This window comes from Neolamprologus multifasciatus, chromosome 14 (assembly GCF_963576455.1).
Source record: "Neolamprologus multifasciatus chromosome 14, fNeoMul1.2, whole genome shotgun sequence".
NCBI lineage: Eukaryota > Metazoa > Chordata > Actinopteri > Cichliformes > Cichlidae > Neolamprologus > Neolamprologus multifasciatus.
The window spans coordinates 23,869,628-24,013,806 of NC_140452.1; the positions used below are offsets into that span (position 1 = coordinate 23,869,628).

The window sequence follows — 144,179 nt, forward strand, 5'->3', positions numbered from 1 at the left end:
ATGAAAAACTGGTGTGCAAGTTGAAAAAGTTGCTATATGGGCTAAAACAATCAGGCCGAAATTGGAACAAGTTGTTGCATGAATATCTGAGCGAGAACAACTTTGTGCAAAACCCCGCTGACCATTGTGTTTACACAAAAATGACAGAAAATAAGAAGGTGATTCTGACAATATGGGTAGATGACCGGATCATTGCTGCTAGTGATGAAAGTGAACTAACTGTTGTGAAGAAAATGCTTGCAGCAAAATTCAAAAGGAAGGATTTGGGTAAACTGAGACATTTCATTGGTATAGATTTTGACCAGAGTGATAACTGTGTAAAAATGTCACAAAAACAATATGTGGAAAAAATACTTGAAAGATTCAACATGCAGGATTGTAAAGGAAGACAGACACCTTGTGAGCAAAAACTGAACTATGCTGATGATGCAGAAAGGATGAGTGATGTCAAAAGGTACAGAGAAGCAGTTGGTAGTCTGATCTATTTGGCTACATGCACAACACCAGACTTGAGTTTTATAGTCAGTAAACTTTTCACAGTACTTTACTGAGCCAACTGAAGACCAATGGACTACAGTAAAACATGTACTGAGATATCTGAAAGGGACAACTGAGAAAGAACTGTGTTACAGGAAATGTGACAACAAAGAACTGGGGTTGTGGGCATATAGCGATGCTGATTGGGCAGCTGATGTAACAGACAGACGGAGTACAACTGGTTATTGCATAAGCTTGTCTGTAGATGGTCCTTTAATTTCATGGAAAACCAAAAGGCAACCTACTGTTGAATTATCTACCTGTGAAGCTGAGTACATGGCTTTAGCTGCAACCCTACAAGAAGTTTTGTACCTAATGCGACTGTTACAAGGTATCGATGGACAAAAATATGCACCGCCGAAAGTTTATGAAGATAATCAGGGTGCAATTGCGTTGGCGAAGAATCCTGTGACGAGACAGAGATGTAAACATGTTGACATAAAGTACCACTTTGTGAGGTCAACTGTGAGTGCAGGAAAAATAACTCTTGATTATTGTTCAACAGAAGAGATGGTAGCAGATGTAATGACAAAACCTGCAACAAAAGCTAAGTTGTTCAAGTTTGAGAAGTTTATGTTTGGACATTAACATGGTATATGGACAGGTATACAGTACTGAGGAAGAAACACTGTGTTTGTTTGTTTTGTTACTTAAGAGCATCATAATATGAGAGCAAGTGGGGGTGTTAAGGAGAGAAAATGCTCTCAATTATGGAGACAGTCAAATGGTTCATCTATGTTTGATGTGTGCTTTACATGTGTGTGGATGTTAATAAAGTTGGCGCGCTCTAGGGGGCGTATGCGTTCATCAAAATGGCCGAAGCCTGATGTGTGTTTATTCCTCCCTAAGTATCATCGGTGAAGTTTGCCATGCACGTCAGATTTTCCTGTGCATTTTCATACCTCTGCCAACAGCATAAAACCCTGTTTACTCTTTCATTCCCAGGTTTCTAGACTTCTGATTGGCCAACATTTCTACAAGGTTAGGAATTGGGATTTTCTTGACAGCTTTAGGGTGTTAGGGGTTTTATTTTACTTCGTTTTTTGCATTTACATTTGAACTGAGATAAACTTTTAAAACTGCACATGTGGACGGGATTTTTCTTTTAAACAAAATCAGAAAATCTCAATTTTCAAAAATACCCGTGTAGTGTGGAAGAGATAACCTCACCTAACGTGGCTCCAGCCCTGCCGGTCCTCAGGTGTTGTCCCATCTCTAACAAGAGTTCAAACTGTCCCACTGACATCCTGAGTACCTCCTCGATCAAACCATAATAGTTTTGTTATCGTTTATTGTTTATTTATTTATACTGCACATTTGATTACAACAACAATGTTGACCAAAGTGCTGTACAAAAACACAAAATAACTAATACCAAATAACTTATAATATTAGTACCAAACAACAAATAAATACCAAATAACTCTCATACTGTATTAAAAGCCAATGAATACAAATGTGTTTTAAGATGAGATTTAAAAAGTTTCACAGTAGGAGCCTGTCTGATATGTAGGGTTTTGTTCCACAGTTAAGGCGCTATGACCCCAAACGCTTGATTGTCTCTGTGAACCAGCCTCGACCTTGGTATCCATAAAAGCAGAAGATCATTTGATCTAATGGATCTAGAGGGCGCATAAGGCTGCAAGAGGTCAGACAAATACCCAGGAGCCTTTCCATTCAGGGCTTTATAAGTCAACATTTTAAAAACAACTCCAAAGTAAACAGGGAGCCAGTGAAGATTGGAAAGCACCAGGGAAATATGTTTGCGTCTGTAAACATACACGGCAGACCCAGTGGCATTTCGACACTTTGACTCACACGGTTGCTGTCCACAATACTCACAGAGCTGCAGCTCTCCCGCTGCCCGCTCAACATTATTACAACAACAACCACCACCACAGGACCCAGTACAATATTTAAGTCGGCGGGGCGTGATTGCGGATGCCGTACAGGTGCACCCGCTTCCTCTGCACGGCACCGCAGGCCACGCCCCGCCACACACCCCCATCGCCCGACTGAGGCCGGGGAACCATCCGGCCGAACCTACTCCCCCCACCGCGAGCGGGAGAGGGGATCAGCCCGGACCGTCGGCGCCCCCGGTTGTGAGCTCAGGTGGCCGCCCGCGAACCCAGCAGCGTCGGCGAAGCTGGTCCGGAGGTCGGCCGCGTGGCAGGTGGACGCAGCGCGGTCGGCACGGACGTGCGCCCCGGCTCGCAGGCGGCTGGGCAGTTGTCCGGCAGGCACCGGCCTCTGGTGGAGGTGAGGCCGCTCTGCTCACCCCGCCGACCTCGGGCTTTGGTGGCGCGGACTCCCCTAGCACAGGCCCCTCCGACTTATCCCGCGGCTTCTCCGCCCCGCCCGGTGGGAGCGGCTCCTCGGGCGCCGCCTCCGGTGCCGTCTCTCCCGGCTGGAGCGGCTCCTCGGGCGCCGCCTCCGGTGCCGTCTCTCCCGGCTGGAGCGGCTCCTCGGGCGCCGCCTCCGGTGCCGTCTCTCCCGGCTGGAGCGGCTCCTCGGGCGCCGCCTCCACCGCTGCCGGCTCCTCGCGCGCTCTCCCCGCGCTGACCTCCGGCTCGCGCGCTCTCCCCGCGCTGACCTCCGGCTCGGGCTGGGCAGGTGGGTGAGCTGGTGGTGGGCCCAGCTGTTGCTCCACGTCCCTCCTACGGGGAGCAGGAATGGGCGCAGGCCCCTGCTGGGCACAAGCCACTCCCACCCGCGGAGTGGGGATGGGTGCAGCGGCAGGCTGGTCCCTGGCTGGTCGCAACCTGGGGGCCGGCACGGGCGCCTGCACAGCCCGGATCTCCTCCACCCCATCGCAGTTGGATAGCGCCCCTGGGGGTGGCGGCGGTGTCGGGCAGGACCGGATCAGCGCCGCCAGGTACTCCATCCTCTGCAGGTGACGCTCAGTCTGGTCCTGCAGCTCTTCCCGCTGGCGGCGCCACACCGCCGCCTGCTCCTGCTGCGTGGCCGCCAGCTCGGCCACCATTTGCACCAGCTCCTCCCTCTGCTGGCCCAGTCCTGGATCCGCCGTGCCTCCCGTCCTGGGTTTCGGCACCACTGTAAACATACACGGCAGACCCAGTGGCATTTCGACACTTTATTGACTCACACGGTTGCTGTCCACAATACTCACAGAGCTGCAGCTCTCCCGCTGCCCGCTCAACATTATCACAACAACAACCACCACCACAGGACCCAGTACAATATTTAAGTCGGCGGGCGTGATTGCGGATGCCGTACAGGTGCACCCGCCTCCTCTGCACGGCACCGCAGGCCACGCCCCGCCACAGCGTCTTTTGGTTTGTGTCAGAAGACGAGCTGCGGCATTTTGGACCAACTGCAGTCTTACAAGGCAGATCTGGATAACTCCAACATATAAGGAGTAACAGTAGTCCAGCTGGGATGTAATAAAAGCATGGCTCGCCCGATCAAAGGTTTTAAAAAATAAAAATCATTTTACCTTAGATAAAAGCCTCAGTTTGAAAATAGACCGCTGTGCAAACTGAGCTAATCTGTTTTTCAAAGGTAAAATTCCTGTCAAATATAACCCCCAAATAATTAACGTAATAAAAGGCTCAATACTGTGCAGGTTAAAATTAGAGATGGCACGATACCACTTTTTTATGTCCGATACCGATACCGATATCATAAATTTGGATATCTGCCGATACCGATATGAATCCGATATAGTGTGTTTTTTAATCAATAAAACGTTTTTTTTAATATCTTGCTGCATTTTGTATAAGTTTATACTCAAGTTTAAATAAATAACAACACTAAAGCTATTCTGTTATACCTGTATGTAAAAAATACACTGCACCCAAAATATTTCATAGATCAGCAACACTGATCAATCTAATAAAGTTAAACCTACTCCATCCTCCCTATTCTGGTATTTTAAAGAGCACTTAGCAGAAATATTGAGCAACCTAACTAATAGGGTTGCAAACTCCCAGCAAAAGAAAATAGGGAACCACCCTCTTCCTCATGATGCTTAATCAATGTAATCAACTTTAATTTGATGCAGGGTGAATAAAATTCACAGAAATAAATTATTTTTCAGGAATAATTAAATAGATTCAACATCTTTCTTCAACAGAACTGCAGACTGCACAGATGGTTCCCAAGGGAAAAAGTACTACAGCTTACTAGGGTATATTAGACTTACAGTTACTATATACAGTAATGGACTTCTATACATTTTACATCAGATTAAAACTTTGGGTGTAAGATTCAGATAATTATCAAATAATTAAAAGCTAGATATTTTAAATGAGAATAAGAAAGAAAAGTATGTCTTTGTGCCCCCTTTTCCCTGTTCATGCCCTATCGGCCCCCCTGGCTAAACTTTGCTAGATCCGCCCCTGCACAGTTACCAGTCGTCACCTACTTAGAAAAAGATCCTGGTGTAGAAAGTAATATTAAATAAATTCTAACAACAGCTTATCAAGCTTAATAGTGCTGCTGTTGTTCAGCCGCTGGTTTCCTCTTTCTGGTGAGAAGTGGGCCAAAAACTAAGACGAGAGACGGACTCGCAACGGAAAAGCCGATCAGCTGATCATTGATCAGTTTCACGATTGAAGTAGCAGCAGGAGAAAGAGAGAGAAGAGGCAGTCGCTCCATATATCGGTTGTTAAGCTTAACGTGGGAATGCTTTACAAACATTCAGAGATGAACTTACACACTTGCTTTACTTCTCTCTGAGATAACTTCCTCGGAGATGAAATGTTTGCTAGCAGGCTACAAATACACACAGCCACTCTATCACGTGACCACACTGCTCCGCTGTGCTACGGTTATGAGCCGAGTTACGCAGTGTCGCAAGTTTTGTGAGGTGCTTTTTTGATATTTAATGGATCGGATTACATTTTTTATTTCTCTCCGATATCCGATCCAGTAATTTGGGTCAGTATCGGACCGATACCGATACGTAATATCGGATCGGTCCATCTCTAGTTAAAATCAGAGGTGCTGGGATTGCCACTTGGTCGAAAACTTATCACTTTGGTTTTGTTCTCATTAAAGGGAAGATATATATGAGATCAGAACGATGCCACCTTGAAATGAAATCGGAAAAAAATATTGAAACCGAAAAAAAATATTGTAATTGAAATAAATGTACTGAAAATTCTTGTATTGAAACTGAAAAAAAAATTGATAGTGAAAAACAATTAATTGAAACTGTAATTTTTTTGTTTTTGTTTTTGCTTTCATTTTTTTTTCAGTTTCAATCCATTTTTCGTTTCAAACCATTTTTCGGTTTCACTCTGCTGGCACTGTTTTGGCGTCCGGGGGCGCTCTGGAGGGGGCGGGGATTCCGACCCGCATGTATTTGCATACATTATAGAGGCCACTTGTGCTGACCAAGCTGCCATCTTTCTCTCTTCCCGTCTTTCAATGGCTGCTTCAATTTTAGCTTGACCCTCTAAACCACAGGTAAGTAATCATTTTTTGTCATCTTTCTTTGCTGTCCCACTGGACTGGACATTAGTTTAGTTTTTTTAGCTACATCTGGTGAAGTTGTGGTAAAATGCTGGTATTAGCCTATTAGTCGTAGCAAGCTAGTCTGAAGCTAATATTTGCTCAACACTGCGCCTAGCATCCTGGAGCACTTCTGTTGTGTTTTGTACGTGTTTTGAATTTTTATGTGCTTCTGAGTTTGTACGTGCTTTGGAGTTTTTACATGTTTTAGAGTTTGTATGTGCTTTGTCTCTAGGGGCCACCGTAAATCTACTTTTATTTATTTACACCACATAAAATATAATAAATAAATCATATAATACAAAAACCAACTATTCACATTTCAACTTTTAACTATTTAAATTTTCAGCTTTTTCCTTTTACAAATTAAAAATGAAACAACACAAAACACTGCAAACCACAACACAATTAAATATAAACTAAAATATGAAAACAAAAAGAACATGCATATTCTCTGTCATATGGACCTGCATGAATAAACTTTCTGAATCCTTTATCATCTGCAACTGAAAATAGTTGTGGATGATTACTATACCTTTCTAATGTGACGTTGTTGTCCCCTGTTGTCCCTCTTTCTCTCTCTCTCCCTCCTGCTCTGTTCCTGTGCTACTGAGTGTAACTACCGCCCCTCTCCCCTCATCCCAGCATAAAGCACAAGGCTCGCATGCGGAGTGAAGCGGAAAAAAAGTGCGAGAGAGAGGGTTAGAGAAAGAAGAAAAAAAACAACCCACGGCTCGCGATAAGGAGTCGGCTTGCGTCGTTCACGTCAAAGATCCGGCTCTAAGAGCCATTTCGTTTGCGACCGACACATCACTAATACGAAATTGCTGCAAAAAGTGCAGCCTTACCTAATGTCCACCCTACTGTTACTCATTTTATATTCAGATTTAAACATCTAGTTTGTGTTGGTATGGCGAGTAACCTTCAGTAATAGTAATAAGAGGTGGGTCGAGTATCCAAAAATTGTACTCAAGTAAGAGTAGCATTACTTTAAAATATTATTACTCAAGTAAAAGTGAAAAGTAGTCGTCAAAAAAGTTAAAGTAAGAGTAAAAAAGTACTTGGCAAAAAGACTACTCAAGTAGCGAGTAACTGTTTGAAATGTCCGATTTATTTTTTAAATAAATGTTATCAGACAAACAAAAATAAATAAATACACAAATTTTACCATTTTCAAAAGGAATATATGTAAAAACATCAACAAAATAAGGCACAACAATTCTAATTTCCAGATTTCAGTTTTTCACAACATAAAGCTTTTTTCACCAATACCTACAGTAAATAATATAAATATATAAACAGTGCAAACAATTTCCAGTGACAAGATATGCTGTAAACTTTATATTCATTTTTGCTCCAAATGGCACAGCAGCGTCAGAGAAAACATTAGAACGAGGCATCTTCAACATATGTTCATACAAGGCATCTCAGTTTACCATAAATTGTATGGGTGTGCATCTATTTCTGCATATTTAGCAAAATTGTACCATTTCTTCACTCAGTGAAGTGATAGTTAAGCTTCTGCAGCAGTTTGCTCTCAAGGTTCTTTCTGTGAAGCTCTAACTGTTTAACAGTGAACAGGAGTCCTGCATGACTGAGAAGTCCTTCACAAGCTACAGATGCAGGAAGAGCTGTATCTATTTTGATCAACAGCTTCTTGATGTGAGGAAAGCCATGCAATAGATCCACACCTCCAGTGAATGGGCATGAAAGTTACCTCTCCAGCTCCACTGCTTCTGGCTTTCCTGACCCCATGGATCCATCATCTTTGTCGAACAGGCCGCTGTTTGAGCTGGCCTCATCCAGCTCTGTGTCTAGGTGATGTCTGATGAAGTGGAGACCTGTGGAAAGATGTAAGGTTTTCAAAAGAATTAGGTCTGGTCATTATAGTGCTGTATACACTGCCAAGCTGCAGATGTTTCTTTGGAGCTAGCCTCCAAAAGCTGGCCATACACTGTGTGATTTTTGGCCCGTTGTGAGCCGATTTTTCAGTCCGTTTTGGGGATCAGTCTGTGTTTTGCCTTAATTGTGTGTGCATCATGTAGTATACATGGGGTAACGAAAAACAGTTAACACCTCACGACCAGCTCCCAACCATCAATCGTATGGTCGCATGATAATCAAACCTGTTTGAAATCCTGTCGCCCCTCAACGCAGCCTCTCACACTGCGCACGCACAAACACAGAAATGAAAGAGAAAAGGTGGAGCAGCACGGCAGTGCAGCGTGTGATCTGGACACAAGAGATGGAGGCACAACTTGTAGGATGAGGCAAGCTCATCCGAGTACATAAGCGTAGAGATGCTACCTAGGCAAAAGAAAAATAGAGCTATATCATGTTATAACGTGAAAAGTTTATTGTTCTAGCAATATACTTTCCACGTTTGTGCAATATATCATTCACGTTTGAACTATAATATCACGTTCGTACAATATAATATTTATATTGCACGAACGTGATAATTATGTATATTATAATAACATGATATTATATTGTTCAAATGTGAAAAGTATATTGTTAGAAAAATGTGCCACATCTCGCAGTTGCTCATCGGAGCAGCACCGCCGCTGCCACTGGACCCAGGGCAAGCCGCCGGAGCAGCAGCGCCGCCGCCACTGACTCAGTGGCAGGTCGCCAGAACCGTTTCGCCGCTGCTATCGGACCCGTGGCCGCCCGCCAGAGCTGCAGCGCTTCCACCAAGGGGTTAGAGGTAGGCCACCTGAACTGTTTTGCTGCCACTGCCTAACCCACAGCAGGTCCCGCTTGTTTTGCCGTCCTCCGGGTCGCCGCCCGACCTGTGTTTGCTGCCACCGGACCGGGGGTTGGACTATTGAACTGGGTTTTTTCTTTTGTTGTTTTGTGGTGTTTGTTTAGCGGAGAGGTTTCTCAAAGCACTTCATTATAACAGGTGTTAGAGCAACTGGTCGGTAGTCGTTGAGGCTGCTAATGTTAGTACGCTTTGGCAGTGGGACAATTGTGGCTGACTTTAGGCACGGTGGGATGCAGGACTGGGACAGTGAAGTGTTGAAGATCTTAGTGAAGACCCCAGCCAGCTGGTCTGCACACTCTTTTAGGACCCTTGCGATTACCCCATCTGGTCTGGTGGCCTTTCTGGGCTTCACTGGCCACAGTGTGCGCCTCACCTCATATTCCTGCACCATGAGGGTTGGGCTGCTGCTGCTGTCCGATATTTTTGCTGCTGCTGCCTCTGGTCCCTTCACCTCAAAGCGTGCGAAGAGGTGGTTCAGCTCCTCCGCAAGCACCGCGTTACCTTCAGTCAACGTGGTATTTCAAGGTTTGTAGTTGGTTAAGTGCTAAACCCCCTGCCATACCTGTCGTGAGTTGTTGTTGCTGAAGTGGTCTTTGATCCTTCTCTTGTAATGTAAACAGAACTGGTCCTTGTACTGAACCCTGTGGAACTCCAATATTAAACTTTTTCTGTGAAGAAGACTCTTCAGTTGCATGAATTATAAAAAAATAATAAGACACAAACTGTACTGTTCAGTACAGAAAAAAGCTTTTGTAACAATTACTTGTGTCACGGTCCTGGGTCGGTATTTCTAGATTCCTAGTTTTGGTAGTACTTTGAGTTCTTGTTTTTAGGTTTTGTTATTTGGTTTCCCAGTGTTAATTCTGTGCTCCCACTTCTCTGTGTTCCCTCTGTCTGTCCATGGTGTCACACTGTTTGCTCGTGAATCCATCTGTTAAGTTCTGTGTTTTGTCTGGTTCTCTGTATCTGTGAGTTTCCTGTTTTATTCTGAAGGTCTCTGTCTCATGTGAGTGTGTTCAATTTATGTTTCCCCTTTCTCATCAGCTCTGATTTCTCCCAGGTGTATTCCTCACCTATCTCCCATCTCTTGATTACTGCTGTGTGTATTTAAGCTCTGTATGTTCTCCTGCCTGTTGCCAGTTCATCTGTGTTCTTTCTCTGCGTTTTCCTGCATCTCCGTTTCAAGGTTTGTTTTTGCTTAGTTTTCCCGGTTTAGGTTTTCTCTGTTCTGTTTTTCCCCACTGTTGGGTCTAAACTTAGACCCCGCTGACTCCGGGACTTATTCCCGTGGAAAACAAAAAAAGCAAGGCAACAGCGGTCGATCGATTTACTTGTAAGGGAGGCCTTGTTGGTATCTCAGGAACGCACTTCAAATCCCATCACGAATGACCCAGAGTCAGGCCTCCGCTCGCTGCCTTTTATTTAAAAAAACTGTCACAATAGGCAATAGTTTACACAAGTACCTCCCCTCGTAAACCCCCCTTGGTTACAAAGACAAGGCACTGTATGTGTGTGTGTGTGTGTGTGTGTGTGTCTTCCTGATTACAACTGTTTCTAACAACATCCTGGTCATAAAGAGGGTAATCTCCCCCACACCCAATGTATGGTTCAATTCCTGTATTGGTTCACCATACACAACACAGTGAAGCCATAAAAAGGGCAGGAAGCTTACCAAACATCAAACAAACCTTCACAAGGATGTGCTTGTGATAAAACACTACAGTCCCCCCAGAACCTCGAGAGGCTGGGGAGGGGGACAAAGGAATTCCCTTCATCACAGAGTTGAAACAATGTAGAAATGGTAAGCATAAAAATGACAACATTTAACGATTCACTTTAACAGCCACCCTCGCCTTTGTTGTATGTTCTCTCCATTAATAAAGCTCCTTCACATCGGTAACGCCTGCATCTTGGATCCTTTAATAATTTCACACGGCTTGCCCCCCGAGCCTTGACAACTTGGTTTAGGTTACAGAAAGAAATCTCAATGTGGTGAACTAGATTACGTTACTGCAGGTGAACAGGAAACCATAACTCCCTCAAAAACCTCAGCAGTCTTCTGGTAAATTGCAAAAGTTAGTTGAATTGTTTAGCCTCTTTCTTGCTATGAGTGCCTGCATGGAACCATGTACAATGCACCTGTCCGTCATTACAACTGCAGCTCCTTAGCAAAGGCTCCCACTGGGTTCTATATCCCTAAGAGACAAGAGCTCAAGGATGCACAAATGTGAAGACTTTGTTATTTAGTTTCAAAGACGGAAATGTTGTGATTTGCTTCACCACTGACAAGCCAGTGTTGTGGCGTTTCTCTGTACTCTTGATGCTGTGCTGCGTGATCAAACAGATCTACAGAGCTAGGCATACAGGATGAACTGAGGGTGAGACTCGTAAAGCACTCCCCATCTTTATTAATTAACTTGACCAGCCAAACTAATGTTTAACATTGTTTCAAATGTGGCTTTAAATGGTTCACTGGAAATCAGCTATCATTTCTACTGGTCATGCATTTAACACAGGCTCCCAATATTTTTGTAAACCTGGCTGTCCAGATGTCAATCTAATATATTCATTATTACATTACAAAAAAGTTTAAATGTAAAAACTAAAGCCTTCGTCATTTCTGCTTTCAAAAGACACACGTACCTGTTTGGAGTGCTTCAGTACCACCTGTCAAAATAAACTTCTACCAAGACTGAAAACCACACAGGAAAACTGTCAAGTGCTAACCCACTGGATATTTCAGCACTTTTCCTCCAAAACCTAATGGGTATGTCAGGAAAACTTCGGCCACCTGCAGGCAAAGTATTACTAAAACAAAACTTATGCTTTTTGGTTTACTGTGTGTATGATGATTTTCTCTTGCCTACAGGATTCAGACACGTCCCCATCATCCTGCTCTGCAGCACGAGTCCAATCTAACTGTTCTGCAATTTGCAACGTGACTGGCTGGAGTGTGTCTCTGTCTATATCAGATATCGGACACTCTGGCCTTGATGCTCTGCAGCTACAGGGAGGTGACTTTGTGTCTGTTGCAGCTCAAGGCCAGGCTCTCCAAGGCTGTCCTCTGAGGTTGGTGTGTCTGTGAAACAGAGGGATAAATCAACAAATGGAGACTACCACCACCAAGAGCAACACAGCCACAAGGCCAGATTAGAGACAGGAGGCCCCCCTTTGAATATTTCAGAATGGTCGCTGGATGTGTCTCAGCCACTGTGAGCTATATGGTGGCCCCTAGAGACAAAGCACGTGCAAACTCCAAAACACGTGCAAACTCCAAAACGCGTGCAAACTCCAAAACACGGAAGTGCTCCAGGACACTAGGGGCAGTGTTGAGCTTTTGTTACCTAGTAACTACACAAGCCAGGACGTACCAATGACCGGATTTGGGCTGTATCCCAATTCAGGGTCTGCAGCCTTAAAAGCCGCATTTTAAGGCCGATTACATCACAGTGACGCGATGAAGGCTGTCCCAATTCAAAGGCTGCTTGAAATGCGGCCCTCAAATACGTCCTTCATTTTCTTGAATTTTAAGGATGGGTCAGTGTAGCCTTCATGGCCCAACATATCCCACACTTCATAGCGCGGCGGTGGCGTGGATAATTTTGCCGAAAAAAAAATGGCGGAAGTGGGCCGGCCGAAGAGTAAACTTTCAAAAGTAAGTACTGAATATTATGTCACTTATTTATGCGCAAATGTTTAATAATGAAGAACATTAAAACATTACTGTTGGCCACATGTCGGGAAAGTACGGAGCCCCGCAAGGGACATGGGAGAGAAAAAAAAAAAAGACTACGATGAACTTTTGCGAGATCTCGCAAAACTAACTCGGGATCTCGCAAAAGTTGAATTCCAACAATGGCGGCAGCTACTTAGTTGTAATATTACTCTTTCTGGGTCACAAAATAAACTTTTAAGATATTTTGAGGCGTGAATGTAGCTGTGTAAACGTCAAATATTTGCTCGGTTTACAAGACATCACATGTTTGCAAAAGTGCTCCAACGTTTTCGGAGATGTCTGATTCCCACCATCTCGAAGCTAACGGGAGGTCAAGACCTACTACAGCCGGCGGGAACACCGCTCTCCCGGCACATCGTGCCTCGACCTCCCGGTCGACTTCGAGCTGGCAGCCTCCGAAGAATGCGGCTAAAACTTTTGTGAGATCCCGAGTTAGTTTTGCGAGATCTCGCAAAAGTTCATCGTAATTTTTTTTTCTCCCATGTCCCTTGCAGGGCTCTGTAGGAAAGTTATGTTCCATTAACGATGTTTGTACTAACTTGGTTTTAAAGTCTTTACTTCAAAATATACGCCGTTCAATAGTCGGCCTTAATATTACAGAGAATGTGATGATTTTATGGATAATTAAAGTCAGTCATATATCCACAAACACAAGCTGAAAGTCAGTGAATGCTGCTCGGTTTGCAGTCCTGAATATCACGGCACAAGCAGGATTCACTGCACTGTTGATGTTAGCTATGTTATATTGCTGCCTCTGTTCGGTGGTGTCGAGCCAAACGGACTTTAACGTTTGTTTGAACGAGCTCACGGTTCACTCGTTAAGCTGAAAGAAAGATGCTTTAATCACAGGAGTCACACATGTGTCCATTGTACCATCTGGGAACTCTTCTTGTTTATGTAGCGAGTAAAAGCCACCGAGTAACCGCTAAGGGCCTCTATACTACTTGTGCAAACTTTCAGGCCCAAAGCTCTCACAGGAACGAGCCCAGAATAAACGGGACAAGAGGGTCAATATCAGTCAGATATGTTAAAATTTATTATTTTAAAAGAACACAAAGGGTTTGCAAAAAAAAAGCCTAAAACATCAAAATGGAAAAGGTCACTAACGACCACAAGATAGTGTTATTGGTGCAACCTGCCAGCAATGCAACTATCACCTGAGGGCTTGCTCTACCCCGGTGGTCCCAGATGCTCGTTGCTTTAAAAGAAACAAATCCACCCCAAATAAATACGAGCCCAACAGAACACTTATCGCATGCACTAAGTGTTTTAGTTCAGGCAATAATCGGTGGCACTAAAATCCCTCTTAATAAAACTTATTCACTACAAATCCACACAGAGCACCTCTAAAAGACCTGCGTCCCCTAAGGTAAGAGCCCAGCTCAGGGATTGCACATTGCCCGACTAATAAAACAGTTTTAAAAGGTGACCCTACTAAAACCAAAAACGCAACAAAAAAGGAGAAGGAGGAAAAAACAGTGACAAATTCACATGTGCAGCCTGCCCTGCAGGAGGCAATACAATATAAATTAGATTATAGTGCATAAATATACTTTTTTTAATGTCAAATATATTAAGTTACCATACCTCCAGCAGACAACTGTGTTTGCTGCACACCTGGCTTATCTTGGCTTATCATCTAAAATCACTACTAAAAACATAAAATACAATAAACATCAAATACATTTCAACAAATTTTTAAAAAGCACTAAAAGAAAAACAGCCTGTACCTCGAACCTCTGCTGTAGAGGTTTAAAACAACCGTTTGTGTAGCAGACAATAAAAACCCTCCATTGTGTCCCCTGGGTCCTAAAGCCTTCCCCATTACATTTAGCACTCGTAATAACACAAACACTAAATCCTCGTTCTGAGACGGTCACCTGTTTGTCTGTCCTGCACTCTTTCTCTTTTTCTTTCTCTCTGATTGTGTAATAAAAGTATGAACATGTATTTATAAGTTACACTTGTGTTTGAATCCTGCAGCTTATCACACATTTGATTTCCATGTGTGACAACTGCAAGTGTCCAGAGTGAGGACAGACTGAGGGACCCACTGCTGCACATCATCTGTGAGACTTTGCACCCCTGATGATCCACTAGGACAAACTCAGCAGTGTGTGAGGAAGAGGAGGAGGAAGAGCCAGCAGTAGCTGACAGATGGAGAGAATAGACAGACTGTTCCCTGTTTGTGAAGGACTGCTAGAAAAGTTTAAAATAACTAATTGTCTGTCCTGAATCAGTCTTATTAGGTAATGTTCAAATAATTTTATCATTCCAGTGTTTTCAGTGTGGGAGAAAGTACTCAGGGCCTTCAAGTTACACACTATGAAAGGCAGAAACAAGTTTAATGTTCAGAAACCTAAAGTATGTATCAGCAGCAGAATGGACCTAAAAATAAATGTTTGTTTCAGTTCTATGAAGCTTGAGTATTTTGAATTAGTAGCACTGCTGTGTGTGTTGCATCATATTGCTGTAATTGTTTATATGTTTTATATATTTTGAGGTAAGTTGATCTATAGTGTTACATCATATTCCATAAGGATGTTACAGTGGGGCAAAAAAGTATTTAGTCAGCCACCGATTGTGCAAGTTCCCCCACTTAAAATGATGACAGAGGTCAGTAATTTGCACCAGAGGTACACTTCAACTGTGAGAGACAGAATGTGAAAAAAAAATCCATGAATTCACATGGTAGGATTTGTAAAGAATTTATTCGTAAATCAGGGTGGAAAATAAGTATTTGGTCAATAACAAAAATACAACTCAATACTTTGTAACATAACCTTTGTTGGCAATAACAGAGGTCAAACGTTTACTATAGGTCTTTACCAGGTTTGCACACACAGTAGCTGGTATTTTGGCCCATTCCTCCATGCAGATCTTCTCAAGAGCAGTGATGTTTTGGGGCTGTCGCCGAGCAACACGGACTTTCAACTCCCGCCACAGATTTTCTATGGGGTTGAGGTCTGGAGACTGGCTAGGCCACTCCAGGACTTTCAAATGCTTCTTACGGAGCCACTCCTTTGTTGCCCGGGCGGTGTGTTTTGGATCATTGTCATGTTGGAAGACCCAGCCTCGTTTCATCTTCAAAGTTCTCACTGATGGAAGGAGGTTTTGGCTCAAAATCTCACGATACTTGGCCCCATTCATTCTGTCCTTAACACGGATCAGTCGTCCTGTCCCCTTGGCAGAAAAACAGCCCCATAGCATGATGTTTCCACCCCCATGCTTCACAGTAGGTATGGTGTTCTTGGGATGCAACTCAGTATTCTTCTTCCTCCAAACACGACGAGTTGAGTTTATACCAAAAAGTTCTACTTTGGTTTCATCTGACCACATGACATTCTCCCAATCCTCTGCTGTATCATCCATGTGCTCTCTGGCAAACTTCAGACGGGCCTGGACATGCACTGGCTTCAGCAGCGGAACACGTCTGGCACTGCGGGATTTGATTCCCTGCCGTTGTAGTGTGTTACTGATGGTGACCTTTGTTACTTTGGTCCCAGCTCTCTGCAGGTCATTCACCAGGTCCCCCCGTGTGGTTCTGGGATCTTTGCTCACCGTTCTCATGATCATTTTGACCCCACGGGATGAGATCTTGCGTGGAGCCCCAGATCAAGGGAGATTATCAGTGGTCTTGTATGTCTTCCATTTTCTGATGATTGCTCCCACCGTTGATTTTTTCACACCAAGCTGCTTGCCTATTGTAGATTCACTCTTCCCAGTCTGGTGCAGGTCTACAATTCTTTTCCTGGTGTCCTTCGAAAGCTCTTTGGTCTTGGCCATGGCGGAGTTTGGAGTCTGACTGGTTGAGGCTGTGGACAGGTGTCTTTTATACAGATGATGAGGTCAAACAGGTGCCATTCATACAGGTAACGAGTGGGGGACAGAAAAGCTTCTTACAGAAGACGTTACAGGTCTGTGAGAGCCAGGGATTTTCCTTGTTTGAGGTGACCAAATACTTATTTTCCACCCTGATTTACGAATAAATTCTTTACAAATCCTACCATGTGAATTCATGGATTTTTTTTTCACATTCTGTCTCTCACAGTTGAAGTGTACCTCTGGTGCAAATTACTGACCTCTGTCATCATTTTAAGTGGGGGAACTTGCACAATCGGTGGCTGACTAAATACTTTTTTGCCCCACTGTATGTGTTTGTATACTTTCTGCCCAGTTTGACCCATTTAGCAGAAGTCAGCCTGTTTAAGGCTCTGATATCTATTCTCTATGACTTAAAGCAGTTATGACATGGTCTGATTTTCTCACCCAATAAAGGAATATTCAATATATCAGTCTACTCTTCATTCTATCAGAAACAGTTATCACAGCTTGTACATTTTCTTTTTATAAATATATGTAAGCAATGAGCCAAATTTAGTAATGCCAACATACTGAAGGAACAACATTTCTCTTATATATGATACACCTATATATGCACTGTTAAAGATACTTGTCTTTGAGTGAAGATTTAAGGTGATAAGACATAAATAACTGCAACTTGAATCTGTACTGAAGCTCAGTATTTGACACAGAATTCATGTTCACTGCTGTAATAGCTAATAATGATTAATATAATAACTATAATATTGGCCATATTATATTCACATTACCAAAGTGAGATGACTTTAGTCTCATGAACAACATTAGCTAATTGTTATTTACTAGCTAATCTTAAAATGACCATCCAGTACAGAAATGAAGCCCAAAAATCATGTTTTACAGTCCTGTGGTCTCAGCCTCAGATACTTATCAAATCACACAAAGCTCATGTAGAAACAAACAAACAAATGAACAAAATATGTTCTTCATTTCTGTCAAACAAAGTTGTATGACACGTTTCCAGCGGTTAGTATCATGGTTGCTAGGCAACCTGGGCAGCGCAACGGAGATTAGACCGTCCCATAGAGCCCATGTGTTTGCAACAAACCGTTTATTTTGCAAATCGAGCTCAACACTGCCCCTAGCGTCCTGGAGCACTTCCATTTTGTTTTGGATTTCGTAAGTGTTTTGTATTTTGTAAGTCTTTTGGAGTTTGCATGTGTTTTGGATTTTGTACGTGTTTTGTATGGGCAGAAATCTGTGCTGAATTTGAATAAGTTAAATTCGAATTTGAAATGCTCGGATTGAATCTGAATTGTAACTTGAATAAATGCTTTTAAAAATTGAATATGAATTAGCCTAATTTAAAATTCAATCTATTGGTTTGAAAATGATCATCACTAAACTGAAATTGAATTTTATATTTTGAAAATTAATTCATTTGCTTTGAAACTGTATTTTATCCTTCAAAAATTTAGCTCTCGAATAATTTCAGATTCACTTCTCACCATTCAGTTTCAGTTCTACAATTCAATTTCAGTTCCAAAATTCAGTTTTTTGGAACTTACATCCGGTTCCGGTTCAAGAGTAATCAAGCGCAGATTAATAGAACTACGTTTTACCAGCGGACCGAAAGTGTTACTGACGGGAATCTACAGCGTCTTGAGCTGAATTACGACTTCAGAAGTCATTCGTCATGTCGAATGACCAGCGGATAAACTCTCAGGTTGGTAATAAATGTATTACATGTATAAGAACAAGCGTCATGTTAACAAATGATAGCCGTACAGTAACTTTTATGCTTCTTGTAGCTGTTAGCTAAAAACGCTAATTTAGCGTAGTTTGCCCTGAATTCAGCTTTGACAAACAAATATGATCGACTGTTTCTAGTAGAATTCCAAAGTTGTCATCTTGTACCCGCTCAGAGGCCTGTATGCTTGCAGAGACCCCTACAGTAGGGAAACATGCAAAACGGTGTCCAAACCTTTGTATTTTAGCTTTATTTATGTCTTACACAGCATCCCAACTCTTTAGCTAACTTAATAACTTTAGCTAAAGTGAATAGTTGGTCTAATTCATTAGTGCAGCATTACTGGATCACATCTGTTTGAAGTGATATAATATGATATACAACTATCACTGAAACAGCAAACTTTGTAAATAAACAAACAACACTTCTCATTCTCTAAACATTTGGCCACAGCTGTAGATTACACTATCAGTGCTTGTTCACCATACATAGGTCATGTATGGTGAACCATGGTGTATGGTCACTCCTGCTGGATAAAATGAAAATTACCACTTGTGCAAATGACATTCTACCTGCTGGGCTGTTTAAAAATGCTCTCTCTGTCATTGGCCCCTCTATTGTAGAGATATGCAATGCCTCTCTTTTAACAGGTGTGGTCCCTACATTCTGTAAACATGCTGTTGTTGAGCCGATATTAAAAAAGAGCAGTTTGGATCCAACTCAGCTTAAGAATTATAGGCCTATCTCTAAGCTTCCATTATTATCGAAAATTCTGGAAAAAGTAGTTGCAGATCAACTTACCACTTTTTTAGAAAAACATGAAATTTATGACAAATTTCAGTCAGGTTTCCGTAAAAGTCACTCAACAGAAACCGCATTACTTAAAGTCTCTAGTGACATTATGATGTCAGCTGACTCCGGAGCATCCTCAGTCATGGTTTTGTTGGACTTGACATCTGCCTTTGACACCATTGACCACACCATCCTGATTAACAGGCTCCGGGACGTAGTTGGTGTGTCTGGTCTGGCTTTGAAGTGGTTTCAGTCATATCTCTCTAACAGATCTTTTAGTGTTTTTGCAAATCGGTTTATGTCACATTCTAAAGATCTGAGATGTGGGGTACCGCAGGGTTCAGTTCTGGGTCCTATTCTTTTTCTTTTGTACATGTTACCTCTAGGACTTATAATTAGGCAGTTCCCTGAGGTGTCTTATCACTTCTATGCTGATGATATTCAGCTCTATTGTTCTTTTAAGCCGATGGAAGTCCATAAACTGTCCTCTTTAATTAAATGTTTAGCTTCCATTGAACAGTGGCTTGGTGACAACTACTTACAGTTGAACTCTGAGAAGTCAGAAACATTAATTATTGCCCCTGACAACCAGATATCTCTAATCAAACAGCATCTTGGTTCTCTTGGCTCATCTGTTCACCTGAGCCTCAGGTACCTTGGTGTGATCTTTGATTCTGCCATGTCCCTAGAACAACACTCTCGCCAGTTAATTAGGAACTGCCTTTTTCAGCTAAGAAACATCTCCAAACTGCGAACTTTGCTGTCTAAGTCTGAGTTAGAAATGGTTATTCATGCTTTTATCTCTTCTTGCTTAGATTATTGTAACAGCCTTTTTCTTTGTTTGAGCAAAAGGAATCTTGACCGTCTCCAGTTAGTCCAGAATGCTGCTGCAAGGCTTTTAACTAAGACACGGAAAAGAGAGCACATTACACCAGTGTTACGTTCATTACACTGGCTTCCAGTACATTTTAGAATTCATTTTAAAATCTTGGTACTGACTTTTAAAGCTTTGAATTGTGATGCCCCTGCTTACATTTCTGATCTTTTAGAACCCCACGCTCCCTCTCGCAGCCTGAGATCTTCTAATCAAAGGCTGTTGGTAGTCCCATGAACTCGTTTTAAGACCAGAGGAGATAGATCTTTTAGAGCGGTGGCCCCCAGGTTGTGGAATGCTCTCCCTACATCATTACGTTGCCTTGATTGTATTTATTCTTTTAAAAAGCAGCTTAAGACTCATTTATTTAGATTGGCTTTTAATTAGATTTGTGCTGTGTTTTATTATTAATGTATTTTATGTATTTCTGTTTTATATTACTGTGAAGCACTTTGTGGTTTTTATCCTGTGAAAAGTGCTATATAAATAAATTGATTTGATTTGATTTGATTTTACTCTTGACAAGAATTACATTTCTAAATTTACTTTGTGCATTTACAGGTAAACAATATCTAAATCTAAATGACTGCTTTGTCTTTGAAAAGGTGAAGAGCCTGAGGCCGGTGACAGTCCAGTTCTACTCCAAGTACACCCTTACGGTGGCTCACAGGACAAGGCTACATTCCTGTCCTGCCAGAAGAGAAGAGAAACTTCAGAGTCTTCATGCAGTTCAACCACACCTGTCATATTCCATATGACAGGGGTCTCAAACTCCAGTCCTCAAGGGCCGGTGTCATGCGACTTTTCCATGTGTCCCTGGTGCAACACACCTGAATACAATTAGGTCATTAGCAAGAGTATAGAACTTGACTGCATGCTGAGGTGGCAACCCCTAACCCTACTCAAGTAAATTTAAGTAAATGTATGTATTTGGAAACATATACTTCTAAAAATACTTTTATTGTTCATTCACTCATGAGCTGCTGTAACATGAATCAAATGGCTGAATTGCCAACTCAGCATGCAGTCAAGTTCTATAGTCTTCCTAATGACCTACTAGGTGTGTTGCAACAGGGACACGTGGAAAAGTTGCAGGACAGTGGCCCTCGAGGACTGGAGTTTGAGACCCCTGCCATATGGTGTTCATGCAGTTTTCTACCCCACAGTTACAGCATGTCTGACTGCCTGTTCAGCATATGCAAAAATATATGATGAGTTTAAGCATGTGATGACCAAGGTCTTCCATTATGGTGTTTGTCATCACATGTCACAGACATCTGGATGATCATTTGGAATAAACAAAAAACTAAAAACTTGTTACTTCATCTTTTATCTTTATTATTATTATTGTTCTTATTTTACATTTTTCATTGTTAGGCATTAGGTTTATTTGTAGTAGTCCTTTCCAACTTTTTTCCCTCTTCCATGTTACTGTGTCAGCTTGTCAGCATCTATTTGGGGTTGGGAGTGGAACAGAAAGTAAGGAAATCCAAAGTGCCATTAAAACCACGAGAGGTTCTTATATTTCAGAAGAAGGGATTAATTCAAAAGAAATGACCTCAATGCCATATTTTATTTAGGAACCCTAGAGAGCACTTTGCAAAATAACACATTCTTATAATTTCACCCTCAGATGAGCCAAGCTACGACTGTCAGGGAAGGTGATGTAGGTACAGAACATGTGAGAGTGGTTAAGTTAATGTCTCTTGTCTAGATGAAGGCACAAGAGGGATCAATGGCAAGGCGTAGAGATTCAGTATCTTCAGTCTTCAGTGGACACTCCATTTCTGGTACAAAACACCTGTAAAAGATGGTTGATTTAGGAGGCGACCCGACAACTTCAGCCTGTCAAACATAGCAATGGAGCAGTATGTTTAAAAAAACAAACAAACAAACAAATTAAGCATGCACTCAGTACCCTAAGAATTATTATGGTAGTTAAACACAGTGACAGTCACATATCATATCACTTCAAACAGAGGTGATCCAGTAATGCTGCACTAATGAATTAGACCAACTATTCACTTTAGCTAAAGTTATTAAGTTAGCTAAAGAGTTGGGATGCTGTGTAAGACATAAATAAAGCTAAAATACAAAGGTTTGGACACCGTTTTGCATGTTTCCCTACTGTAGGGGTCTCTGCAAGCATACAGGGCTCTGAGCGGGTACAAGATGACAACTTTGGAATTCTACTAGAAACAGTCGATCATATTTGTTTGTCAAAGCTGAATTCACACTGGTGATGGCAAATTAGTATTTTTAGCTAACAGCTAGAATAAGCATAAAAGTTACTGTACGGCTATCATTTGTTAACATGACGCTTGTTCTTATACATGTAATACATTTATTACCAACCTGAGAGTTTATCCGCTGGTCATTCGGTCATTCAATCCGAGCAATTCAAATTCAAATTTAACTTATTCAAATTCAGTTTCTGATGGCACAGATTTCTGCCCATAGTTTTGGAGTTTGCATGTGCTTTGTATTTTGTAAGTGTTTTGGAGTTTGCATGTCTTTTGGATTTTGTACGTGTTTTGGAGTTTGTAAGTGCTTTGTCTCTAGGGGCCACCGTGGAGCTACACATCCAGCTGCTGCTCTACTCAGGCAGAGATGCTGGTTTGGGACAAAGCTGGAAACATGAAACGCTGTCATCTAACACTTGGTCAGAAGAAGCAGCTACAAAACAAGAGTACAGAAACCAGTGGGACTGGACAGAAAATGCCCACAGGCTCCTTTTTCTTGCTGTTAGGCCAGCTGTGCTTTTCTCTTCTTTAGCCCCGTGTAATTACAAATGTTTTGCTGGTCAAAATGATCTGTCGATCACTTAGTACAAAGCTTGTTCTACTGTATTTTCAAGGGCAAAATATGAAAAACATATATGTTTTTTCATATTGATATAAAATGCAAATTTGCAAAGAATAATTTTTTTTTTTTTATTGCACTTCCTTTTATTTTTGCTACAACTAGATTTGTATGCCTGTCATGTTTAAGGCTGTGTGAGAGGTCGATTCATTTGTAGTTGGGGAGCAGCACCAATAACACCAAGGCGAGCTTTAATGCTGAGAGATCAAGACATAAACAAAGTCCAAAATCTAAGGCACAAATTACAAACCATAATCAACCAAAACCAAGCATCACACCAACCATCACCTCTATGCATTTTATTATTAGTTATTACTAATCTCTGGTTCTCTTCCACAGCATGTCTTTGTCCTGTCCTTGCTTATAGGGGGTCATATGATTGTTTGGGGTTTTCTCTGTTTTATTTTATTATTGTAGTGTATTTACCTTGCATTATACATTACCTTGAGGCAGCTGTTGTTGTGAATTGCCCGTTAAATAAGTAAATTTAAAATTTTTACAACAAAACTAAGAACTAGGAATTGTAAAATAACACTACAATAGAAAACCATGAAATGATACAAAACAAAAACATAAATCACTTCTAAAAACCCAGAAGAACTAATAACTCACAGAAAAACTCAAAATCCTAGAACTTGGATCCAGGATTTTTCCAATGTGGAATAAAAAAGTAGAAATCAAATAAAGCAGTGGGTAAATAACTCTGGATTGTTTTCACAGACCATCATCACTTAATGGCCAAGATGAAATAATGCATTTCTTAACATATTAAAAAAAAAGTTGTTTTAAGATGATATCATGCAGACATCTGACATATTTACAAAGCAGTGTCTGTAAACCACTATTCAGGGTAATATTAAAGAGTGGCCCATGATAAGAATTGACTGATGGGTCTTCACTTTTCTTCTGTGACGTCAATATATCTAGAAAAACAAAGTATTGAAAACTCTTAGTGTCTTTAGACCTTAAATACAATCTGGCAAAGGTAAGAAAGTTGGAAACAAAGAATTTTGCAGAGTCATGCACCTTGTTTATATTTAACTGAAAAATCCCACATCCCACACAAATGTACTGAGAAACCTTTCTTTGTGCTTCAGCTATAGGACTTTAACTTAAATATTTAAACGAAAATTAAATATTTAACTACTTTCCTACGACCCTTGCTAAAACCTGTTACTCAGTTATTCATTTGAAATTCGGCTCTCCCCACCTTCTGGGCCAGCCTTAGAGAACCAACAGAAGCTACTGCAACCACAAACACAAACTCACAGTTAAATTAGAGACAGGAGACCCCCCTTTTAAGTGCACCTCCTCTTCCTCTCCAATCTTTTTACTCGCAATCTTCTCATGGCCTTAAATGTTTCCTTTAAACTTTTACTTTGACCAACACAAAAGGCTGGCAAGTATAGCTTAACAATCGGTAGTTGTGACATAGTGATGCAGCACAACTAAATTTTAACCCCTCCTATATCTGAGATGCATCTTGAAAAACATAGACCCCAACAAGTTAAAAGTGAAACCTTTGAAACCTTTTTTGTTCATCCAGTTACTCTCCTGGAGTTAATTATTTTTTCTACTGAAAACTTATTAACTCATTCTTCAACACAGAATTGGCAGAGAATATAAAGGCAGTGACGATTAGAGCACCAAGCACAGTGCCATCATTGTCCGCACCCTGAATCTTTGGAAATGATGAAAATAAAATCTATGCAGACAGACACACAGCCAGAGGTGGAGGAGCGAGGACACTGGGGAAATAAGGTGGAATTTCTCCTTGCTGTGGCAGGAAATGTTGTCGGCCTGGGGAACGTGTGGAGGTTTCCCTACCTCTGTTACAAAAATGGAGGGGGTAAGCAAATGAGGAACTGCGTTCCTAACACTTATGTTTAATTAATTTAATATATTAATTTTACATTAACTAACCAAAAGGTGTATTAATCTTGTAGGATTATATTGATTGTGCAAAGCATGAGCAAAATAAATTACAAAACAGTACTAGTTCAAGGTCTATCATTACTAGTTCACAGTCACTGAAATGAGACTGAAAGTGTGACTTCAAACTCCATTGGTACTCTAGGACATGTTAATTTTATCACTTGAGGTAGCTCACATGACAACTGTAGGTGAAGTCAAGAAGGGCCCTCCATCTGTTTGAAGCATTTTGGATTTGTCAGCAGGTTGATTCCATCAAATCTGATGCCAGCATCCAAAGTGGAGACTCTGCTCCATTGAATTCAATGGCATCCAGTCCTCAGGCAGCTTGATTGTTTGCAATAGAATCATTATAATTAAAAAAGAAGAAAACAATATTATTAGTTTATAAAAATCTGCCTTGTAGTTTTTTTGTGAATTCAACTTTCACAAACAAAGTTCTAGTAAAAAGTAGTTGTAGCAGCAGTAGTAGTAAAAGTACTAGTCAAACAATTCATTAGTAAAAATTTCCTTTAATAACTTCCCAATATGTCGTCTTAATTTTGGTAGTATGTTTAAACAACTGATATATGTTTTGTTTTTAAAAGCATATACCAGGTCCTTATTTAATTGAGTAAGATTGTTACTCAGAAGCTGCACAACAGGTATGTTTACTGTGTATGTTTTTAATTCAGGTGCATTCCTGGTGCCATATCTGGTATTTGTGGTAACCTGTGGTGTACCCGTGTTCCTGCTGGAGACAACTATAGGGCAATTCACCCAGGAGGGTGGCATTACCTGCTGGAGGAAGCTGTGCCCACTAGCAGAAGGTAAGCTGTTCAGGGATTGTTAATAACAAGAAAACATCATGTTATCCTTCTCTTCAATGGCCATTTATTCACAGTCTTGCACAACTGTGTCTCAAAATGTAGTGAACAAGTTAATAAATATTTAAAGTTAAGCCAATTCTGTACTTATCACAATCTTCAATTAAGAGTTCAAGCCTAAACTGAGAACTGGTAACATTGTGTTTTGCAAGTAATTCTCAATGATTTGCTACTAGGCAGTTCTAAAGGAACAAGATGTAATTTCTATGCATTTAAATTTAATATGTTAAGACTAATATTATGTGTGTGGTTCACTTTTCTGCATTATCTCAAATATTTCCCATGGTGTTCAAATTAGAAATACTAAATTTTATTAAATATTGGAATGTATTTGTCCCCTTTACTGCAGACTGCTACCAAGCTAATGTATAAAACAGTGTTTGTGGCACTCTTTATTTATTTATATTTTTAAAGGAATCTTCTGACCATGAATAATAGGCACTGGACTATCCCACAACTGAATTCTACACATAAAAGCTAATGTAGCTGCACGTTATTGGACCCATTTCATTTTAAGTTAGCAAATAGCAACATAATGCAAGCAGCCTGAAATAAAAGTGGACTTTAAAGTTTCATATGGTTACGATGTATTATCATTATTAGGATTTTGGCCTGAAAAGTCTTAACATTTTGCTGAAAGCATTTAAAATACAGGCAAGTAACAATTACAGCTCACCCAACTTTTCACTAGGCTTCCTTTTCACATGTAACCTGCTACAGTATCTTGACATATTATTGTAGCAAAAATCTGAATACGCACACATGGATTTCAAGTACCCACACACAAATCAAATATGCACATGCAAAATGAAACACACACACACACACACACATACAGACATCCAATATATCCTGGGAAAAATAGGATCTCTCAATGCACAACAACCTTGAAGCAGATGGGCTTCAGCTGTAATCACACCAAGTGCCACTCACACAGTGTTGGGAAGGTTACTTTTAAAATGTATTCCATTACAGAATACAGAATACATGCCCCAAAATGTATTCTGTAACGTATTCTGTTACGTTACTCAATGAGAGTAACGTATTCTGAATACTTTGGATTACTTAATATATTATCATGCTGTTTACAACTACGTGAATGTACTATTGCTGTGATTTATTACTGTTACTGAAGGTCCACGGCTCCGAACCATAGTAAAGGGACCTCTGGCTAATACGGTGGGTTCTGTGTCGGGCTCGTAGCCGAAAAATAGCTTTACTTTGTTGTCTGGGTCAACTTTGCTTGCGAGAGACAGAGAGGCGTTGAACGGCTGCTCCAAAGGAACTTATTGTTTTTGGAGGAAAACACGAACACAGTGTACAGCCAAGTCTTAATAGCTTACTTACAACTGGGCTCGTGGCACTCTTCTTGGCTGCAGTGGTTATTATTATATTTACATGCTTCCAGCTCCCGTTTTTGCTCGATGACAGCTCGTACTTTTCCTTTTTTTCCCTCCCTCGCTCACAGACACATAACGTGTATGGCAGTCCATTCTTCCTGCAGCACGGACTACACTGCCTATGATGCTACATTCTTTAGAGCTATACCTGTAGTATTCTGCCTATTAGCTTGGCACAACAACAACAAAAAGGCGCTCTCTCACCCAGGAAACACGCAGAGAGAGAGCGTCACCCTGTAACCATGGCAACCGTAACGCTGCCGCCTGGAACAACAGAACGTAGCTGCCAAACAAAACCCAAACAGTCCTGACCCGCGACAATATGAAACAGGAAAGTACCGCCGTGTAATCGATTTATTTCAACAAAGTAACTGTATTCTAAATACCACCTTTTTAAACTGTAACTGTAACGGAATACAGTTACTCATATTTTGTACTTGAAATACGTAACGGCGGTATTCCGTTACTCCCCAACACTGCACTCAGATAAGAAACAGTAAACTGAGACTGTGATTCACAGAAGCTCACCAAAACTGGAGAAGAGAGCAAACTTTTTTTCTGATGGTAGGTTTGGCATAGAAGCATGAGTCCACACTGCCTTGGATCAGTGGTTCAGGCTGGTGGTGGTGCTAATGTAATAATGTGGTGGATATTTTCTTGGTACACCGTGTGCCCTTTAGTACCAGCTGCACATCGTTTAAATGCCAGAGCCTACTTAAGTATTGCTTCTGACCTTGTCCATCACTTTATGACCAGAGTGTAGCCATCTTCTGATGGCTACTTTGAGCAGGATAATGTCATATTATCCTGTTATATCACAAAATCATCTTAAACTGGTTTCTTGAATATGACAATGAGTTCATTCAAATGGACCACCACAGTCACAGACCTCAAGCCAAAACTGCTGAGTAACCCCAAAACAACGAGTAATTGATAAATGGAGATTTTTGTAATTATTATCTGTAAATGCCTTTCAGGGATTGGATTTGGTGGACAACTAATCCTCTTCTATAGCTGTATGACCTACATCATTATTCTGTCCTGGGCTTTGTTCTACCTCGTGTTCTCCTTCAGCTCTCAGCTCCCCTGGGCCTCCTGCAACAACGACTGGAACACAGGTAAAATGCAAAGATTATTTCCAATTTCCAATAAAAAATTGTCAAAGTATGTTTAGGTATTTAAACTTTTGTTCTGACACTTTTCACACTCTCCTCTCAGAGGGCTGTGTAGACTTTTCAACAAAAAATAACACCGTCCACTGGACCAACCAGACAAACTCGACCTCTGCAGCCACCGAATTTTGGGAGTATGTCTATGTAGATGGACTGAAAAAGCCTACATACCAAGTTATTTAAAGCCCAATAAAACATTTTGTACCTTTTCCAGTTATATATATCTATATCCTTCTACCTATCGATCTGTCTGTCTATCAATCTATATATTGTTTTTTTTTACATTCTGCATTTAATTGACTTGATGATGATTATGTTAGTTTAAATGAATCAACACCCCCGAGTCATTCTAACTACCAGAAATCTCGAAGCACAGGTCGAGGGGGCGGTGTGGCAGCAATTTTTCACACCAGTCTATTAATTAATGAAAGACCAAGACAGACTTTTAATTCATTTGAAAGCCTGATGCTTAACATTGTCCACCCCAGCTGTGAAACTCAGAAACCAGTCTTACTTGTTATCATCTATCGTCCACCTGGGCCTTACACAGAGTTTCTGTCTGATTTCTCAGACTTTTTATCTGATTTACTTCTGAGCTCAGATAAAATAATTATTGTGGGTGATTTTAACATCCATGTTGATGCTAAAAATGACAGCCTCAACATGGCATTTAATCTGTTGTTAGACTCAATTGGTTTCTCTCAAAATGTAAAAGAACCCACCCACCACTTTAATCACACTCTAGATCTTGTTTTAACATATGGCATAGAAACTGAACATTTAACAGTGTTTCCTGAAAACCCTCTCCTGTCTGATCATTTCCTGATAACATTTACATTTACAATAATTGATTACGCAGCAGTGGAGAGTGGACTTTATCAAAGTAGATGTCTTTCTGAAAGCGCTATAACTAAGTTTAAGAATATAATCCAGCCACTGTTATCATCGTCAATGCCCTGTACCAACACAGAGCAGAGCAGCTATCTGAACGCTACCCCAACAGAGGTCGATTATCTTGTTAATAATTTCACCTCCTCACTACGTACGACTCTGGATACTGTAGCTCCAGTGAAAACTAAGGTCTCTAATCAGAAGTACCTGACCCCGTGGTATAATTCTCAAACACGTACCCTAAAGCAGATGACTCGTAATCTGGAGAGGAAATGGCGTGTCACAAATTTAGAGGATCATCATTTAGCCTGGAGAAATAGTTTGTTGCTTTATAAGAAAGCCCTCCGCAAAGCCAGAACAGCTTACTACTCATCACTGATTGAAGAAAATAAGAACAACCCCAGGTTTCTCTTCAGCACTGTAGCCAGGCTGACAAAAAGTCAGAGCTCTTTTGAGCCAACCATCCCTTTAACGTTAACTAGTGATGACTTCATGAACTTCTTCACAAATAAAATTTTTATCATTAGAGAAAAAATTACCAATAATCATCCCACAGATGTAATATTATCTACAGCTACTCTTAGTACGATTGAAGTTAGACTCTTTTTCTCCAATCGATCTTTCTGAGTTAACTTCAATAATTACTTCCTCCAAACCATCAACGTGTCTTTTAGACCCCATTCCTACAAAACTGCTCAAAGAAGTCCTGCCATTGATTAATTCTTCGATCTTATATATGATCAACCTATCTCTAATAATCGGCTATGTACCACAGGCCTTCAAGGTGGCTGCAGTTAAACCTTTACTCAAAAAGCCATCTCTAGACCCAGCAGTCTTAGCTAATTATAGGCCAATCTCCAACCTTCCTTTCATATCAAAAATCCTTGAAAGAGTAGTTGTCAAACAGCTAACAGATCATCTGCAGAGGAATGGTTTATTTGAAGAGTTTCAGTCAGGTTTCAGAGTTCATCACAGCACAGAAACAGCTTTATTGAAGGTTACAAATGATCTTCTTATGGCCTCTGACAGTGGACTCATCTCTGTGCTTGTCCTTCTTGACCTTAGTGCAGCATTCGATACTGTTGACCATAATATCCTATTAGAGCGATTAGAACATGCTGTAGGTATTACAAGTATTGCACTGCAGTGGTTTGTATCATATCTATCTAATAGACTCCAATTTGTGCATGTAAATGGAGAGTCCTCTTCACACACTGAGGTTAATTATGGAGTTCCACAGGGTTCAGTGCTAGGACCAATTCTGTTTACATTATACATGCTTCCCCTAGGCAGCATCATTAGAAGACATAGCATACATTTTCACTGCTATGCAGATGACACCCAGCTCTATCTGTCCATGAAGCCAGATAACACACACCAATTAGTTAAACTGCAGGAATGTCTTAAAGACATAAAGACTTGGATGGCCACTAACTTTCTGCTTCTTAACTCAGATAAAACTGAGGTCATTGTACTCGGCGCTGAAAAGCTTAGAAATATGGTATCTAACCAGATTCTTACTCTGGATGGCATTACCTTGGCCTCCAGTAACACTGTGAGGAACCTTGGAGTCATTTTTGACCAGGATATGTCCTTCAACGCACATATTAAACAAATATGTAAGACTGCGTTCTTCCATTTGCGCAACATCTCTAAAATTAGAAATATCCTGTCTCAGAGTGACGCTGAAAAACTAGTTCATGCATTTATTACTTCCAGGCTGGACTACTGCAATTCATTATTATCAGGATGTCCAAAAAACTCACTGAAAAGCCTTCAGTTAATCCAAAATGCTGCAGCAAGAGTACTGACAGGGACTAGAAAGAGAGAGCATATTTCTCCTGTTCTGGCTTCCCTTCATTGGCTTCCTGTTAAATCCAGAATTGAATTCAAAATCCTGCTCCTCACATACAAGGTCTTAAATAATCAGGCCCCATCTTATCTTAATGACCTTGTAGTACCATATTACCCTATTAGAGCACTTCGCTCCCGCTCTGCAGGCCTGCTTGTTGTTCCTAGAGTATTTAAAAGTAGAATGGGAGGGAGAGCCTTCAGTTTTCAGGCCCCTCTTCTGTGGAACCAGCTTCCAGTTTGGATTCGGGAGACAGACACTATCTCTACTTTTAAGATTAGGCTTAAAACTTTCCTTTTTGCTAAAGCATATAGTTAGGGCTGGACCAGGTGACCCTGAATCCTCCCTTAGTTATGCTGCAATAGATGTAGGCTGCCGGGGGATTCCCATGATGCATTGAGTTTTTCCTTTCCAGTCACCTTTCTCACTCACTATGTGTTAATAGACCTCTCTGTATTGAATCATACATGTTATTAATCTCTGTCTCTCTTCCACAGCATGTCTTTTATCCTGTCTTCCTTCTCTCACCCCAACCGGTCGCAGCAGATGGCCGCCCTCCCTGAGCCTGGTTCTGCCGGAGGTTTCTTCCTGTTAAAAGGGAGTTTTTCCTTCCCACTGTCGCCAAAGTGCTTGCTCATAGGGGGTCATATGATTGTTGGGCTTTTCTCTGTATCTATGAAGCGCCTTGAGGCGACTTTTGTTGTGATTTGGCGCTATATAAATAAAATTGAATTGAATTGAATTGAATTGAACTTCTAGACGACGAGTGCTGATGATCTCAGGGGGCATTGAGGAAATAGGCAGCATCCAGTGGGAGGTGCTGTTGTGCCTCATTGCTATGTGGATCGTCTGCTACTTTTGCATCTGGACAGGAGTCAGATCTACAGGAAAGGTAGTTTTGCTGGTAAATGCAGTGGGGGAATAGTTATTTGATCCCCTGCAGAAGTTGTACGTTTGCCCACTTACATGACTCTCTAATGACTCTCTAATTTAAATGGTAGATTAATTTCAATGGAGTGAGGCAGAATGTGACATAAAAGTTATATAATGAATTGATTTGTATGTCATTGAATGAAATAAGTATTTAACTTGAGGTGTTAGCTACCTCCACAGATTTCCCATATTTTGTGGACAAAATATAGAAAACTGTTGTAAACGATCTGTGGATGCAGATTGTGTGTGGCAATGGGAGGACCCCTGTGAAGATGGCAGTGGGAAAAAGGAACTTAATAACAAAAGGCTAGCATTTTATTTAGGCAAAAAACACAAAGGTACAAAAATAAGAAAAACCAAAAGCCAATAACTAATCTAAAATGTGAGAAAATAAACGCAGGGCAACACACATAACAAATAGACATAACGACACAGGGGTAACTGTGTTGCTATGTTTTTATTTGTTTGTTTTCGTTTTTGTTGAAACAAGAGGCAAAATGGGCTGTGGAGAACAGACATGAATGCACACGAGAGACAGGAGGAATTTGGAATGAAAAACAAGGAGGGGAACATGTAAAAACAAAAGTGAAACAAGACGCAGAGACGCACACACACCAACATGCACCTAGGGAGCGAGGGACACACGACAAAGGGAGGAACAAAGGGACTTAATAAACAAGGAATTAAACTGAGATCACAAGAAAACTCTGAAGCAATAATAAGAATAAATTGAGGACAGCCTGTTGAAACTTAAGTCATAATGATAACACAAAACACTCAACCCCCCCCCCCCCCCCCCCCCCCACAATAGACTCAAAAGCTGGATCTAAGATCCAGAACTGTGACAGGAGCGTCTGTAACCAGAGTTCTGGCATGTCATTGAACTTATTTTGTTCAATGACATGGAAATCAATTTATAACTTTTATTTAATGTGTTCTCCATTAAAATTAAATTACCACAAACATTAGAGACTGTTCACTTCTTTATAAGCAATCAAACTTACAAAATCAGCTGGAGATCAAATAATTATTTTTCCTCACTGTAGCTCTATATACAGTATGTATACATAGTACATATTGAGTAAACACTTAATTGCTGTGAAGTGTTGTTTTTTCCCCACAGGTGGTATATGTCACAGCTACCTTTCCCTATGTGATGTTGTTAATACTTTTGATTCGTGGCCTCTCTCTTCCTGGAGCATTCGAAGGAATCATGTTTTATCTTCTGCCTGAACCCTCACGACTGATAGACCCTCAGGTAAGAGCTCAAATCTCTAACAGTGTCTGACACAGGTGGACAAGTGTAATACTGTTGCTTTTTTGGAACAGGTGTGGATGGAGGCTGCGAGTCAGATCTTCTTCTCCTACAGTATCGGTGTGGGTACCCTAACTGTGCTGGGAAGCTACAACAAATATAACAACAACTGCTATAGGTACATGATGATTAGTAGTTATTTACCTTAATTTTAAATAGATATTTAAATATTAACAACCTCATATTTTGTCACATGCAGTAACTGCACTTTGCACTTTGTTTTTGTCATTTGCAGAGACTCTCTGATGCTGTGTTTGCTGAACAGTGGTACCAGTGTTGTAGCTGGTTTTGCTGTGTTCTCAGTGCTGGGATTCATGGCTCATGAGCAAGGTGTTCCCATTGCAGAAGTGGCCGAGTCAGGTATATATCACAAACATGCGACCATATTCTCCTGGACCCATAAATATGACATAACAATGATCCATAAATGGACTCAGTCTTACATAACAATATTATGGGAGCATGTCTCAACTGGTCACAGACTTGGTAACAGAACGAGAAAGATTTTAAAATTTTCAGGGCTCTGTTTTAATTGTTAAGCTTGATTTTGGGGAACAGTATTTTTTGAATGATTTCAACATTTTTTGTTTACAAAAGCTTAATTTCTCAGTAGTGAGTTTATACCTAATCTATGGGAACTTGTTTCCAGCACTGGAAGAAAAACAACAAAGTACTTTTGCCACTGAAAATTCAAAATGTACGATATCTCAATAAGAAAATTGGCATCCAAACATTGTGTGAAAGTTTCCTTGTTATCTTGATTATAGGAAGAGGAGGAATGTGGAACAGAAGGATTGGTTTTTCTGTGGTATTCACATTTCTATAGGAAAACAAAATGCTTTGCTAAATGTTTGTGTCAGGAAGTTGACATTTTGTGATGCTTAACATGAAATTAAGACTTAGGTCTCATTGGCAAAAAATTATTTTTACAGCTATGGAAACTAACTACCATACTAATCAGGTCTCAGCATCCTTTGAGTTCCAATAGTCAGACTATATTATGTGGGCTAAATCAGTCAGTGCCATTGTGCCATCACAGTCAAACACGTGAGTAATGGTGAAAACCTGATGTCATTTGATTTTTCCCTCTTAATATGAACAGGCACAGGTGATTGTTCAATTTTCTGCATTTCTGCTGTCATATTTATGCCATTACACACCACAAACTGTACAAACTAAAACACAAACATTTACCACTGGCTGGCATGTTTGATATGTTCTGGCATCATGCTGTTGTGTTTCAGGTCCAGGCCTGGCGTTCATTGCATACCCTCAGGCTGTAGCCATGATGCCCCTGCCTCAACTGTGGTCCATCTGTTTCTTTGTTATGCTCATTCTCTTGGGCCTGGATACACAAGTAAGACACACAACTTTGGAACATTGCATTTATGCTTTGAAATTTACTCAGTGTGTTTTGTCCATTTTCTGCACAGTTTGTTGCCATGGAAGTAGTGATGACGTCCTTCATCGATATGTTTCCCAAAGTTTTGCGCAGAGCCGGCCGAAGGGAGATTTTTCTCCTTCTCTTCTGCTTAATATGCTTCTTCTCTCAGCTTGTCATGGTTACTGAGGTCTGTATGTAATGTATCACTGCCAGAAAATGTTTTGGAAATGTGTGTGGGGGTCTAAAAGAAAATATTAAACATTACATATCCTAATTTTCAGATTTTAGTAACAAAACTAAATGCATGCAAAATAAATATCTGTGTCATTGTCTCTAGGGAGGGATGTTTGTGTTCCAGTTGTTGGACTACTATGCTTGTAATGGAGCCTGCATCCTCTTTCTATGTGTGTTTGAAACTCTGGCACTGGGTTGGATATTTGGTAGGTGTGCTCTTCTTTTATATCTCACACTAATGATGTCGTAATGATGACATGATCAGGGAAATGTTCTCATATATAGAAGCAAATCTTGCAGACACTTGTGAGGACATTATAATGGAGTCTTTACATGACTAATTATGACTCCTTTGGCTGTCATTTGACCTTTATGTGAAAAAAATACATCCACAGCGTTCCATTGACACCAAGTGTGATCTTTATACGTTGTTTATCTTGTTTCTTCTCCTATTAAGGGGTAGATAAGTTATATGACATAATAAAGGACATGACAGGAACACGAGCCAACTACTTCTTTAAACTCTGCTGGCTCTACCTCACACCACTGGTCTCACTGGTGAGTGTGGCTTTAAGTATTAGCATACCAACACTCAATTCTCCACCAACTAAACCATCTCCTTTTGATTTCTCAGGGCTCTTTTATATGTTCTTTAATTGAGTACCAGCCTCTGACCTTTAATCGGTGGTACATCTACCCATCCTGGGCATATGTGCTGGGGTGGATACTGGCCCTCTCCTCCATCCTGCTTGTTCCAGGATGGGCCCTGTATAAGCTGGGCACTGAGACTGGGACTCTAAGTCAGGTGGGATGACTGTGTTATTATATTAAATATATAGTTAAACAAAAATGTAAGACTTTCATGTTTACTGGGTGATTTTTATCATAATAGAAATCATGGTAATAATAGCCTTTTTAGAATTATTTTAAAACTTTTAAATTAAGTTTTTCTCCATTTTTTCCATTTTGTAGCGTTTCCATCATCTGTGCCAGCCTAATCTTGAAAATTTAGAGAACCAAAAGAGGGAACCTGAGCTAGAGACCATCAGAGAACTTTTGCAGTAGTTCACACTCAACTGATACGAAAGGTCATCTGATCCCTTTGTAACACCTACGATTTGGAGTTGAATGTGATGTCACTTTCTCTGTTTTCCACTTAAAAAAAATTCTCTTTTTTTCCACTTCTGTGCCCATTTGAGCTGCATCATAGTGATTCATTGTCTTCTTTTTCTTTCCTTTTTTTTGGTCTTTTTGTTTATACAATATATCAATGTATCTAAATCCACACACATTTCCTTTAATGGAAAGATGTTTGCTGTGTTTGTGCAGTGCACTCCCAAAAATGATGTTTTACACCACATGTTACAAAAAGAAAAAATGCTTTTGTGTTGATATGACTGACCTCAAAAAAAAGTCCTTAAACGTTAAAGGCAGGGGCGATTCTAGGATCAGAGCTTTGGGGGTGCTGAGTACTGTTACGGATTCAAATATTGGGGATGGATACAAGAGGAAAACCCAAAATAACAACACTGGTCCGGCCGGGTCAAGTCAAACGATGATTTAATGAACACACGCGTGGGAGATGGACACCATACAGCAGACAGCATCAGATCTCAAAATGGTGGAGCCTTGATCAAACTCTTATAGCCTCTAGTGGCCCCCACCTAATCATAAAAGCCTAAACATTCACATTCTTTCTCACACACAGCGCCTAAGCTACGACCATGGCTCCCTGTTTATCTGCTCCTGGTGAGATGGGGCAGTATGCTCTGTTCTCTTCTAACCAGACAAATAAGGCGATGACTTTCTGTGAACAGTATTTCTTATAACTCAGCAGTATAATGCATCATAAAACAATATCATTCATTCACAATAAATCAACAGTCTCATGTAATGCAGATCAGTTTACCAAATGTAATAGTTATCACCTTCTTCTAATTCAGGAGAATAATGCAAACTAAAACTACATAATAATTCACAATCTTTAATTAGGGGTCTAACATGGCATAAAATAATATTATAATCCGACAATTCCCCCTGATGAGCTCTTTAGACTTAAAGAGCTCACTTACACCCTGCAATCCAGTATTGCCGGGTTCATTTCTCCTTACTCCTGAGGCTCTTTGTCCCCCTGTTGGGTGAAGCATATGTGAGATGACCTCTGTGTTTGCGCAGTTCAGATGCAAGAAAAACTTTTATTACAACAACAATAGTAGGTACAGGTGATACTCCCATCACTCCCCAGTTCTCCCACAGCTTTATTTTGGTGCTACCTTATACCCTTCAAACGTACTCAGACTAGAACCTCTGTCCGAGGAGCTTTTAGCCTTTATTTTATTGCTGTAGGCACCAGTGTCTTCCAGTCGGGTGATCCTCTGCTCATCTTTCTTCAACGTCAGGGGTTAGACAACCCTTCAGTCGTTGCACAGATCAGGGGATTATTCTGCCCCGATTTCAAACAATGATCTGTGTATTCTGGGGTCACAGCTGTGTTCCCCAGAAAAAGGAACAGGAACGTGTCCCCCTTTCGCCCAAGAGCCTCTCGAACGTCGTTGGTCTGGTGTTCCTGGATTTCCGCCAACCCCTTCATGGTTATTGCTGTGTTTATGGGATCCATCCTTTTGAGGTGACTAACTGGAGCCCAAAATGCCATGACACTTGAACCCAGTTGGTGTTTCAGCAGTCACCGTGTCTGTCTCTGCTTCAAAGGATCCTCGTATATCCAGTGTTGGGGAGTAACGGAATACATGTACCGCCGTTACGTATTTAAAATACAAAATATGAGTAACTGTATTCCGTTACAGTTACAGTTTAAAAAGGTGGTATTTAGAATACAGTTACTTTGTTGAAATAAATGGATTACACGGCGGTACTTCCCTGTTTCATATTGTCGCGGGTCAGGACTGTTTGGGTTTTGTTTGTCAGCTACATTCTGTTGTTCCAGGCGGCAGCGTTAGGTTGCCATGGTTACAGGGTGACGCTCTCTCTCTCTGTGTTTCCTGGGTGAGAGAGCGCCTGTTGTTGTTGTTGTGCTAAGCTAATAGGCAGAATGCTACAGGTATAGCTCTAAAGAATGTAGCATCATAGGCAGTGTAGTCCGTGCTGCAGGGAGAATGGACTGCCATACCCGTTATGTGTCTGTGAGCGAGGGAGAAAAAGGAAAAGTACGAGCTGTCATCGAGCAAAAACGGGAGCTGGAAGCATGTAAATATAATAATAACCACTGCAGCCAAGAAGAGTGCCTGACGAGCCCAGTTGTAAGTAAGCTATTAAGACTTGACTGTACACCGTGTTCGTGTTTTCCTCCAAAAACAATAAGTTCCGTTGGAGCAGCCTTTCAACGCCTCTCTCTGTCTCTGGTTAGCAAACTTGACCCAGACAACAAAGTAAAGCTAGTTTTCGGCTACGAGCCTGACACAGAACCCACCGTATTAGTCAGAGGTCCCTTTACTACCTTCAGTAATAAGGTAGTAACAGTAATAAACAGTAATAAATCACAGCAATAGTACATTCATGTAGTTGTAAACAGCATGATAATATATGAAGTAATCCAAAGTATTCAGAATACGTTACTCTCATTGAGTAACGTAACGGAATACGTTACAGAATACATTTTGGGGCATGTATTCTGTATTCTGTAATGAAGTACATTTTAAAAGTAACCTTCCCAACACTGCGTATATCTGTGACCTCGTCTGGTGTCTGTTCCTTTCTCTGTAAGAGACAGAAAACCAAAACACCTCTCTTCCCAGTTCTAACAATCTAATGTTGTTGTCTACTGATCTTTTGGTGGTTCAGAATTGGTTTAGAACATTCAGAATGTCCCAAGGACTTAACCTAATTTAATGTATGTGTGTGTAAGCGTGTTTGCGTTTAGCCTGCTGCACTGGCATTTCCTACACTTTATCAGTCCGGACTATCGCCGAACGAAGCTTATTACCTTCAAAAGACCGAGTGCCAACTCATTATAAGCACATTTGCAAGGTATGTATGAAAATGATTAAAACCACTCATTCTAATAAAAGACATCAAAAACAAATCAGCCATTTCTAATTCTAACATGTGTCAATTCAACGGAGCTAGAAAATTAAAAGAAAAGGTTAGTGACCTCATATCTTAGAAAGTATCAGACTTTCTCCTATCCAGTGTCGTTGGTCCAGTCTTGTTATCCTGTGTTAGGGAATGAAATCAATTTAATTGTCATGTTAGATCTGTTCAACTCTTGGCCCCGCCCAGAGCCTGCGTCTTCCCAATTGTCTACAAACAAAACCTGTATTAATATGAACTTCACTTCAACATAAACTTGTTGACTACTTTTGACACCTGTAACTAGAAGATTAACATGAGGTTATAACAATCACTGTAATACAAATGTTAATGTAATGTCAATAGCTTCAATAAATGTTCAATGCAATGCTTGTTATATAATTCTGGTGTAACAATAATGCTGATGCTACAATAACAGTAAAACACACCCTTTTTATCCCTTACTGACCACAGCAGGGGCATCTTTGTTTTGATTCAGCCATGAATCCAGCTCACCTGATTCATCACTGAGCCCCACCGGCACTGGCATCTGACAGGGTGGTGCTGCATATTCTTCCTTTAATGTCACTATTTTCAATCTGCTAATTAGAGTGCTTAAACATGAAGTAGACTACGTCCACAACAAGTCAATGCAGCTGTAAATATGGCCAATTATCAATCTATTACCAATCAATAACAAACAACAGCTTTTATTTTATGCATGCTTTTAGTCAACCACTCACCCAGAGGATCTTCAACCCCAGAAAATTCCTTCTCCTCATTTAATGAGTCTGTCCTCCTTCCATGCCCTGGTAACTGGTCCATCCAGAGCCATATCATCTTGGAATATACATACAACAAGCCAAACCACACCTTGGTCACACCAACCCTTTTCCGCCCTGAAGATGTCCAACGCCATCTTAGTCTGGACTGTCAAAGGTGACTTTAACGCTGACTGTTCCGACAATCCATTTATAACATTTCCTGGTCAGATTAGCCAATCTCTGCACATTTTCCCACTTCTGATGATATTCCTCCCTATTCTTTGCAAGTACCCCCTTTTGGTGGCGAGAAACTGTTGGTGTGGTCAAGTGGGTGCTGTAAAAACAAAAGCTCAGGACAGAACAGCTATCAGTCACGTACTTCATACAAAATTAGCATATATTGAATTTCATATTGATCCTCTGAGTGTAATGGTACATTTTAATTTTAATTTATCAAAACTAAACATAATAATTTTTCTTTATTTTGCTCTTGTTCTTGTGCAGCACCGCATCTCAGCACATGCCCCTGTCGGTTCTCTCCTACTTTTCTAAATTATTGACTATTTCAATGGAGAACCTAAATGACGTGGACCAATGTTTGTCATTACATATCTCTATTTTGAATGTGACAAGTCTATCATTCCCCTGTAGACTTTTTTTTTTTTTTGACTTTTTCTATCAAAATTAATTGGATTTTTACAGTGGCCTGCTATGGTTAATAATAACATGTTCAGTCAGGAGTGAAATCAAAGCTTCTCTCCACTTTAGCATTTAACATTCCCAACAATATAATGTGATACATTAATCGAAACACAGCTAATAAAACACAATTTTCTTGATGCAAACATCAGTAACTCAAAATTAGCAACCAAAGGGTTAAGTCTGCAGTTCACACTCATGTGAAGCTACAGCCTCCCCCTTTAGTCTCTGTCATCCTTCTGTTCCTGCAAAAACAAAACAAAGCAATACAAAACATCCACCCTTCTTTTACAGGCTGGGTGAATTGTTTGTGGACATTTACTAATCCTAAAGTCGGTATCGTTTTTGTCTCACTATCAAGTCAGTTTAAACTTTTAGTCGTCAGTCCATCACAGTCCAGTCACATGCATACCTTCACACACATTCATACCAGATATTGCTGATAATGGAGTCTCTCACGCAACCTATTCGAGCCTCCATCACCAGCAAGATGACGTCATCATTTTAAAGGAAAACAGTTCCTTGTTTTTTGGACTGGATTGACTCGCTGCAATCCTTTTAGCCTCAGGACTTCTAATGTGATCAATGTCCCATATAAGTGAATTTCTCCCAAGCCCATTATAATCATGGAGAAAAATACTTTGCAACTGTTTTCAGTAAGAATGTTTTATAGCGCTTTAAAGTTCAATCTCTCAGGCCTGGATTAAAGAGCTGATTTATTAAATCAGGAACTCACAAAATACAAAAATATCACCACCAGTGGATCACTCCTCTCAGATGTTCTTATTTCAGTGCACTGTAACAAAAGCAAAAACAAACGTAACCAATAAAATACTCATATAATAACAAATACTGGGGCCCGTTGCAAACATGTCCAAGCATAAAACCATCTTTCTCTCTCTTAGAGAAAGAAAACAATCCAAACCTCACTGATAAAATCAACCTAGTGTTAAGCAAAACCCAAAATCAACCAAAACTTCACCAGAAATTTTTTCTCTGTCCCAGGACAATATTGTGTAGGCATACTGGTACCGTAACTCCTTTTTGCACTGACAAAAACGTGTTGGACTTATTTGATTCAATAGTGGACACTAGTTGCACACAAATGTTTTGCTTTGATAGAAACTTAAACAACTGAGTTAAATCAACACAACCTTTTCATTTTCAGTTAACCTGTGCATTTTGTGTTCATATTACACGATTAAAACATGTTCAGATTGGAGTAAGTTGAGCTCCTGGAATATTTTAATCCTTCACAATTCTGTCATTTTATTTCAACACTATTCAATAACTTTCATCCAAATTCTACTTGGTCCCTTAAATACTACATGTTGTCTTCATATTGCATACGGTTCAACAAAGTCTAAATTCTGGTTACCATAAAAATTGAATGGGTCTACAACAACTACCATCCTCCTATCTTTATCCTGATTGCAGGAGGGCTGGGAAATAACCCTAAAGTGATAGGTTACGAGGCAGGGTGCACCCTGAACAGGTCACCAGTCTATCACATAGAAACAAACAACCATTTACACTTACATTCACGGATAATTTAGAATCATCAATTAACCTAGCTCTAACAGCTGCATGACTTTTCACTGTGGCAGGAAACCAGAATACCCAGAGAGAAACCACTGCAAACTAGCCAGACTGTGGACTTGCACCCAGGACCTTCTTACTGTGGAGCAACAGCACTCACCAGCATGCCAACAATGTAGGAAATACAGGGAAGCTATGATTTCCTGTTGAATTTTGTACAGATCTTTAAAGCCTGAGGCAATTGTGTTAAATACACGTGGGATGCTTACGTAAATCCAAGGGCTGGCCCCCTTTTCTTTTTTTTCCTTTTATTTATTTGTTTATTTTTCAGTGTGTTCCTCCTTCAATTAAATCTCAATCATAAAAATGTGGTGCTCTGAAATAAGGCTCACACCGTTAATTCATCATTTTCACTCTATACCACTGCTCCTTATCAGGCTGTGCGAAGCACAGTAAACAATTCAGTCGAGGCCTTGAGCCATAAACAGACATCACTCACAGACCTTGTTTTCATAACCAAACTGCTCTAGACCCTGTCCCCTAAATCTACACAACTGCCCTCTGGGTGACATGAAATGCATTTAACCAATTAACAATCAATGGCTTCTTGTTGTTGTAACAGATTCTGTATTTGGACGTTTGTGTGCAGCATTTTGCGTATCAGCATAGCATTTGTTAGTAAAGCATTCTTCATTGCATCAGCGTGTGTGTGTATCACTCTTCATTGCACAAACATGTGTATGTGTGTGTGTGGATCACTTCTCAGTGAATTGAATCAGCATTTCGATTTGTGTGCGTGTGTGTGTGTCATTTCTCAGTCAATCAACGAGTGCATATGTGTTCGTATGTGTGTTTCTCTTAATTCTGAGTCAGTGTATGTAGATGTGTGTGTTTTTGTGTGTTTGTGTGTGTGTTTATGTTCATCACTTTCCTGCTCTGGTGTTCTGGGTAAACCACGGCCTGAAGCGCGTGCCCTGGGGTCCTGCCCTCCCCCTTTTCAGTCCGTTTGGGTCCATTGGTGCTGCTGCCCAAAGTTCTCTCCATACTGGTTCTGGCCCCAATTGAGGCAGTCCTTTTCTCCAGTTTCCTGCATCTTCTCCTTGTCCAGCTCCTCCTTAACTTGACCCTTTTTGCTTCTGTAGCTCCTTCAGGGTTTGCTCCTGCTGTTGGAGCTTCTCGTCAGGTTTGGCAACCTCCTGCTCCAGCAAGCTCCGGCCTGATTTCAAGTCCTGTATCTGGGACTCTAAGCCTGACTGATGGGTTCGATTAGCAGCCAGCTCCTCCTGAGGCATGCTCAGTTTCTGCTCTGATGTCTTGAGCTCTCACTGAGGGCAGAAACCTCAGAGTCTTTTCCGTACACGTCAGATTGAAGTTTATTGATGTTTTCCTTGCTTTGCTCCACGGCCTTCTGCAGCTCTGCTGTTCGGCTCTTCTCAGAGGTCAGCTCCTGACCGAGCCCCGACACCTGTGCCTTCAGCTTATGTTCTTCTGCTGCTTTTGTCCAATCTGAGGTGCCTCCTGACCTCAGTCACTCCTCGTGTCTCTGGCACGCCCTTTTTGCTGCCCGATCATCCGTGTTGGTCCGTCACTTTCCTGCACAGTTTTGATGCAGAGTTGTTAAGGTCAGCATTCTTTTGCTTGGCCTCACTTTTCATCCGGGCTTAGTAGGCATCTCGTCACAGCTCTGTCAGCTGAAGCTGTCTGGAAATCTCCCCCGTGTAGTGAAACGGGCCTTGGATTTAACGCTCTCCGTCTCCGCTGCATGAGATCGCTTTCCTGCAGCGCTGTTGACATTCTCAGGCTGTTGTTGTGGGTCCAGCTGCTGTAGCATTTGGTCAGGGTCACATCAAAGATGGTAGAGGGGAGAGCAAAGATGGTAGAGGGGAGAGCAGGAGTCCAGGTCAGCCTCGGCTTTCCGGGCCGACAAAGCAGCCTGTAATTAAGCATAAAGAGAAAAAACAAAAAACAGACGAACAGGAAAATGATGTTGTTTTGGCTGTGTTATTCAGAGAGGGGCCAGGCCTTGTGTCAGCATTCTCCCCCCGTTTTTTTTGTTTTTTTCTCACTATATAATCAAGTCATAACCCACCAGGTTGACAGGACAACACAGGTACATTATCATTACTTCAGCTTCAATTCTCATGAGATTTTTTCATCAAAATCAAAACAGACACTCACCGGCAACTTTTACTGAATAGACATTTAATTTTATTGTCCAATTCAGCACACTTCGGATAAAATCAACAGGCCTGTGCCTACCTCTTTTATAAAGGCGCCTGTCCACTCAGTTCGATTGCCGGATAATGTCTGCCCGTCTGACCACCTCAGACCGTCCAAGCCTCCAAAACTTCCATCCCAATACCACAGGACGAGCCCCCAAAACTGTTACAGATTCAAATATTGGGGATGGATACAAGAGGAAAACCCAAAATAACAACACTGGTCCGGCCGGGTCAAGTCAAACGATGATTTAATGAACACACGCGTGGGAGATGGACACCATACAGCAGACAGCATCAGATCTCAAAATGGTGGAGCCTTGATCAAACTCTTATAGCCTCTAGTGGCCCCCACCTAATCATAAAAGCCTAAACATTCACATTCTTTCTCACACACAGCGCCTAAGCTACGACCTTGGCTGCCTGTTTATCTGCTCCTGGTGAGATGGGGCAGTATGCTCTGTTCTCTTCTAACCAGACAAATAAGGCGATGACTTTCTGTGAACAGTATTTCTTATAACTCAGCAGTATAATGCATCATAAAACAATATCATTCATTCACAATAAATCAGCAGTCTAATGTAATGCAAATCAGTTTACCAAATGTAATAGTTATCACCTTCTTCTAATTCAGGAGAATAATGCAAACTAAAACTACATAATAATTCACAATCTTTAATTAGGGGTCTAACATGGCATAAAATAATACTATAATCCGACAGCACCCAGAGAGCTGCCCATCCAGGCAAGGTAAACTTTACTCGTCATAATGAGACGTCTTCCCTGTCTCTGTCAGTCCCTGCATCCTTAAATGTCTCCAGTTGTCACGAGTTCTCTCTGACTGTCTCCTTGGTGCATTTAAACCCCTGTTCCTCCCTGTCCTCATCGTCTGTTGTCTTCATCTCCGTTATCACTCATCATAATCTTACCATCTCTGTGCAAGTCTGCAAGTTTCATTATTAAATCATAAGATTCTTAAATTCATCAAGTCTCTCTGTGCCTGGGTCCTCGTCACAAAACATGACATCATTGTTTTGTACATTTTAACACAATTTAATCCCCACATTTGTGAAAGAAAAGCAAAACACTTTTTTGAAAAGTCTGTAACAAAACCATCAAATCTGATAAAGGTTATTTAAATGCTGCTAAAGAAGAATGGATTGGAATTTTTAAAAAAACAAAAAACAAAACTTATCCCAACCTTAATTACTGTGCTAAAAGTGAATGATGCTCACAGTGAGTAAGAAGTAAACTGAGTGCATATTTTGGACAGAGATTCACTTTTCACATTTCAAGAGTCCTTGAAATGTACAAAATATTATTAAAAAATTAGAAAATGGAGACACCTTGGCCTATGGTACAATGTATACAATGTATGAAAAGATCTTTACTGCAGATACTAATATAGCTCTGCAGATTTTTTCTTTTCTTTTAACCTATGTCGCCTCACCTTGAGGTTGGCAAATCTTTCTATCACATTTTGGTGGTCAAGTCTCTGAAGCATCTCTTTCTCAACTGACATCACAGCCAGGTGCTGGAGTCTGCTTTGACCCATGGTCCTTCTCAGCCAGGTATGGAGCTGACTCAAGACACTAAAAGACCTTTCACAGCTACAGCTGCTAACTGGGTTTGTTAGGGCAACCCGAATAACAGTTTTCAGTGTGGGGAACATCTGATTATCCAGAAGATTGTACAATGTTAACATATCTGTGATGGCACCAGCCTCACTCTTGAGCTTCAAAACGTTTTTGGCAACCGTGACTTCCTCTGACTGAAGTTCAATATGGTAATGCAGTGCCAGGGCTGACAACCCAGTTGGTTTTGCAGATTCTGTATAGCAGCTTTAATATAGGGAGGACACAACTTCCAGATTGTATGAGTAAAATTAGTTGTTGTTTTTTCTTTGCCAGTTTCTGTTTTGCCTGTTAGTATTCCCTGTCTCTTTCCTCTCTCCATCTTTGGACTGACAATCATACACAAATAGATTGTATTCAATTAGATTAAAAAAATACTATTAAGAACACTAATAAAAAAGTCCTCTCTCACTGTACTTTCAACCAAAAGGCAAATAACCAAACCACATGTACATCTAATAAAAGATATAAATATTGAAACATTGATCCAACATTATTCTTTATTGACGGATCATTTGATTTTACACTTTTACCTGAATGTGGCTCCTTTTTTTGAAAAAACTTCCTTATATCCATTATGAACCTGGCTGTCTCTCTGTACACAAACACACACACACACACAACAGGAGTTATAAGGTTAATGGGCATCCAGTCAGTTAGCAGGTTAGTACCTTGGGTTCAATATCGGCACATGCACATATAACAAAATAACCAATTTCTCTCATTACATTTCAAACAGGACAGTGGTAACAACAGTAGGCTATGGACAATGTTAAGTTTTAGATTTTAAATAGGCTGTATACATTTCAATGGGAGCAACAGGACAGTCAAATATCGCTGATTTTACTACAGAGCAGGACGGATTGTAGGGTAGCAAACATAGTCGAGAAACACGTTTTCAACACAGCAGGTTACCTGGGTGTAATGTTTTTCAGTTAAAAAGAAACATGGTCTGACTCTTATCTAACTATATAAAGAGTAACTGAAGGTTAAATGCAGCTAATATGTCCTGTTTTGAGGGCTTTGATGTCCTTAGTCACCCACGGCTTGTTATTTGGGTAACAATGAACAGTCTGAGCTGGAACAATGGAGTCGGTGCAGACAATTATGTAGTCTGTGATATACTCAGTAAGCCCATTGATGTCCTCGGCGTGAGTCTCACAGACTGTTTCCCAGTTGGTCACCTCGAAACAGCCCTGTAGTTCCGCTAAGGCCTCCTCTGACCACCTCCTAACACTCCTCGTGGTCACAGGTTCCCTCCTCACAACTGGCACATAGTGGGGGGTGAGGTGAATCAGGTTATGATCTGACCTACCAAGTGGGGGGAGGGAGGAGGAGCTGTATGCATCCTTGACATTAGCATACAGTAGGTCTAGAATTTTTTCTCCCCTGGTCGGACAGTCCACATATTGTCTGAATGTTGGTAGTGTATTGTCCAGTGATACATGGTTGAAGTCACCCGAGATCACAATAAAGGCACTCGGGTGCTGAGTCTGTAACCGGGCTATGGCAGAGTGGATAGTGTCACATGCAGCTGTGGGGTTAGCAGAGGGAGGAACATAAACAGCCACCAAGATGACGTGAGAGAATTCCCTGGGTAAATAATACGGCCTGAGTCCAACAGCACACAGTTCAATGCCGGGCAACAAATCCTTTCTTTGATTGTTATGTTGGCAGGGTTACACCACCAGTTGTTAACTAAAACAGCAAGCCCACCTCCTTTCCGCTTACCGCTAGCGATGCTGTCCCTGTCCGCCCGAACAGTTAAAGGTGAAACAAAGTTGTACAAGAAACCATTGTTTGTTCGTTTTTTATTGTTATTCTTTTGAAATTCAGTTTCCGTCTGGAGTTTGTTAATATTTTCACTGAAAATGTATTAACTGATCAATAAAAGATTTGTTAATGCTTGTATATTTCATGCACATGAAAGTGCTAAGCAATTATACACTGCCACATAAAAGTAAAAATATTTGATAAGCTTTTTACTTAACACTAAGGTCTAACCTTTTCACACAGGATCTGAATTGTTTAGATGGTAAGGATTCAAAGAAGATGAAGTTAACAAGATCTGTTACATTTATTGAAGTGTTCTGAATTTATCTATCAAAGATGGACTCAATGGTGCTCAGTTAAAAAAAAAAGTAAATTAATTTCAGCCAGTACCCACATTGAAAATAAAATTCACAATCTTTTTTTTTTTAAACATTATGTTTATTGAATTTTATATTACAGAACAAGCAAAGAATAATAGTACAATTAACATGAGATTTATATTAAAGAACATAGTCCCCAAAATAAACAAATATAAATTAAAAGAAACAACAACAATAATAATAAAAATAAATAAATAATAAAGTAAAACAAAACCGATGCACAGCATGGGTAAAACAAACAAAGCAAGATGCGAACGAAAAATAAAACAAAAACAAAAAAAAAACAAAAAAACAAAAAACACACACACACAAAGAAACCCAAAACTCAGCACCAAGTATCACTTTCTAAATTAATTCCCTTCATAATGTCTCAGAAACTCAGTTAAAGGTAACCATATTTCTTCAAAATCTACTCCCTTTCCTCTGACAATATAAGTAAGTCGTTCCAATACAATACATGATGCCATCTCCTTCACCCACATATGATTTGAGGGTACATCCACTTTCTTCCAATACAAAGATATTAAGCGCCTAGCTTGCAGGAGGCCAAAGTCAATTAATTTTAGCTGTCTGGTGCTAAAGTCACAGTTCTTTGGATATATACCCAACACACACATTTTTGCTTCAACAGGTATATTTACTCCAACAATCTTAGATAAAGTTTGCGTGATTAATTTCCAGTACCGCTGTAATTTTGGACAGCTCCATACACAGTGGAGCAGAGTGCCCTTCTCGTCTAAACATTTACTGCAGCTATCTGGGATGACAGGCGACCAGCGATTCAATTTGACTGGGGTTATGTAAGTTCTCATCAACCACTTATATTGGAGGAGTTTCATCCTTGTATTAATTGATTGTCTTTGGGCTTTTAAACATGCAGTTTCCCAGTCCACCTCTTGTATCTCCTCTTGGATGTCAGCCCTCCATGCGTCCAACTTGTCAGTGGCAGATTCCCTATCATGCGTTAACAGAGCTGTATAAACTGAAGAGATATGACCTCTGCCCACTGGCTTTTGAAGTATGACATTCTCCAAGTGTGATAATGGTGGCTCAGATACGATCTGTTTATATTTTCACATAATGAAATGTTTAACTTGTAGATATTTAAAAAAATGTTTTTTGGAGATGCTGTATATTTGGCATAGCTGATCAAATGTAAGAAGGTTGCCATCCTTATAAAGATCTGCCACCTTCTGTACACCTTTATCTGCCCAGATTTTGAAACCCCCATCAGCTCTTCCTGCTTTAAAACATGTGTTGCCCCAAATAGGTGAAAAATGAGAGATAGAAGACTTATCACCCATATACTGATGGGCCCTATACCAAACATCTATTGTGTTTTTTAAAAAAGGGTTATTTGTCATTTTTTTTAAATTGCTCAGGCTTGCAGAATATAAATACAGATTTAACTGAAGATTTGTTACTGATGTTTGTTCAATTTGTAACCAGGCCGGGGGTGTCTCAGTGGAAAAGTAGAACATGGCTGAGCGCAGTTGTGCAGACCAGTAATACAGTCTAAGATTAGGGAGTTGTAACCCCCCTCTTTCATATGGTAGGTACAACAAGCGAAGTCTTAGTCTAGGTTTTTTATTATTCCAAATAAATCTATTAAAGATACCATTTAGTTTATCAAAGAATTCTTTTGGAAGAGGCAGAGGAAGTGACTGGAAGAGATATAAAACTTTGGGCAATATATTCATTTTAATCATGTTTATACGGCCAATTACTGATATGGGCATTGTCATCCATTTATTTAGAGATTCCTCCACTTCACTAATCAGAGGATCATAATTTGTTGCTACAATGGTATCAATGTCTGGGGTGATTTTAACTCCAAGATACACAAATCCTTCTTTTGCATTAATAAACGGGGTTTGTATAATAGGATTTAGCCTTTCATCCTTGTTCAGAAATAGGATTGAGGATTTTGAATCATTTATATTATAGCCAGAGAATTGTCCGAATAACTCCATTTGTTGCATTAATTTTGGTATACTAATGGACAGCCTAGTCAGAAACACTAAAAAAATTCACAATCTTTAACATTTTAGGTTAAGAGATGACTTCAGACTTGGTGTAGTTATTCTCTCCTCCATTTCTTCTCCAATATTTGATCTTGCAGCAGCTTGATTATCTCAAATCTGTCAGAATCAGATTTAGGGGAAAGAAAGGAAGATGTATGACCTCTGCTCCATTGAGTTCCTGGGAAGCTTGTTTGCTTGCACAAGGATCATTTTGTGATTCACATTGAGAAAACAATGTTCTTAACGTTGGTTACGTGACTGAATAATGACAATAAAGAATTTTTGTATCATTGGCTAACTTGTGCTAAAACCATATATCAGGTCCATGTTTATTGTTTTAGATCATCGCTGTTACCTAGAAACTGGACAGAAGAAGTGTTTTTTCTGTATTGTGTTATAAATTCAGGTGCATTCCTGGTGCAATATCTGGTATTTGTGGTAACCTGTGGTGTACCGATGTTCCTGCTGGAGACAACTTTAGGGCAGTTCACCCAGGAGGGTGGCATTACATGCTGGAGGAAGTTGTGCCCACTAGCAGAAGGTAAGCTGTTCAGGTCTTTATTATAACAAGTAAACAGCATGTCCCGGTCCCCCCCCCCTCCCCCCCTTTTTTTTTTTTTTACAAATGGCCAGTTTGAGTCACAGAGTTGCACAAGAGCATTAGTTAGTTCTGTCAAGGTGAACCAGCAGACTGAAGAGCAGGAGTCTGAGATGTCTGAGTTTATTTACACAAACACTAAGTGATATATAAAATGCGCAGGGAGAAGGGGCTACAGCAATGGTAGGCAACTCCAGGTCTCAAGGGCCAGTGTCCGGCAGGTTTTAGATGTGTCCTTGATCCAACACAACTGATTTAAACGGCTAAATGACCTACTCAGCATGTCTTGAAATTCTCCAGAGGCCTGGTAATGAACTAATCATTTGATTCAGGTGTGTTGACACATTTGTATTAATATTTCGTTAATACAAATATTCAATATTGATATTTAATGCTCGTTAATACAATTATTTAATCAGAGCATTATGGTAGCAGCTCACTGCATTTACACATTTAGTCATGGTCAAAAGGAACTGGTGAAAGTGAAAATCAGAAAGAAAGGAAACAACAAACAGTCTGAGTCATACGTAAATTGCCTATAAATGTGGCCTTTCAGGCATTGGCTATGGTGGACAACTAATCCTCTTCTACACCTGTATGACCTACATCATTATTCTGTCCTGGGCTTTGCTCTACCTCGTGTTCTCCTTCAGCTCTCAGCTCCCCTGGGCCTCTTGCAACAACTACTGGAACACAGGTAAAATGCAAAGATTGTATAGCATGCTAATATTTCTTTGGTTTATGGTACTTATATAGGTTTTCCATCTTTGTCTCAGAGTCATAACTTTTGGGTAGTTTAAACTATTGTCTGGCCACTTTTCCCACCATCCTTTCAGATGACTGTGTAGACTTTTCAACAAAAAATGAAACTCCTCACTGGACCAACCAGACTAACTGGACTTCAGCAGCCACTGAATTTTGGGAGTATGTCTATGTAGATTAACTGAACATACCAAGTTTTACATATATATATATATATATATATATGTATATATATATATATATATATATATATATATATATATATATATATATATATATATATATATATATATATATATATTCTCACTCCGGAGACGTAGCATGGCGACGTTTTGTCACGTCCCGCGGCGTTCCTGATGAACGCAAAAGGAGACCTTCGGCGTTCTTATGGTACGCGGCGGGTTATGGCTGAAATCCAGTGCAATGACGCTCCCGCGGTAATAGACGTTCCAGCCCTGCATTGCAGCCCTAAACCTAACCTTATCCCTAGCCCTAACCATAACCTTTTTCCTGATCTTACCCAGGACTTTAATGATGTTAAATAGCGTGTTTCTAAGCGATTTGGAGAAAAAGAGCGAACATGTGTAGATTGAGTCCATACGGTTCTCATATTTCCTCATTTTTCCGAGGTCATCATTTAGGAACGCGGTGGGTAGCCGAAAACGTAATATGTTGACGATTTGTCACCTACCGTAAAATGTTACGCTGTGGGAGTGAGAACGTGTTGATATACACACACACACACATATAGATAGATAGATAGATAGATAGATAGATAGATAGATAGATAGATAGATAGATAGATAGATAGATAGATAGATAGGAAGACATGTACCGGTGTTACATATTTAAAATACTAAATATGAGTAACTGTATTCCGTTACAGTTACTATTTAAAAAGGTGGTATTCAGGATACAGTTACTTTGTTGAAATAAAGGGATTACACGGTGGTCTTTTCAGGCAGGCATAGCCCTAAAGAATGTAGTTGTAAAAAGCTTGTTAATATATTAAGTAATCCAAAGTATTCAGAATACGTTACTCTCATAGAGTAACATAACGGAATACGTTACAAAATACATTTTGGGGCATGTATTCTGTAATCTGTAGTGGAATACATTAACTAATTAAGTAACTTTCCCAACACTGTATACACACACACACACACACACACACACACACACACACAATTTAACTTCTGCATTTAATTGACATCTAGACGACGAGTGCTGGCGATCTCAGGGGGCATTGAGGTAATAGGTAGCATCCGATGGGAGTTGCTGTTTTGCCTCATCGCTATGTGGATCATCTGCTACTTTTGTATCTGGAAAGGAGTCAGGTTCTACAGGAAAGGTATTTGTATAGCTGCAGAATTGTGGTCAATAACGATATTCAGGAGATTTATATATGGTACATATTAATTAAACATTTTAATGCCCTCAAATTTTGCTTTTTCCCATAGGTGGTATATGTCACAGCTACCTTCCCCTATGTAATGTTGTTAATTCTTTTGATTTGTGGCCTCTCTCTTCCTGGAGCATTAGAAGGAGTGATGTTTTATCTTCTACCTGAACCCTCACGACTGATAGACCCTCAGGTACGAGCTCCAATCTCTAACAGTGTCTAATACAGGTGGACAAGTGTAATACTGTTGCTTTGTTGGAACAGGTGTGGATGGATGCTGCGAGTCAGATCTTCTTCTCCTACGGTATCGGAGTGGGTGTCCTAACTGTGCTGGGAAGCTACAACAACTACAACAACAACTCATATAAGTATGCTGATCATTAATGCGGATAGTTTCAGTATTAAAATTTCCATATTACTAAATCCCGTGACTTCACATTGCACTTTGTTTTTGTGATTTGCAGAGACTCTCTGATGCTGTGTTTGCTGAACAGTGGTACCAGTGTTGTAGCTGGTTTTGCTGTGTTCTCAGTGCTGGGATTCATGGCTCATAAGCAAGGTGTTCCTATTGCAGAAGTGGCCGAGTCAGGTATATATCTTAAACATGCAATCACATCCTTCTGGAAACATTTTTACATAACTTCAACACTTTATTTGAAGTTTTACACTTCATTTTGAAGAATAATAATAAACTATATTGAATGATTTTTTTTGCTTATTAACATTTCATGTAATCCCATTACTTTTTTCAAGTATCGAGTAAAGTAAGGGATTACTATTGCAAAAAGGTAAAAGGTAATTAGATTACTGTTACTTTCCCGTAAGCACGCTGCGTTAATGCGTTACTAAAACCGTGATTTTTTTTGTGAGTGTCTCATGACAATGATGTAAGCAAGTGTGATGTTCGTGGCAACAGCTGTATGCAGATCAAGAATGGATAATATATTGAGTGCGGGAGAGAGTATGACCATGCAGCGTTTAAAGCGTGGAAGTACTGACCTTACTTTGAGTTTGATTCTGTAAAAAGTGACAAAAACATTAGCGTCCACTGTTCACTGCGTGGGAAGAAAACTTCTTTCTACAGCGAAAAAACCCCTAAACTTCCGAGCAAGCACCGAGTACACTGCCACGAAATGGGAAATTCGCAATTCAACTCGTGGATTCTTCCACTGTCCGCTGCGGCACACCTGCACCAGGGCAAACCTTAATTTTTTGCTTGATGCATGAAGTTAAAAGATTAAAGCAATAATTAATTGTTTAAATATATAATAAAACAAATTCTAAAAAGAGTCTTTTTCCATTTGATTACATTTTATATGATGGATTAGCCAGAAAGTAGAATTGGGCTGAAAGATCTATTGCTTTATCACCTATTCAGATTGTTAATCATGTTTTAAAAAAGTAACTAAGTAACTAATTACTTTAGAAAATAAGTAATCAGTAAAGTAACGGGATTACTTTTCGGGGAAGTAATCAGTAATTAGTTACTGAGGGGGGGGGGGGTGAGGGGGGGGGCGAGGGGGGGCGAATATTTTTCTTGTAAAACAAAGGGGGGCCCAGCAAAAAAAGTTTGGGAACCACTGCCCTAAGTCAACATGAGCAGGCACAGGTAAATGTTTAATTTTGTGCCTTCCCGCTGTCATATTACATGGTACAACCTGTACAAACTAACACAGAACCATTTGACTCTGGCTTGCATGTTTGTCTAGAAGGAGCTTAGTGTTCCGTCATGTTGTGTTTCAGGTCCAGGCCTGGCGTTCATTGCATACCCTCAGGCTGTAGCCATGATGCCCCTACCTCAACTGTGGTCCATCTGTTTCTTTGTTATGCTCATTTTCTTGGGTCTGGATACACAAGTAAGACACACACAGCTTTGGAACTTTGCATTTATGCTTTGCTATTTATTAAGTGTTTTGTCCATTCTCTGCACAGTTTGTTAACATGGAGGTGGTGATGGCGCAGGACTAGCCACAGGGAGATTTTTCTCCTTCTCTTCTGCCTGATATGTTTCTTCTCTCAGCTTGTCATGGTTACTGAGGTCTGTATGTAAAGTATCACTGCCAAAAAATGTTTTGGAAATGTATGTGTGGGTCTGAAAGAAAATATTAAACATTACATATCCTAATTTTCAGATTTTAGTAACAAAACTAAATGCATACAAAATAAATATCTGTGTCATTGTCTCTAGGGAGGGATGTTTGTGTTCCAGTTGTTTGACTACTATGCTTGTAATGGAGCCTGCATCCTCTTTCTATGTGTGTTTAAAACTCTGGCACTGGGTTGGATATTTGGTAGGTGTGCTCTTCTTTTATATCTCACACTAATGATGTCGTAATGATGACATGATCAGGGAAATGTTCTCATATATAGAAGCAAATCTTGCAGACACTTGTGAGGACATTATAACTACTAAACCATCTCCTTTTGATTTCTCAGGGCTCTTTTATATGTTCTTTAATCGAGTACCAGCCTCTGACCTTTAATCGGTGGTACATCTACCCATCCAGGGCATATGTGCTGGGGTGGATACTGGCCCTCTCCTCCATCCTGCTTGTTCCAGGATGGGCCCTGTATAAGCTGGGCACTGAGACTGGGACCCTAAGTCAGGTGGGATGATTGTGGTATAAGATTAAATACAGTGTGGGAAATAATTATTTTATCCCCTTCTGAATTTGAAAGTTTGTTCACTTAGAAAGAAATGAACAAGCTTTATTTGTGTTTTAACTTTAAATATATAGTTAAATAAAACTGTATGGTTTTCATGTTTACTGGGTAATTTTTAACAAAATAGAAATTATTATAATGATAATAGCTTTTTAGAATTGTTATAAAAGTTTTAAATAATGACCAAATATTTTTCTCCATTTTGTAGCGTTTCCAGCATCTGTGCCAGCCTAATCTTGAAAATTTAGAGACCCAAGAGAGGGAAACTGAGTTATAGATCATCAGAGAACAGAGCAGTAGCACACACACACACAACTGATACAAAATGTAATCTGATCACCTACAAGTTGGAGCTGAAAATGATGTCACTTTCTCTGTTTTCCTTTACATTCTTTCTCCTTTTTCCACTTTTGTACACATTTTAGTTGTTGTTTTTAGACAGATGAGCTCAAAGTGGAGAGTGGAGAATTCAGAGAAAACCAAACAATATAGCAGCACACACACCTCATACCAACTGTCAAGTGGTGGAGAGATGATGATTCCTCTTCCTGGCACATGCTGATTCATGCAAAAGGAGAGTGATCTCAAGCACAACAGGAAATCTCCAGCTGAAAGCTGAAAAATAAAAGAATCAAAGTGTTACAATGGCCTGGACAAAGTCCTGATATCAACCCAACTGAATTAATGTAGCGAAAATATAAGACAGCTGCCCATAAACAGATGTCTGCAAATGTCAATGAACTGAGGCAATGTTGTAAAGAAAAGTGGACCAAAATTCCTCCACAATAATGTGATCTGCCTTTGCAACTGATGCCACAACTGCTGTTGGGCCAGTGGAGAAGAACACCTATGTTTGTGTTACAGATCTGAGTCATTAAAAATGAAAATGCTATTGCATTTTGATATCATATTAAACATCGCACTAAGTGGACAGAGAATTATTTCTGATATGTTTGTATTGTTAATTTTTACTTTGAGTGTCTGTAGAGGAAAGCGCAAACCTGGGAACATTCCACAAGTTAATTTAACCTTAACATCAACACAATTGATAATTGTATTTTGACAGACATGTTAATGGCACCTATCAAGAGAAATACATGCAATAAACATGAATGCTCTGTGTGCACACTGCTGAGAAAACATGGGGAGAGAAGTTTTCATTGTGTCTGATCTGTGTAGAAGTTTGACTAAAAGCCTGAAACACTGGAACCCACTCTCCACACCTTTAAAAAGAAAACAAGATTATTACTTATGGGACTTGGGTGTGGATTCTCTAGTTAACCCCTCTTTCTAATCTTCAATTCTGCTCCATATCAATAACCCCCCCCCCCCCCCCCCCCAATAATCCTAGAATAAGAATATTAGTCAAAAGACCAAGTTTTGGCACTGCACCCAAAACTTTAAGCCATCCAGTTACACCAGTCTTCTAATAACATCTCTCATTTCATTCCGACCTGTGCAATGGCCTTGCAATGATGTACAAGTGTTTTTAACCCTGTCCAGTATGTGTACTCCAAGGTGTTTATGGTTCTCCACAATGTTCATATCAACCCCCTGGATTGAAACAGGGGTCAAGGGTTTCCTGGTCCTCCTGAAGTCCACAATCAATTCTTTGGTCTTTGTCATGTTGAGCTACAGATGATTCTGCTCACACAACATTACAAAGGAGTCAACCACAGCCCGGTACTCTGTCTCATCACCCTCACTGATGCATCCAACCACAGCAGTATCATCAGAAAACTCTCTGCACATTAAATGCTTGGGCATTCAAAATATTTTTGCCTATTCTCCAATAAGTAATAACCACATTTTTATACCATCTTTGTTAGATACTAAATTTGAGGCCTGATGAAACAGAGGTATAGGTAGTGTTACGGATTCAAATATTGGGGATGGATACAAGAGGAAAACCAAAATAACCACACTGGTCCGGCCGGGTCAAGTCAAACGATGATTTAATGAACACACGCGTGGGAGATGGACACCATACAGCAGACAGCATCAGATCTCAAAATGGTGGAGCCTTGATCAAACTTTTATAGCCTCTAGTGGCCCCCACCTAATCATAAAAGCCTAAACATTCACATTCTTTCTCACACACAGCGCCTAAGCTACGACCTTGGCTGCCTGTTTATCTGCTCCTGATGAAATGGGGCAGTATGCTCTGTTCTCTTCTAATCAGACAAATAAGGCGATGACTTTCTGTGAACAATATTTCTTATAACTCAGCAGTATAATGCATCATAAAACAATATCTTTCATTCACAATAAATCAACAGTCTAATGTAATGCAAATCAGTTTACCAAATGTAATAGTTATCACCTTCTTCTAATTCAGGAGCATAATGCAAACTAAAACTACATAATAATTCACAATCTTTAATTAGGGGTCTAACATGGCATAAAATAATATCATACTCCGACAGTAGCATAAGGGAACTATACATTGAGAACACCTTTGCCATCTTTGAGCAATTATCTATAACGTATAGCCTATCAAGTACATATTTTCTACATACATTGACCAGCGTACACTATATTACTTTTTGTGCCAGGGGATCCTTGGGGTGGACCAATTTTTGGAGCAGCGTGTTTTGGGGTTTGAAAGTCACAGAGATGCAGTGTTTAGAGAAAATGTGTCTGAACGGTTCCAATACTCCTGACACACAAGGGATCACTGAGAGTTTTTGCTTAAGCAGCAGTAGTCCTTCTTGTCTTCTGGATCGCCTGAAGCTTTCTTTAGGTGACTTCTCAGCTTTGACAAATATCCAGCTGAGATAACGAGATTTACTCAGGCCCTTCTTGATATGATGTACAGTGGCGTGCAAAAGTATTCGGCCTCCTTGAACTTTCCCACATTTTGTCACATTACAGCCACAAACATGAATAAATTTTATTGGAATTCCACGTGAAAGACCAATACAAAGTGGTGTACATGTGACAAGTGGAATGAAAATGAATGTGCTTTCATGGCCGTGGTATTTGCGGGGATGGTGTTCACTGTTATGTCTACGTATGACGGACCTACAAACTTACCCAAACTTTCCTCTATTAAAGTGAATTGTTAAATGTTGTCATTTTTATGCTTACCATCTCTACATTGTTTCAAACTGTGTGATCAAAGACATTCCTTTGTCCCCCTCCCCAGCCTGTCGAGGTTGTGGGGGAGGCTCTAGTGTTTTATCACAGACACATCCCATGTGAAGGTTCTGTTTGTTGTTTGGTAAACTTCCTGCCCTTTTATGGCTTCACCTGTTTTGTGCATGGTGAACCAATAGAGAAATTGAGCCATATATTGGGTGTAGGGGAGATTACCCTCTTTTGACCAAGGATGTTGTTAAAACAGTTGTGATCAGGAAGTCACGCATACAGAGACACACACACACATACACACACACAGTGCCTTGTCTTTTGTAACCATGGGGGGGGGGGGGGGGGGGGGTTACGAGGGGAGGTGCTTGTGTTGTGTAAACTGTAACTATCATGAGAATAAAAGGCTACGAGGAGGGCTGCTCTTTGAAGGAGTTGGTTGGAGATAGGTGAGGAGCGTTAAGCTCCAAGAGCCTGGTTCCGACCAACCTTCCCTTGCTAGCAAGTAACAGTTGAAGATGTTCTGTCTTGCCTTCTTCATGAGGAATACGTTTCTAAACTAGCGGGGCCTGTGGAAGCACAGACCCAGCAGCCTCAAGGTGCTTTATATTGTAAGGTATACCCTACAATAATACGAACAGAGAAAAAAGCCAACAACCCCCCTATGAGCAAGCACTTTGGCGACACTAGGAAGTGTTACAGATTCAAATATTGGGGATGGATACAAGAGGAAAACCAAAATAACAACACTGGTCCGGCCGGGTCAAGTCAAATGATGATTTAATGAACACACGCGTGGGAGATGGACATCATACAGCAGACAGCATCAGATCTCAAAATGGTGGAGCCTTGATCAAACTCTTATAGCCTCTAGTGGCCCCCACCTAATCATAAAAGCCTAAACATTCACATTCTTTCTCTCACACAGCGCCTAAGCTACGACCTTGGCTCCCTGTTTATCTGCTCCTGGTGAGATGGGGCAGAATGCTCTGTTCTCTTCTAACCAGACAAATAAGGCGATGACTTTCTGTGAACAGTATTTTCTTATAACTCAGCAGTATAATGCATCATAAAACAATATCATTCATTCACAATAAATCAGCAGTCTAATGTAATGCAGATCAGTTTACCAAATGTAATAGTTATCACCTTCTTCTAATTCAGGAGAATAAGGCAAACTAAAACTACATAATAATTCACAATCTTTAATTAGGGGTCTAACATGGCATAAAATAATATTATAATCCAACAGAAGACAGTGGGAGATTAATAACAAGTATTATTCAATGCAGAGAGGTCTATTAACACATAGTGAGTGAGAAAGGTGACTGAAGAAGAAATACTGCATCATGGGAATCCCCCAACAGCCTATGCTTATTGCAGCATAACTAAGGGAGGATTCATGGTCACCTGGTCCAACCCTAACTATATGCTTTAGCAAAAAGGAAAGTTTTAAGCCTGATCTTGAAAGTAGAGATAGTGTCCGTCTCCCGAATCCAAACTGGAAGCTGGTTCCACAGAAGAGGGGCCTGAAAACTGAAGGCTGCCTTCCTATTCTACTTTTAAATACTCTAGGAACAACAAGTGACCCTGCAGTGTGAGAGCGAAGTGCTCTAATGGGGTGATATGGTACTATAAGGTCATTAAGATAAGATGGGGCCTGATTATTTAAGACCTTGTATGTTAGGAGCAGGATTTTGAATTCAATTCTGGATTTAACAAGAAGCCAATGAAAGGAAGTCAGTATAGGATAAATATGCTCCCTCTTTCTAGTCCCTGTCAGTACTCTTGCTGCAGCATTTTGGATTAACTGAAGGCTTTTCAGGGAGTTTTTAGGACATCCTGATAATAATGAATTTGTCACGGTTCTGGATCAGTTTGACCCAGCGCTTTCTGTTTCTTAGGTTTTGGTGTTTTTTTCTGAATTATGATTTATGTTCTGATTATTTAGTGATACTGTTTTGATTATTGATATTATTGCAGATTTAGTTTAGTGTTAAGTCTGCGTCTTTGTGATCTGTTTTATGTTTCCTGTTTTATTTTGATAGTCCCAGTCTGTTGTCAGTGTGTTCAGTTTTACTGCTCCCCTGTCTCGTTAGTATAATTTCTCCCAGCTGTGTCTCCCTCCTGTTTTCCATTCCCTGATTACGTCCCTGTGTATATTAGCCCTGTGTTTGTCTTTGCTCATTGTCGCGTTGTACCCTCAGATTATGCCTGTGTGTTTCTGGCGCCAGTATTCATTGTTCTGTTCATGTTTTGTTCCTTGCCAGCAATAAAGCTGTGGTTTTCTGTTGAAATTTGGCTTCACGAATCCTGCGTTTGGATCCTCACCTCCGCCTGCCTGCACACAGAGCCCTGACAGAATTACAATAGTCCAGCAAGTAATAAATGCATGGACTAGTTTTTCAGCATCACTCTCTAATTTTAGAGATGAACAAATTGGAGTCTATTAGATATATGATACAAACCACTGCAGTGCAGTACCTGTAATACCTACAGGGTGCTCTAATCATTCTGATAGAATGTTAACATCGAACGCTCCTGTCATGGTCCTGGGTCATTTTGACCCAGCGTTTTGGGTTTTCTTTTGGTATCACCTTGTGTTTTGTGTTAATTCTGATTTTGTATTAGTTCTTAGGCTTTGATTCTGGTGTTTAGTGTTTTATTGTTCCTACCTGTGTCCCCCCTTGCTCCGTTTGTGTCCCTGAGTTTGTGTTTGTAAAACAGTTTGAGTTTCCTGTTTTACTTTGTACAATGCTCTAGAGTGCAACCAATTTGGTTGCAAATGCGACCAAAGTTTTCAGTGGTGCGACTAAAAAAAAAAATTCTGTTCGGGTAACGAAAAAAAAAAATCTCTGCAACTCTCCGTGTGGTCAACAACAGACACACATTATGCCCCTATCGTGAACGAAACCAATCAGAGATAGTCAGATTCTAGATTCTGAGCTGCAGGTTTTGTCTCTCTCCAACCAAAATTTATGGCGTTATTTTTGTGCCACTATTCTGAGCACACATAAAACAAATTGAGTGCACGTAAAAAAGGTTTGCAGGTGCAAGTGTTGCATTTTGAGGAGAAATTTATTTTGAGTGAAGAAAAGCTGAATATGAGTGAACATAATTCATTGCTGCGTGCAAACAGTGTTGGGAAGGTTACTTTTAAAATGTATTCCATTACAGAATACAGAATACATGCCCCAAAATGTATTCTGTCACGTATTCCGTTACGTTACTCAATGAGAGTAAAGTATTCTGAATACTTTGGATTACTTAATATATTATCATGCTGTTTACAACTACGTGAATGTACTATTGCTGTGATTTACTACTGTTACTGAAGGTCCGCGGCTCTGAACCATAGTAAAGGGACCTCTGGCTAATACGGTGGGTTCTGTGTCGGGCTCATAGCCGAAAACTAGCTTTACTTTGTTGTCTGGGTCAACTTTGCTTGCGAGAGACAAAGAGAGGCGTTGAACGGCTGCTCCAAAGGAACTTATTGTTTTTGGAGGAAAACACGAACACAGTGTACAGCCAAGTCTTAATAGCTTACTTACAACTGGGCTCGTCAGGCACTCTTCTTGGCTGCAGTGGTTATTATTATATTTACGTGCTTCCAGCTCCCGTTTTTGCTCGATGACAGCTCGTACTTTTCCTTTTTCTCCCTCCCTCGCTCACAGACACATAACGTGTATGGCAGTCCATTCTTCCTGCAGCACGGACTACACTGCCTATGATGCTATATTCTTTAGAGCTATACCTGTAGCATTCTGCCTATTAGCTTAGCACAACAACAACAAAAAGGCGCTCTCTCACCCAGGAAACACGCAGAGAGAGAGCGTCACCCTGTAACCATGGCAACCGTAACGCTGCCGCCTGGAACAACAGAATGTAGCTGTCAAACAAAACCCAAACAGTCCTGACCCACGACAATATGAAACAGGAAAGTACCGCCGTGTAATCCATTTATTTCAACAAAGTAACTGTATTCTAAATACCACGTTTTTAAACGGTAACTGTAACGGAATACAGTTACTCATATTTTGTATTTGAAATACGTAACGGCGGTACATGTATTCCGTTACTCCCCAACACTGCGTGCAAAAAATGTATTTCAGTGTTTGCTATTATCCACACACACACACACACAAAAGCAGCCCCTCTCGCTCAGTTTTTGCACTTGCGCTTGTTCGCAATGTGTTGCTCGCGCTCTCAACGTGTTGCTCGCGCTCTCAACATTTCTGCCCGTGCACGCTCAACTCTTTCTCTACACCGTTATATTTGTGCCACAAAACCCGCCAATCACAGACTTGGATGCAAAAATATCTGATTGGCTGTTTTGGTCTCCAATCAGCTCGTAATGACGAAATGCAATATCCCAGAATCCATTTCGGCCAAAACTCAAACGAGGCAGTGGAGGATGAACGCAGAGTGGCGGGGTTTGAAATATTACTCTTTCTGGGTCACAAAATAAACTTTTAAGATATTTTCATGCGAGAATGGTGCTGTGTAAACTTCAAATATCTGCTCGATTCATCAAAACATCACATAAGTGCTCTAACGTTTTTGGAGATGCCTGTTACCCACCAGTTGACCTGGTAAAGCTGCAGCTGTTTTATTGATAAATTTAAAGACAAAAAGTCAAAAGGATTAATCATCCCTGTAACTGTGTCACTATACATCAGCATTAACAGTACCTCAGTTTGGTGTTTCAGAAAATTGCTGATCTCAGATCTGCACAACTTCTGTTTTAAACACTGAATGTACTTGGCTACATGAAGAGCACATGAAGTTTTCTCTGACACAATTAAATAAGACCTGATTAAAGTCAAAGGTTGTTACTTGTATTTGAACTAAAAACTTGTGATCTGGAATTCTTTCACTGTTTTTTGACAATAGTGTGTTATTTATCATAAAGTAATTCAGAGTCATTCATACCAGAGTAACCAGAGAGCACAAAATATATTTAACTTTCTACAGGACTTAAAGCTATGATATTATGTAAAAGTCCAGACCCTCTGAGGACTATCTGAGTACTTCTAACATTACACAAAGGAAAGGTCTCCATCAGTGTTCATGAAATGCTGGGTTTATCCTTCTTGTGAGGGAGCTGCTGGTGAAGATCACGAGCCCTGCTTGATCCCGGCGATGAGTTTCAGTCTTCCTGGTGTTTCTGAAATGATGCCTCTCACTGTGGGGCAACAGAACATCTGGCACAGGACAGCTGTAATGAAAGAAATTGAAGTTTTGAAAAAAAAAATCTTGGAAATGCCCTATATGTGAGAAGCAGATTTTGTATTTACTTTTCTTTTGCCAATCAAGATAATTAGAAGTATAATTTTCACCATACAATTACTAACCTTGTCATCTCCTGCACTGTCTGTTTTGGGCTCTGGGCTTGTCCCTCCCAGCGCTCATGAGACTGCTTTGCTGCACTGTGGTATGAGGTGCTAACCTGTTGACAGTGTTGGGAAGGTTAATTTTAAAATGTATTCCACCAAAGATTATAGAAGTAATGTATTCTGAATACTTTACAACTACATGAATGTACTATTGCTGTGTGATTTATTACTATTACTGAAGGCTACTCGCCATACCAATACCAACTAGATGTTAAAATCTTAATATAAATGAGTAACAGTAGGGTGGACATTAGATAAGGCTGCACTTTTTGCAGTGATCTCGTATAGAAAACTATTCCGCGCGTATATAAAACAGGTCAGCGGCTCCGAACCGTAGTAAAGGGACCTCTGGCTAATACGGTGGGTTCTGTGTCGGGCTCGTAGCTGAAAACTAGCTTTACTTTGTTGTCTGGGTCAACTTTGCTTGCGAGAGACAGAAGGCTGCTCCAACGGGATTTATTGTTTCAGAGGAAAACACGAACACGGTGAACAGTCGAGTCTTAATAGCTTACTTGCAACTGGGCTCGTCATGCACTCTTTTTGGCTGCAGTGGTTATTATTATATTTACATGCTTCCAGCTCCCGTTTCTGCTCCGTGACAGCTCGTACTTTTCCTTTTTCTCCCTCCCTCGCTCACAGACACATAGCGGGTATGGCAGTCCATTCTCCCTGCAGCACGGACTACACTGCCCATGAGGCTACATTGTTTAGGGCAATGCCTGTAACACTCTGCTATTGCCTTCATATTAAATCATTTTTGTATAATCATTTTTAGAGGCTCTTATTGCGTGTTTTGTTTGGGTTTCCACCAGCGTGGAATTACCAAAAATAGAGAGACCATAGCCTAACATATGAAACAGGAAAATACTGCCATGTAATCCATTTATTTCAACAAACTAACTGTATTCTCAATATCACCTATTGAACGGTAACTGTAACGGATACATTTACTCATCTTTTGTATTTTAAATACGTAACGCCGGTACATGTATTACGTTACTGCCCAACACTGCCTGTTGATGAGATCTTGTGCCATTCCTAAAACAACGGCCTCCAACTCCTAAAGAGACACGGGTGTCCCTAAATTTAGCAAATATTAGCTTCGGGCTAGCTTGCTACGACGACTAGGCTAATACCAGCATTTTACCACAAGTTCACCAGATGTAGCTAAAAAAAACTAAACTAATGTCCAGTCCAGTGGGACAGCAAGGAAAGATGACAAAATGACAGTAAATGATTACTTACTTGAGGTTTGGAGGGTCAAGCTGAAATTGAAGCAGCCATTGAAAGACAGGAAGAGAGAAAGATGGCAGCTTGGTCAGTACTAGTGGCCTCTATAATATATGCAAATACATGCAGGCCGGAATCCTGCCCCAGCGCGCCCCGGACGCCAAAACAGTGCCAGCAGAGTGAAACTGAAAAATGGTTTGAAACCAAAAAATGGATTGAAACTGAAAAAACATTTTTTTAAGCGAAAACAAAAAAAATTACAGTTTCAATTAATTGTTTTTCACTATCAATTTTTTTTTCGGTTTCAATACAAGATTTTTCAGTACATTTATTTCAGTTACAATATTTTTTTTTGGTTTCAATATTTTTTTTGGTTTCGTTTCAAGGTGGCATCGTTCTGATTCCATAGGCAAACAACAGAATATTCAAGGAAAGTCATCATAAACATTGATTTGCACAATTTCCTTAAACTTGGCAAATTTATAAACTCACCTTTCCAAAATGGGCTGTTCTTTCATCCAGCATTTTGACAAATGCCTTAAGTAACATCCTTGGTGCAGACTTCTTGATGTCATAGAAAGACTGAAAGACATCCATTGAAAACAGTGTGCAGAAATTTAAGGTGCCAGGCCAATATCCACTACCCTGGAAATCCTTAACTGAGGGGGACCACATTAGGCCACAGCTGGTGCAGCTCACCACTGGCAGTGCAAGGTCATAACAGCCTTTAGAAAGGATAAGGATAAATTCAGTCATGGCTCAAAGCAATCATTTTTTTCATGTTGTGAAGATTTCATGTTGCTTTCAAAGCGGTCTGGTAAATCCAAATGACCTTTGACAGGTGCCCACATATACTGCGGGCCGAGGGTAATTCAAAACAAGATAGCAATGCACAGTTTGCAATAAAACCTGCAAACACATTTATTGTGTATGTACTGTGTGACAAAAGGGCAACTTACGATTTATGGTTACAAGAGCCACAATTGCGCCGGGTGAAACCTCAACATTACCTGCTGGGCAGTCACACACATGGTCTGGCCTTTGCACAGGCAACAGCCGAACTAACATTAAAACACACAATATATATAAAAAGGAATTGGAAATTAACTGATACACAATAAATATACAATAACAGCACCCACTCATAGTACATAGCAAGAAATGCATAAGACTTAAAAACCGTACCTATTGGCTTGTGAAACTCTGATGAAGGCTGCAAAAACCCTCCTGTTTCCTCTACTTCTCTTCTAGCAAACAAATTGATGAGTTTAGATTAAAATGTAAATAATTACATTATGTGAAGGTGTGAATTTTTTATGATTATTTACAGATAGCAACAAGAGGCGACACAGAATTCGCAAGGTCATCTTAGTTGAGAAGAAATGCTTGGCGGCTGCTGTTGATGACTACAACAAGCTTGCTGAACCAACAAAGCAAATCGTAGCCAGTGATGCCCTCATCCAGACCGATATTTGGCCCTGGCAGAGCACAAGTAAACGTAAGCTCTTGATTTATAAATTTTAAACAAACTCCCAGTATCTGAGAGGTAGTTGAATGTTTTGTTCTTGAATCATAATATGCTACTATGTTTTCCCATCTGATGTTGTTAAACTGTAGCTGCTGCAGACCTACAGACAAAGAGAAAAGTCTTTGAGAAGGTAATGGCTGTGAGGCGCCTGAGAGAGGAGGAGATGATCCTTTGCAGGGAGATGCGGCATCACTGGACAGTGTTGCGAATGCAATCTGTGGTGTTGGGGAAAATCTCCTCAGACTGTAAGCACATTATTTATTTATTAATTTTTTGATGAATCGATTGAAAATAAGAGCAGATGCTAAAGTCTTACTGGATCTTTTACATATATCTAGGTTGGTGGCTAACACTGCCTTCTCCCTTTAAAAAAATGTTTAATTACAGGATCCTAATTCCTTGTGTTTTTGAGGTGAGTTTTTTTTTGGTTTTTCAGGTTTTGGAAAAGCGATGAAAAATGTCAAGAGAAAATCCACGGGCAGTTAAAATAACAGAGGCTCTGACACATTTTATCGCTCTGGATGATCAGCCAATGCCGGTCGTGGGAAATCAGGGAGATAATGGTGCCAAAACTTTCTGAAGAGGTAAAGACAAGCAGTGTGTGCGCGATGTCAGTTCTTGGTTTAACGGCACAGTGGACTGATGATCCACGGGCAGATGAGGAGTTTGTTCGTCAATGCCGATGCTGAATACTTAAGTTATTTTGTTTGTTTGTTTACAATATGGACACTCTGCAATAATTTAAAAGTTTATTTTATTCTCAAGCCTAATTTGTATTTATTTTATTCCAAACAGAAGTGTTTATTTATTATTCTGAAAGCTCGAGACAGTGCCAATAGTTCAGTGATATTTTGTTAAATTACAATGTGGAGACTCTGCAATAATTTAACAGAAGTGCTTATTTTTCACTTGAAATTTTTTTGTAGTCATTTTTATTAAGATTTTATTTTTTATCGGCAGAGAATAAAATAAAACCTGTCTTCCAATTCATTGTATTTGTGTGTGTGTGTGTGTGTGGTAGAAGTATCGGTTTTTGTACTCTGTATCGGCAAGTACTCAGATCCAAGTATCGGTATCGTATCGGTTTGAAAAAATTGGTATCGTTGCATCCCTAGTTTTTACTAAAGTTACAACTTGTAAATATTGGCATCAAATAAGTCATCTCACACACTCACTGACCCAAATCATTCAGTACAAGTGCCCTCTAGGGTAGTGTGACATCTGTAGTGCTTTTCTACATTGTACATTAATAAATTAATGAGTGTGACTATAAATCACAATGACTTTTTTTCCTCTGATGACACTACTTTCCTGACTTTGTAGTGCATAACATTTGACACTTCAACCTAGTGCTGTGACTTAAGCGTTTTGTACAATGGTGATGCTAACTACCTCAGGAAGGTAATCAGGTAACCTCTTAAGAAGTATATAAGTTATTTAAGAATCTTGGTGTTCATATTGGTAACATTATATAACATTTGTTATACTAGAAAGTCTTGAAGAGAATTATCAGGTCACGTGCAGCACCTTCCGCTGGTTCGATCTGAGTGATCACGTCCCCTACTATACGGCCCTTACGGTCAAACTGTCGAAGAAACAGAATAGGCTGGTAGCCCAGGGCATGTAGCTGGCGCGCTGTAGATAAATATTGCAATTTGTAAAAAAAAAAGAAAATAAAATTACAAAATAAAATTTGCAATTTGTAATTACATAATTAAACACTGGGCCAGTTTATTTTCGTATTATTGCTGGTTATTATTTTAGAGTAAATAAAGGAATAACAGGTAGCACCAAGCTGTTGATTATCTTCATTTCCATAGCAACGGCGGTTGAGGATTATGGGTAGTGTGCAGTTGCGGGATTAGTGCGCCGTCTGCGTAAATTGGTCTGATTGGTTGGAGCCGAGCGCATCCAAAACTAACAGGAGTGATGAATGAATCTATAAATGTGTTTTACGTGTGAAATGAAAACAATAAACCTAACAAAGGATTATGTACCTTAAATCTGCGCACTTTCAGATCGTGAATCACTTTGGAGAACACTGTGTGATGGCCACAACATGAAGCGATTTTATTGTTGAATTATCAGTGATACTTTCATGTGGTTTTTTTTAGAAATGTTAACGATGTCATTAAAAGAAAGCATTAAATTAGAGAGAAAAACACGTTCACGGAGAGGGTCCCCATTTCTCCAGTTAGATTGTACTTCAAGGCGTCACGTTTCGCCGTGACGGGGTTATTATTGGAGTAAATGGATGGCTCGAGCCTCTGCTCAAAGCGTCTCTTATCACCGCGAGCGGGTTCATATTGGAATGAATTGACAACCCACCGCGTCTCATGAAAACGTGGAAGGGTACCTTTAACGTCAGCATGAGAAGTTAAGGGACGTGACAAATCGTTAGTATTTTACGCGTCGGGAGAGAGAACGGGTTGTCACTGCATGGTACGGCAGCACTACTGTCATGGACCGCAAACGGCCTGCAGAGAGTGATAACAACTGTGGAGAAGATCATCAGGACTCCGCTGCCCTCTCTTCAGAGCATCTACCATCGCAGAGTCCAGAGGAGAGCTGCCTCCATCCTCAAAGACCTCACACACCCCCAACACAGACTGTTCACACTTCTGCCCTTGGGACAGAGGTTCAGAAGTGTGATATCCAGAACATCCAGACTCAACAACTCCTTCTTCCACACTGCCGTCAGACTCTTGAACAGCTGACCTATTTTTGAACAGTAATAATAATTTTTTGCACATCAGGTCATCCAGTATATTAAGCATATTAAGCCAGCATATTAAGCTATAGCTCTTTTGCACACATCTCTGTTTCACACGTCAATATTTTCTCTCCTTTTCTGTCTTCATTTATTTATTTGTACTATTTGTATTTTATGTGTTCTATTTCTATATTATATATATACTTGTGATAGGTTTTAGTCTCCCTGAAGCTTTCTTCTGCCATCAAATTCCACTGCATTTCAGTCTGTGTATTACTTCCCAGAATGCCTCATCACTGTTGTACAGTCAGGCAAAAACTTAGAGCACAGGTCATCTCTGGAAATCACATCTATCAGAAATGGAATGCTGGGCTGGCTGAACAAACTTTTTTTTGTTGCATTTATCTGGAGGCGTTTGAGGTCTGCCTACATCTGTGGATCATGGGCATTCTTGGAGTCTCCATAGACCACAATGTTATAAATGTAGTTTTGCACCCCAGGCAAATCTCTCAGGATGTAGGAGTTTAAGCTCTCCAGAAACCTTCTTTTTATGCTCAGAGGTAGGGATCTCAGTTTCTACGATAGAATTTATTTTGTTTTGTTCACTTGTATCTTGTGAATACAACCATTCACAAGTCCAAGGTGATTGGCTTAAGCCATATCAATAGCAGGGTCGTAGTTACTGAAAGAAGTTCTGAAGTGCACTGAAGTGGAGTGTATAGGTAGATGCTGTAGATATTAAATCTATGCTGACATTGCAAGTTTGTTGTAATATATGTAAGTATTATTGAAAAAAAGTAGACAGCTATCGTTCATTTTCTTGAAATCAGCATACCAAGACCTAAGAGTAAAGTTCATATCTCTAACTTTAGGTTAGAGATATAAACTTTTTTTTTAAGTAGTCAGTTCTTAAATTTAGATGAGAGTGTTCATAAATGTGTTACATAGTTTGCACAACACTATGAACAGAAAACATGCAAAGTCAATAATTAAAGGAATGGAGCTCATTTCATCCAAAGCACTGGGTTTATTTTTCAATTGCTGCCAAAAGAAAGATACATACAAGTAAAACAATTAGAATTAAGCTAAAGAAGCATTCAGAACAATTCTGAAAGTCTTTGATTTTTCACAAATTTGACTAAATAATGTCTATCTCCTGAATCCAAACTGGAACCTGGTTCCACAGAAGACTTTGCCTCCTATTCTGCTTTCATATACTTTGGGAACCACAAGTAAGCCGCGGTCTGAGAGCAAAGTGCTCTAATCGGTTGATATGATACTATAAGGTCATTAAGACAAGATGAGGCCTGATTATTCAAGACCTTGTATGTGAGGAGCAGGATTTTGAATTCTGCATTTAACAGGGAGCCAATGAAGGGAAGTCAGTATAGGAGAAATATGCTCTCTCTTTCTAGTCCCTGTCAGTACTCTTGCTGCAGCATTTTGGATTAACCGAAGGCTTTTCAGGGAGTTTTTAGGACATCCTGACGATAATGAATTACAGTAGTCCAGTTTAGAAGTAATACATAAACTAGAACTAGCATGAACTAGTTCTGAGATAAGATGTTTCTAATTTGGGATATAATGCACAAATGGAAGAAAGCAGTCCTAGACATTTGTTTAATATGTGCATTGAAGGACATATCCTTGTGAAGAATGACTCCAAGATTCCTCACAGTGTTACTGGAGGCCAAGGTCATTTGAAAAATGTCTTTAAGACATTCCTGCAGTTTAACTAATTGGTGTGTGTAATCTGGCTTAATGGATAGATAAAGTTGGCAATGCAATGAAAATGTATGCTATGCCTTCTGATGATACTGCCTAAGGAAGCATGTATAATGTAAACAGAACTGGTCCTGGTACTGAACCCTGTAGAACTCCAATATTAAACTTTGTCTGTGAAGAGGACTCTCCAGTTACATGAATTATAAAAATAATAAGACACAAACTGTACTGTTCAGTACAGAAAGAAGCTTTTGTAACACTTACTTGGTTTAGGTGACAGACAGAAATGTCAATGTGGTGAACTAGCTTACGTTACTGCAGGTAAACAGGAAACAGTAACCTTACCCTCAACAACCTCAGCACACTTCTGGTAAATTGCAAAAGTTAGCAGAATTGTTTAGCCTCGTTCTTGCTATAAGTGCCTGCATGGAACCATGTACAATGCACTTGTCCTTCATTAGAACTGCAACTTCATAGCAAAGTCTCCCACTGATCACTTTCTATAACACATTAGAATTTCCTCTTGGGTGTGTTTTGGTTTGTCAGGGCAGGAGAGTGAGACACAGCAACAAAACAACCGTTGAATCTTGTGTTTCACTTTCAATTGTAATAATTAATTTTAATAATTAAAATGCGAAAAAAGGGAAAACAAAACAGCATAAGAAAACAACAACAAAAACACAAAGCAGAGACATCCTGTATTCTTTATAACCTTAACCACATTTCAGTCCTGCAAGGTCAACACCCTCTTTGGAGTTGTCTAGCAACTGATTCCCCTCTTTGCAACGCCTTTGCAAAGTGCTTTTTTTGGTTTTGTGAGGAACACAGAGTGTGATACATTGCAAAGAGGGGGTTGGGGTAGGCCTTAGTTGAACACCCTGACTGGTAATATATTCAGCCCTATTGTGGTGAATCAATGCACCGTGCTTTAATGGGGAGATAAGGAGGGGCAATGGGGAGCTATGACGAGATATCTTTTGCCCCACAGTGCACCCCTAAAGCTAAGAGGCACACCCAAGACTGTGCAGTATCACCTAAACTCTCATCTGAAGAAAGTGCCTCTAACATTCAGGTCCTTTTTTTTTTTTTTTGTGGGGGTTGGGAGGGTTTCTATATCCACGAGGAGCAAATAAGAGACAAGAGCTCAAGGACGCACAAATGTGAAGACTTTGCTATTTTGTTTCAAAGATGGAAATGTTGTGATTTGCTTAACCACTGACAAGCATGTGTTGTGGCGTTTCTTGATACTCTTGATGCGGTGCTACGTGATCAAACAGATCTACAGAGCTAGACATACAGGATGAACTGAGGTGAGACTGTTTTTACCAAGTTCTTTGTGTCTGACTACAGCTCTAAAGAAATATTTGCATTTGTCTGCTAATTTGGAAGCTAATAAAAATAACCATTATGGCATAAAATAACTCATAATTCATGCTCATCTAGTGCTCATTTTTGCACTGGAGTCAGTTAACGTATTAGGCTAAAGTGTTAAAAAATAGATTAGTTGTGTTGGTAAATGGCAAATGATTGCTTAAACTGACCAACACTACCAAAGTTTTTGCTTTGTGAAATGTTAAAGTGAATGACTGTCTTTGAATCAATCCTGGAGAGTTTTAATTGGGACCGTGACATAGTAAAAGGAACAGGTTGTTTTTATAGGCCTTGTGCTTTGTTGCACTCTCTCCTCGTGAAAGCACAGACTGTGAGAACAATCCCAAAGAATGTATCTGAATTAAGATGAAAAAGAACAATAGGAGGCTCTGTACAGGCAAGGCTGAGAAAAATCTGAGAGGAGCTGTCGGGGGTGGTGGTAAGGACCGGGTGATGACAGAATAGTATGCATGGTTGAGTGGCACAGCTTGATCAAATTAGCACAAAACTTTACTGAACAATAGAAGTCAGGTCAGTTCAAATCCTTTCAATTAAAAGACAAAATAATGAGTCTTAGCAAGACTGATATCAAGCAAATGACATTTAGTTTTTATTTCATGCAGGTAGGACGTGACCTGCTCAGAGCACAATGTCACAGCACAGAGGCATCTGGGGGAGGCAGGTGCACCTGTTTACCCTCCCTTACCTTCTTCTCCTGGCTTCACCATGCGAGGGTTTCCTCCCTGACTTTTGGTCTAGAGTGCTGACTCTGTCCTGGGACTCACACACTCACCAGTACATTACAGAGCGGGCCATTCTAAATGTAACCCTGGAGACTCTGAGGGGACTAAAAAAACACCATGGAAACCATGATAAAGAGGAGGTGAGGTCATGTTTGCAGTCAGGAGATTTACTGAGTAATGCAGCATCAGTGGTTCATAAAGTGTTTGAATTACCACTTTAAGTAATTTTGCAAATTTAACTGAATCGCTCTTTCTCCCTATGGTGATATTTGAACACAAACGTATTGAATTTCTTTCAAATAATGATAAAAGTCCTGGTCTAACGATTGCAGATCAGACTGGGACGTGGATTTTGGAGAGCTGTGGGAGAAGTGGTGAAATCCAATGCAGCCATGGACTTCCGGAGCTCCACAAGGTCTGACCCAGATTACCACTTTGATTCAGAGCATATTGAAAGTGCCACGGTCATGCTACGACGGTTCTGGACCCACATTGTGCTCTCAGTGCGGGTAAAAGAGTACCAAAGTGCACGTCATAGCCTGGGTCAGCTATTTCATTCACTGCAGGTAATCTGCCACACAGAACTGAATTTTAATAATAGGGGGAGGGTTAGCTTAACCTTAGAGATATTTCATGAAGTGAAATGTTTTGGCTATGTTTTTGTTTTGAACATCTGCTATGTCAGGACTTCTACAGCCACAGTAACTGGGTGGAGATGGGCCAGCGTTCTATTTACCTCCATCTGCTTCAGCCAGAGGAGCCTGCCGTGCCTGTAGCTAAAGGTGATTCATGAATGTGACATTATAGTCCCATTTAATCACAAAAAACAAAATTAGTTGTATCTACACATTATTGTAAAGGTCCTCTTGAAAAGACTAGTTACTGAGGTACCAGCTTTACAGAATTTTTTCATTTTGCATCATTTTATCGTACTACATAGCTTCACGTGTTAAAGTTACAGCTCTTCCACAGTTTTCCTTCTACTGATTTTGCTGCTTCTTCAGATGTCATTCTATTGTGGTCTAATCTGTTTTAATATGCTACTGTATAGTATTTATTTCATCAAGTAGAGATCATTCAGTTATTATTTAACAGTTCGATTAATATGTTATTTTGTAATCAGACTTGTAGCAGAATGGAGTGAAGATGAAGACGGAGGCCTGGGTGGGGCTATTAGTGACAAGAGGGAGGCAGAGATGAAAAGGAAGTGGGTTTCATGAATGAGAATCTGAAAGGCAAAATGACTGAGTGCTGAGATTTAAACTAGGCAGAACAGAGGCTGACTGACTCAACAAAATAAAGAAAACGATTCGATCAGAGCAATTATGTCAGTGTTTAGTTTAGCAGGAAAATGGAAGTGATGTAAAAAATAAAGTAGTAGCTGGAGCACCCAGGAAGGCAGGGTGCATAATGTTTCATTTAAAAGAATATAATATTTATATAATGTGTTGTTTTTTTTCAAAACTCAATGTGTCACTCAGTGTGTATATGTATATACACACATATACACATACACATATAATTATCCACGTCATTTAACTATTGACCCATCTCGTAAAGCACTCCCCATCTTTACTAATTAACTTGACCAGCCAAACTAATGTTCAACATTCTTTCAAATGTGGCTTTAAATGGTTCAGTGGAAATCAGCTATCATTTCTATTGGTCATGCATTTAACACAGACTCCCAATGTTTTGGAAACCTGGCTGTACATATGTCAATCTAATATATTCATTATTGCATTACAAAAAAAAAGTTTAAATGTAAAAACTAAAGCCTTCATCATTTCTGCTTTCAGAAGACACACCTACCTGTATGGAGTGCTTCAGTACCACCTGTCGAAACAACCTTCTGCCAAGACTGAAAACCACACAGGGAAACTCTCAGCTGCTCACCACTGGATATTTCAGTACATTTCCTCCAAAACCTCAGGGTAAACCTCGGCCACCTGCAGGCAAAGTGTTACGAAAACACAATAAATAAACACATTTGGGTTTTAGAATATTTTAAAGACTTTTTCAACTACGTTTCCATCTACAAAGCTGTAAAGATTTTTTTTCTAGGCAAATGCAGTCATGGAGGTATTCTAGACAGCAGCCGCTTCTTGGGCGCCAAAGGGGGCATCAACAAGGACAGCACCTCACCTCTCTTCTCCCCTCATCATTACCTCCATCTCAAAGCTGCCACCTTGGCTACTGAGGCCACCCTGACTGTGCTGAGAGACCTCAGAGACTCTGTGGGCCACAGAAACTTTCTCAAGTAGGTTTAAACCACTGTTAAAGCTCCCTGAACTGTAGACTTGTTACATGATTCAGGCGATGCCTGTGCTGCATGAAATGACTGTCTTTAATTGCTGCTGAACTCTCTTTGAAGACTCTTTAGTGTGAAGCAAGTTCCTGCACTGGTTTTTGTCATGGACACCACAGGCAGCATGTTTGAGGAGATCCACGCTGCTCGTCTTCGGGCTCAATCCATCATACAGAGCCGAGCCAACAGCCCAGGGCAACTCGGCACCTTTGTGCTCGTCCCCTTCCACGATCCAGGTGATAGCTGGTGGTAAAAAGCGCCTGCAGGTCAAAACAGATAAAGCTGTAGAGGCTTTTGCCCCCTGTTAACGTGTGACTGTGTTTCCCATTATATACAAACTTTTATATGCTTCTGTAGAGGGTATAGTTCTGATTATATATGTTTCATGCCTACTGTATGTTCTATCAACAGTGAGCTTCTAGATTTGTGCCATCTGTTTCCCTCAGTTCAAAGAATGACTGTATTAACTTCTGTGACTTCCATAAAACCAATGAAATGAGAAATAATATATTAATATAATAACTTATAGACAGAGCCTCTTGATAGCTTAAAGATTCCGTCTTATGGTACTGTTAATATTTTTTAAATAGACAATAAGGGTCTATAAAGACTGCCAACAAGCTGTTCCTTATCACAGTCTGTAAGCATTTATATTTACTGTACTGTGCAGGAGTAGGACCGGTATATGAGACTGATGATCCAGGCCAGTTCATGCAGCACATGGAGGGGCTGATGGCTCTTGGAGGCGGAGATGAACCAGAGATGTGCCTCTCTGCAATTCAGGTACATTTAGACGCTAAACACTCAGAGAGAATAAGTGATGTTGTGGGTGTGTGTGCGTGTCTGTGTGTATACAGTTGTATAGATTGGACATGTCACCACTAACTTGCTCTCTTCTTGTTATTAGCTGGCACTCACTCACAGTCCACCTCTGTCTGAGATCTTCGTGTTCACTGACGCTTCCCCTAAAGACGCCCATTTATTCGGTGTGGTGAAGGCCCTCTCCCTCGAGAAACAGAGCAAGGTATATGCACCTTTGAAGGGAAGTCTTCTTTTTTTTTCATCTGTCACATAGCATTGTGTTTAGCAAAAATCAGAGCTGCTTTAAGGTTGACAGCAAAGACAAACACCAATCGAGACCTGCTGTTTAATAACCTGTTCTCAGATTTTCAAAAATTTAAAATAAAAGCCTTCATCTGATGTGATTGCTACTGGTTATGCAGCTTCTGTTTGTATGTATATTTATAAAGAAAGCACTGCGTGAATTACATTTTTAGATGGGTTTTAAAGGAAATAAGAATTTTCTGGAGAAACTGTGCCTGCTGAAAGCTGGTGGAGATTACCTGCCTCATGTGGCCGGCAGGTGGCAGCAGCTACACTAGTTGAAGATGAAAAGTTTAATGGAATTGTAGTTTTTGTCACTGGCCACACAGTGGTGCTATTGTATCATGAGACCTTTTAACCAAAGGACAGTTTTGTTAACAAAGAAAATAATTCATCCAGCAGTTATACTAATAAGGAGCAAAAATAACATGCAGCCAGATTGAAAGACTGAAAGAACCCCTCTTGTTTGCCTTCTCTTGCTCACTGTGAAATTACTTTGGACATGGGGACTGCAGTAAAGCTACCTGTATGTCAGTGTATTTACAGCTCATGCTGATTTTCCCTACAGGTGACGTTTCTCCTTACTGAAGATCCCAACTACACCAAAGAGAGCCGAGGCAGGTTAATGAGGAGGAAGAGGAGAAGTAGAGAACCTTTATCTCCTGATCGTTTTAATCTCTACTCTTCACTGTCCTCCCTGTCAGGAGGACTAACAATATTCACCACCAACTCTGACATACACAGGGTCTCCACAATAGTGGAGGACAACACAGCAGCTGACAAGGTGCCAAAATAAGATTATTTACTAGAAATTCACTCCAAACAAATTTAACAAGTTATTTAAGGAACTGAAGTAGTACATTAGCTCACAGTAGGTGTTAACTTCCCTCATTCTAGCAGTCTTAATTTCCCACCTTCATAATTCATCAACCATTTAATATTAGAAAATTTCAATTAAATATGAAATTTTCCATTGACCTAATGCTCTAATTTTCACAGACAAACATAGCAACTGCTGCTTATAAAGCATAGAAAAAACAATATAATTTCATTTTCTACATGACAGTTAGCACATGTAAATCTTTTTAAATCAAGTAGTCTATCTTAGCTGCAACTTTTTGCTGAGCAGAAATGTGTCAGATTTTATAAAAAGTTATATCACAAAGTGTATTTCTAATTTTTTTTTATTAGTTTCTTTTCCAGCAAGCCGACTAATTTCTCTTTTATACCTTTAATTTCATAATGATATCACTTATAATTACTCTTCATCAGTGTTGGGGAGTAACGGAATACATGTACCGCCGTTACGTATTTCAAATACAAAATATGAGTAACTGTATTCCGTTACAGTTACCGTTTAAAAACGTGGTATTTAGAATACAGTTACTTTGTTGAAATAAATGGATTACACGGCGGTACTTTCCTGTTTCATATTGTTGCGGGTCAGGACTGTTTGGGTTTTGTTTGGCAGCTACTTCTGTTGTTCCAGGCGGCAGCGTTACGGTTGCCATGGTTACAGGGTGACGCTCTCTCTCTGCGTGTTTCCTGGGTGAGAGAGCGCCTTTTTGTTGTTGTTGTGCTAAGCTAATAGGCAGAATGCTACAGGTATAGCTCTAAAGAATGTAGCATCATAGGCAGCGTAGTCCGTGCTGCAGGAAGAATGGACTGCCATACACGTTATGTGTCTGTGAGCGAGGGAGGGAGAAAAAGGAAAAGTACGAGCTGTCATCGAGCAAAAACGGGAGCTGGAAGCATGTAAATATAATAATAACCACTGCAGCCAAGAAGAGTGCCTGACAAGCCGAGTTGTAAGTAAGCTATTAAGACTTGGCTGTACACTGTGTTCGTGTTTTCCTCCAAAAACAATAAGTTCCTTTGGAGCAGCCGTTCAACGCCTCTCTTTGTCTCTCGCAAGCAAAGTTGACCCAGACAACAAAGTAAAGCTATTTTTCGGCTACGAGCTCGACACAGAACCCACCGTATTAGCCAGAGGTCCCTTTACTATGGTTCGGAGCCGCGGACCTTCAGTAACAGTAATAAATCACAGCAATAGTACATTCACGTAGTTGTAAACAGCATGATAATATATTAAGTAATCCAAAGTATTCAGAATACGTTACTCTCATTGAGTAACGTAACAGAATACGTTACAGAATACATTTTGGGGCATGTTTTCTGTATTCTGTAATGGAATACATTTTAAAAGTAACCTTCCCAACACTGCTCTTCATTACCTTCATTACCTATCACAACTTATTTTTCTTCTCCTACCTCAGGTGACCCTCCTCCATGTGGAAAGTCAGAAAGACCTGATGTCCGTTCATACATTTAGAGTTGACAGCTCGGTAAAAAATGTCACCCTACATGTCTCTGGAACTATGACGGAGTGTATCCTTACCAGTCCATCAGGTAATTCTCACATCATATTAACATCAGCTATGAAGTCAGGGTTAGCTTTTTTTTCCATCACGACACTGCACTTTGAACTGTACTTTGGAATTGCTTGAAATATCATGTACAGGGTGCAATTTCCCTGTAATTAAATTGAATTTCAGCATATTTTCTTTTAAATAGCAATATAATTATATTTACATGTAAATATTGAAAGGTATTTACACTACACTGAAATTCAGTTTAGTTACAGGGGAATTATGCCCTAGATTTATCACACATACTTTAAAGTGTTACCTTGCAAAGATCATTCTTTAACTTTTTTTTCTTTGTAATTTGAGGGTAAAATAAGCTCAGCTGTTTATGCTTCTCTTCTCAGACCAGAGTCAGTCACTGTTGAATGAAGAAGGTCCCCTAGCAGTGCTACAGCAATTTCAGGGACTGTACCGTGTCAACCTGTTTCCTCCTTTACAGCCTGGCCAGTGGAAACTGCAAGCCAAGAGCGATGGGCATCTTACGTTCAATGTTATAGGTAAAAGAAATAATATCGAGTACATCAAGCAGATCACCTGGCAAATATTCATTTTCAATTCAAATGCAGCTTTACTGTGGTATGAGATTTTTTCTAAACATTTTTTTAAATTGATTTGTCTTTTGATCTACACCACCAGGTGACAGCGGTGTAGACTTCCTGTATTATTTTGCAATTATAACCAATGAAACACACCCGGGTCTGGCCAGAGTTGATGGTAACCCTACAGCAGGTGAGTGATTTTGATAAATTTACACGATAATGAGGATTTGTAAGTAAACAATATGTTTAAGAATATATCTTTCTAATTTTCAGGTGTTCCTGCCTTTCTAGTGGTGGCTGTTACAGGCCTGGGTTCAGATGAAGAGGCATCTTTTAGTCACGCAACACTGCTGGGGGCTGAAGGAGAAAGTCTTCAGCAGGTGAAGCTCAACTCCTCCTCTTCATCTATCTATTCCTTGGAGGAGCTGGTGGGCTTGGTGGACCCTTTTCCCAGAGTTCCCTTCTGCATTAGACTTTCAGGCGAGGACAGCAGAGGAAACAAACTGGAGAGGGTTTCCACAGAGATGGTGGAGCCCACTCACATTCAGATACAGGTAATCATTAGCAATAATGCTGAAGAGGACAGAGGCTGCTTTCTACTCCAAGTTTACTATAGTTCATCTCCGTTACTCTGTTATGTACATCTATTTTTCAATTTTCTTCAATTTTCAATATATATATATATATATATATATATATATATATATATATATATATATATATATAAATATATATATATATATATATATATATATATATATATATATATATATATATATATATATATATATACATACATATGGTCTCATAGTTGAGACTGTATGTCAGAGCACAAACCAAGCCATGAAGTCCAAGACCTCTGAGGCACAGATCTGGGAAAGGTTACAGAAAAACCTCTACAGCATTGAAGTTTCCAGTGAGCACAGTGTGCTCCATCATCTGTAAATGGTAGCAGTTTTGAACCACCAGGCCTCTTCCTAGAGCTGGCTGCCTGCCCAACCAGAGTGATTAGGGTACAAGGGCCTTAGTCAGGGGAGTGATCAAAACCCAACAGTTACTCTGACAGAGCTTCAGCATTGCTCTGTGGAGAGATGAGGACATTCTAGAAGGACAACCATTTCTGAAGCAATCCACCAATCAAGCCTGTATGGTAACATGACCAGACAGGAGCCATTCCTCTAACTTTTCTCATCACTGCATATTACCTGACCGATACCATCCCTACAGTGAAGCATGCTGGTGGTAGCTTCTTGCTGTTGGCCATATGAAGACCATATAAAGACTCTGTAAGACCACTCCTTTGTTAAATCCTGGAGTGTCCCAGCCAGAGACCAGATTAGAACCGGATTGAACATGTCTAGAGAGATTTGAAAATGGCTGTGCATTGATGCTTCCCATCCATCCTAATGGAGGTTGAGAGGTTCTGCAAAGAAGAATGAGAAAAATGAAAACAACCCCAAAATGTCAGTATGGGATATTTTGCGTCGAATTCTGAGATGAAAAGGCTCCAACATGGCAAACTGTAGAACAAGTATAACACTGAATACTTTCTGGATTTACAGTTTTCTCTGTAAAACTCTATTGTCTTGCTTCTTTAAATTCTGCAGGGCCAGATGGCACAATTATAAGTTATTGATTACCTACAGTATGTAAAGGTGTCAGGTGATGACCTTTCTTTGACCAGTGGTCCGTGCACTTTTGACACAGTCTGTTTCACACATTATTCAGGTGCTTTCTCTTCCTGACCTCGTGCCTGGTCAGAGTGCTGTGGTGAACTTTGAGATCCAAAACCACGGTGCAGCACGGAACTTCAGTTTGACAGCCGATGATGACTGTGGATATCTTCATATGACAGGGCCCCACAGGTAGATCAAAATGAAAATACATCTTGCACAGGTGCAAAGCAAACTTCAGAGAACTTAGACTGCCATCCCGCTTCTTTTGTCACCTTCGCTGGCATTCTCTCACCTTTGAAAACTATTTAAACTTAGTAACGCAAAATTGTGTTTTAAATTATACAGTTATGTACAAAAGTCTTGAGTCACCCCTCAATTCAGCTCTTCATATCAGATTGGCTTTCTAATTTTATTTTTTTCTAGTGGATATATTAAGGGTGTGCACCTATTGCAGTGTGCACTTGTGCTTTAGATGGGGAAAAGAACCAATTTTAAATTTTAACTTTATGCACTTTGTTATTAAAACACATAATTTGTTCCCATTTCTTTTTGATGAAAATTTCAAATATAACACTGTGAAACAGTAACAAAAATGTACCAACAAGATTATTCAAAAGAACTATTAGCTGAGTAGTGTGTCATTAAAAAGTGTGAGGAAATTAGACCAGTTGAGGACAAAAGAAGAAGTGGCATGCCCACTTAACTATCCATAGCAGATAAAGATGCGTAGCTTAGATATTTGGACTGAAATTATTGACTGAAAATCTGTGGTAACAGGTCTTATGGAATGACAACAGTCAGTATCTACAGTCATGGTTTGGCCTGCATTTCACCCATTGGTGTTGGGAATCTTGTTAAAATTGATGCAATTAAGAACACAGAAACGTATGATTCCATTTTGGGCCTGATTGGCAGTGGCTTAATTTTTCATGACAATGATCCCAAACACACTGCCAGTGCATTAAAAGCATACCTGGATAAAAAAAACAAACACACAAAGTAGAACACTATTATTCATGGATTGGCCTCCCCAGAGCCTGAACCTCAACATTATTGAAGCAGTGTGGGATCATCTTGACAGAGGGTGGAACAAAAGGCAGCCGGCATTCAAAGAGGACCTTTGAATGTCTTTTAAGAAGCCTGGAGACCTATTCCTGAAGACTACTAAAAGAAAGGAGATAAAACCTTGCATATATTTTGCATTTTAAAAAAAATATAAATTAAAAGATAGCTGGTTCAAAACTCTGGCACAGTATTGTAAGTATAAGTTAAATGATTTCACAATTCATGTTTTTGCCCTTCAGCTTTCTTGTAGCAGAACAAAGGTCTTTTCGTGACCAGGTGTACCTGCAGACTCCAGCCACAGCGCAGGCAGGGGTGACAGTCACCCTTACACTGACTGTAAATGATCTTCATTCTGCTGACTCAAATTATGCAGTAGCCTACTTGACTGTGGTCCCTCAGGTGAGCAATAAGAGAAACTGCAGGATATTCTGCCAAAAACTTGCTTTTTGGTTTATTGTGTATATGATGATTTTTTCTTGCCTACAGGATTCAGACACATCCCCACCATCCTGCTCTGCAGCACGAGTCCAATCTAACTGTTCTGCAATTTGCAACACGACTAGCTGGAGTGTGTCTCTGTCTGTATCAGATATCGGACACTCTGGCCTTGATGCTCTGCAGCTACAGGAAGGTGAAGGTATTCTGATTTTGTTTCACAGTACCCCAACCTCAGAGGACAGCCTTGGAGAGCCTGGCCTTGAGCTGCAACAGACACAGAAGGATAAATCAACAAATGGAGACCACCACCACCAAGAGCAACACAACCACAAGGCCAGATTAGAGACAGGAGGCCCCCCTTTGAATATTTCAGCATGGTCACTGGATTTATCTCAGCCACTGTTTGTGAGCTACACATCCAGCTGCTGCTCTACACAGGCAAAGATGCTGGTTTGGGACAAAGCTGGAAACATGAAACGCTGTCATCTAACAAATGGTCAGAAGAGGCAGCTACAAAACAAGAGTACAGAAACCAGTGGGACTGGACAGAAAATGCCCACAGGCTTTTTTTTCTTGCTGTTAGGCCTGCTGTGCTTTCCTCTGCTTTAGCCCTGTGTGATTACAAATGTTTTGCTGGTCAAAATTATCTGTTGATGACTTGATACAGAGCTTGTTCTACTGTATTTTCAAAGACAAAATCTGAAGCACCAATAATTTTTTTTCATATTGATATTCAAGAAATGCAAATTTGCAAAGAATAAAAAAATATTTTATTGCACTTCCTTTTATTTTTGCTACAACTAGATTTGTATGCCTGTCATGTTTAAGGCTGTGTGAGAGGTCGATTCATTTGTAGTTTGTACTTGGGGAGCAGCACCAATAACACCAAGGCAAGCTTTAATACTGATAGATCAAAACATAAACAAAGTCCAGAATCTAAGAAAATAATTACAAAAACAGAAGACATAAAAATCAGAGATTAGTTAGGATACAGGACTCCACAAACACACAGAATACACAGACAATATAAATACAAGGTAATGAGGGGAGTGGGAACTGGTGGGAAATCAAACTGGAGACAACTAAACAAATGAGATGGAAGGAACAACACTTGCCAAAAGAAAACGGGAAGAGAGACACAACTGAATGTGCACACAAGATCAACTTGACACACAAAAAAAGACCAAAAGAGAGACAAGGCTGAAGGAACATGAAGTTATCTATAACTAAACTATAAAGGCACAAATTACAAAACCACAAACAACCAAAACCAAGCATCACTTCTCTGCATTTAATTATTAGTTATTATTCATCTCTATTCTGCACGATCTGATATCGTCGTGTTGGTGTTGTTCCCAGATCATCATACTAAATGTTGTTCCAGGATCAACATTGCAAGTGACCAATCAGAATGTTGTGACGTCATACTTTTGCGACTTCGGGAAAAACCGCCGTAAAACAAAAAACTGTATTTAAGCTGCGAGAAACCGCCTCTGTCCGCCGATCAACAGACCCTGACCCTAACCCTTTAATAAACGGTAAGCAGAATTAATATTGTCCTTGCAACATTGGAATTTCATAAATGCAGGAATGGCTTGGCACGCAAAAGAATAACGTCACAACAATGTGATTGGTCACTTGCAATGTTAAACCTGGAACAACATTTTCATGATGATCTGGGAACAACACCAACACGACGATATCAGATCAGCCCTCTATTCCACACCATGTCTTTGTCCTGTCCTTCTACCCTCACCCCCTACCGGTCGTGCCAGATTGTTGCCCCTCTCTGAGCCTGGTTCTGCTGGAGTTTTTTCCTCTTAAATGGGAGTTTTTCCTTCCCACTGTCACTGAAGCACTTGCTCATTGTAGTGGAGATATCAGGGATAGGCATGATTGTGGCACTGATTCAGTCTTTAGCACTACGTTTACCCCGGTGTGTTGGCCAGAACACCACTTGAGGCCAAATTGTCCCAGAGTATGGAAGAAGGAGCTTGAGGTTTGGTTTGAGGCACTTTATTTTCACAATTCAATTCCTGTGGCTGTAAACACAGGTGGCTGTGTGTGTGTGGTTTCCTACAAGGGAAATACACAATACAAATAAATGATAAATAAAGAGAATGGATAAGTGACATAATCAGATATAGACATAATACAACATTGTTAACATAACTATACATAAAGATCAGAGCAATGTAGTACACTGAACGGCATTACTGCGAGGTTAAGCAACCATCAGTACATAGGAACTACTTCCGGTAGTTGTACAAAATAAAGGCTTCTATATTATAATCCGCCGTAATGCTCTCATTATGAAGAGCAAGCGGGAACGTGATACTTCCGGTCTACTACGATCTGCATTTTAACGATCCTCATAACAAATTGTCCGCTACAAACTCTGTATTATAAAGTAAACAATCACGGGCACCACATACATACAGAGAACCTCTAATAGCACAGGAATGAAGTTATTGACATATAAAACTCAGGAGTTTTTTCCAACTCAGGAGCATTTCTAAACTCAAAAATATCCTGTCATGTAAAGACCTGGAAACTGTTACCCATGGTTTCATATCGTCACGTCTTGACTATTGTAACTCTCTCTACTTAGGCATTTGTCACTCAAGCCTGTCACACCTGCAACTTGTTCAAAATGCAGCCGCAAGGCTCCTGACAGGTACTAGAAAGAGAGAGAATATTACCCCGGTACTCGCATCTCTACATTGGCTACCAGTTAAACATAGAATGGATTTTAAGGTTTTATTATTTGTTTTCAAAGCCCTCCATGGTTTGGCTCCAGGTTACATTTCAGATCTTCTTAGCCTGCACTTACCCACTCGATCTCTGCGCTCCTCCAGTCAGATGGTCTTATCAGTTCCACGCTCCCACCTCAAATCTAGAGGTGACAGGGCTTTATCCATTGCCGCCCCGAGACTCTGGAATAGTCTCCCCACCTTCATAAAATTCTCTTCATCCTTGGAAGTCTTTAAATCGAATCTCAAGACCTACTTATTTTCCAAGGCTTTCGGATCTCTTTGATATTACATGTCTTACAATTCTTTTTTTAAAAAATGTTTTCTTTCTATTTTAATTCTTTTATTATATTATCCCTCTGTTCAGCACTTTGGCCGACACTTGATGTCTTTTAAATGTGCTATATAAATAAAGATGACTTGACTTGACTTGACTATAGTGATGGGAATAACGGCGTTACAAGTAACGACGTTACTTTTTTCAGTAACGAGTAATCGAACTAATTACTATTCCTATTGTTTCAACGCTGTTACAGTTACTAAAAAGAAAATACGGTCCGTTACTATTTTTCAACAAACTGACTGCATCTTATATCAGTTGCACGGAAGTAGTTGACTGCATAAGTAATCTGGACGCTACAGCTTTAAGCAGCCGTGCGCGCTCCCGCGGACGGTAATCGCGATCACTGTCTAGCACAACACCTGGAGCTAAGGGGGCAAAACAGTCGCATGAAGGCTGCTGTTTGACTGAGGAAGAATAAAGTAGTCATGGTAAGCCAATCACATGACCACTTAAAGACAAAGCAACAAGGTGATATATACCAGTTTTAGTCTAGGACAGCGCTAGCAAGCACTCTCTGCTTATGAGCAAAAAAACCAAAACAAAACAGGGGAAGTTTTAGGAGTGACGGAGACAGAGAGAGAGAGAGAGAGAAAGAAAGACAGCCAGCAGAAAAAGAGAGAGAGAGTTTTCAGATGTGAGAGATTTGTGACGTTCAGCGTGTTTGGAGTGTGTAGTTAATGTGCTGTCTTGTGTAGTTAGTGTGTAGTGTTGGGGATAGTTTTGTGTTGTGTGTCAGAACAATGAGGCGACTGCTGTCTCCAGGTAGAAAAAGGAGTGATAAACCTACTGCTGTTAGACCTGCATGTATCAGGCTGTGATGTTCTTCTTTATAGTGGACAGAAATAATTTTTTTGGAGTGGCACAAATAATTTATGTGGCATCTGAATGCAGAACAACTGATTGTTCTGTAAATAGTTTGAAATGGTTTTTTAAAAAATCAAGGTAAAAGGTAAATGGATGCAAATAACTTGTGCATAAAATTGACAATTTATATTTGCATTTAAAGTTATGAAATATGATTCATTAAACATGTTTGTGGTTGTTACAGTAAAAAATATAACCTTTTCTACTCTGAATTTATGGTTTTTGTCTGATTTAAGATCAATTGTGTTAATACAGTACGTCAAAATGAAAACATGACTATAAATTCAGACACGTGAGGTTGTGCTGAAAAGAATGATACCAAACAAGGCAAAGTAAATAGTTTTTAAAGGTAAAATGTGGAGGGAAAATCAAAAGTAGTTAGAAATGGCCAATTATACCCTGGACCCCAGAGGGTTAAACGTTTTTTTTAAAGTAACGCAATAGTTACTTTTCAAGTAATTAATTACTTTTTGAATATTGTAACTCAGTTACTAACTCAGTTACTTTTTTTGAAGAAGTAACTAGTAACTATAATTAATTACTTTTTTCAAAGTAACTTGCCCAACACTGTTGACATATGAGAGACTGTACAACTAAAGCTAAATCAAGATAAGCTAACTAAGATCAAATAGCACAGACCTTCCCAAAGTGTGGGGCAGAGCCATGGCAGGGGGAGCGGTAAGAAAAGGAATAAAAAACAAGACGCTTGGACACTGCTAGCACGGGGCGCCCACAGAAACGAAAAGCAGGAGATGAAGCATCGCTGAATATGTTTCCAAACCAACTTCATTCTAAGCCAAAGACTAGAAAATATGGTGAAGCATATCTTCCCTTTGGTTTCACCTGCACCAGTGCCAAGGTAGGTCTCCCCTGCAGAATTGGTTTTCCCTTCGTTGGGAGCACGGGCTGGGCTCTTAAAATCACGGACAAACAGTATCCCACATTCTTGATTTTTAGTTCACAAACACTTGTTGTAATGACTAACTACTCCTGACATTTTGGAGATGTTAAATCAAATCACTTTTATTGTCACATCACATGTGCAGGTACACTGGTACAGTACATGAGTGAAATTCTTGTGTGCGAGCTTCACAAGCAACAGAGTTGTGCAAAAATACAATAACGTAAAACAAGCAAAATATAAGAATGGCTAAATCTGAAACTAATAAATATATGTACAATATATAATAGTATATGCATTACTGAACTAAATATGTTTTTCTACGTGTGTGAGTGTGTATATATATATATATATATATATATATATACATATTTTACAAATTAAATAGAGTAAACTTAGCTCTGTATACAGTAAAGTTACAGCGGGATACAAATAATATCAGGCTGATCCTGCCACGATTTGTCCCCCGTTCAAATCACGGACAAACAGTATCCCACAGTTGTTTATGTTTTTAAACCCATTTTGCACAGAGGCATTTTTTGAAAAATGTATTGATAGCAATGTTGAATATTATTACACAGAAGAAGAAAAAAACAACTACACGTAAAATAATCACACGGTGACGCCTCTGCCTTTGTAAATGGAGGGACAGTAACTGCGTGTAAAACCTGAAGACAGTCAGATTAACAGTAACAGTATTTTGTCTCGATCTGCCATTCTACAATTCATCTCATGTAAACAATAACGTGGCGCACAGCCTGAGGTGAAAAGAGGCACATACCTTTGATGTTGCCAGACGAACTCTGTATTCCTCGTCCGCAAAAAAGGAGTTTTAAAAAATCTCCGTTTTCAGTGATTCGAAACGCCGTTTACGTGTGGACGAAACAGCTGCGTTTTCAAAAATACCCGTGTAGGTGTGGACGTAGCGTAAAAGAGTTAGTAGTTTATTTTATTACTACCCGTCATTGATTGCAGGTTACTTGTATTTGCTTAATTGGAGGGCTCTGTAAATATGTTGTCACAATCCTGGGTCTTATGACCCAGCATTTTGAGTTTTAGTTCATTTTGATGTTTATAGTTTATGTTTAAGCTCATTAGATTTCTATGTTCATTTGCTTATTATAGTCCCCTTGTGTTTTCAACCCTTGTGTTAAGTCTCCTTTATCCTTCATGTGTTTCATGTCTGTTTCTTATGTTGTCAAGTTCATGTAGTCATGTCAGTGTTTCATTGTTTCCTATTTTATTTTGAAAGAGGTCCTGTGCTTCGGTGCTCTGTTTTGCTCTTTCCCTGTGGGCATCGTTATATTCATGTTGTGTCTACTTTGCCTTTCTGTCCCATGTTTCAGCTCCCTATGTTCTGTCTCAGTTGCTGTTAAGTTTACATGTTTTGAGTTCAGTCAGTGTGTTTCCTGTTTTACTTCGAAGGTCCATGTCTCATGTGAGTGTTTCTAGTTTTGCTTCCCTTGTCTCGTCCAGCCTGATTACTCCCAGCTTTGCTCTCCTTCTGTGTCTCATTCCCTCGTTATCCCTCTGTGTATTTAAGCCCTGTGTTTCTCTTTGTCAATGTCGTAGTCTCCCTCATGGCTGTGTTTCCCCTGTGTGTTAGTTATCCATGTCCCTGTTTAGTTTAGTTTAGTTATATTTTTCGTGCCATTCTGCAATAAAGCAGCTTTTTGAGTTTAATTCCGGTGTGGTGAGTTTTGCGTTTGGGTCCTTCTCCTGCCTGGACACAGCCGAAACATGACATACGTGCATGAAAGCTGGTGCAACAACGGGACAATTATAAACAGTCACTGCTCCCCGAACGTCGAGTACATGTCAGTTAGATGCCGGCCTTTTTTTCTACCGAGAGAGCTAACAGTAGTGATCATCACGGCTGTGTACATTCCACCCGATGCCAACATAAACACGGCACTCTCTATCCTGTTGAACACCATTAACGAACAGCAGTGGACACACCTGGACGGTGTTCACATAATTGCAGGTGACTTTAATAAGGCCAACATAAAGACTGTACTGTAGAATGTCCCACCAGAGGAGAAAACACTCTAGATCATGTTTACTCCAACATCAAGCATGCATATAGAGCCATACGCCTCCCCCACCTCGGTCAGTCCGACCACCTCTCCCTCCTGCTCTCCCCAGCCTACACCCCCCTGAGGCGCAGTGCCAGGCCCACCACAAAGACTGTTACAACCTGACCTGAAAATGTTCTCTCCAAACTACAGGACTGCTTCAGAGACAGACTGGGACATATTTGAACACCAGGACCTAGAAACTTTCACAGGATCAGTACTGGACTACATCAAGTTCTGTACTGCAAATGTGACTGTGGACAAAAGCATTTGGGTTTTCCCAAACCAAAAACCCTGGATGACCAGCGAGGTCCGCTGACTCCTCAAAGCCCGCAATGCCGTCTTCAGGTCAGGTGACAGAGCTCTGTACAGGGCTGCTCGAGCTGACCTGAAAAGGGGGATTAAAAAAGCTAAGTCAGACCACAAAGGAAACATCGAGTCCCACCTGTCCAGCATCAACACACGGGAGGTGTGGCAGGGAATGCAAGACATCATCAACCACAGAGGCAGCACTGCGGAAACAGAAAACATGAGTATGCAGCTGGCAGAGAAAATAAACAGCTTCTTCGCCCGCTTTGAAACATCACAACAGCAGCACTCATCTGCCTCAGCCCTGCTCCCATCCTCATCCTCACCCTCACCTGGTTCCTGCACCGCTTCACTCACTGTAACGGAGCACGATGTCAGACGTGTGCTCAGTGAACCCCAGGAAGGCGGCCGGTCCAGACAGAGTACCTGGCAAGGTACTAAGAGCATGCGCACACCAGCTCACCCTCATCTTCACCAAACTCTTCAACCTCTCACTGGATCAGGCAGCCATCCTATCCTGTCTAAAATCAGCCACAATCATCCCGGTGCCAAAGAAGTCTCCCATCTCCAGCCTGAATGATTACCGCCCTGTGGCCTTAACACCGGTAATCATGAAATGCTTTGAGAGACTAGTCCTTCAGCACATCAAGGATTACCTCCCCCCAGAATTCGACCACCACCAGTTTGCATACCGCGCAAACAGATCCACAGAAGACGCCATCGCCACAGCCCTCCACGCTGTGCTCAGTCACCTAGAGCAGCGGCAGAGCTACGTCCGAATGCTCTTCGTGGATTACAGCTCAGCCTTTAATACAATCATCCCGGACATCCTCATCACCAAACTGGTCACTCTTGGCCTCCCTCCTCTCACATGTGCCTGAATAAAGGACTTTCTCACAAACCGGCCCCAGAGTGTAAAACTCGGCCGTCATCTCTCCCCCACTCACACACTGAGCACCGGCTCCCCACAGGGCTGTGTGCTGAGCCCCCTCCTGTATTCTCTCTACACCCACGACTGCAGTCCGACCCACAACAACAATCTCATAATCAAGTTTGCTGATGACACCACGGTAGTCGGACTCATCTCAAAGGGAGACGAGGCAGACTACAGAGAGGAAGTACTGAAGCTGGCAGCCTGGTGTTCAGAAAACAACCTGGCACTGAACACTAAGAAAACCAAAGAGCTCATTGTTGACTTCAGGAGACACAGCACTGACTTGGCCAATGTCATGTCAATCACAAATTTAACTATCCAATCAGAGAACAGATGGGTTTGGCTGTCGGAGGGGCGCTTTTTTGAACTGCAGGTCCTTGAAAGGTAATACAGTTTGAAGCTGGAGGATCTCTATATAAATATCCGATAGAAGCTAGGTCCCCTAACTTTCAGCAGCTGTTGAAAGGATAAAGTTGTGGTATATTAGTGGTTAGAAATACCATTATTACTTTAGGATTAGTTTAACACAAAGTCAGGGCTGACCCAGGACCATTGCCGTGAATCACAGTGCGCAGCATAAAGGTCCTTTCACATCGGACGCAGGATGTGCTGCTAATGCTAACTAAAAGCCAAGGATCCAGAAATTGTTGCGCTGGTTGCTGAACTCTGTGGGTTTTTGCAGCAGCTCTACTTGTACTAGATGCACCTGCTCCTTGTTGTTTCTATCTCGGACTTTATGTCCAAGAGTTTCTGGGTTTTTTTTTTTTTTTGCTAGTTCTTCAGATATTCAATAAAAACATGTATTAAACATGTCCCTGTATTAAGCACGTAAACCTGTGACACAAAAATCACCAAACTCGGACCACCACAGACTGTTTTCCTTCATGGTGATGAAGGAAAACGCTGGGCTGGCATGTAAAAGGGCATTTATTCCCTTCAAGGACCTGAAGCTCCATAAAGCACCCCTCCAATTGACCCTGTGCACGAGAAAATGCTAACTTCCTGGTTTGAGACCGGATGTGGGGTTGTACATTTCCGGTAGCTTTACTTTGCGGTCAATCGCTACTGCAAAGATATACTCCAAAATCATGTCCAAAACTCGAAAACGGAAAGATCGCGTTAAGTTACAAAGAGGAGAAGGTGGGAACACTCACCACTGCTGTGTCATAAAAAAATCTAATGATCAATTTTGACGTTTAAAGAGTTTAGATCAATCAGTTGTTTACATCACTCAACACAAGCAGAACTGCATTACTGCAGCAGAAGACACATCGTCCACATTCAGAAGCACATTTCTGTATAGTGACTGGTCTTATAATTTAAACAGGCAAATGTTCAGCATTCAAACTACAGGTGAAGAATAGTCAAACCAGATGTTTCCCCCGTTATGTCGATATCAGCTAGTCAAGTACACACCTACACGACATGTTAACAAACCGTGAAAAAAGCCACACAAAAAATGAATATTTGCTGGTAAGGGTTTATATACTATATATAAAACTATACTATATATATATAACTAAAACTATACATTAGTATGTACGAAGGGTATGTTGTGACTTACCTTAAAAATTACAGTGGTCCCTCGCTATAACGCGGTTCACCTTTCACCTCGCTGTTTCGCAGATTTTTTAGTGCAAGTTTGTATGCTTATATTTTTATGTCACATTGTGTCCTGCGTCCTGATCGCTGCAGACGATCTCCTCCGTGACATCTCTCCTGTAAAGTACAGAATCGCTGCATCGATCGCTAGCAGTGTGACTCTGAAGTGCAGTGCTGTATGTCCACGATGTCCACGAAACGTTTTGCAACGTCAAAAAATAAAATTGGCTACTTGATTTCACCTATCGCTGGTTATTTTTAGAACATAACACCCGCGATAAACGAGGGACAGCTGAGAAATATAACATTTGAATCCCTTTTCTCTTTTGCTCTGAGGCACGGGGAAAAATATCGACAAGTCCCTGAACATCATTTACAGATATATTGGGTAAATGCCCAAGACATCTATAGAAATTTAAATCGCCGCTTGATTCATTCACTTGCTTAACTTGTTTTGGACCGTAAACCAGGCACGAATAGGACACCGGAAACAAAGCTCCCCACAGGAGTTTCCGCACCGGAAGTAGCATATGCTAAGTGCACATTGTCAACAGCCAAACCCATCTGTTCTCTGATTGGATAGTTAAATTTGTGATTGACATGACATTGGCCAATCAGATCAAAGAAAGAAAAATAGGGTCAAAATTCGTACTTGTAACTTGCGTACTTGAGTTTCACCCGTATTTTTTGGCTAAGTCCACACACAAATCTTTTTTACGCACACACAAATTCTTTTTACACATATAAATCCTGATTCACAGTACAAAATATTTATGACCACAATTTGAGCCCATACATTGGCTCCTTAAAAGTGAACATATTACAGTATCAACACAAACAAAGGCAAAATGCAACACAGATTAATACTCACTTATTATTCATGCACACATCTTTGCAATTTTTATTTCTCAATCTTAAATAAAAGAAAAAAGTAGAAACAAAGTATTGGTAAATAAGTCTGTATTGTGTTCACAAACCATTATCATTTAATGGGAAAGATGAGAAAAGCATTTCTTAACAGATTTTTAAAATGTTGTTTTACAATGATATCATACAGACACCTGACAAGTTTAGGAAGCAGTGTATGTACACCACTATTCAGAGTAATTTTAAAGAGTATCCCATAATTGACTGATGGGTCTTCACTGTTCTTCTCTGACGTCCATTTATCTAGGAAAAGAAAGTATTGAAAACTCTAAGTGTCTTTAGACCTTAAATACAGTCTGGCAAAGGTAAGAAAGTTGGAAACAAAGAGTTATGCAGAGTCATGCACCTTGTTTATATTTAACTGAAAAATCACACATCGCACAAATGTACTGAGAAACCTTCCTTTGTGCTTCAGCTGTAGGACTTTAACTTAAATATTTAAACTAAATTAAATATTTAACTACTTTCCTACGACCCTTGCTAAATCCTGTTACTCAGCTATTCATTTGAAATTCGGCTCTCCCCCCCTTCTGGGCCAGCCTTAGAGAACCAACAGAAGCTACTGCAACCACCAACACAAATCCAAAGTCAAATTAGAGACAGGAGACCCCACTTTTAAGTGCACCTCCTCTTTTGCTCCAACCCCAAGATTTTTACTCGCAATCTCCTCATGATGGTTTCCTTCAAACTTTTACTTTGACCAACACAAAAGACTGGCAAGTATAGCTTAACGAACGGCAGTTGTAACATAGTGATGCAGCACAACTATATTTTAACCCCTCCTATATCTAAGATGCATCTTGAAAAACATAGACCCCAACAAGTTAAAAGTGAAAGCTTTAAAATCTTGAAACATTTTTTTTTCACCCAGTTACTCTCCTGGAGTTAATTAATGTTTCTACTGAAAACTTATTAACTCATTCCTCAACACAGAATTGGCAGAGAATATAAAGGCAGTGACGATTAGAGCACCAAGCGCAGTGCCATCATTGTCCGCACCCTGAACCTTTGGAAATGATGAAAAGAAAATCTATGCAGAGAGACACACAACCAGAGGTGGAGGAGCGAGGACACTGGGGAAATAAGGTGGAATTTCTCCTTGCTGTGGCGGGAAATATTGTCGGCCTGGGGAACGTGTGGAGGTTTCCCTACCTCTGTTACAAAAATGGAGGGGGTAAGCAAATGGGGTTGATAAGCGCATCTGTAACCAGAAGGTCGCCGGTTCGATCCCCGGGCTCTCTGTCCTAGTCGTTGTGTCTTTGGGCAAGACACTTTACCCTACCGCCTACTGGTGTTGGCCAGAGGGGCCGATGGCACGATATGACAGCCTCGCTTCTGTCAGTCTGCCCCAGGGCAGCTGTGGCTAAACTGTAGCTTGCCTCCAGCAGTGTGTGAATGAATAGTGGAATTGTAAAGCGCTTTGGGTGCCTTGAAAAAGCGCTATATAAATGCAATCCATTATTATTATTTAATATATTTATTTTACATTAACTAACCAAAAGGTGTATTAATCTTGTAGGATTATATTGATTGGTAAAGCATGAGCAAAATTAATTGCTTGTTCAAGGTCTATTATTACTAGTTCACAGTCACTGAAATGAGACTGAAAGTGTGACTTCAAACTCCATTGGTACGCTAGGGAATGTTAATTTTATCACTTGAGGTAGCTCACATGACAATTGTAGGTGAAGCCAAGCAAGGCTCTCTATCTGTTTGAAGCATTTTGGATTTGTCAGCAGGTTGATTCCCTCAAATCTGATGCTAGCATTCAAAGTGGAGACTCTGCTCCATTGAATTCAATAGTATCCAGTCCTCAGGCAGCTTGATTACTTGCAACAGGATAATTATAATAAAAAAGAGGAAACAAATATCATTAGTTTATAAAAATTTGACTCTTGTAATTTTAATTGTGAAATCAACTTTCACAAATGAAGTAAAGTTCTAGTAAAAAGTAGTTGTAGCAGTAGTAGTAAACATACCAATTAAATAATTAATTAGTGAAAATTTCATTTGATAACTTCCCAATATGTTGTCTTAATTCTGGTAGTATGTTTAAACAACTGATATATGTTTTGTTTTAAAAGTATATACCTGGTCCGTCAGTAATTGAGTAAGCTTGTTACTCAGAAGCTGCACAACAGGTATGTTTGCTGTGTATGTTTTTAATTCAGGTGCATTCCTGGTGCCATATCTGGTATTTGTGGTAACCTGTGGTGTACCCGTGTTCCTGCTGGAGACAACTATAGGGCAATTCACCCAGGAGGGTGGCATTACCTGCTGGAGGAAGCTGTGCCCACTAGCAGAAGGTAAGCTGTTCAGTGATCAATAATAACAAGAAAACATCATGTTATCCTTCTCTTCAATGGCCATCACAGTCTTGCACAACTGTGTCTCAAAACTGTAGTGAACAAGTTAATAAATATTTAAAGTATTTAAAGCCAATTCTGTACTTATCACAATCCTGAAGTTAAAAGTTCAAGCCTTAACTGAGAACATACTGTGGTGAGCTCAGACAAGGAGGAGACAGAGGTGTTGTTTGGTCTTGCTTCCCCGAATTGCCAGGAAGCACAGTTGTTTGTTTTCTCAACACTGAACACAGTGTCCAACTGCTCGGCGTAGCTTAGCATAATAACGACAAAGGTGCTCTCTCCACCCAGAAAATACACAGTCGCACAGAGAGAATGCATCACACTGTAACCATGGCAACATAACGCTGCCGCCTGGAACAACAGAACATAACTGTCAAAGCCCAAAACAGCCCTGATCCGCTACATAGCCCCCATCTAAGGGGTCAGTCGTCCCCGACAACCCTATTACCCAACACAAAGTCCTGCAAATGTCCAGGTGTCTTCATTTTGGCGCACAGGCCGATCTCGACCGGCGGGGGGAGAGTCACTCAGATCCGAACATGGGGTGCCACCAGCATCCCCTGCCCCGGCAGCTGCTAGAGCGAGCGATCAGTACGGTGACAGTCTGTCCTGATGCAACACCACCATGCGCCCCTGGCCCGGCATGCGGATCCGGTACACCCAATGTTCCCTCTAATTTTTCATGTGTCTGAGCGAACACACAAACTCCCTGAGCGATCCCTTGAACCACTGTGAGCAACAGCAGACGTGTGCACTGTGGTCACGCCAGCATCGAATCCATCCAAGTTACATGGTTTATTAAAATAATCAAATTACAGCATTTACATTTATGTTATGTTACTTTTGATTAACTGCTTTAGCCCACTTACAATGAAAATTTAAATAAATCTTGTTCATGACTTGCATAGTATGTTAACACTATTGGAAGTAAAAATAACTTGAACTCCAATTTTGAAAATGATAACTTTCTTCTTCTTTTTTTAACCCTTGCGTTGTCCCCGGGATTTCTATATATTTGTTTGCCATTCACCTACGGGTCATTTTTGACCTGAGGACAACACAAAGCTCTGACTTGTATTATGAGTATGAGTCTGTGGTCTGGGAAAGAGTCCTGTAACTCTCTGTCTGCAAAATACAGACAGAGAGAAGAGACAGGAACAACAATGACCAATGTTGGGCAATTATTATTATAGTTACTTCTTCAAAAAAGTAATTGAGTTATGCAAACAACAAAGTTTTTTTTTCTAAAAATGCAGCCAAGGCGTTTTTTTAAAATAAACATTTAAAACTATTTACAGAACAATCAGCTGTTCTGCTTTAGATTTGATGCCACACAGATTATTTGTGCCACTCCAAAAAATAATTTCTGTCCACTATGAGATAAAGGAGAACAACAGCCTGATACCTGCAGGCCTGACAGCAGGAGATGTATCACTCCTGTAACACCTGTAACATTCAGTAGTCGTCTCATTGTTCTGACGCACACAACAAAACTATTGACTACACTACACACTAACTACACAAGATTTGCGCTAAACGTCGCAAATCTCTCACATCTCAAAACACCGCCGTCACTCCTAAAACTTCCCCCTTTCCTAAACAACTTGCCATATCATTTTTTTATTGGTCGACATGGTACTTTTTTCAACTAATAGGAAAGGGTGGGTTTTTTTGGTTTTGCTTTCCTTATAAAACTCAGTTTTTACCGTTTCTTCCCGCAGTAAATATAAACAACGATAGTATTCAGGAAGAAAACCAAACATTACATATTTTTATCATAACTCTGGTTTTACGTGGCCTATCAACACAATTTTAAAACTGGTATAAAGTTCACACTTTTTCTGTCAGTTATTCTGTCTGTCCTGCTCACATCTCCAAAAGTTGTACACGTTGTCATTAACGTGGCTTCACTCCACATCAGCCACGCCGCTTTGCTAGCTAAAACACCAGTGTCTGCACATAAGGACGCTGTCATAGCCTGTCAACGACGTTGATTAGCTGCGTATATATGAATGTGAATCTCATTATTGGCTGGACTATGGGATGAGGTGGCATCGTTCTAATCCCATACGGGAGCAGCCAGTCACTTACTGACTAACACTGCAAAACAGAATTGTTAAAGTTTTAATTATAATTTCAATTCAGGTTATATTTTTCTTTGTGCGCAACGCAGATTTTCTGTGTGCAGAGACCGTGCCAGCAGTGCGCAATTGCGCACGCGCGCAGCTTAGAGGGAACATTGGGTACACCACTTCTGTTAGCCACTCCACGACCTCTGCCGGCCCCTGCCAGTGACTGCATAGCTTGGGGGACACTCCTTTCTTACGAACAGGGCAGTACACCCTAACCTTGTCGCCAGGCACGAAAGCAGCCCCTCGTTATCTGGTGTCGTACACTCTTTTCTGTTGTACTCCGGCGGTGGCCTGGGCCTGGCGGGTGTAGTCATTAACCACATGCAGCTGCTCCCTCAGCCTCCTATAGTAGTCCATCTCTGGCCCACCTTCGTGAAATAGTCCATAGCCACCAACACATACTGGTTCCCTAACTCGATGATGGGGAAAGGCCCTACTCCCACTCGCTCCATCGGGGCCCCCACCAAGTACTGCTGCAAGGGGGCAGGGGAGCGTTGAGTTGGGCTCTTCTGTGCCATGCAGGTGTCACAGCAGTGCACGTGAAGTTACACATCTCATAGACAACCAGAACCGTCCCCTGAGATGGCAGAGAGTTTTGGGATTCCCATAGTGGCCGGCCCCCACCGAGCCGTGGACAAGCTCGAGCACCTGCGACCGCAGCGACTGAGGCACCAACAGCTGCGGGAGATCTTTGCCCTGACCGGGGGTCCGCCATCTCCGGTATAGGAGGCCGTTGTGGGTCTCCAGATTGTTGTACTGAGAGTGATAGGCCTTCACTTCGGGCCCCTGTCCTGACACCCCCGTACAGTCCAGGGGTTGCGCCGCCGGATCAGCGTTGCCATGCTGCCGACCTGCCCAATGCTGGGTCTTTAAGTCGTAGCACTGAAGAACCTCCAGCCAGCAGGCCACCTGACCTTCTGGGTGTTTGAAGTTCAGGAGCCAAGTGAGAGACGCATGGTCAGCGCGCAGGAGGAAACAGCAAACGTGTAGGGCTGACGTTGCCACAGTGCGCTCGCTCCATCGGGACTTGTCAGGGGACTTACATGGCCGGTCGCTTCCTCTCACATCAATCGCCAGCTCCCCAAGCAGCGAGTGCTCTCCTCGACGGCTTGCTCCAGCCTCTGAATCTCTTTCTCCATTCCGGCGAGAGTGAGCTATCCCACTTCTGACACCAATGTGTCATTTGGTCTTTTCTACATTTTCTCAAATATTTCCCATGATGGTCAAATGTGAAATACTCAATTTTATTAAGTACTGACATGTATGTGTCCCCTTTAATTCAGACCCTGCTACCCTGCTAATGGCTAAAACAGTGTTTGTGGCGCTCATTATTTATTTTTTTTAAAGGATTCTTTTGACCATGAATAAGCATTGAAAATACAGGCAAGTAACAATTACAGCTCACCCAACTTTTCACTAGGCTTCCTTTTCACATGTAACCTGCTACAGTATCTTGACATATTATTGTAGCAAAAACCTGAATACGCACACATGGATTTCAAGTACCCACACACAAATCAAATATGCACATGCAAAATGAAACACACACACACACACACATACAGACATCCAATATATCCTGGGAAAAATAGGATCTCTCAATGCACAACAACCTTGAAGCAGATGGGCTTCAGCTGTAATCACACCAAGTGCCACTCAGATAAGAAACAGTAAACTGAGACTGTGATTCACAGAAGCTCACCAAAACTGGAGAAGAGAGCAAACTTTTTTTCTGATGGTAGGTTTGGCATAGAAGCATGAGTCCACACTGCCTTGGATCAGTGGTTCAGGCTGGTGGTGGTGGTGGTGATGTAATAATGTGGTGGATATTTTCTTGGTACACCATGTGCCCTTTAGTACCAGCTGCACATCGTTTAAATGCCAGAGCCTACTTAAGTATTGCTGCTGACCTTGTCCATCACTTTATGACCAGAGTGTAGCCATCTTCTGATGGCTACTTTGAGCAGGATAATGTCATATTATCCTGTTATATCACAAAATCATCTTAAACTGGTTTCTTGAATATGACAATGAGTTCATTCAAATGGCCACCACAGTCATAGACCTCAAGCCAAAACTGCTGAGTAACCCTAAAACAACAAGAAGTCTGATTAATTGATAAATGGAGAATTTTGTAATTATTATCTGTAAATGCCTTTCAGGGATTGGCTTTGGTGGACAACTAATCCTCTTCTACACCTGTATGACCTACATCATTATTCTGTCCTGGGCTTTGCTCTACCTCGTGTTCTCCTTCAGCTCTCAGCTCCCCTGGGCCTCCTGCAACAACGACTGGAACACAGGTAAAATGCAAAGATTATTTCCAATTTCCAATAAAAAATTGTCAAAATATGTTTAGGTATTTAAACTTTTGTTCTGACACTTTTCACATTCTCCTCTCAGAGGACTGTGTAGACTTTTCAACAAAAAATAACACCGTCCACTGGACCAACCAGACAAACTCGACCTCTGCAGCCACCGAATTTTGGGAGTATGTCTATGTAGATGGACTAAAAAAGCCTACATACCAAGTTATTTAAAGCCCAATAAAACATTTTGTACCTTTTCCAGCTATATATATCTATATCCTTCTACCTATCGATCTTTCTGTCTGTCTGTCTATTGTTTTTTTTTTACCTTCTGCATTTAATTCTTCTAGACGACGAGTGCTGATGATCTCAGGGGGCATTGAGGAAATAGGCAGCATCAAGTGGGAGGTGCTGTTGTGCCTCATTGCTATGTGGATCGTCTGCTACTTTTGTATCTGGAAAGGAGTCAGATCTACAGGAAAGGTAGTTTTGCTGGTAAATGCAGTGGGGGAATAGTTATTTGATCCCCTGCAGAAGTTGTACGTTTGCCCACTTACATGACTCTCTAATGACTCTCTAATTTAAATGGTAGATTAATTTCAATGGAGTGAGGCAGAATGTGACATAAAAGTTATATAATGAATTGATTTGTATGTCATTGAATGAAATAAGTATTTAACTTGAGGTGTTAGCTACCTCCACAGATTTCCCATATTTTGTGGACAAAATATAGAAAACTGTTGTAAACGATCTGTGGATGCAGATTGTGTGTGGCAATGGGAGGACCCCTGTGAAGATGGCAGTGGGAAAAAAGAACTTAATAACAAAAGGCTAGCATTTTATTTAGGCAAAAAACACAAAGGTACAAAAATAAGAAAAACCAAAAGCCAATAACTAATCTAAAATGTGAGAAAATAAACGCAGGGCAACACACAGGACAAATAGACATAACAACACAGGGGTAACTGTGTTGCTATGTTTTTATTTGTTTGTTTTCGTTTTTGTTGAAACAAGAGGCAAAATGGGCTGTGGAGAACAGACATGAATGCACACGAGAGACAGGAGGAATTTGGAATGAAAAACAAGGAGGGGAACATGTAAAAACAAAAGTGAAACAAGACGCAGAGACGCACACACACCAACATGCACCTAGGGAGCGAGGGACACACGACAAAGGGAGGAACAAAGGGACTTAATAAACAAGGAATTAAACTGAGATCACAAGAAAACTCTGAAGCAATAATAAGAATAAATTCAGGACAGCCTGTTGAAACTTAAGTCATAATGATAACACAAAACACTCAACCCCCCCCCCCACAATAAACTCAAAAGCTGGATCTAAGATCCAGAACTGTGACAGGAGCATCTGTAACCAGAGTTCTGGCTAGGTTGTAAGGGCTCAAATACTTATTTTCCATGTCACTGAACTTATTTTGTTCAATGACATGGAAATCAGTTTATAACTTTTATTTAATGTGTTCTCCATTAAAATTAAATTACCACAAACATTAGAGACTGTTCACTTCTTTATAAGCAATCAAACTTACAAAATCAGCTGGAGATCAAATAATTATTTTTCCTCACTGTAGCTCTATATACAGTATGTATACATAGTACATATTGAGTAAACACTTAATTGCTGTGAAGTGTTGTTTTTTCCCCACAGGTGGTATATATCACAGCTACCTTTCCCTATGTGATGTTGTTAATTTTTTTGATTCGTGGCCTCTCTCTTCCTGGAGCATTCGAAGGAATCATGTTTTATCTTCTGCCTGAACCCTCACGACTGATAGACCCTCAGGTACGAGCTCAAATCTCTAACAGTGTCTGACACAGGTGGACAAGTGTAATACTGTTGCTTTGTTGGAACAGGTGTGGATGGAGGCTGCCAGTCAGATCTTCTTCTCCTACAGTATCGGTGTGGGTACCCTAACTGTGCTGGGAAGCTACAACAAATACAACAACAACTGCTATAAGTACATGATGATCAGTAGTTATTTACCTTAATTTTAAATAGATATTTAAATATTAACAACCTCATATTTTGTCACATGCAGTAACTGCACTTTGCACTTTGTTTTTGTGATTTGCAGAGACTCTCTGATGCTGTGTTTGCTGAACAGTGGTACCAGTGTTGTAGCTGGTTTTGCTGTGTTCTCAGTGCTGGGATTCATGGCTCATGAGCAAGGTGTTCCCATTGCAGAAGTGGCCGAGTCAGGTATATATCACAAACATGCGACCATATTCTCCTGGACCCATAAATATGACATAACAATGATCCATAAATGGACTCAATCTTACATAACAATATTATGGGAGCATGTCTCAACTGGTCACAGACTTGGTAACAGAACGAGAAAGATTTTAAAATTTTCAGGGCTCTGTTTTAATTGTTAAGCTTGATTTTGGGGAACAGTATTTTTTTTGAATGATTTCAACATTTTTTGTTTACAAAAGCTTAATTTCTCAGTAGTGAGTTTATACCTAATCTATGGGAACTTGTTTCCAGCACTGGAAGAAAAACAACAAAGTACTTTTGCCACTGAAAATTCAAAATTTACGATATCTCAATAAGAAAATTGGCATCCAAACATTGTGTGAAAGTTTCCTTGTTATCTTGATTATAGGAAGAGGAGGAATGTGGAACAGAAGAATTGGTTTTTCTGTGGTATTCACATTTCTATAGGAAAACAGAATGCTTTGCTAAATGTTTGTGTCAGGAAGTTGACATTTTGTGATGCTTAACTTGAAATTAAGACTTGGGTCTCATTGGCAAAAAATTATTTTTACAGCTGTGGAAACTAACTACCATACTAATCAGGTCTCAGCATCCTTTGAGTTCCAATAGTCAAACTATATTATGTGGGCTAAATCAGTCAGTGCCATCGTGCCATCACAGTCAAACACGTGAGTAATGGTGAAAACCTGATGTCATTTGATTTTTCCCTCTTAATATGAACAGGCACAGGTGATTGTTCAATTTTCTGAATTTCTGCTGTCATATTTATGCCATTACACACCACAAACTGTACAAACTAAAACACAAACATTTACCACTGGCTGGCATGTTTGATATGTTCTGGCATCATGCTGTTGTGTTTTAGGTCCAGGCCTGGCGTTCATTGCATACCCTCAGGCTGTAGCCATGATGCCCCTGCCTCAACTGTGGTCCATCTGTTTCTTTGTTATGCTCATTCTCTTGGGTCTGGATACACAAGTAAGACACACAACTTTGGAACATTGCATTTATGCTTTGAAATTTACTCAGTGTGTTTTGTCAATCTTCTGCACAGTTTGTTAACATGGAGGTGGTGATGACATCCTTCACTGATATGTTTCCCAAAGTGTTGCGCAGAGCTGGCCGAAGGGAGATTTTTCTCCTTCTCTTCTGCTTAATATGCTTCTTCTCTCAGCTTGTCATGGTTACTGAGGTCTGTATGTAATGTATCACTGCCAGAAAATGTTTTGGAAATGTGTGTGGGGGTCTAAAAGAAAAAAATAAACATTATATATCCTAATTGTAATCCTGATTTTAGTGAGGAAAATAAATGCATGCAAAATAAATATCTGTGTCATTGTCTCTAGGGAGGGATGTTTGTGTTCCAGTTGTTGGACTACTATGCTTGTAATGGAGCCTGCATCCTCTTCCTATGTGTGTTTAAAACTCTGGCACTGGGTTGGATATTTGGTAGGTGTGCTCTTCCTTTTATATCTCACACTAATGATGTCGTAATGATGACATGATCAGGGAAATGTTCTCATATATACAAGCAAATCTTGCAGACACTTGTGAGGACATTATAATGGAGTCTTTACATGACTGATTATGACTCCTTTGGCTGTCATTTGACCTTTATGTGAAAAAAATACATCCACAGCGTTCCATTGACACCAAGTGTGATCTTTATACGTTGTTTATTTTGTTTCTTCTCCTATTAAGGGGTAGATAAGTTATATGACATAATAAAGGACATGACAGGGACACGAGCCAACTACTTCTTTAAACTCTGCTGGCTCTACCTCACACCACTGGTCTCACTGGTGAGTTGAGCTTTAAGTGTTAGAATGTCAGCACTCAATTCACCACCAGCTAAACCATCTCCTTTTGATTTCTCAGGGCTCTTTTATATATTCTTTAATTGAGTACCAGCCTCTGACCTTTAATCGGTGGTACATCTACCCATCCTGGGCATATGTGCTGGGGTGGATACTGGCCCTCTCCTCCATTCTGCTTGTTCCAGGATGGGCCCTGTATAAGCTGGGCACTGAGACTGGGACTCTAAGTCAGGTGGGATGACTGTGTTATTATATTAAATATATAGTTAAACAAAAATGTAAGACTTTCATGTTTACTGGGTGATTTTTAACATAATAGAAATCATGGTAATAATAGCTTTTTTAGAATTATTATAAAACTTTTAAATTAAGTTTTTCTCCATTTTTCTCCATTTTGTAGCGTTTCCATCATCTGTGCCAGCCTAATCTTGAAAATTTAGAGAACCAAAAGAGGGAAACTGAGCTAGAGACCATCAGAGAACCTCTGCAGTAGTTCACACTCAACTGATACGAAAGGTCATCTGATCCCTTTGTAACACCTACGATTTGGAGTTGAATGTGATGTCACTTTCTCTGTTTTCCACTTAAAAAAAATTCTCTTTTTTTCCACTTCTGTGCCCATTTGAGCTGCATCATAGTGATTCATTGTCTTCTTTTTCTTTTCTTTTTTTGTTTATACAATATATCAATGTATCTAAATCCACACACATTTCCTTTAATGGAAAGATGTTTGCTGTGTTTGTGTAGTGCACTCCCAAAAATGATGTTTTACACCACATGTTACAAAAAGAAAAAATGCTTTTGTGTTGATATGACTGACCTCAAAAAAATGTCCTTAAACGTTAAAGGCAGGGGCGATTCTAGGATCAGAGCTTTGGGGGTGCTGAGCACCCAGAGAGCTGCCCATCCAGGCAAGGTAAACTTTACTCGTCATAATGAGACGTCTTCCCCGTCTCTGTCAGTCCCTGCATCCTTAAATGTCTCCAGCACGAGTTCTCTCTGACTGTCTCCTTGGTGCATTTAAACCCCTGTTCCTCCCTGTCCTCATCGTCTGTTGTCTTCATCTCCGTTATCACTCATCATAATCTTACCATCTCTGTGCAAGTCTGCAAATTTCTTTATTAAATCATAAGTTTCTTAAATTCATCAAGTCTCTCTGTGCCTGGGTCCTCGTCACAAAACATGACATCACTGTTTTGTACATTTTAACACAATTTAATCCCCACATTTGTGAAAGAAAAGCAAAACACTTTTTTGAAAAGTCTGTAACAAAACCATCAAATCTGATAAAGGTTATTTAAATGCTGCTAAAGAAGAATGGATTGGAATTTAAAAAAAACAAAAAAACAAAACATATCCCGACCTTAATTACTGCGGGAGAAGTGAATGATGCTCACAGTGAGTAAGAAGTAAACTGAGTGCATATTTTGGACAGAGATTCACTTTTAATGTGTATGTATAATATAAAAAATACACTCCAAAAATAGAAGAGTCCTTGAAATGTACAAAATATTATTAAAAAATTAGAAAATGGAGACACCTTGGCCTATGGTACAATGTATACAATGTATGAAAAGATCTTTACTGCAGATACTAATATAGCTCTGCAGTTTTTTTCTTTTCTTTTAACCTATGTCGCCTCACCTTGAGGTTGGCACATCTTTCTATCCCATTTTGGTGGTCAAGTCTCTCAAGCATCTCTTTCTCAACTGACATCACAGCCAGGTGCTGGAGTCTGCTTTGACCCATGGTCCTTCTCAGCCAGGTATGGAGCTGACTTAAGACACTAAAAGACCTTTCACAGCTACAGCTGGTAACTGGGTTTGTCAGGGCAACCTGAATAACAGTTTTCAGTGTGGGGAAGTTCGGATTATCCAGAAGATTGTACAATGTGTGGTAGGACTCGACTTAAGCGGTCAAAGAAGTGCAGGAGACTGATGCTGTCCAGTGTAGCAAGTGATTTATTCACCATTTTGTGACCCAAACAATATTTACAAAGAAACAAATAAGAAACTCAACTCTATAATCAAGTCAGTTCAAATAAACATAACTGAACTTAAATCAACAGAAATTAAGGTCAAACTGCACACAGCTACACTGACCTGAACCTTTTCCTCAAAACACCTGAGTTCTTCTGCTTAAATAGTCCACTTAACCAAACAATTTCTCCTCTGGACTATTCCATTCAGTAGGTAGTGTTGGATTATAATATTATTTTATGCCATGTTAGACCCCTAATTAAAGATTGTGAATTATTATGTAGTTTTAGTTTGCATTATTCTACTGAATTAGAAGAAGGTGATAACTATTACATTTGTTAAACTGATCTGCATTACATTAGACTGCTGATTTATTGTGAATGAATGATATTGTTTTATGATGCATTATACGGCTGAGTTATAAGAAATACTGTTCCAGAAAGTCATCGCCTTATTTGTCTGATTAGAAGAGAACAGAGCATATTGCCCCATCTCAGCAGGAGCAGATAAACAGGGAGCCAAGGTCGTAGCTTAGGCGCTGTGTGAGAGAAAGAATGTGAATGTTTAGGCTTTTATGATTAGGTGGGGGCCACTAGAGGCTATAAGAGTTTGATCAATGCTCCACCATTTTGAGATCTGATGCTGTCTGCTGTATGGTGTCCATCTCCCACGCGTGTGTTCATTAAATCATCGTTTGACTCAACCCGGCCGGACCAGTGTTGTTAGTTTGGTTTTTCCTCTTGTATCCATCCCCAATATTTGAATCCGTAACAGTAGGTAAGATGAACATGATTATATTCAAACCTCTACTACTCCTCTTTACTGGCAACATAAACTCTATGGTGTAATCAATACATATTACAACAATAAATCTATTTCTTCTTAAACCCTCTAAAATCAACTTTATTAAATTATAAGAGTTCTTCCCCATCTGCACTTGGTCTTGTCATGTCAGTCAATAAAGCTGCTCTTGATGAAAAATTTGGAATTAGTCGACGGTACCAACCCACTAATCCCAAAAATGATCTCAACCTTTTCTTTGTGTTTGGCAAGAGTGCTGCAGCAACTGCATCCACTTTTCCAACCTGAGGGTGAATGCCTCCACCCCCTATTACATAACCCAGGTACTGCACCTCGGGCTTGGCAATGTGACATTTCTTGGCATTTATGACAAGTCCAGCATTTGTGATACGTCAAAACACATTAGCAAGATGTTTCAGATGATCTTCCCATGTACCACTATAAACAACAATGTCATCAATGTAGGCAGCTGCATACTGTTCTGCACCCCTCAACATTCGATCCACCAACCTTTGGAATGTAGCTGGTGCTCCATGCAAACCAAAGGGCATCACTGTGAATCTAAACAGTCCACTTGGCACTCTGAATGTTGTTAAGTCCTTAGATGAGTCTGTCAAGGGAACCTGCCAATAACCTTTACAGAGGTCAAGGGTAGTCAGAAATTTAGCATTTCCCAAACGATCAATCAGTTCATCAACCCTCTGCATTGGATAAGGATCAAAAGCAGACACAGAATTTAACTTGTTTACACAAAATCTAAGCTTAGGATCATCTTTCTTTGGTACAAGCACAACAGGGCTACACCACTCACTGTGTGATGGCTCAATGATTCCTGCAGCCAGCATCTCCTCCAGCTCACTTTTCAACTCAGGCAATAGCTTAGCTGGGATACGGCAAGTGTTATCTCTAATTGGCCATTGGTCTGGAGAATGCAAAGTGATTTTGTGTTCAATGAAGTGTGTATGACCTGGCTTTAGACTGAATAGTTCCTTGGTTATAAGTGATTGCACCTCCTGACGTCTTGTCAAAGGCAAATGGTTTAAGTCTGGAAACACAGTTTTGACAGCTGAAGAAGGGAAGTACTGCTCCTGAGGCTCTTCCTCATCCACAACTGTACATGCCCACATGGATGTTGAGTCCTGTGGCTGGGCAGTCCACTCTTTCAAAAGATTGACGTGGAACACTTGATGATTCTTTCGACGGTCTGGTAAATGAAGCTCGTATGTGACTGGGCCTGTCTTCTTTGTGATTTCATATGGGCCTTGCCACTTTGCAAGAAGACTGCTCTCAGAAGTTGGCAACAGTAGAAGAACTTTCTGTCCCTCATGGAGGACTCTTCTTCTCGACACTTTATTGTATCTTTGTTTCTGCTGCTGTTGCGCATGGGCCAGATTGTTATTAGCAAGTTCTGGAAATGTTCTAACTTGTCTCTCATTTTGAGGACATATGAGAGTTCACTAAACCTCTGCTCTGACATCGAACCCTCCCAAGCTTCTTTCAGAACATCCATTGGACCTCTGACAGTAGATGCCCATAAAGTAGCTGGAATGGTGAAAACCCAGTAGAACTTTGTGGAACCTCTCAGTAAGCAAATAACAAAAATGGGAGCCATTGGTCCCAATCTGACCCTGTTTCATTCACAAATTTCCTGAGCATTGATTTTAAGGTCTTGTTAAATCGCTCCACAAGGCCATCCGTCTGTGGGTGATAGGGACTGGTCTTGACACCCTGAATCCCTAACAAACTGTATACTTCTTTGAGCATCTTGGAAGTGAAATTGGTCCCCTGATCTGTGATGATTTCTTTTGGGATACCTACTCTGGAAAACAACTGAATCAGGCAGTTAACAATCTGACGAGCCTTTATTTTCTTCAGGGGGAAGGCTTCAGGATATTTTGTGGCATAGTCACAAACTACAAGTATGTACTTATGACCTGCTTTACTCTGTTCTAATGGGCCAACAATGTCCATGGCAATGCGTGAAAAGGGTGTATCAATGATGGGCATACTGATAAGCGGAGCTCTATCTGCTTTCCTGCCTGGAGCTGTTAACTGGCACTGTGGGCAAGTTTTACAGTATTGTACCGTATCACTGAACTGTTGGGGCCAGTAAAATCTGGGAATCATTCTAGAAAATGTTTTAGATTGCCCCAAATGTCCTGCCCAGGGAATCGAATGACTCATTTTCAAAATGGTAGATCTCAAACTCTGGGGGATCACCAACTGGTCACCAATCTTGCTACGACGATGCAACAAATCTCCCTTAACCACAAACACTTCCTGCCTTCCCTTAACTTTAGTTGACTCTGGAACACATTTAGAAAACAATGGTTTTAGTGTTAGATCCTCTTTCTGAAGCCTAGCAACCTGACTAGCACTGGGGAGAGACTCAGTCTTTAAAGGATCTAAAATGTGTTCAGCTACTCTTGTTCCCTTCACCTTTTCATGTCTTCTCTGTCTCTTGCTCTTTTTTGCTTTAGAATGAGTGCTAGACTCATCCAATGGCGCATCCTCATTTGTGAAAGGCAAGTCATCCCAACCCGAAGCATTAACCTGTTGCTCCTTAGCTTTTGACCTTGTGACTGCTAACAAACTTTCAACTGTTTCAGTCTGACAGGAATGCTTGGCTATTAGCTCTGTGAGTATTGGGAGATCACGGCCCAACACCACTTGATAGGGCAAAGTTTGCAGCACTCCCACTGAAAGAGTGTAACACTGGCCTTCTACTTCAATTGCAACTTCAGCAACTGGGTATGATACCTTATCACCATGAATACAGCACACATCCACTGTTGCTCCTGAAAAGATCACATCCCTAGGAAGACTGTCTTGTCTAACCAGAGAGCGATTACTTCCTGAATCTAACAGAGCTACACAGGGTTTATCTTCAACAAATACCCCAATTGATGGCTCACGTTGCTGACATTCAATTTCATTTTTGTGATTCTCACTGACTTTAGTTTGTCTAGCAGAACACATGTAATTTTTACTAACAGACCTCTTTGTACACTAAGCTTTAAGATGACCTAGTTGACCACACAAATGACATGCTTTATTGGTTTTATTTTTGTCTCAGATCTGGCAGGATCTGAGCTATACCAGTTCTGTCTTGTGTGCTTAACTTTCAAGTCAGTGCCACCACCTAACTTGTTCAATGGCATGTTGGAATTTGACTTAACTGGTGTGAAGTCTATTGATGGTCGACGAGCTGCTAAGAAAACTTCAGCCAGTTCTGCTGCTTCCTTGGAAGTCTTTGGGTTACGTTCCTTAACCCATGTCCAAAGATCAGGATTCAGAACCTTGAGAAACTGTTCCATGATGATGGCGTCTCTGATTTGATCCTTTGTCTTTGTTTCAGGATTCATCCACTTGATATACAACTCCTTTAGGCGGACCTGCAGCTCCCTTGGTGTTTCCTCTGCTCCAAAGGTACTAGAATGAAACCTCATTCGATAGGTGTCAACACTTATTTCATACTTCTGCAAGACAGCACACTTTACTTTTGCATCTATAGTGTCATCAATATCCATGGCTACATAGGCGGAACGTGCTTTACCAGCCAGCAGTGGTGCTTTACCAGCCAGCAGTGGTGCTAGGTGAAGAGCCCACTCATCTCGCGGCCACTGGCAAGCATGAGCAATTCTTTCAAAGGTGATTAAATAATGTTCAATGTCCTCACCTTCATTGTAAGGTTGCATTTTTGGCCCCTTCCAGCCTGAATTTCTCACCAGTGTTGAAAGCTGTGCCTCACTGCGTTGATGTACCGGCTCCAAGTCAAGCCTATTTGATTCTTGTGTGCTGGCAGATGGTTCTGGAGTAGGTGCTCTCGAAGAAGCCGATGTAGATGCTTGTACTTCAAGTAACTGATGCTCTAGATTGCTTCCAATTACAAAAGGAGTGAACTTACTCCCCTTTTCATGATACAGAGTCTTAGCAGACCTATACCTCTAAGTAGGGATGCACCGATACCGATACTGGCATCGGGTATCGGGGCTGATACTGTAAAATGTGTGTGTACTCATACTCGTAAAAGTTAACCAATACCATGAACCGATACTAACTTATTTCATTAATCAGAGGGTGGCATGTCATTTCTGTTGTAGTTTTTTAGATTGGTCACTAGGGGGACATCCCGTGCTAAACAGGCACAGGGTTAGGCGAGTGAGACTGGCGGCTCCAGATAAAAAAGAGAAACTGGAGGCTGCTGTAGCTAGGCTAAACAAAATGTCAGCAGTGTGGACCGGAACGGCCAACTTTAACTCAGGTTTTGGAAAAGCGATGAAAAATGTCAAGAGAAAATCCACGGGCAGTTTAAATAACAGACGCTCTGACTCATTTTATTTCTCTGGATGACCAGCCAATGCCGGTCGTGGAAAGCATACTTGAGCTGCGATAGGAAATTCCCAGCCCGCCCATACATCAGGGAGATAATGGTGCCAAAACTTTCTGAAGAGGTAAAGACAAGCAGTGTGTGCATGATGTCAGTCCTCAGTTTAACGGCACAGTGGACTGATGATCCACGGGCAGATGAGGAGTTTGTTTGTCAATGCCAAATACTTTTGTTATTTTGTTTGTTTACAATATGGACACTGCAATAATTTAAAAGTTTATTTTATTCTCAAACCTAATTTGTATTTATTTTATTCCAAACAGAAGTGTTTATTTATTATTCTGAAAGGTCGAGACAGTGCCAATAGTTCAGTGATATTTTGTTAAATTACAATGTGGAGACTCTGCAATAATTTAACAGACATGCTTATTTTTCACTTGAAATTTTTGTGGTCATTTTTAGTAAGATTTTATTTTTTATCGGCAGAGAATAAAATAAAACCTGTCTTCCAATTAATTGCATTTGTGTGTGTGTGTGTGTGTGGTAGAAGTATCGGTTTTTGTACTCAGTATCGGCAAGTATTCAGATCCAAGTATCGGTATTGTATCGGTTTGAAAAAATTGGTATCGTTGCATCCCTACCCCTAAGCATAAAGGAATATATGTTTCAAAGTGCAAATGACAATCCTAAAATCTCACTCTAACACCATACAAAAATAAAATGCGTTTTGTGTGTGTGTGTGTGTGTGTCTTAATGGCATTAGCATTACAAGAGCTCTACTTAGTGGTGAAACAGTAGCATTTCAACAGCTCTTACATGCACCATCACGAATGTCACAAGAATGCATTGGAAAACTCTCCTCTTCTGCTTCAGCACAGGGTTTTAAATTACAGTTTAACTCTTTCTCATGACCCCAACCATTACCCCATCTCCAGAGTTGCTTGGTCAAAGATGAAACAAAGTTGTACATGAAGCCATTGTTTGCTTGTTTTTTTTCTGTTATTCTTTTTAAACTAATTTTCAGTCTGGAGTTGGTCAATATTTTCATTGAAAACTTATTAACTGATGGTGCAGTTGCTCATTCCTCAACATAGAATTGGCAGAGAATATAAAGGCAGTGATGACCAGAGCACAAAGCATAGCGGTATCATTGTTTTCACCCTGAACTGTCTTGATATGATGACAAGAAACTCTGCACAAAGAGACACACAGCCAGAGGTGGAGGAGCGAGGACACTGGGGAAATAAATCGGAATTTCTCCTTGCTGTGGCGGGAAATGTTGTTGGCCTGGGGAACGTGTGGAGGTTTCCGTACCTCTGTTACAAAAATGGAGGGGGTAAGAGCTCCTAACACTTATGTTTAATTCATTTAATATATTTATTTTACATTCACTAGCCATAAGATGTGTTAATGCTTGTGTATTTCATCCACATTAAAGTGCTACGCAATAATACACTGCCAGGTGAAAAGAAAAAGCATTTCATAAGCTTTCCACTTAACACTTATTAAAGTCAAACCCTTTCAAACACACTAAATCTGAATTGTTTAGATGGTGAGAATTCAAAGAAGATGATGTTAACAAGACCTGTTGAGTAAAGAAATTTTAGCCGGTACCCACATTTTTAAAAAACCCTGTAAAATCTTTAATATTTTAGGTTAAGATATGACTTCAGACTTGGTGTAGTCATTCTCTTCTCCATCTTCTCCAAACTCTATTATTGCTCAGTTTACAGAGATTTGCTGAGATGTTACCAGAAGTGTGTCTTTCAGTTTGTTTGCTTTTACCAGGATCATTTTGATTCAAATGAAGAAAACTACAACTTTGGTTATGTTATTGTTAGTGAACTTCTACAAAAACTATAGATCAGGTCCATGTTTATTGTTTTAGATTGTTGCTGTTAGCCAGAAATTGGGCAGCAGGTATGTTTTTTCTGTATTGTGTTATTCCTGGTGCCATATCTGATATTTGTAGTAACCTGTGGCATACCTGTATTCTTGCTGGAAACAACTATAGGGCAGTTCACCCAGCAGGGTGGCATTACATGCTGGAGGAAGCTGTGCCCACTAGCAGAAAGTAAGCGGTTCAGGTCTTTATTAGAGCAAGAAAACAAAATGCAGCCCTTTTCTTCAAAGAGCCAATATGAGTCACTGAATTGCTCAAGAGCATTAGTTAATTCTAAAGCCATTCTGTTATCCCAACAATGAAGTTAACAGTTAATGCCACAACTGAAAACAAAAACATATTACTGGTAACATTTTCACAAGTAACCTGATCAAGGTTCATGTCACAGTTGCAGCACTCCTTGCCAAGTGGCGGGTTTATTGTTAGCTGCAACTTTAAATATAAAGGTGTCATATATAGATAAGACATGTTTGGAGACGTGGTCCCACTCCTGAAATTCACATAATTTACCTCCAATTAGTACCAAGGCTTTTAATCCAGTGGCCAGTTCTTCTGGAGCAAAAACTTGCATCGCTGTGATGCTGTTGGAGGCAATCTTATTAGGTTTAGGATTAGATTCTGCCTGTGATACCTGAGTGCATTTGAGGAAGCCAGTAAGCCTCTGCTTCTATTGGGAGGTTATACAGGTTCCCTCCTCACAATTGGCACATAGTGGGGGGTGAGGTGAATCAGGTTATGATCTGACCTACCAAGTGGGGGGAGGGAGGAGGAGCTGTATGCATCCTTGACATTAGCATACAGTAGGTCTAGAATTTTTTCTGCCCTGGTCGGACAGTCCACATATTGTCTGAATGTTGGTAGTGTATTGTCCAGTGATACATGGTTGAAGTCACCCGAGATCACAATAAAGGCACTCGGGTGCTGAGTCTGTAACCGGGCTATGGCAGAGTGGATAGTGTCACATGCAGCTGTGGGGTTAGCAGAGGGAGGAACATAAACAGCCACCAAGATGACGTGAGAGAATTCCCTGGGTAAATAATACGGCCTGAGTCCAACAGCACACAGTTCAATGCCGGGCAACAAATCCTTTCTTTGATTGTTATGTTGGCAGGGTTACACCACCGGTTGTTAACTAAAACAGCAAGCCCACCTCCTTTCCGCTTACTGCTAGCGATGCTGTCCCTGTCCGCCCGAACAGTTAAAGGTGAAACAAAGTTGTACAAGAAACCATTGTTTGTTCGTTTTTTATTGTTATTCTTTTGAAATTCAGTTTCCGTCTGGAGTTTGTTAATATTTTCACTGAAAATGTATTAACTGATCAATAAAAGATGTGTTAATGCTTGTATATTTCATGCACATGAAAGTGCTAAGCAATTATACACTGCCACATAAAAGTAAAAATATTTGATGAGCTTTTTACTTAACACTAAGGTCTAACCTTTTCACACAGGATCTGAATTGTTTAGATGGTAAGGATTCAAAGAAGATGAAGTTAACAAGATCTGTTACATTTATTGAGGTGTTCTGAATTTATCTATCAAAGATGGACTCAATGGTGCTCAGTTAAAAAGAAAAGTAAATTAATTTCAGCCAGTACCCACATTGAAAATAAAATTCACAATCTTTAACATTTTAGGTTAAGAGATGACTTCAGACTTGGTGTAGTTATTCTCTCCTCCATTTCTTCTCCAATATTTGATCTTGCAGCAGCTTGATTATCTCAAATCTGTCAGAATCAGATTTAGGGGAAAGAAAGGAAGATGTATGACCTCTGCTCCATTGCGTTCCTGGGAAGCTTGTTTGCTTGCACAAGGATCATTTTGTGATTCACATTGAGAAAACAATGTTCTTAACGTTGGCTACGTGACTGAATAATGACAATAAAGAATTTTTGTATCATTGGTTAACTTGTGCTAAAACCATATATCAGGTCCATGTTTATTGTTTTAGATCATCGCTGTTACCTAGAAACTGGACAGAAGAAGTGTTTTTTCTGTATTGTGTTATAAATTCAGGTGCATTCCTGGTGCAATATCTGGTATTTGTGGTAACCTGTGGTGTACCGATGTTCCTACTGGAGACAACTATAGGGCAGTTCACCCAGGAGGGTGGCATTACATGCTGGAGGAAGTTGTGCCCACTAGCAGAAGGTAAGCTATATACAAATGGCCAGTTTGAGTCACAGAGTTGCACAAGAGCATTAGTTAGTTCTGTCAAGGTGAACCAGCAGACTGAAGAGCAGGAGTCTGAGATGTCTGAGTTTATTTACACAAACACCAAGTGATATATAAAATGCGCAGGGAGAAGGGGCTACAGCAATGGTAGGCAACTCCAGGTCTCAAGGGCCAGTGTCCGGCAGGTTTTAGATGTGTCCTTGATCCAACACAGCTGATTTAAACGGCTAAATGACCTACACACCATGTCTTGAAATTCTCCAGAGGCCTGGTAATGAACTAATCATTTGATTCAGGTGTGTTGACACATTTTGTATTAATATTTCGTTAATACAATTATTCAATATTGAAATTTAATGCTCGTTAATACAAATATTTAATCAGAGCATTATGGTAGCAGCTCACTGCATTTACACATTTAGTCATGGTCAAAAGGAACTGGTGAAAGTGAAAATCAGAAAGAAAGGAAACAACAAACAGTCTGAGTCATACGTAAATTGCCTATAAATGTGGCCTTTCAGGCATTGGCTATGGTGGACAACTAATCCTCTTCTACACCTGTATGACCTACATCATTATTCTGTCCTGGGCTTTGCTCTACCTCGTGTTCTCCTTCAGCTCTCAGCTCCCCTGGGCCTCTTGCAACAACTACTGGAACACAGGTAAAATGCAAAGATTGTATAGCATGCTAATATTTCTTTGGTTTATGGTACTTATATAGGTTTTCCATCTTTGTCTCAGAGTCATAACTTTTGGGTAGTTTAAACTATTGTCTGGCCACTTTTCCCACCATCCTTTCAGATGACTGTGTAGACTTTTCAACAAAAAATGAAACTCCTCGCTGGACCAACCAGGCTAACTGGACTTCAGCAGCCACTGAATTTTGGGAGTATGTCTATGTAGATTAACTGAACATACCAAGTTTTACATATATATATATATATATATATATATATATATATATATATATATACACACACACACACATATAGATAGATAGATAGATAGATAGATAGATAGATAGATATACACGCATATATATACATACATATATATACACAGTGCTGGGGAGTAACGGAAGACATGTACCGGTGTTACATATTTAAAATACTAAATATGAGTAACGCTATTCCGTTACAGTTACTATTTAAAAAGGTGGTATTCAGGATACAGTTACTTTGTTGAAATAAAGGGATTACACGGTGGTCTTTTCAGGCAGGCATAGCCCTAAAGAATGTAGTTGTAAAAAGCTTGTTAATATATTAAGTAATCCAAAGTATTCAGAATACGTTACTCTCATTGAGTAACATAACGGAATACGTTACAAAATACATTTTGGGGCATGTATTCTGTAATCTGTAGTGGAATACATTAACTAATTAAGTAACTTTCCCAACACTGTATACACACACACACACACACACACACACACACAAAATTTAACTTCTGCATTTAATTGACTTCTAGACGACGAGTGCTGGCGATCTCAGGGGGCATTGAGGTAATAGGTAGCATCCGATGGGAGTTGCTGTTTTGCCTCATCGCTATGTGGATCATCTGCTACTTTTGTATCTGGAAAGGAGTCAGGTCTACAGGAAAGGTATTTGTATAGCTGCAGAATTGTGGTCAATAACGATATTCAGGAGATTTATATATGGTACATATTAATTAAACATTTTAATGCCCTCAAATTTTGCTTTTTCCCATAGGTGGTATATGTCACAGCTACCTTCCCCTATGTAATGTTGTTAATTCTTTTGATTCGTGGCCTCTCTCTTCCTGGAGCATTAGAAGGAGTGATGTTTTATCTTCTGCCTGAACCCTCACGACTGATAGACCCTCAGGTACGAGCTCCAATCTCTAACAGTGTCTAATACAGGTGGACAAGTGTAATACTGTTGCTTTGTTGGAACAGGTGTGGATGGATGCTGCGAGTCAGATCTTCTTCTCCTACGGTATCGGAGTGGGTGTCCTAACTGTGCTGGGAAGCTACAACAACTACAACAACAACTCATATAAGTATGCTGATCATTAATGCGGATAGTTTCAGTATTAAAATTCCCATATTACTAAATCCCGTGACTTCACATTGCACTTTGTTTTTGTGATTTGCAGAGACTCTCTGATGCTGTGTTTGCTGAGCAGTGGTACCAGTGTTGTAGCTGGTTTTGCTGTGTTCTCAGTGCTGGGATTCATGGCTCATAAGCAAGGTGTTCCTATTGCAGAAGTGGCCGAGTCAGGTATATATCTTAAACATGCAATCACATCCTTCTGGAAACATTTTTACATAACTTCAACACTTTATTTGAAGTTTTACACTTCATTTTGAAGAATAATAATAAACTATATTGAATGATTTTTTTGCTTATTAACATTTCATGTAATCCGATTACTTTTTTCAAGTATCGAGTAAAGTAAGGGATTACTATTGCAAAAAGGTAAAAGGTAGCGATTGTATAGGAATTTCTTTTACCTAGGTATTTAATCGCATTATGTTATTGTATTAACATGTCTGACACTCATACTTGAGACAAATGGTAGGGGGTGTAGCAAAGATGTTGGGGAAACAGGAACTCCAGAGGACCAGTCTTTTGTATCTTGAGGACTCTGGGAAGTAGCAAGGGAGTGTGAACCTTAAGGTGTGAAACAGCTGTGTACTGCCTTTGTTCCTGGAGAAGGTATTTAACTGAGAGCCATGCTAGGCTCAGTGAGAACTCTGCTGACCGTCTGTCCCGCGGCCATGGAGGGCTCCACAAGCTTGTTTGTCTGTTCTTTGTGTGCATGGATTAAAAGAATGTTAGCTACCGCTCACCGCTCGTCTGCAGGCTTTATTTAAGTGGAAAACTTCCACAACAAAATGGCGCTGCGAGCAGGATGGTCCGTGTGGTCGCTGAACAACGGTTCCGTGGACGGGCTGATCACCCCTGAGGGAAAAGGTACCTTTGTCCTACCAGCTGTTGAAGCAAAGGAAATGGAGGAGTCACGGAGCCGTGTGTTTCAGTCACCACCGAGATCATCGATTTTGAGGGGACTTCTGCAGATGGGTGAGTTGTAGCTAACTTTGTATACAGTTATGAGGAGTTTTTTGTCTGGCCGAGTGGTGAAGTGCTTGCTGCTCCGGAGTTCGAGTCTCCGGAGGGAAAATCCTGGGGTTAGAGTCCCCAGGCTTGTGTTCGGTTCCGGTGTTGTGCAAAAGAAAAGCAGTCGTCTGCAAGAGTAATTGCAAAAACACCGGTCCATCACAGGGAACGGTGGTTCGAGTCCACCGTTGATAATCACGTCTGCACAATACAGTGTGTGGAGTGACGGTATTTTAGCACTTTTCTGCCGGTAAGGGAAGAAGGCCATTGCAGGGGACGCTCTGAATGTAAATATGGGATCTAGATCCAGTAGCAGCGCTCCACCGGGCGACCAGAGACAAAACTCAATACGTGACTGTATGGTAAGAATTGAGTAAATGTGTAGTGTGTAAGATTGCAGAGAATGGTTGTGTGGGAAACGTTGATGTGTGTGTAAAAACAGTGAGAAACGGGGTTTCGAAATGTTGAAAATGGGGAACAAAGAAAAAAAAAAGAGAGAGAGAGAGGAGTGTAGAAATGTGTGTAACAGTTGTTTCCAACTAGAGGGAGAAGGTGGTACTGCAGGCCACCAGCTCCCCTAGGGTGGACACACACGAAAAAATTATTTTTTAGCAGAATTGTTGATAAAAATAAGCAAAATAGGAAGAGGGTTTGGTGTTTTTCAACGTAGAACAACTACAATCTCTCTGGGTTTTTAAGAAAGGGGAGTTCAGAACCAGAGAGGGGAGATGTGTTGTTTTAAGCAATGAGAAGAATGATCAAAATGTCTCAGTGTGTCACTTGCAGGTGAAGAGCAGACCCGGATCAATTTTTCACGTGCAGCAGTCGGAAGAAATTATAGGCTAACATGATTAGAAACACTCAAGCCAAGTTTTGGCTGAATTGTTTTACAGCTTAACTTCCATGTGTTTGTCACCCTGAGAACACAAGCTCCAAGAATCTCTCCTTGAAGACTAGAAATGCAGTTTCAGAACAACGAGATAGATCTCAAGAGCTCACAGCAGCATCCTGAGCAGTGAAGAAAAGGTCCAGCAGCAACAGCTGTGCAAGACAGCGACAGCAAGGAGAAAAATGGCATCATCATGACTGGATGGATGGATGTGCATTTCCAAGGAGCTGCAACTTCACTCTGTGTGAATGGACTTTTGAAAAGACTGCTTGAGTTGGACATTTGCCACTTTCGGCGCAAAAATGGCAAAATGAGACAGTGGAAAACACAGGACAAAGCTGAAAGACAACTGACTCTCACTGGACTGCTGCAAGGGGGAGAGATGAGATGAGACCACAGTCGAAGGAGCAGGGGACAACATGGAGGAAGGCTGGTTGTAGTGTGGGAATGAAATTTGGGTTTAGGAAACTGGGAAGAAAAACGACTGCCTTGCGTGGAGAATTGAGAAGTGTCTGGAGCACCGCAAAGAGGAGAGGTACACAAAAAATTACACAAACAGAAAAATGCATTAATCCTACTAACACAAACACACATGCAATGAATCTCATGAAGACCAAATAGCATCTTAAGCATGCATTTCTGTTACCGTCATCTTGTCCGGTTCACTTAGTGGGTTAAGCAGTGATACATAGACTAGTGAACTAGTATTATTTTTGGGGAAGGATGATTGAATCATTGCAGCGGTGAACAGAATGCTGCGGGAGGGTCAGATGAGTGGGGACTAATAGATTATTGAGTTTCTGGTTTCTGATGTGTGAGGGAGGTCTTATCATGACACACATCTGGGTACATGGGGAAAACAAAAACTCATTTTCTAATAGAATATTGCTGTTGTGTGAGGTGTGTGTGACTGGTGGATGAAAGTTTTGGAGATTTACTTGGCTGATGCATTTTCTTTTGGTACCACTTTGAACCTGCCAATTAGTTTTGTTTTTTCATCATTCTAAGAGAGTATGCTTAGACAACTTCTAAAACTAGGCCTTCATGTTTTTTTGATTTTTAACAGTGCACTGAGATTTTTGTTTGGCAATTTTCTCTTTTTCAAGCAGGCCTGCAAGATCGGAAACGAAAGTGCTATACAACATGTTGATCAATCGCAAGTGAGCTTCTCCAAAATTAAAATGGGCTCGGGAGAAAGCCACTTATTTGGGACAATCAGAAAACAAGTCCCTGGCAAAAAGGATTCAGCGAGGTAATCCAGTCTAAATTCTTTTTTTTCCTTTTTGAAATGACGTCATTGCTGGCAGTAGAAACTTATTGCGACACAAGAGGTTCTGCTATCAGCAATAAACACGGGGATTGACTGGACTGACAAAAACTTGACTGACTTGACACCAATATGCAAGATTGCACCTCCACCCAGAGAGACAAAAGGGTGGATGTATATATGTATGTTTCTTTTTACAGGAGCAGAAAGGTGACAGCAACGGGTTGCATGGGCTTTTGAGCCGTGCTGACTTAACCTTTTAAATGCCACTTTCTGTGTCTTTGTGAATTTACCAGCGGTGTGTTATTCATGACCTTGTATTGTTTACAGTGCAGAGGTCACTGTGAGAAAGTGTGCATACAGACGCGCTGCGCTAACATCTATATCACTTTTTCCACAGCAGAGAGCATAATCATATGATCTAATCACATGATTTACAGCAGGACACACCACTGGCTAATGTTTTTTTTTTCTTACGACAGGGCCTGGAGTAAAGCTACTTCAGGGGAGAAGCCCTGAGAATTTTTAAGAGACAATGCACAACTTTATTGTGTATGTCTAATTGTGCTAAGCTAACATAGGGCAAAAGAGGGTTTTTCCGGGGAAGTTTTCATTTTTAAATTGCAGGAACCATGACATGAGGGATATGGAAGGATTGACTGAGGCGCAGATGCAAACTATGACTAGGAGAGAACGCTTCAAGAGGACCACTGAGAAGCAGGGACCATCTGCAGGACAACAGACAAACGACAGTGGGCTTCCAAAGGATTGTCACGAGGAGATTTTGAACAGCAAAATCTTAAAATAAAATGAAAGAGTTTCGTCGTTGAAGACAACTAAGGTGTACGACGTGCTCTGCCTTAAATCTACAGCCGCGTTGGAACAGAAATCGAGGGATGGAGAGAGCATGCTAAGCTCCAAAAGTGACAGCGCAAGGAAGATCAGCATTGGAATTATGACTCTGTAAATGGCACAGACACCAGGAGCCATGACTGTGACAGAGACTGACCACCTAATGCTGTTTCACTTTGCCATGCAAAGTACTTTGACACTCTGGAGAAGACCTTTCCTCTGTATCATTGGTGTTTCCATTTGCATGTGAGAGCTTAGATTGTGGGGAAGATTAAAGATGAACAAAGGGTGGTGGGAGAACAGTGAAGTGAGGATACACAGTGTGAAACTCCTTTAAGTGTACAATAATGTTGATGTGATATACAGAATGTCAGGAAAGAAATTCTGGTTTTAATGTGATTCTTGATTTTAGAATCAAAGGGTGGGATTGTATAGGAATTTCTTCTACCTAGGTATTTAATCGCATTATGTTATTGTATTAACATGTCTGACACTCATACTTGAGACAAATGGTAGGGGGTGTAGCAAAGATGTTGGGGAAACAGGAACTCCAGAGGACCAGTCTTTTGTCTCTTGAGGACTCTGGGAAGTAGCAAGGGAGTGTGAACCTTAAGGTGTGAAACAGCTGTGTACTGCCTTTGTTCCTGGAGAAGGTATTTAACTGAGAGCCATGCTAGGCTCAGTGAGAACTCTGCTGACCGTCTGTCCCGCGGCCATGGAGGGCTCCACAAGCTTGTTTGTCTGTTCTTTGTGTGCATGGATTAAAAGAATGTTAGCTACCGCTCACCGCTCGTCTGCAGGCTTTATTTAAGTGGAAAACTTCCACAACACGTGCTTACGGGAAAGTAACAGTAATTAGATTACTGTTACTTTCCCGTAAGCACGCTGCGTTACTGCGTTACTAAAACCGTGATTTTTTTTGTGAGTGTCTCGTGACAATGACATAAGCAAGTGTGACGTTCGTGGCAACAGCTGTGTGCAGATCAACAATGGATAATATATTGAGTGCGGGAGAGAGTATGACCATGCAGCGTTTAAAGCGTGGAAGTACTGACCTTACTTTGAGTTTGATTCTGTAAAAAGTGACAAAAACATTAGCGTCTGCTGTTCACTGCGTGGGAAGAAAACTTCTTTCTACAGCGAAAAAACCCCTAAACTTCCGAGCAAGCACCGAGTACACTGCCACGAAATGGGAAATTCGCAATTCAACTCGTGGATTCTTCCACTGTCGGCTGGGCGAGGGGGGGGCGAATATTTTTCTTGTAAAACAAAGGGGGGCCCAGCAAAAAAAGTTTGGGAACCACTGCCCTAAGTCAACATGAGCAGGCACAGGTAAATGTTTAATTTTGTGCCTTCCCGCTGTCATATTACATGGTACAACCTGTACAAACTAACACAGAACCATTTGACTCTGGCTTGCATGTTTGTCTAGAAGGAGCTTAGTGTTCCGTCATGTTGTGTTTCAGGTCCAGGCCTGGCGTTCATTGCATACCCTCAGGCTGTAGCCATGATGCCCCTACCTCAACTGTGGTCCATCTGTTTCTTTGTTATGCTCATTTTCTTGGGTCTGGATACACAAGTAAGACACACACAGCTTTGGAACTTTGCATTTATGCTTTGCTATTTACTAAGTGTTTTGTCCATTCTCTGCACAGTTTGTTAACATGGAGGTGGTGATGGCGCAGGACTAGCCACAGGGAGATTTTTCTCCTTCTCTTCTGCCTGATATGTTTCTTCTCTCAGCTTGTCATGGTTACTGAGGTCTGTATGTAAAGTATCACTGCCAAAAAATGTTTTGGAAATGTATGTGTGGGTCTGAAAGAAAATATTAAACATTACATATCCTAATTTTCAGATTTTAGTAACAAAACTAAATGCATACAAAATAAATATCTGTGTCATTGTCTCTAGGGAGGGATGTTTGTGTTCCAGTTGTTTGACTACTATGCTTGTAATGGAGCCTGCATCCTCTTTCTATGTGTGTTTAAAACTCTGGCACTGGGTTGGATATTTGGTAGGTGTGCTCTTCTTTTATATCTCACACTAATGATGTCGTAATGATGACATGATCAGGGAAATGTTCTCATATATAGAAGCAAATCTTGCAGACACTTGTGAGGAGTCTTTACATGACTGATTATGACTCCTTTGGCTGTCATTTGACCTTTATGTGAAAAAAAATACATCCACAGCGTTCCATTGACACCAAGTGTGATCTTTATACTTTGTTTATTTTGTTTCTTCTCCTATTAAGGGGTAGATAAGTTATATGACATAATAAAGGACATGACAGGGACACGAGCCAACTACTTCTTTAAACTCTGCTGGCTCTACCTCACACCACTGGTCTCACTGGTGAGTTGGGCTTTAAATGCTAAGATGTTAACACAAAATTCTCCATCAACTAAACCATCTCCTTTTGATTTCTCAGGGCTCTTTTGTATGTTCTTTAATTGAGTACCAGCCTCTGACCTTTAATCGGTGGTACATCTACCCATCCTGGGCATATGTGCTGGGGTGGATACTGGTCCTCTCCTCCATCCTGCTTGTTCCAGGATGGGCCCTGTATAAGCTGGGCACTGAGACTGTGACTCTAAGTCAGGTGGGATGATTGTGGTATAAGATTAAATACAGTGTGGGAAATAATTATTTTATCCCCTTCTGAATTTGAAAGTTTGTTCACTTAGAAAGAAATGAACAAGCTTTATTTGTGTTTTAACATTAAATATATAGTTAAATAAAAATGTATGGTTTTCATGTTTACTGGGTAATTTTTAACAAAATAGAAATTATTATAATGATAATAGCTTTTTAGAATTGTTATAAAAGTTTTAAATAATGACCAAATATTTTTCTCCATTTTGTAGCGTTTCCAGCATCTGTGCCAGCCTAATCTTGAAAATTTAGAGACCCAAGAGAGGGAAACTGAGTTATAGATCATCAGAGAACAGAGCAGTAGCACACACACACACAACTGATACAAAATGTAATCTGATCCCAAAAACACCTACAAGTTGGAGCTGAAAATGATGTCACTTTCTCTGTTTTCCTTTACATTCTTTCTCCTTTTTCCACTTTTGTACACATTTTAGTTGTTGTTTTTAGACAGATGAGCTCAAAGTGGAGAGTGGAGAATTCAGAGAAAACCAAACAATATAGCAGCACACACACCTCATACCAACTGTCAAGTGGTGGAGAGATGATGATTCCTCTTCCTGGCACATGCTGATTCATGCAAAAGGAGAGTGATCTCAAGCACAACAGGAAATCTCCAGCTGAAAGCTGAAAAATAAAAGAATCAAAGTGTTACAATGGATCAAAGTGTTACAATGGCCTGGACAAAGTCCTGATATCAACCCAACTGAATTAATGTAGCGAAAATATAAGACAGCTGCCCATAAACAGATGTCTTCAAATGTCAATGAACTGAGGCAATGTTGTAAAGAAAAGTGGACCAAAATTCCTCCACAATAATGTGATCTGCCTTTGCAACTGATGCCACAACTGCTGTTGGGCCAGTGGAGAAGAACACCTATGTTTGTGTTACAGATCTGAGTCATTAAAAATGAAAATGCTATTGCATTTTGATATCATATTAAACATCGCACTAAGTGGACAGAGAATTATTTCTGATATGTTTGTATTGTTAATTTTTACTTTGAGTGTCTGTAGAGGAAAGCGCAAACCTGGGAACATTCCACAAGTTAATTTAACCTTAACATCAACACAATTGATAATTGTATTTTGACAGACATGTTAATGGCACCTATCAAGAGAAATACATGCAATAAACATGAATGCTCTGTGTGCACACTGCTGAGAAAACATGGGGAGAGAAGTTTTCATTGTGTCTGATCTGTGTAGAAGTTTGACTAAAACCCTGAAACACTGGAACCCACTCTCCACACCTTTAAAAAGAAAACAAGATTATTACTTATGGGACTTGGGTGTGGATTCTCTAGTTAACCCCTCTTTCTAATCTTCAATTCTGCTCCATATCAATAACCCCCCCCCCCCCCCCCAAATAATCCTAGCATAAGAATATTAGTCAAAAGACCAAGTTTTGGCACTGCACCCAAAACTTTAAGCCATCCAGTTACACCAGTCTTCTAATAACATCTCTCATTTCATTCCGACCTGTGCAATGGCCTTGCAATGATGTACAAGTGTTTTTAACCCTGCCCAGTATGTGTACTCCAAGGTGTTTATGGTTCTCCACAATGTTCATATCAACAGGGGTCAAGGGTTTCCTGGTCCTCCTGAAGTCCACAATCAATTCTTTGGTCTTTGTCATGTTGAGCTACAGATGATTCTGCTCACACAACATGACAAAGGAGTCAACCACAGCCCGGTACTCTGTCTCATCACCCTCACTGATGCATCCAACCACAGCAGTATCATCAGAAAACTTCTGAAGATGGCAGGTCTCTGTGCAGTGGCTAAGGTCTGTGGTGTAGAGGGTGAAGATAAAGGGGAGAGGACGGTCCCTTGTGGTGTCCGTGTTGCTGATCTCCTTGTCAGACACACAATGTTAAAAATTCACATATTGTGGTCTTCCTGGACTTCCAATAATGAACTAATCAACGCCATGTTGATAATCAGCTGTCTATAATTGGTTCCACACCTCAAAAACATTCAGTAAAGTCACTCTGCAGCCATCAGTTTTTCATGGCCACATGAAAAACTGTGGTTAAAAAACTGAAATGGCTCACCCCCAATGTGTCTTCAGATTTAATTTAATACAAGTAGGCCACATTCTCTCCCTGCCTTACTATGTGCATCCTGACTATAGTTAACAATGTGAAGAGGAATATAATAATCAGTCAAACTCTGCACATTAAATGCTTGGGCATTCAAAATATTTTTGCCTATTCTCCAATAAGTAATAACCACATTTTTATACCATCTTTGTTAGATACTAAATTTGAGGCCTGATGAAACAGAGGTATAGGTAGCATAAGGGAACTATACATTGAGAACACCTTTGCCATCTTTGAGCAATTATCTATAACGTATAGCCTATCAAGTACATATTTTCTACATACATTGACCAGCGTACACTATATTACTTTTTGTGCCAGGGGATCCTTGGGGTGGACCAATTTTTGGAGCAGTGTGTTTTGGGGTTTGAAAGTCACAGAGATGCAGTGTTTAGAGAAAATGTGTCTGAACGGTTCCAATACTCCTGACACACAAGGGATCACTGAGAGTTTTTGCTTAAGCAGCAGTAGTCCTTCTTGTCTTCTGGATCACCTGAAGCTTTCTTTAGGTGACTTCTCAGCTTTGACAAATATCCAGCTGAGATAACGAGATTTACTCAGGCCCTTCTTGATATGATGTACAGTGGCGTGCAAAAGTATTTGGCCTCCTTGAACTTTCCCACATTTTGTCACATTAAAGCCACAAACATGAATAAATTTTTACGAGGGGAGGTGCTTGTGTTGTGTAAACTGTAACTATCATGAGAATAAAAGGCTACGAGGAGGGCTGCTCTTTAAAGGAGTTGGTTGGAGATAGGTGAGGAGCGTTAAGCTCCAAGAGCCTGGTTCCGACCAGCCTTCCCTCGCTAGCAAGTAAAAGTTGAAGATGTTCTGTCTTGCCTTCTTCATGAGGAATATGTTTCTAAACTAGCGGGACCTGTGGAAGCACAGACCCAGCAGCCTCAAGGTGCTTTATATTGTAAGGTATACTGTCGGATTATGATATTATTTTATGCCATGTTAGACCCCTAATTAAAGATTGTGAATTATTACGTAGTTTTAGTTTGCATTATGCTCCTGAATTAGAAGAAGGTGATAACTATTACATTTGGTAAACTGATTTGCATTACATTAGACTGCTGATTTATTGTGAATGAATGATATTGTTTATGATGCATTATACTGCTGAGTTATAAGAAAATATTGTTCACAGAAAGTCATCGCCTTATTTGTCTGGTTAGAAGAGAACAGAGCATACTGCCCCATCTCACCCCCAAACAGTTTTGGGGGCTCGTCCTGTGGTATTGGGATGGAAGTTTTGGAGGTTTGGACGGTCCAAGGTGGTTGAACGGGCAGGCACGAGCCAGTGGTCTGACGTGAGTGGGCAAGCCGGCACATTTAAAGGTGAGGCACAACCTGTTGAATGTAAATCCAAACTGTGCCAAATTGGACTGTATAAATTAAAAGTCTACTCACTGAAATTACTGGTGAAGGCCTGTTTTGATTTTGATGAAAAATCTCATGAGTTTTGAAACTTGAAATAAGCTTATAAGTTACAATACTGAGTTAGAGGCTCAAGGTAAAGGAAAATAATACTGAGTTAGAGGCTCAAGGTAAAGGAAAATAATACTGAGTTAGAGGCTCAAGGTAGTTTGATAGGGAATTGGTCAGTTTGTGAGTTAGAGGCTCCATTGGTCTAAAGGATTGCATCTGTGTTGGCCATGTTGAGAGTTAGAGGCTCCATTGTCCATAACGTTGCATCTGCGTCAGTCATACTCTTGTTTTAGAGGGTTGACGGCGGTTTAAAAGTATTATAAATTTTGTGAGAACGGTGGTTAGAGGCCACTAAGAGGCGCATAGCCCGGAGGTTACGCTCCCTCCTGGCCGCGGACGCGCGACCTTGACCTGTCGGCGAACAGGGTTAGTTCAGTTGGCTTGACTGTGGGGTACAGGGCATCCTGGAACAAGCTAGGAGTTAGAGGGTCCTTATCTGCGCTTTTTTGGACACTTTAAATTGAGTTAGGGACTTTAGAGATGAGGCCAGATACAGTTAGAGGCTGATACTGGTTAATTGATTACAAAAAAGTTGGACTTTCTTCGGTTGGACCCGTTATCTTAAATTTGTCAAAATTGTGTAGGCGCTAAAACTTTCAGGCCTGAGAGTGATTGTAAATATAAGACGTCTTTGTAAATTAACATAGAGAGTTGAGTGTGAAACGAGGCTGTGTGTGACGACAGCGCGCTGCAGCGCTGCGAGCTATTTTTAGATAGTGTGTGAACATGCAAATGAGGTGGCTGCTGTGAACCCCACAGAGGACTTCCTGTTTAGCGTGTTATTGAGTTTTATAAGTATGATTTGCAAACAATGATACATGCCTGTAATTAAAACGCTGATTTTGCTGATTATAATATTACAAATAAAGTTTTGAATGACTACGGCGAATGTTTGATGTTTGGCTGAGTTTTGATATGGGAGAGACGGCTTTGCAGCTGCTGGGGGTAAGTGACCGGAAATATGCATGCCCATAAAAGGCAACTGCCTGACTGTGTGAACTATGCACCAAGAGAGAGAGTAAAATCTAGGCAGATGAACCAAATGGATGTTGTAAGAAAAATAGTAAATGAATGTTTTAGTCTCTTAATACAGGTGGATTTCTCTCAACCTGGAGACCTGAGTACACCAGCAAAAGGATAGATTAACAAAATTGGGACGACAGACAGGCCAAGCTCTGGCTCAAGATTTTACAGCTTGACCTCTCGCTTTGTCCCGACCCGAAAAAGAAGCTTAAAGGACATCTTCTCCTCCAGTTATCGGTTACCATCACTGGAAATTTTCAGGCAAGTTTTTCACTGAATTGTTTTTGGCACCATGTGTCCCTGAATCTCACAAGCAAGCTCTAATTCCTGGCTGAAGACATGGAATGCAGTTATTTAAGGTGGGAAATCAAAATTTGGGAAACAAAATTAAAAACACACACAATTAGAGAAATGCCTTGTTGGAGAAAAAAAGTTAAAATAACCCACCCACAAACGCTCACACACGCAATGAAGAAACAGCTTACATTCATGAACACGTGAAGAGTGTCCAGCAAGGTTAAAGCAGCTAAACTTAACATACACCTGATGTTAAATGATAAAGTTTGTCCACTACTAACAAATAAACTCTCTGGGTTGCAGGACAACAACTTGACTTCAAAAAGACAGACACTGGTATGAACAACCAGTGATGAAACAACAAATTTAGTGGTTAAAAGAGTCAAATTGTGACATGTTTTCCTCTGATTGATTAATACAAGTGATTACTGAATGAAAGAAAATTCCTTTTTTGAATTATTAAACATGATCTTAAGAATTTTAACGTGTACCTGTGTTGTCCTGTCAATTTGGTGGGTTAGGAGTTGATTATATAGTGAGAAAAAACAAAAAAAAGGGGGGGAGAAGGCTGACACAGGGCCTGGCCCCTCTCTGAATAACACAGCCAAAACAACATCATTTTCCTGTTCGTCTGTTTTTGTTTTGTTTTTGTTTTTCTCTTTATGCTTAATTACAGGCTGCTTTGTCGGCCCGGAAAGCTGAGGCTGACCTGGACTCCTGCTCTCCCCTCTACCATCTTTGCTCTCCCTTCTACCATCTTTGATGTGACCCTGACCAAATGCTACAGCAGCTGGACCCACAACAACAGCCTGAGAATGTCAACAGTGCTGCAGGAAAAAGATCTCATGCAGCGGAGACGGAGAACGTTAAATCCAAGGCCCGTTTCACTACACGGGGAAGATTTCCAGACAGCTTCAGCTGACAGAGCTGTGACGAGACGCCTATTAAGCCCGGATGAAAAGTGAGGCCGAGCAAAAAATGCTGACCTTAACAACTCTGCATCAAAACTGTGCAGGACAGTGACGGACCAACACGGAAGATCGGGCAGCAAAAAGGGCGTGCCAGAGACATGAGGAGTAACTGAGGTCAGGAGGCACCTCAGATTGGACAAAAGCACCAGAAGAACATAAGCTGGAGGCACAGGTGTCGGGGCTCAGCCAGGAGCTGACCTCTGAGAAGAGCCGGACAGCAGGGCTGCAGAAGGCCGTGGAACAAAGCAAGGAAAACATCAATAAACTTTAATCTGACGTGTACGGGAAAACACGTTGCTGCTAATCGAACCCATCAGTCAGGCTTAGAGTCCCAGATACAGGACTTTAAATCAGGCCGAAGCTTGCTGGAGCAGGAGGTTGCCAAACCTGACGAGAAGCTCCAACAGTAGGAGCAAACCCTGAAGGAGCTACAGAAGCAAATAGGGTCAAGTTAAGGAGGAGCTGGACAAGGAGAAGATGTAGGACACTGGAGAAAAGGACTGCCTCAATTGGGGCCAGAACCAGTATGGAGAGAACTTTGGGCAGCAGCACCAATGGACCCAAACGGACTGAAAAGGGGGAGGGCAGGACCCCAGAGCGCGCTTCAGGCCCTGGTTTACCCAGAACACCAGAACAGGAAAGTGATGAACACAAACACACACATCTACATACACTGACTCAGAATCAAGAGAAACACACATATGAACACATATGCACTCGTTGATTGACTGAGAAATGACACACACATACGCACACAAATCGAAATGTTGATTCAATTCACTGAGAAGTGATCCACACACACACATACACATGTTTGTGCAATGAAGAGTGATACAAACACGCTGATGCAATGAAGAATGCTTTACTAACAAATGCTATGCTGATACGCAAAATGCTGCACACAAACCTCCAAATACAGAATTTGTTACAACAACAAGAAATAATTGATTGTTAATTGGTTAAATGCATTTCATGTCACCCAGAGGGCAGTTGTGTAGATTTAGGGGACAGGGTCTAAAGCAGTTTGGTTATGAAAACAATGTCTGTGAGTGATGTCTGTTTATGGCTCAAGGCCTCGACTGAATTGTTCACTGTGCTTCGCACAGCCTGATAAGGAGCAGTGGTACAGAGTGAAAATGATGAATTAATGGTGTGAGCTTTATTTCGGAGCACCACATTTTTGTGATTGAGATTTAATTGAAGGAGGAACACACTGAAAAAATAAATAAATAAATAAATAAATAATAAAATATAAAATAAAAAAAAAAGAAAAGGGGGCCAGCCCTTGGATTTACGTAAGCATCCCACATGTATTTAATACAATTGCCTCAGGCTTTAAAGATCTGTACAAAATTCAACAGGAAATCATAGCTTCCCTGTATTTCCTATATTGCTGGCATGCTGGTGAGTGCTGTTGCTCCACAGTAAGAAGGTCCTGGGTGCAAGTCCACAGTCTGGCTAGTTTGCAGTGGTTTCTCTCTGGGTATTCTGGTTTCCTGCCACAGTGAAAAGTCATGCAGCTGTTAGAGCTAGGTTAATTGATGATTCTAAATTATCCGTGAATGTAAGTGTAAATGGTTGTTTGTTTCTATGTGATAGACTGGTGGCCTGTCCGGGGTGCACCCTGCCTCGTAACCTATCACTTCAGGGTTATTTCCCAGCCCTCCTGCAATCAGGATAAAGATAGGAGGATGGTAGTTGGTGTAGACCCATTCAATTTTTATGGTAACCAGAATTTAGACTTTGTTGAACCGTATCAATATGAAGACAACATGTAGTATTTAAGGGACCAAGTAGAATTTGGATAAAAGTTATTGAATAGTGTTGAAATAAAATGACAGAATTGTGAAGGATTAAAATATTCCAGGAGCTCAACTTACTCCATCTGAACATGTTTTAATCGTGTTATATGAACACAAAACGCACAGGTTTATTGAATATGAAAAGGTTGTGTTGATTTAACTCAGTTGTTTAAGTTTCTACCAAAGCAAAACATTTGTGTGCAACTAGTGTCCACTATTGAATCAAATAAGTCCAACACGTTTTTGTCAGTGCAAAAAGAAGTTACGGTACCTGTATTCCTACACAATATTGTCCCGGGACAGAGAAAAACTTTCTGGTGAAGTTTTGGTTGATTTTGGGTTTTGCTTAACACTAGGTTGATTTTATCAGTGAGGTTTGGATTGTTTTCTCTCTCTAAGAGAGAGAAAGATGGTTTTATGCTTGGACATGTTTCCAACGGGCCCCAGTATTTGTTATTATATGAGTATTTTATTGGTTACGTTTGTTTTTGCTTTTGTTACAGTGCACTGAAATAAGAACATCTGAGAGGAGTGATCCACCGGTGGTGATATTTTGGTATTTTGTGAGTTCCTGATTTAATAAATCAGCTCTTTAATCCAGGCCTGAGAGATTGAACTTTAAAGCGCTATAAAATATTCTTACTGAAAACAGTTGCAAAGTATTTTTCTCCATGATTATAATGGGCTTGGGAGAAATTCACTTATATGGGACATTGATCACATGAGAAGTCCTGAGCCTAAAAGGATTGCAGCGAGTCAATCCAGTCCAAAAAAAAACAAAAAACAAGGAACTGTTTTCCTTTAAAATGATGACGTCATCTTGCTGGTGATGGAGCCTCGAATAGGTTGCGTGTGAGACTCCATTATCAGCAATATCTGGTATGAATGTGTGTGAATGTATGCATGTGACTGGACTGTGATGGACTGACGACTAAAAGTTTAAACTGACTTGATACTGAGACAAAAACGGTACCGACTTTAGGATTAGTAAATGTCCATAAACAATTCACCCAGCCTGTAAAAGAAGGGTGGATGTTTTGTCTCGCTTTGTTTTGTTTTTGCAGGAGTAGAAGGATGACAGAGACTAAAGGGGGAGGCTGTAGCTTCACATGAGTGTGAACTGCAGACTTAACCCTTTGGTTGCTAATTTTGAGTTACTGATGTTTCCATCAAGAAAATTGTGTTTTATTAGCTGTGTTTCGATTAATGCATCACATTATATTGTTGGGAATGTTAAATGCTAAAATGGAGAGAAGCTTTGATTTCATTCATGACTGAACATGTTATTATTAACCATAGCAGGCCACTGTAAAAAGCCAATTAATTTTGTTAGAAAAAAAAAAGCAAAAAACCCTCTATTGATGTCTATGAATAATAGGGGAATGATAGACTTGTCACATTCAAAATAGAGATATGTAATGACAAACATTGGTCCACGTCATTTAGGTTCTCCATTGAAATAGTCAATAATTTAGAAAAGTAGGATAGAACCGACAGGGGCATGTGCTGAGATGTGGTGCTGCACAAGAACAAGAGCAAAATAAAGAAAATTATTGTGTTTAGCTTTGATAAATTCAAATTAAAATGTACCATTACACTCAGAGGATCAATATGAAATTCAATATATGCTAATTTTGTATGAAGTACATGACTGATAACTGTTCTGTCCTGAGCTTTTGTTTTTACAGCACCCACTTGACCACACCAACAGTTTCTCGCCACCAAAAGGGGGTACTTGCAAAGAATAGGGAGGAATATCATCAGAAGTGGGAAAGGTAAGCCCCGATGGGGGTGATAACATCATTAATTTCACGTATGGTCAAATTCTTAAAACTTGACCCCAAACATGAAAAATTCTTCAAACATTTAGAGACAGAGTGGAGTTCTAGATAAACATAATGTTGCAAACCACATAAGGATGGAGCGTTGGAATCAATAAGATGGTGAAATAACACACAGGAAAAATGTTGATCATGTTGATTATGTTTATTCCAGTGTGCAGAGATTGGCTAATCTGACCAGGAAATGTTATAAAATGGATTGTCAGAACAGTCAGCGGTAAAGTCACCTTTGACAGTCCAGACTAAGATGGCGTTGGACATCTTCAGGGCGGAAAAGGGTTGGTGTGACCAAGGTGGGGTTTGGCTTGTTGTATGTATATTTCAAGATGATATGGCTCTAGATGGACCAGTTACCAGGGCATGGAAGGAGGACAGACTTATTAAATGAGGAGAAGGAATTTTCGGGGATTGAAGATCCTCTGGGTGAGTGGTTGACTAAAAGCATGCATAAAATAAAAGCTGTCGTGTGTTATTGATTGGTAATAGATTGATAATTGGCCACATTTATAGCTGCATTGACTTGTTGTGGACGTAGTCTACTTCATGTTTAAGCACTCTAATTAACAGATTGAAAATAGTGACATTAAAGGAAGAATATGCAGCACCACCCTGTCAGATGCCAGTGCCGGTGGGGCTCAGTGATGAATCAGGTGAGCTGGATTCATGGCTGAATCAAAACATAGAGGCCCCTGCTGTGGTCAGTAAGGGATAAAAAGGGTGTGTTTTACTGTTATTGTAGCATCAGCATTATTGTTACACCAGAATCATATAACAAGCATTGCATTGAACATTTATTGAAGCTATTGACATTGTATTAATATTTGTATTACAGTGATTGTTGTAACTTCATGTTAATCTTCTAGTTACAGGTGTCAAAAGTAGTCAACAAGTTCATGTTGAAGTGAAGTTCATGTTAATACAGGTTTTGTTTGTAGACAATTGTGAAGACGCAGGCTCTGGGCGGAGCCAGGAGTTGGACAGATCTAATATGACAATTAAATTGATTTCATTCCCTAACACAGGATAACAAGACTGGAGCAACGACACTGGACAGGAGAAAGTCTGATACTTTCTAAGATATGAGGTCACTAACCTGTTCTTTTAATTTTCTAGCTCTGTTGAATTGACACATGTTAGAATTAGAAATGGCTAATTTGTTTTTTATGTCTTTTATTAGAATGAGTGGTTTTAATAATTTTTATACATATCTTGCAAATGTGCTTATAATGAGTTGGCACTCTGTCTTTTGAAGGTCATGAGCTTCGTTCGGCGATAGTCCGGACTGATAAAGTGTGGGAAATGCCTTGAGTGCAGCGGGCTAAATGCAAACACGCTTACACACACATACACTAAATTAGGATAAGTCCTTGGGACATTCTGAATATTCTAAACCAATTCTGAACCACCAAAAGATCAGTAGACAGCAACATTAGATTGTTAGAGCTAGGAAGAGAGGTGTTTTGGTTTTCTGTCTCTTACAGAGAAAGGAACAGACACCAGACGAGGTCACAGATATACGAGGATCCTTCGCAGTAGAGACAGACACGGTGACTGCGGAAACATCAACTGGGTTCAAGTGTCATGGCATTTTGGGCTCCAGTTAGTCACCTCAAAAGGATGGATCCCATAAACACAGCAATAACCATGCGGGGGTTGGCAGAAATCCAGGAACACCAGACCAACAAGGTTCGAGAGGCTCTTGGGCGAAAGGGGAACACGTTCCTGTTCCTTTTTCTGGGGAACACAGCGGTGACCCCAGAATACACAGATCATTGTTTGAAATCGGGGCAGAATAATCCCCTGATCTGTGCAACGACTGAAGGGTTGTCCAACCCCTGAGGTTGAAGGAAACAAGAGCAGAGGATCACCCGACTGGAAGACACTGGTGCCTACAGCCATAAAATAAAGGTTAAAAGCTCCTCAGACAGAGGTTCTAGTCTGAGTATGTTTGAAGGGTATAAGGTAGCACCGAAATAAAGCTGTGGGAGAACTGGGGAGTGATGGGAGTATCATCTGTACCTACTGTTGTTGTTGTAATAAAAGTTTTTCTTGCATCTGAACTGCGCAAACACAGAGGTCATCTCACATATGGTTCACCCAACAGGGGGACAAAGAGCTCATCCCCCCTGATGAGCTCTTTAAGTCTAAAGAGCTAAAGAGCTCATCAGGGGGGATTGTCAGATTATGATATTATTTTATGCCATGTTAGACCCCTAATTAAAGATTGTGAATTATTACGTAGTTTTAGTTTGCATTATGCTCCTGAATTAGAAGAAGGTGATAACTATTACATTTGGTAAACTGATTTGCATTACATTAGACTGCTGATTTATTGTGAATGAATGATATTGTTTATGATGCATTATACTGCTGAGTTATAAGAAAATATTGTTCACAGAAAGTCATCGCCTTATTTGTCTGGTTAGAAGAGAACAGAGCATACTGCCCCATCTCACCAGAAGCAGATAAACAGGGAGCCAAGGTCGTAGCTTAGGCGCTGTGTGTGAGAAAGAATGTGAATGTTTAGGCTTTTATGATTAGGTGGGGGCCACTAGAGGCTATAAGAGTTTGATCAAGGCTCCACCATTTTGAGATCTGATGCTGTCTGCTGTATGGTGTCCATCTCCCACGCGTGTGTTCATTAAATCATCGTTTGACTTGACCCGGCCGGACCAGTGTGGTTATTTTTGGTTTTCCTCTTGTATCCATCCCCAATATTTGAATCCGTAACAATACCCTACAGTAATACAAACAGAGAAAAAAGCCAACAACCCCTCTATGAGCAAGCACTTTGGCGACACTAGGAAGTGTTACAGATTCAAATATTGGGGATGGATACAAGAGGAAAACCAAAATAACAACACTGGTCCGGCCGGGTCAAGTCAAACGATGATTTAATGAACACGCGTGGGAGATGGACACCATACAGCAGACAGCATCAGATCTCAAAATGGTGGAGCCTTGATCAAACTCTTATAGCCTCTAGTGGCCCCCACCTAATCATAAAAGCCTAAACATTCACATTCTTTCTCTCACACAGCGCCTAAGCTACGACCTTGGCTCCCTGTTTATCTGCTCCTGGTGAGATGGGGCAAAATGCTCTGTTCTCTTCTAACCAGACAAATAAGGCGATGACTTTCTGTGAACAGTATTTTCTTATAACTCAGCAGTATAATGCATCATAAAACAATATCATTCATTCACAATAAATCAGCAGTCTAATGTAATGCAGATCAGTTTACCAAATGTAATAGTTATCACCTTCTTCTAATTCAGGAGAATAAGGCAAACTAAAACTACATAATAATTCACAATCTTTAATTAGGGGTCTAACATGGCATAAAATAATATTATAATCCAACAGAAGACAGTGGGAGATTAATAACAAGTATGATTCAATGCAGAGAGGTCTATTAACACATAGTGAGTGAGAAAGGTGACTGAAGAAGAAATACTCAATGCATCATGGGAATCCCCCAACAGCCTATGCTTATTGCAGCATAACTAAGGGAGGATTCATGGTCACCTAGTCCAACCCTAACTATATGCTTTAGCAAAAAGGAACGTTTTAAGCCTGATCTTGAAAGTAGAGATAGTGTCTGTCTCCCGAATCCAAACTGGAAGCTGGTTCCACAGAAGAGGGGCCTGAAAACTGAAGGCTGCCTTCCTATTCTACTTTTAAATACTCTAGGAACAACAAGTGAGCCTGCAGTGTGAGAGCGAAGTGCTCTAATGGGGTGATATGATACTATAAGGTCATTAAGACAAGATGAGGCCTGATTATTCAAGACCCTGTATGTTAGGAGCAGGATTTTGAATTCAATTCTGGACTTAACAGGAAGCCAATGAAAGGAAGTCAGTATAGGATAAATATGCTCTCTCTTTCTAGTCCCTGTCAGTACTCTTGCTGCAGCATTTTGGATTAACTGAAGGCTTTTCAGGGAGTTTTTAGGACATCCTGATAATAATGAATTTGTCACAGTTCTGGATCAGTTTGACCCAGCGCTTTCTGTTTCTTAGGTTTTGATGTTTTTTTCTGAATTATGATTTATGTTCTGATTATTTAGTGATACTGTTTTGATTATTGATATTATTGCAGATTTAGTTTAGTGTTAAGTCTGCGTCTTTGTGATCTGTTTTATGTTACCTGTTTTATTTTGATAGTCCCAGTCTGTTGTCAGTGTGTTCAGTTTTACTGCTCCCCTGTCTCGTTAGTATAATTTCTCCCAGCTGTGTCTCCCTCCTATTTTCCATTCCCTGATTACGTCCCTGTGTATATTAGCCCTGTGTTTGTCTTTGCTCATTGTCGCGTTGTACCCTCAGATTGTGCCTGTGTGTTTCCAGTTCCAGTATTCATTGTTCTATTCATGTTTTGTTCCTTGCCAGCAATAAAGCTGTGGTTTTCTGTTGAAATTTGGCTTCACGAATCCTGCATTTGGATCCTCACCTCCGCCTGCCTGCACACAGAGCCCTGACAGAATTACAGTAGTCCAGCAAGTAATAAATGCATGGACTAGTTTTTCAGCATCACTCTCTAATTTTAGAGATGAACAAATTGGAGTCTATTAGATATATGATACAAACCACTGCAGTGCAGTACCTGTAATACCTACAGGGTGCTCTAATCATTCTGATAGAATGTTAACATCGAACGCTCCTGTCATGGTCCTGGGTCATTTTGACCCAGCGTTTTGGGTTTTCTTTTGGTATCACCTTGTGTTTTGTGTTAATTCTGATTTTGTATTAGTTCTTAGGCTTTGATTCAAGTGTTTAGTGTTTTATTGTTCCTACCTGTGTCCCCCCTTGCTCCATTCGTGTCCCTGAGTTTGTGTTTGTACAACAGTTTGAGTTTCCTGTTTTACTTTGTACAATGCTCTAGAGTGTGACCAATTTGGTCACAAATGCGACCAAAGTTTTCAGTGGTGCAACTAAAAAAAATATTCTGTTCGGGTAACAAAAAAAAAATCTCTGCAACTCTCCGTGTGGTCAACAACAGACACACATTATGCCCCTATCGTGGACTAAACCAATCAGAGATAGTCAGGGGCGGGACCTCTCTGATCGGCCGTGGTCCAGTTGAAAGTGCAGTTGTAAGAGGGAGGTGAGTAGCTTGAATAAAGCGATATCGATTAATTAAATCCTGAATTGACTTTTAAATATAACTGTGTTTTGCCAGAAACCCCAGATTGTCAGATTAAAGCTCACAAAACTATTTCAACAACCACCAAACAGCAAATGAGAGCAGGTACACTGATTCCACACAAAGATGTAAACACAGAGCGGACCCAATGCATCAGAATCAGCTTTGTCTCTCTCGGCTTTCTCGCTCAGCAATTCTGATGCGTCGGGTCCGCTCTGTGTTTACGTCTTTTTGCGCTAGATTCTGAGCTGCAGGTTTTGTCTCTCTCCAACCAAAATTTATGGTGTTATTTTTGTGCCACTATTCTGAGCGCACGTAAAACAAATTGAGCGCACGTAAAAAAGGTTTGCAGGTGCAAGTGTTGCATTTTGAGGAGAAATTTATTTTGAGCGAAGAAAAGCTGATTTTCAGTGAACATAATTCATTGCTGCATGCAAAAAATGTATTTCAGTGTTTGCTTATCCACACACACACACAATAGCAGCCCCTCTTGCTCAGTTTTTGTATTTGCGCTTGCTCGCGCTCTCAACATTTCTGCCCGTGTGCGCTCAACTCTTTCTCTACACCGTTATATTTGTGCCACAAAACCAGCCAATCGCAGACTTGGATGCAAAAATATCTGATTGGCTGTTTTGGTCTCCAATCAGCTCGAAATGACGAAATGCAATATCCCAGAATCCATTTCATCCAAAACTCAAACGAGGCAGTGGCGGAGGAACGCAGAGTGGCGGAGTTTGAAATATTACTCTTTCTGGGTCACAAAATAAACTTTTAAGATATTTTCATGCGAGAATGGTGCTGTGTAAACTTCAAATATCTGCTCGATTCATCAAGACATCAAATAAGTGCTCTAACGTTTTTGGAGATGCCTGTTACCCACCAGTTGACTGGGTGGTCACTCGGGTTAAACATACTATATAAGGATGAAGTGACAAAAAAAATCACTGACTACACCACCAGGTATTATAGGAAAAACCATAAAGCATTTGAACTAAAACAAACGCTGTTGTGGCAGTGATGTTTAACCATGTTTAACCATGTTTAACTCCGGACCCAACCTGGCCAAAGGAGATCCTGAGAGAGAACAAAGGACGCGACCCTAAGCGACGGCCTTGAGGGAAACGAGCCGGCATCAGGAACAGGCTACAGGCTTGCGCACACTGCGCACCCATGCCCAGTATCCTGCTAGCCAATGTTCAATCCATCGAGAACAAGCTTGATGACCTCAGAGCCAGAATCAAGTTCCAGAGAGACATTCGGGACTGCAACCTCCTCTGCTTCACCGAGACTTGGCTGAACCCAGTGATACCAGACCACGCCGTGCAGCCGGCGGGGTTCTTTTCGGTTTACCGCATGGACAGGACAATGGAGTCGGGGAAGAAAAGAGGTGGTGGAGTGTGTTTGATGGTGAACAACAGATGGTGCGACAGCACAAACATCTCCCCACTCACACGCTCTTGCTCGCCCAATCTGGAACTTTTGAACGTTAAATGTCGCCCTTTCTATCTCCCTCGGGAATTCACTGCGGTCATTGCCTACACTGTTTACATTCCGCCTCACGCGGACACGGACACTGCCTTATGTGAGCTACATGAGGCTTTCACACATCAACAAACACTTCACCAAGATGCCACACTCATTGTTATGGGAGAGTTTAACAGAGTGAATCTCAAACGGACATTTCACAACTTTCACCAGCACATCAACTGCCCCTCCCGGGGCACTAGGACATTAGACCACTGCTACACCCCGTTCAAGAACTGTTACAAGGCTCAGCCCCTGCCGGCATTTGGAAAATCGGACCATGCCGCCATCCTCCTCATGCCTGCTTACAAACAAAGGCTAAAGCAGCAACCACCAATCAGGAGGGAGGTCGCTCGCTGGACGGACCAATCAGTGGCCGCGCTGCAGGACGCTCTGGATGACGCAGACTGGGACATGTTTCGGTGCAGCTCTGATGTTTGAGTTTTGGATGAAATGGATTCTGGGATATTGCCTTTCATCATTTCGAGCTGATTGGAGACCAAAACAGCCAATCAGATATTTTTTGCATCCAAGTCTGTGATTGGCTGGTTTTGTGGCACAAATATAACGGTGTACAGAAAGAGTTGAGCATGCACAGGCAGAAATGTTGAGAGCGCGAGCAACACATTGCGAGCGAGCGCAAGTGCAAAAACTGAGAGAGAGGGGCTGCTATTGTGTGTGTGTATGGATAATAGCAAACACTGAAATATATTTTTTGCACGCAGCAATGAATTTTGTTCACTCAAATTTAGCTTTTCTTTGCTCAAAATAAATTTCTCCTCAAAATGCAACACTTGCACCTGCAATTATTTTTTACGTGCGCTCAATTTGTTTTACGTGCGCTCAGAATAGTGGCACAAAAATAACGCCATAGAGAGGGAGCAAGTCTTTGAGGGGACTCGTCTGGCTCTGGGAGGGCATCGGTCCTCCACCTGCTGCCTCACTTGTTTTGGAGCATTTGCCGCGGAGAGTGGGCATCACTGGCCAAGCTTTGGCCGCTCGCTCTCTCGCCGCTCCGCTCTTTGCTTGCCTGCCAGCCGCTTCACTCACCAGCCTCTTCGCCCTGGTACAGCGGCTCCGCCTCCCACCTCAGCTCAACGGAGGCTCCCGCGCTCAGCGGCCCGGCTGTTTCCGCAACGAAGAAGCGAGGCTCGCGTCGCCATCACTCTTCCTGCTTGGAGCGGCAGCATCCGGTGGTGAGCGAAACAAACTATATTTCTTTCTCCACACTGCAATTCAGAGACTGTTTGCCGTAAACCTAAGCCAAAAACTGGTTACTGTGATTACATTCTGGACTTTCCATTTGCTACTCACCCCGCCACCTCCAAAGAGACTGTTCTACCGTCCCAGGCCACTGCTAAAGACATCATCCCTGCTAAACTTGATAATTTCTCCCATTCACTCATTATTTCCTCACCAATTACTCATCCATTTTCTGCTAACAGGGCGGCTCAGATTCAGCGTTCCCCTTCACCTGTTTCACCTTCTCAGGTAAAGGCAGCTAAGACTCAGCCTGTCCCTGTAGTGCCCCCTCGGGCAGCAGACACCGAGCAAGCACCCACTCCTATGCCAGCTCCCAGGACGAGGGCAGCTGCAGCCCAGTCTACCCCCGAGCCCGTTCCTGTTCCTCGGGTGGGGGTGACTGGTGTCCAGCCACCTCCCATGCCTGTCCCAGTGCCCAGGCTAAGGGTGGCCAGGGTCCAACCTGACCCCCCTAGAGACTCAGCTGAGGCTCTCCAGCCGCTGACCATTCACTCTGAAGGCTTGGAAGAGCTAGTCTGTTCACCTGTCAGTCTACCACTTCATCCAGCACCTGATCCAGCCTTTCACCCCCTAGCCCAACCCTGGACACCAAGAACCACCAACGCACTGACGGTTGAGGGCATCAGCCACTGGCAGGGAGTGTGGTGGGGACAGAGATGTTCCCAGAGAGGTGGAGTCTAAGGCTACGTTCACACTGCAGGCAAAAGCGCATCAAATCCAACTTTTTTGACCCTATGCGACCCATATCCGATCATGGTATGACAGTGTGAACAGCACAAATCCGATATTTCAAATCCGACCTGGGCCACTTTCATATGTGGTACTGAATCCGATACATATCTGATGTTTTACAAAGTGACTGCTGTTTGAATGGTCATTAAATGAAATCCGTCTTTTACGTCACTGACACAAGACAGACGCCAATTATCAGCGCCAGAGAAGCGAAGACATCGTGAACACTTCCTGGCCGTCCAGTGTAGATGTTAGTGAAACTGTTGGGAAGACAACGTTGGAGAAACGTGAACATTTTATTTGTACTGTATAATCTACAGATTCTGACAGAAATCTGCAACTATCCTTTAAAGCACCGCTCCTCTCTAAAACAGCAATAAGGATAATTATTAGGCCATATGTAAATAACAAAATAACCTTATAACTTTAAGCAAAATTGGGAAATGTAAAGTCCAAAACAAGTCAGAATCAGAATCAGAAAGGGTTTTATTGCCAAATGTTGAGCAGGTTTACAACATTAGGAAATTGCTGCGGTACTTAGTGCAAACATACTGTCATATAACGCTTAAATAGACATGAAAATAAGAATTAAAAGTGCTAAGTAGATAGATATATACATGAGTGCAGGTGGTGATCAATGCCAAACATGGAATGATGCAGTGAACACAGCGTAGGGTCATGTGTTAGTGGTGGGAACAGTCATATGCAGTGTTGGGGAGTAACGGAATACATGTACCGCCGTTACGTATTTAAAATACAAAATATGAGTAACTGTATTCCGTTACAGTTACCGTTTAAAAACGTGGTATTTAGAATACAGTTACTTTGTTGAAATAAATGGATTACACGTCGGTACTTCCCTGTTTCATATTGTGGCGGGTCAGGACTGTTTGGGTTTTGTTTGACAGCTACGTTCTGTTGTTCCAGGCGGCAGCGTTACGGTTTCCATGGTTACAGGGTGACGCTCTCTCTCTGCATGTTTCCTGGGTGAGAGAGGCCTTTTTGTTGTTGTTGTGCTAAGCTAATAGGCAGAATGCTACAGGTATAGCTCTAAAGAATGTAGCATCATAGGCAGTGTAGTCCGTGCTGCAGGGAGAATGGACTGCCATACACGTTATGTGTCTGTGAGCGAGGGAGGGAGAAAAAGGAAAAGTACGAGCTGTCATCGAGCAGAAACGGGAGCTGGAAGTATGTAAATATAATAATAACCACTGCAGCCAAGAAGAGTGCCTGACGAGCCCAGCTGTAAGTAAGCTATTAAGACTCGACTGTACACCGTGTTCGTGTTTTCCTCCGAAACAATAAGTTCAGTTGCAGCAGCCTTTCAACGCCTCTCTTTGTCTCTCGCTAGCAAAGTTGACCCAGACAACAAAGTAAAGCTAGTTTTCAGCTACGATCCCGACACAGAACCCAACGTATTAGCCAGAGGTCCCTTTACTATGGTTTGGAGCCGCGGACTTTCAGTAACAGTAATAAATCACAGCAATAGTACATTCATGTAGTTGTAAACAGCATGATAATATATTAAGTAATCCAAAGTATTCAGAATACGTTACTCTCATTGAGTAACGTAACGGAATACGTTACAGAATACATTTTGGGGCATGTAATCTGTATTCTGTAATGGAATACATTTTAAAAGTAACCTTCCCAACACTGGTCATATGGTTATTGTTCATGAGTCCAACAGCAGAGGGGAAGAAACTGTTCTTATGGCGAGAGGTTCAGGTGCGAATGGAACGGAGCCTCCTGCCTGAGGGGAGCAGGTCAAACAGACTGTGTCCAGGGTGAGAAGGGTCAGCTGTGATCCGAGCTGCATGTCCCAGTGTCCTGGAGGTGTTCAGGTCCTGCAGAGATGGGAGTCTGCAGCCAATCGCCTTCTCAGCAGAGCGCACAACACGCTACAGTCTCTGTTTGTCCCTGATAGTGGCTCCAGCGTACCACACGGTGATGGAAGAGGTGAGGATGGACTCGATGATTGCGGTGTAGAATTGCATCATCGTCCGTGTTGGCAGGTTGAATTTCTTCAGCTGCCTCAGGAAGTACA

At 40.7% G+C, this 144,179-nt stretch overlaps 4 protein-coding genes, 3 long non-coding RNA genes and 3 pseudogenes across 12 annotated transcripts; 7 read left to right on the forward strand and 3 right to left on the reverse strand.

The window, feature by feature from the left end:
• Positions 1–19,236: 19,236 nt before the first annotated feature.
• On the reverse strand, positions 19,237–22,134 carry LOC146504095 (uncharacterized). Its single transcript, XR_014868641.1, has 2 exons — positions 21,318–22,134; positions 19,237–21,210 (listed from the first exon to the last, which is right to left on the reverse strand). It is a non-coding gene; the product is annotated as an uncharacterized LOC146504095 (long non-coding RNA).
• Positions 22,135–23,732: 1,598 nt separating this feature from the next.
• Positions 23,733–38,049, forward strand: LOC146504096 (sodium- and chloride-dependent GABA transporter 2). The gene is made up of 14 exons (XM_085130384.1): positions 23,733–24,470; positions 25,228–25,362; positions 27,797–27,937; positions 28,038–28,125; positions 31,494–31,626; positions 32,791–32,925; positions 32,997–33,100; positions 33,218–33,342; positions 34,227–34,339; positions 34,416–34,553; positions 34,704–34,806; positions 35,058–35,158; positions 35,235–35,405; positions 35,573–38,049. Exons 1-14 carry the CDS (start codon positions 24,311–24,313, stop codon positions 35,663–35,665), a joined length of 1,740 nt encoding a protein of 579 aa, XP_084986510.1. The 5' UTR covers positions 23,733–24,310; the 3' UTR covers positions 35,666–38,049.
• Positions 38,050–52,455: 14,406 nt separating this feature from the next.
• Positions 52,456–55,203, forward strand: LOC146504097 (sodium- and chloride-dependent betaine transporter-like; annotated as a pseudogene). Its single transcript, XR_014868822.1, has 4 exons — positions 52,456–52,788; positions 52,885–53,009; positions 54,164–54,458; positions 54,609–55,203. The product of XR_014868822.1 is annotated as a sodium- and chloride-dependent betaine transporter-like (transcript).
• A 5,434-nt stretch (positions 55,204–60,637) lies between these two features.
• On the reverse strand, positions 60,638–64,341 carry LOC146504098 (uncharacterized). Its single transcript, XR_014868775.1, has 2 exons — positions 63,529–64,341; positions 60,638–63,392 (listed from the first exon to the last, which is right to left on the reverse strand). It is a non-coding gene; the product is annotated as an uncharacterized LOC146504098 (long non-coding RNA).
• A 5,143-nt stretch (positions 64,342–69,484) lies between these two features.
• vwa7 (von Willebrand factor A domain containing 7) lies at positions 69,485–83,871 on the forward strand. Of its 4 annotated transcripts, XM_085131171.1 has the most exons (18): positions 71,478–72,076; positions 72,761–73,020; positions 73,213–73,446; positions 73,566–73,662; positions 74,680–74,814; positions 74,945–75,140; positions 75,255–75,424; positions 75,859–75,971; positions 76,096–76,212; positions 76,861–76,909; positions 76,997–77,076; positions 78,569–78,701; positions 79,063–79,215; positions 79,355–79,447; positions 79,531–79,811; positions 80,986–81,122; positions 82,238–82,397; positions 82,485–83,871. In XM_085131171.1, exons 2-18 carry the CDS (start codon positions 72,787–72,789, stop codon positions 83,043–83,045), a joined length of 2,943 nt encoding a protein of 980 aa, XP_084987297.1. In that variant the 5' UTR covers positions 71,478–72,076; positions 72,761–72,786; the 3' UTR covers positions 83,046–83,871. The 4 variants fall into 4 exon arrangements, with proteins under 4 accessions (XP_084987296.1, XP_084987297.1, XP_084987295.1 ...); XM_085131170.1 differs by lacking the exon at positions 71,478–72,076 and adding an exon at positions 69,485–69,601 and having other exon boundaries at positions 76,861–77,076; XM_085131169.1 differs by having other exon boundaries at positions 71,485–72,076; positions 76,861–77,076.
• Positions 83,872–93,540: 9,669 nt separating this feature from the next.
• Positions 93,541–105,156, forward strand: LOC146504100 (sodium- and chloride-dependent GABA transporter 2-like). The gene is made up of 14 exons (XM_085131196.1): positions 93,541–94,318; positions 95,316–95,450; positions 99,808–99,948; positions 100,049–100,136; positions 100,305–100,437; positions 101,621–101,755; positions 101,827–101,930; positions 102,048–102,172; positions 103,059–103,171; positions 103,248–103,385; positions 103,540–103,642; positions 103,895–103,995; positions 104,072–104,242; positions 104,411–105,156. The coding sequence occupies exons 1-14, from the start codon at positions 94,159–94,161 to the stop codon at positions 104,501–104,503; spliced, it is 1,740 nt and encodes a 579-aa protein (XP_084987322.1). The 5' UTR covers positions 93,541–94,158; the 3' UTR covers positions 104,504–105,156.
• A 963-nt stretch (positions 105,157–106,119) lies between these two features.
• On the reverse strand, positions 106,120–107,244 carry LOC146504101 (uncharacterized). Its single transcript, XR_014868776.1, has 2 exons — positions 106,762–107,244; positions 106,120–106,181 (listed from the first exon to the last, which is right to left on the reverse strand). It is a non-coding gene; the product is annotated as an uncharacterized LOC146504101 (long non-coding RNA).
• Positions 107,245–112,913: 5,669 nt separating this feature from the next.
• Positions 112,914–117,315, forward strand: LOC146504102 (sodium- and chloride-dependent GABA transporter 3-like). The gene is made up of 5 exons (XM_085131193.1): positions 112,914–115,173; positions 115,719–115,859; positions 116,665–116,797; positions 116,907–117,041; positions 117,113–117,315. The coding sequence occupies exons 1-5, from the start codon at positions 115,142–115,144 to the stop codon at positions 117,230–117,232; spliced, it is 561 nt and encodes a 186-aa protein (XP_084987319.1). The 5' UTR covers positions 112,914–115,141; the 3' UTR covers positions 117,233–117,315.
• Positions 117,316–117,391: 76 nt separating this feature from the next.
• Positions 117,392–123,896, forward strand: LOC146504103 (sodium- and chloride-dependent GABA transporter 2-like; annotated as a pseudogene). Its single transcript, XR_014868760.1, has 6 exons — positions 117,392–117,437; positions 122,752–122,864; positions 122,941–123,046; positions 123,197–123,299; positions 123,540–123,640; positions 123,717–123,896. The product of XR_014868760.1 is annotated as a sodium- and chloride-dependent GABA transporter 2-like (transcript).
• A 17,325-nt stretch (positions 123,897–141,221) lies between these two features.
• The window catches only part of LOC146504104 (uncharacterized), a 3,588-nt pseudogene continuing 630 nt past the window's right edge, over positions 141,222–144,179 (forward strand).

Excerpts from the sequence above, each read along its gene's own strand:
- LOC146504096 (XM_085130384.1), top strand. The coding sequence starts at position 24,311 with ATGATGAAAATAAAATCTATGCAGACAGACACACAGCCAGAGGTGGAG. Across the intron at positions 33,343-34,226 it reads TGCAGAAGTGGCCGAGTCAG|GTCCAGGCCTGGCGTTCATT; the intron begins GTATATATCACA and ends GTTGTGTTTCAG. Across the intron at positions 34,554-34,703 it reads AGCTTGTCATGGTTACTGAG|GGAGGGATGTTTGTGTTCCA; the intron begins GTCTGTATGTAA and ends CATTGTCTCTAG.
- vwa7 (XM_085131170.1), top strand. The coding sequence starts at position 72,787 with ATGTCACAGCACAGAGGCATCTGGGGGAGGCAGGTGCACCTGTTTACC. Across the intron at positions 73,663-74,679 it reads TGCCGTGCCTGTAGCTAAAG|AAGACACACCTACCTGTATG; the intron begins GTGATTCATGAA and ends TTCTGCTTTCAG. Across the intron at positions 78,702-79,062 it reads TATCCTTACCAGTCCATCAG|ACCAGAGTCAGTCACTGTTG; the intron begins GTAATTCTCACA and ends TTCTCTTCTCAG.
- LOC146504100 (XM_085131196.1), top strand. The coding sequence starts at position 94,159 with ATGATGAAAAGAAAATCTATGCAGAGAGACACACAACCAGAGGTGGAG. Across the intron at positions 101,756-101,826 it reads CACGACTGATAGACCCTCAG|GTGTGGATGGAGGCTGCCAG; the intron begins GTACGAGCTCAA and ends TTGTTGGAACAG. Across the intron at positions 103,386-103,539 it reads AGCTTGTCATGGTTACTGAG|GGAGGGATGTTTGTGTTCCA; the intron begins GTCTGTATGTAA and ends CATTGTCTCTAG.
- LOC146504102 (XM_085131193.1), top strand. The coding sequence starts at position 115,142 with ATGCTGGAGGAAGTTGTGCCCACTAGCAGAAG. Across the intron at positions 115,860-116,664 it reads CAACAACTACTGGAACACAG|ACGACGAGTGCTGGCGATCT; the intron begins GTAAAATGCAAA and ends ATTGACTTCTAG. Across the intron at positions 117,042-117,112 it reads CACGACTGATAGACCCTCAG|GTGTGGATGGATGCTGCGAG; the intron begins GTACGAGCTCCA and ends TTGTTGGAACAG.